General features: G+C 58.4%; 2 protein-coding genes across 2 annotated transcripts; both read left to right on the plus strand.

Annotated features, from left to right (window-relative positions):
• Positions 1–20240: 20240 nt before the first annotated feature.
• KBTBD11 (kelch repeat and BTB domain containing 11) lies at positions 20241–22342 on the plus strand. Its single transcript, XM_036250383.1, has 2 exons — positions 20241–20451; positions 20560–22342. The coding sequence occupies exons 1-2, from the start codon at positions 20402–20404 to the stop codon at positions 22322–22324; spliced, it is 1815 nt and encodes a 604-aa protein (XP_036106276.1). The 5' UTR covers positions 20241–20401; the 3' UTR covers positions 22325–22342.
• A 21609-nt stretch (positions 22343–43951) lies between these two features.
• On the plus strand, positions 43952–109075 carry MYOM2 (myomesin 2). The gene is made up of 37 exons (XM_036250382.1): positions 43952–44004; positions 48797–48915; positions 50637–50801; positions 54753–54891; positions 55007–55164; positions 56101–56193; positions 61851–61939; positions 62013–62063; positions 63444–63608; positions 65737–65898; positions 67479–67620; positions 69895–70094; positions 70664–70717; positions 72867–72994; positions 75255–75438; positions 76182–76356; positions 77993–78114; positions 80022–80209; positions 81453–81579; positions 82339–82517; positions 83824–83938; positions 85051–85207; positions 85293–85399; positions 87246–87290; positions 87599–87735; positions 91731–91875; positions 92218–92277; positions 94414–94481; positions 99093–99206; positions 99393–99480; positions 100263–100301; positions 101763–101868; positions 103912–104075; positions 105083–105119; positions 106589–106611; positions 107613–107668; positions 108632–109075. Exons 2-37 carry the CDS (start codon positions 48809–48811, stop codon positions 108947–108949), a joined length of 4407 nt encoding a protein of 1468 aa, XP_036106275.1. The 5' UTR covers positions 43952–44004; positions 48797–48808; the 3' UTR covers positions 108950–109075.
• The last annotated feature ends 14788 nt before the right edge of the window (positions 109076–123863 follow it).

The raw sequence follows: 123863 nt of genomic DNA on the forward strand, positions 1-123863 counted from the left end.
AGGTGGCCTTCCCCCTGAGTCCCCGTTTCCCGGGTGTGGGCAGAGGCTCAGCCCAGGAGGACCCCAGAGCAGGGTCGGGAGCGGCCCCACATCCCGAGGCTGTGTCCCCCAGATGGCGTGTCCACCAGGGTCGATGGCAGCGGCTGGAGCCCAGAGAGCAGCAGGAAGGGACTCGTGGAGGGGAAGGGGGGGGGGGGGCGGCCGGCAGGCTGGGAGGCTTCTGCCTGTGCTCCCTGGACATAGTTTGCAAACGTTTCACCCCCTTCCCATCCACAGAACCCTAACTTTTCATAAGTGCACCCTGCCGCCACAGTGACCCGTGGCTTGGAAAGACTGTGGTTGGGAGAGTCCAGCTCACCGCTGGGTGCTGTGGTCCACGTGGCCGTGACGTGTGCGGGTTTCTCAAGGTACATGGGCCGGGCGTCCCTGGGGCCGGGTCCCCCTGGGGTGCTGCAGCCTTGGTGAGCCCGGAACTGAGATGCCAGAGTGACTACGGCTGTTTAGCTTCACCCCAAGGAAATGCTTTGTCTATGTTTTTCAATTTTTTTCTTTGTCTAACAATTCACTTCCGTGGATCGAAAAGGAGACAGTGAGCTGGTCCTCACAGCAGGTGGTTTGGAGAGCACAGCTCGCTCAGCAGGGACGCACACACAGCCTGTGCAGCAGCTCGCGGGGCCTGCGTGACGGGGCCGCGGGGCCTGCGTGACGGGGCCGCGGGGCTGCGAGAGGGAGGCCACGGGGCTGCGTGACGGGGCCGCGGGGGCTGCGTGACGGGGCCGCGGGGGCTGCGTGACGGGGCCGCGGGGCTGCGTGACGGGGCCGCGGGGGCTGCGTGACGGGGCCGCGGGGGCTGCGTGACGGGGCCGCGGGGGCAGTTCTTCAAACGGCAGGGATGTATTCTCTCTCAGCCTGGAGGCCGGGGTCTGAGGTCCGGGTGTCGGCGGGCTGGGCTCCTCTGAGGGCTCTGGGAGAGGGTCCCGGGAGACTCCACCGCTCTGGCCTCCAGTTTACAGCGTCCTCGCTGTCCTTGGCTTGTGGCCATGTCACTGCAGTCTGTCTCCATTGTCACGTGGCTTATCCCTGTGTGTGTCTGGGCCATTCCTCTTCCCACAAGGTCGCGGGCCACACTGAGCAGGGCCACCCTGATGACTTCACCGCGCTCACCTCATAGAGACGCGTCTCCAGACAAGGGCACGTCTGAAGTCCTGGGCTGAGGACCCCCACCTGCCCTTTGGAGGGGACACAGGTCAGCTCACAGGGACCGTTACTCGGGACTGACTGGACTGTGCTCTGTGATGAAGGGTCATATATAATTTGTCCTTTTGGGGATTTGCTACTTAGACCCAGCGATGAAAACAGTTTACACACCTTGAGCACAGTTTGAGAACTGCTGAATTGTTATTATCATCTCTTTTCAAGGCGGGTCTGTTCGGGTGAACACTAATACACTGTGTGGCCGTGTGGTGGTCGCATGTTTGTTCCCGGTGGCTTCCGTCCCTTGAAGTGTGTGCACAGCAGACCCGTGCCCACGGAGGGTGTGAGGAAGGACCACAGGAGGGGGCGTGCGGTCCACGCAGCTCCGCCCACCCACTGAGCCCACACCCACAGAGCACGCTGGCCCGGGCTCCGGGGACAGGCAGGTCTCTGTCCTCATAGTCAAATCAGGACCGCAGGGGCTCGTCGGCACCCAGGACTCCCTGGGCCGTTTGCAGTGACCACAGCCCACGGTCCCTGTGGGAGCTGGTGACGGGCATCAGGTGGCCCAGAGCACACAGGCACTGTGCTTTCCCAGCGCGAGGCTCCAGCCACTGGCTTACGGGACATTCGGGACCAGTCAGACACGAGGGAAGAGCTTTGGGGAATGGCTCACAGAAGAGGCAGGTGCACCCAGAGTTCACCTGCGCAGTGGGGAGGAGCCACGGAGGGGAGCTGCGGGGAGGACGGCTCTCTTTCCACACAGGGATGGAAGTCGTAAATGCAACAGTGAATATTGTTCCAACGCCAACTCAGATATTCAAATTAATTTTTCATGCCAAGAGACTCAGAGTACTTTGTAGCGATTGGATCCATTCCTGACAGCTACTGGAATTTAACTGCTGCTTTTTGGAAGGCGGGGAGACGCAGGAGCTCCTACGGCTATTCAAGGCTTCGGGGAAGGGATCAGTACTGGGCCCTAGACACACAGGCCAACAGTGACCCCACAGGGCTCAGAGCCAGGGACTGTGACTGCCCAGCCGTCCCCTCCTGCTCGTCTAAGCACCGGTTGTGCACATGAAATCTGTGTCCAGAGGTAAAAACACCTGCTGCACGTCCTCCAAGGGACCGCGACAGAGCGGACCTGACACAGGTGGCGTCCTGCCGAGGGTGCGGTCCAGTGCTCTAAGTGTAGGGCACACACGGCCCGGTCCCCCTGGGGAGGGTGCCACCCCACCCCATCTACAGAAGAGGACGAGGGCACAGGGAGGTTCAGTGTCTAGAATTCACAACACTTGCAGAGGGCGATACTGGTGTTTGAAACCCATCTCTCGAACCCCAAAACTGGCTCTCTCAACGACTTCCAAGTGGGGTTCTGAGTCCCCGGGCCTCAGTTACTGGACAGTTGCATTTGGGGGTGCACACCATCACCCCCAGGTCAACTCCATGAGCTTCATGTTTGCTGGGATACACTTGTACATGTCTTCAAGTCAGTGGAGAATAGAAATCGTAAAACGTTATTGCTTTTGGAATACTTTGTGTTGTTTAACATCGGGGATGAGCCCTCCTCGTCCTGACGTGATTGTCCCCAGTTTGTCTCAGGAACTCCGGAGGTCCCCGTTCTTCGCGTGAACGAATCACATCATGGACTGTTCCTCCGCAGCTCCCCGGGCCCTGCGGGGCCACAGCCCACTTTAACAATGAAACGGGACGGTCCAACCACAGATGGGGTTCCCACACTCCTTACTCGCTAGATGGTTGGTGTAGGGGTTTCAGTTCACTCGCTTATTTTTTTCCTTCCATCAGTACCCATTTATTGAGAACCTAATACAGGCCAAGCATTGTAAACCCAGTGGGAAGAAAAGTGAGCTCTAACACCCCCTGATCGCCGGAGGGTGCAGAATGGTGCGGAAGACAGGCCGGGCCAGCAGCCGAGACTGGGGACAGCCAAGTGCCCTTGGGGGCTCACAGAGAGGTGGGTGAGGACGCCAGGTGTAGCCTGAGGCGGTGCGTCCACCCAAAGTTGCTCTTGAAATAAATGTTGGCGGCGGTGGGTGGCATGGTTGGGAAAATGACTTTAAACTCCACTCCAGACCCCTGTAAGCCAGGCAGAGGTGAGCAGGGCACACACACAGCAGTCTCTGGCAACAGTGAACAGATGCACCAACAAGGTCCCAGGAGATCTTCAGATAGTTTGGGGGTGAATTGAACAAGATAAAAATGGAGCACGACAGGAATTATTTCAGCTCCGATAAGCTGTGTTCCCATTAGTTAACTGACCATCAGATATAATAGCTATCCCAGTAGCTGCTCAGTTTCTGCGTCTTTAACCCAAACCTGATGTGAAGTAGTGTACTTTTCAGCTGAATGAAAACGTCTGTGAGGATGTCCTCAGGGTAGCAGCTCTGATACTGACATCCCAGCAAAACCTCTCAAAAGCAAAATTGGAGAAAAGAAAAGAAAAAGTCAAGCCTCGGCTCCCTGGGCCTGTGGAAATCGATTCGTTATTTTGTACCAAACCTTTAAAAACTGTGCTCACCATTGGGGGGTTCAGTCTCAGACAGAACCTGGGTGGAACAGCTGTTCCTGTTTCAGAGGGAGCTGGGGGGAACCTGTCCGGCCCTGAGGCTTCACCGGGGTGACCAGGGCGGTGGCGGGGGGTCACCCGCAGGGACCTGGAGGAGCGGAGGCCCCATTTCAAGACCCGAGAACAAGTTTCAGTGCGTCATCCACTGTGTTCCTAACGTCATTGTCTTTCATTCTGGAGCCTGAAAGGGTGTAGGCAGTAGGTTGTTTATTAAGTTTTTATTTTGAGAGGAAGGGAGGGAGGAGGAGAGAGAAATACCACGTGAGAGTGCGACAGGGTTGGCGCCTCCTGCGCACCCGCCAGGGGTCAAGCCGGCACCTTTCCGCGCCACAAGCCAGCCACCGGGCCACACGGGTCGGCAAAGGGTTTTAACCACTGGATTTGTCAGCAATGCCGCACCCTGGCTTCTCAAAACCATCCCGGCGCCGATTCCATTGTCCCCGGTCTCCCAGGGGAAGAGGGGGGGCTGGAGGGGGGAGGCCAGGCCAGGGTCTTGCATTTCTTGGCGGGAGGGGGTCACACGCACCACTCACCAGGGGAGGGTTCGGAGGCGCCCTGTGCACAGCAGACCGAGCTCCCTGCGCGCTCCCGCCTGGAGCACCCTCCCCGCGGGACCTCGGCCCCGGGCGAGCTGGCCCCCACCCTCTCCCGGCCCCCCGCCCGGCCCCCGCCCGGCCCGGCCCGCGCCGGCGCGCTCCACCCGGAGCCGCCCCCCGCGCCCCCGCCCCACACGCAGCCTCGCGCTCCTCCCAGCGGCGGGGCCTCCGCGGGCGCGGGTGAGTGCGGGGCCCGCTGCGGTCGCTCCGGGAGCCCGGGCGTGGGAGGCGGGAGCGCGGCGAGCAGGGGGCGGGAACGGCGCCCGGGACAAGCGGGCGCTCGCACAGGTGCGCGGACACAGGCGCTCGTACAGGTGCCGGAGGCGGCCCGCGCGCACGCGCACCGGAGACCCCCGCGAGGGCCGCGTCCAGGCTCGGGAGGGCGCCAGGCCAGAGGGCGAGGCGCGGCGGCGAGGTAGGGGTGCCCGGGAGGCTGGGGGCGGAGGCCGCGCGCGATGCCGGGAACGCGGAGGACAGGGCAGCGGGGGCGGCGGGAGGGGAGGGCGGCGAGGGGAGGGCGCAGATGGGGGCTGTGGCCGCCCGGCCGGGGAGGCGGCGGGGGTGGTAGTGCTCGTGTGGGGGAGCTGCGGGGTGGGCGGACCTCGGTCCTGGGGGCCGCGTGTACATGGGGTCCGGGGGCCCCACACCCCCTCCCGGGCGCTCCTCCGGGAAGCGGGAACAGCCCGCCCGCAGCGTGCGAGGGGGGACAGCGAACCCTCTCGATGACGAGGACACAGCCGCGGCCACCAGGCGTTCCCGCCACGATCGCGTGTCCCCGCGCCCGGCCCACCGAGCCCCGCGTTCCTGGGGAGGCAGCCGGGCGCCCTGACACGTGTGCGGCCGGCGGGGCTGCGTGCGGAGCGTCCGTCCCCGGGGCCTCGGGGAGTAACTCGGCTCCGCGCCCGCGGGCACCTCCGTGGCCCTGCGCCCCGGCCCCCAGGACCCCGCTCCTCCTGCTGCGCCGGATGGCTCTGGGCTCCCGCAAACTACTGCTTTGTTTTCGCGGAGCCTTTGCCCCACTGACCGCGGGAACAGCCGGCGATGCTGAGGCGCGTGCGCGTGCTGACCTCCGGCTGGGACGGGTGGGGGAGGTGGGGGGCGCAAAGGGGCAGCCGGGGAGCGGGGCCTGCGTGTGACCAGCTCCCCCTGCATCGAGATTCCGGAGTGGAGTGGCCCCCGCCCCATGTGCTGGGGGACCAGCCTCCTGGGAAGGTCTGGGCCCGGCTTCCTTGGGGGTCCCTCTCTCAGGCGTTACCGGCTCCCCTAACGTTATTTAAGGAGGGTTATAAAAATTGGCCCTGGCCGGTTGCTCGGTTGGTTAGAGCGTTGTCCGGATGCACCAACGTTGTGGGTTTGCTGCTCCGAATCAGCCGATGAAGGCGTCTGCAAGGGGAGCAACAAGTCTCCCTCCCTCTTCCCCTCGTGCCCCCCCCCCCTCTAAAACCAATAATAAAAAATATTAACCACCTGGTAGGTTCCTACAGGGCCATCTTCTCTGTGCCCCCCTCTCCCATGTCTATTCTAAGGAAAAAGAACAAACCATTGTAATAAGGAGCTTTATTTCTGCTAAACCCTTTCAGGCAGGTGACCCTCAGAGGTAATTCCTGCCCACCCCTCCCCCACCCACGCACTGAGGACATGAAGGATCCCCCCTGCTCCCTGTCTCATGAAGTAGCAGCCACTCCACCTCTGCTTAGGAAACCCTGCTGGATGCCCGGGCGCCCTGGACACTGTCTCCCCAGCGATTCGTGTCCTGTTTAGAACACCCCTCCCCGCGAGCTGAACCCCAGCAGCCGTCCGATTGCGCCCGGCACAGCCCAGGGTCTGCATGTTCATGGCCATTCATTCGGCTTCTAATGAAGCAAAAACTTGAACGAGGCAGAAAGTCTTGGGGCTTTTCCTGTTCATCGCAAGGCAGTTATTAGAAGGCACAGAATGAACAGAAAGGTTTCGTTTGCAGTATTGAAGGCGACCGTGGTCTTGGGAGGAGGAACCGGGGGTAAATGCCCATCGTAGGGCAGAACTAGAGACAGTGTCTGGGGAGGACGGTGGTCGTCCTGCCTTCTGGGCTCTGCACCACATGGTGGGGGTCCTGCCTGGGAGCAGCCGTCTGCCTGTCGCTGGGAAGGTGGACGGGCCTGGGCTGTGGGGGTGAGGGCAGCCTCATTTCTCAGCACCCCTCCGACGGTCCCCACGGCTTCCGATCTGGCCCCCCTGTTTCGGTGAGGTTGTCAACAGGAAAGCAGGGGTCTGTTTTTAGCTTCAAGGGCAGGCTTGGTGTTTTGTCCCCACGTGGAGGAAGCAGGGAGCTCTCCACGCTGCGCTGCGCACGCCTCCGCCGGGGATGGCACCTCGTTGCTAAACGCGCTGCTCGGTGATAACAGCTGCGCAGGGAGCTGGACTCGCTGAGGCAGCTGGGATGCTGCTGAGCCCACGGCCTGAGGCTCTGTGGCCAGAAGGCTGGCTGTGGGCTGAGGGGTTTCCGCTCAGGAGCTGGGCCTGTCATTCCGGAAGCACCTCTCCCCTGGTGACAGGGTGGCAGCTGCCCTTCTCTGTGCTTCGGGGATGACCGTCTCCATGTGGCCTTCAGTTAGGCTTTGCTAGTGAAATCACTGTGATTGTGCTGAAATCACAGTCTTGGCACCAGCTCCCGTTTGCGAGATCGTCAGCAATGAGCGGGAACCTTTGGGGGAGAATAGGAACTTGAGGAGCCTCCCCGGGCAGCACCAGCCCTGCTAGAGGAGAGTCACAGTGAAACTCCTAGTGCCCGGGGAGCTGACGCCCCGTCTGCCTCTGCACCTGGCGTGGGATGAGCCTCAATCCCCTTCTGGCACAGTACTTATTGACGGCCTACCACAGCCAGGCACAGGTCCAGGTGCTGGGCACAGCGGCCAGTAAAACAGTCCCAGCTTAGATTCTAAGGTGAAGGGATTAACACCGAATCAAGTACACTCACGTGTAATCACCCGAGACAAGGGCTCCGAGAGAAGGAAGGACCGGAAAGCCTGTGGCAGAGGGTCCTGAGCTGAGGTCTGCAGGAGGAGGGCCAAGGAGGACTGTGCGAAGTTCCCGGAGAAGAGCACACGCAAAGGCCCTGTGGTGAGGACTGGGGCGCCCTGGGGAACTGAAGGGAGGCAGGCAGTGCCCTGGAGCAGTGTCATGATTTGTAACTTGCTGTAATTTCTATTCCTAATTAATTGTGCTGTTTCTTTTACGTAGAGCAATGGAGCTCTACGCTTTGGGGCTCGATGGGTTACGTAGGAAATGATTCGTTTTGCAGCACTGAGCTGTGCTGTGTCATAAAGGGGGGGCCATCGGGGCGATGCAGATCCGACGTGTTGTGAGCGGATGGCCGCGGCTGGATGCTACTGATACTGTTGCATCAGAGTCTCAGAGTCGGGGGGGGGGCTTCAGAGTGCACGGCCCCGGGTCTGCTACCTGAGTCCACACGTCACCATCGCCGCTTTCTCTGCGGCAGAAGTCTCCCCGTGGGCTTCACACCTCTCTCGTCCCCTCGATCGGGTCCTGGTGCAGTAGTCAGAGGGGCATTTACAAACAGAACCCTTATTGCATAGGGCTGCCAAGGGCTCCCCATCGTCACGGGAGACAGCCCACAGTTCTGAAGGTGGTACCGAGACCGGTGTTCTGGTTACTGGTTCACCCACGCGCCCACCACACACGGAAGGTATGCATCCCCCACCCATGTGGAAACTGAGCTCCCAGTATGCCGGTGCTGGGAGGTGGGCCTTGAAAGGGGAGTAGGTGTTAGAATGGGGGTCAGTGCTCTTATGAAAGACCCCAAAGCCCCTCGCCCCGGCCTCCATGTGAGGTCACAGCGAGCCCTCCCCCCACCTGGGTCTGGGGACACCTGGGTCTGGGACTCCAGCATCCAGACCTGTGAGAAGTAAACGTCTGTTGTTCATGAGCCGTCCCACCCGTGCACCCGTCACGGCACCTGCACAGACGGACACGGCTCAAAACAGTGCGTGCTTTTCCTCCAGATCTGTGGTCTGAGCAGGGCCGGGGTGGGGCCAGCTCGTTGCTGTGCCTCTGAGTGTCACGTGGTGTCACTTGAGGGCTGGGAGCTGGGATCACCAGAGGCGCATCCGAGGTCCAGGCTGGGTGGCCTCATGCATCTGTTGCTCCTGGAGCATCTGTCCGTCTGTGCTCCTCTCATCCTGTCCGGAGCTCGGCAGCGGCAGGGCAGCCGGACCCCTTCCCTGTGGAATCCTGGTGACTGAGGACGGTGCCCCGAGAAAATATAGCTCGGGGGGGCCACGCCTCCTCTGCTAACTCCCCTCCGAAGCCACGTTGCGTGGCTCCCACCGCAGCAGCGGGCCGTGGGCCTCACGGGGCAGGGCGTGGGCCAGCTCTCGTGGTGAGACCGTCCTAGCGGGGTAGCACGGCCGTCTTTGGGCGCAGTCGTCACAGGGCCCCCACCTGCCAAGTTCACATCCCTGCCCTGTACGTGGGTCCCCAAGTCTCATTCTGCTGTGGCGTCTCAGGCTCATCATCAAAATCAGGTCTGGGGACAAATGGCCCACGGACACTGGTCCTCGGGCACATTCTTAGGGACGTGAGGACCTAGTCACCCCCGAGACAGGATGCTGGCCCCACCACCCAGTGTGCAGTGACAGGCAGCGAGGGGTGAGTGCCGCAGACCTGGCGTTAGAGCCCAGGGGAAGTCTGTGTGCAGAGGCTGATCCGTGTCCCAGATGGGCGTGTGCAGTTGTGGGAGCTGGCAAGCCCGGAGTCACCGTGGAGGTCAGCAGGCAGGATGCCGCGAAGTCGCTGCCGCAGCTGGGGTGAAGGCGTCTGCAGGCAGAGTCTCTGTCCCTCGGGGGCCATGGGCTTCCCCCTTCAACTGATTGGACGAGGCCCACCACACTCTGGAAGGCCGTTGGCTTCATTCTGGGTCCAGTGATGTTACCGTCAGTCTCATCCGAAAAAGACCACCCCGCCAACAGGTAGCCTACCTGGCCCTGCCAAGGTGATGGGATATTAACCATCCCAACCCCTGCTCAACAAGGGGTGTGGGAGGCACAGAGCGGCCCTGGCCAAGGCAACCCCGAGATGCTGTCAGGCCCAAGTGGGCAGTTCCTTGAGAGTGCCCGGCCCTGATCCCAGGGAGCGGTTCTTCGTTGCCCTGGGCTCTGCCCCTGGACGGCTGGCTCTGTCCTGAGTCACCTCCTCCGCCCATAAGAAACGCCTGTGTTTGCAGCCGACTGGTTCTCTCAGCCTGTTCCCAGCCCGTGGGGGTCGGAGGGTCTGAGGCGTCTTCATTCTGTGTCTCCTTCGGTCCGAGCTGGCAGGCTCCTGCGGACTGTCTCCGAGCCGTGATTTCCGTGGATCTGGGATCCGAGCCAGGAGCCAGCCCCACCCACACGGCTCACTGACCAGCTCTTGCTGCACCTCGGGTTCCCGCAGGTGGCTTTGTCCACCAAGAGCACCCCGGGGCCCCCCTGTCAACCCTTGCTGAGCCTTCTGTGTGGCCATGCTCTGAGGTCTTCACACCGGGGTGACCATGCCACCTGGTGTCAGCTGGGCTCTGACTTGGCAGCTTGGGAGGCTGGGAAAAAGAATAGTTCTGCCTCAAACCCAGCGCGGCCTGGCCTCTTCCGTCTGCTCCAAAGGTCCCTTGAAAACAGAGCAGTTCCCTCTCCGCATCGCCTTGCAAGTCACGGCCCTGCCTGGATGCCACCCACGAGCCCCCGTCCGCGAGTGCGGTGCCGTTTTCTGGTGTTTCAGGCAGCCAGGGACTCTGCCCAGCGTCCTCTGAGCTTCCCTGACCCTCAGAGCCAGGAGACGTCTGCTCGCTGACCCCCCAGGCCCTTCGGAGCGCCCGGCGCCCGAGGTCTGTCCACTCCAGGTTTCCATGTCGTCAGCCGCCGCCTCCAGGTGGGGCCCACAGCAGCCTCCCAACACGTACCGGCTTCAGCTCAACCAGGTCTACGTGGTTCAACGAGGTTTACTTGGGTCACCGATGTGCGATCCGGGCAGGTGGGGACAGCTCACCTGGCCTCACTCAGCCAGCAAAGCCAGAGTGACCTCTCGGAAGGCCAGCGCAGCCACGACCCAGGCTGGGGCACCAGGGGTGTCGCCCCTTGTCTCTCTGTGGCCTCTCCAGTGTCACTGACTTCTCACCTGTCGGCACAAGGAATCCAAGGTGCGTGTCCTCAAAGGAAGCCAAGCACAGTCTGGAGTCCAGCCCAGCCTCCCCTCAGGTCCCAGAGGAGGGGACGTCCCAACACGACGAGCAGGCAAACATCACAGGGCCCCTGAGACCCGCTGGGGTGGGGAACCCCGGGGCCACCGTGGGAGGGTGGTGGCTGCCCCAGGGCGCTGTGCCGCCCACCTCACAGCCTGGGTGCGACTCGGCGACCTCTCCCATCCAGCCCTGCTCACCCACCCTGCTGGGCCCGTCACCCCCCAGCCGCACCTTCTGAAGCGTTGTCCACACCTGTGCTCACCGAGTCATCACACCAGTGGGGTGAAGCCCACGCTCCCCAGCAGAGGCCCCGGCAGGCCGGCTCGGGCCCGTCGTGCGTGCGGGTCTCGGGGTCTGGCTCAGCGCCCTGCGCAAGGCGGATGTTGGGGTTGCTGTGATTTATTTAGGAAACTTCAGACGACGTCTGTGAAGGTGGGCGCCCCCCTCGAACGGGGCCCCCTGCAGGCAGGGTCTGGCCATTGTCATCGTCTCAGCTGGAGGCCTCGCTGTCGGTCACATGGCCCTCGTCACGCTTGTTGAAGGAAGGAGCACGTGACGAAAGGAGACTCTGCTGACGGGCGCAGTTCTGGAGCCGCGGTCACGGGGACACGTCTTCACGTGGACGTGGACGGAGCGGCCACGCCCCAGGGAGCGCGCCTCGCCCTGAGCTCCTGGCCCGGAGGGCAGCCACTTCGTGGGGACCGCGGCCCAGGACAGAGTGGCCAGCGGGGAACTGACCGGAGCCAGGGCTGCCCCGGTGCAGGTCATGGCTCCGCTGTCACCGTTCCCTCCCTTCAAGTCTGCAGGTGGCGGAAATCACTTCTGATTAAATACAGAAAGACAGTCAAACACTGGCCACGTCTGTCGTTACTTCGAGAAATCAAGGTAAAGCGAAGAACTGTCTTCATCTCCGTCACGTTAAAGCCACGTGATTCCTTTCAGCGCAGACGCCGCACTGCCAGCCGCTGAGCCTCCTGCTGGGTTCGCGCCGGGGGCAGAACGCCGAGACCCCGTCTGTGTGCAGTGGGGACGCGGGGATTCTCGTGGAACCTTCCCCGTGGGTGCGCAGCGGGGTGCTGCCGGGCTTCATGGGCCGATCCCAGGGCTGTGGCCTTGGGTGGGTGTGTGGTGGCCTCGGGGCCTATAGTGGGCGGTACCCGTGCCCTCTGCACCCCGACAGCCAGAGGTGGCCTTTGGCAGCCCCTCTCCCTGTTGCCCACCTTCCTGAGTCCACGTGGCCCAACCACGGAAACGGATCTGCTGGTCACGGCTACGTGTGGCTTCTGCGGGGTCGTGGGCTTTGTAGGAATCGTTAGAAGTTGTTGGGTCTTAGACTTACTTTGCTGTCTCTGGGATCGTGACGGTGTCGGTGAGAGGGCACCGGGGTCTTAGGCTCCTGTCTTTAACGTGGCACCAGCGTCAGCGAGCTGTGTGACCTTCTCGGGTGGGGTCACCTCTCTTGGTCTCAGCTCTGTCTGTGAAGGGGGGTGTCTGAACTGGACTCTCCCTTCAGGAAAACTGACATTCTGAGTTTGGGGGGACCTGGACCTGGTCAAACCCAGGACTGTGGACAGTCTGCGATACAGCGGTTTTGAGGGTCAGCATTTTTTTTTTCTTTAAACCTACAGCTTAAATCAGGCTCAGGATTTAGCAAAATGTGCTTTTTAAATTGTGACTTTTTTCTTCAGGGTTCTATTCCTAAAAACCCAGAGATTATGAGAGTACACATCGATGTCGCCACGTTCTACCAACACTGCTGGCTGGGGGGCCGCCCGTATTATCTTACACACAAACACACAGGTACGCACACACATGCACACATGTAAACCTACGTACACACGCATGCATGACCACATATGGACAGAGGTGTGTGTGCATATGTCTTCTGATTCTGACGGTCATGCATTACAGACCATGAAGAGACCAAAATGTCAAAATAGGTCCCTTGTAATCTCACTACAACATGCCTTGTAACTGTCTGGTATTTTCCTCAATGTTTTCCCGTGTGTGCATACACATGCAGGCACACGCAGGCACACGCAGGCTCACCCAGGCTCACGCAGACTCATGCAGGCTCACACAGGCACACGCAGGCTCACCCAGGCTCACGCAGACTCATGCAGGCACACGCAGGCACACGCAGGCTCACCCAGTCACACGCAGGCTCACGCAGGCACACACAGGCTCACACAGGCTGACCCAGGCTCACCCAGTCACACGCAGGCACACGCAGGCTCACCCAGTCACACGCAGGCACACGCAGGCTCACCCAGTCACACGCAGGCACACGCAGGCTCACCCAGTCACACGCAGGCTCACACAGGCTCATGCAGGCTCACACAGGTGCACAGAGGCTCACGCAGACTCATGCAGGCTCACGCAGGCTCACGTAGGCTCACCCAGTCACACGCAGGCACACACAGGTGCACACAGACGACTTTCTCCCTCTCTCATTCCCAGTGGCATCTTCCTTGTGCCCTGGCTCGTGGACTCGGCTCCGTGGTTGCCGACCATCACACAGCTCGGTGCACCGAGAGCCTGGGCGGTGACTGATCTGAGCTCTGAGGAACACCCTTGCCCGGTGTGAACCCTGTTGTCCTGGACCAGCCGGTGTGACAAGGTGACTCATGGTCGTGTCACTGAGCATGCTGTGCACAGAGCATAGCACAGGGTTTGGGGTCCCCGCATCGCCGCCCGTCACGCACTTCAGGTCCACAGAGACGGCAGTTGCATGTGACAGTGTCGTGTGCCCACACCGTGTACAGTGTCAAAGTGTGTCTTCGCGTCCACGGAGCTTCCCTGAAACCTAAAGTCCTTGGCAGGGGCTCCAGGGCTGCCCACCAAGGACCCCCAAAGAGAAGGGGTGGACTACCAGAGCACATTCCAGCAGGACACCTCCGGGTGGCCTGTGCCCCCTGGGGGCGTGCTGATGACCTCACTGTCACAGGAGCAAGGCTGGGGCGACTCTGGGCGGAGAGGACAGCCTGGCAGACCCTCCGCTGCTGGTCAGACTCCCTGCCTCTTCCTCAGACCGGAGACGCTGGGGCCGTCCAGGGCCCTCGGCATCTCCTCCACGTCTCAGCCGCCCCAGCGTGTGAACTTGGTGCCGCGCTGTGGTGTTTGCCGAAGTGGGAGCGTTGCTTCCAAAGTAACCACGTTTGCGAGACCGAAGTGAGTTCCCTCGTCCTGAACTCGCCGCAGCCATTAACTTGAACCCAGGTTTAAGGGGGACGTGGAAGAACCCCGACGCTGGCAGCCTTCGCCGACAAACCACTTAGTCAGATGCCGAAAGAACTCGGCGGGTGACCGAGTTCCCTGGCTTCAGTCCCAGGGTGAAATGTGAGCCCGTGGTTTCACCCACATCACGCCTGCTGTCCCCACACCCTGCGCTGACAGTCGGTCTCGTGTCCTGCGTGCGGGGAGCGGGCCTGTCAGGTCCGTGCGGCTGGGGCTTGAGAGAGGACGGATGAAGTGATGGGGGTGTTACTGCCCAGCGATAACCCCCTTTACTTACATTTCGGGGTGTACGGCTGCCGGTTTTCAGCAGGAGGCCGGCTGCCTCATGATAAACTCTGGTGGCTGTTTAAACACGTGCAATAACACTTTAAGTTGTGCCTTGTGAAATATTTCAGACACCAACGTAATAAACGGAGTTACTCGTGTATCCCCGTAAGATTTCATACCTGTTACCGTGTTGCCATTTCTCTCTCCTAAATCTTTTTTTGTTAAATATTATTTCTTTATTGATTTTAGAGGGAGGAAGGAATAGAGAGAGAGAGAGAGAGAAAAACATGGATGAGAGAGAACATGGATTGGCCGCTTCCCGCATGCCCCCCACTGGGGATCGCGCCCACAACCTGGGCATGTGCCCTGACCGGGAACTGAACTGGTGACCTCCTGGTGCGGGGTCGACGCTCAGCCCCTGAGCCACACCTGCCGGGCAAACGTCTTAAATCTTTAAGAGGTGGAGCCAGGAAGCCGGCTTCCTCCTTCCGAAGGAAGCAGAATTCACGCCTCTCCTTTCTACACACCCACGAACGATACGTGGTTTGTTTCGTGTTTAGAATGTTCGACATGGCGTCTTTCTGTAACCCTCCAGATACGCAGAGCTGCGGTTCTGAAATTCACTCACCTCGTTGCACTAGGTCCACCCAGTGTCCTCGTTCTCATGTGCGCCCATTTTGGCCGCGATGCAGGGCCCGTCTAAACCTAGTGTGAGCAGCTCTTTGGTGCGGCAGGACGAGGGCAGTGCTGCTCGGACACGGCTGACCGCGGTGCCCTGTGGTCATCGGGGCCCGTGAGGACTCCGCCCCGGGCGCATCGGGAGATTCCCGGTAATGGTACTTCGTCCGGTTAAGCCAGACGACCCCCCACTGCTACCCCCAGGTCACCCCTGCAGCTCACGCCACCTGCTGGGAGCAGTGGGGGACCCCCCCCCCCCCGGCCACGCAGTAAGGGCAGGACATTCCTGAGGCGGCGGCTGCACTCCTGGCCCTGCTCCTTCCAAAGCCCAGGGCTGACCGATGGTGACGAGTGACATCCTGTCCGGTGTCCCGTCCTCGCGGTCGGACGGGCCAGCACACTCAGCGCCTCCCAGAGTGTGAAGTAACCTGAGGACGGTCCCTGGAAAACGGGCCTTGGCTCCCACCTGCTCAGTGCGGTCGGGTCAGGTTCTGCCCGCTTTTTAGGGACGTCCTCTGTAAAACAGGCTGGAAGGGACGGACGGCGGCCTGCTGGGGTGGACGCGTCGGTGTCACTCCGTCCACCGGTACACGGACCCTGCTCATTCACTGAATTACTAATGAGCCGCGGCTCGCCGGACGCCTGTCTGTCCTCAACCACATGTCACACGCTGCCGCCTCGGTTCCGGTCCCGTCAGTCACTCGGCACCTCCTTGCTGGGAGCTTGGACGCCCCGCAGTCATGCGCCGCACACCCTCCGACCCCACACAGCACCTGCCAAGTGCCTGAACCCCAGAGTTAACCGGGTGTGTTTTGAAATAGGATAGTCAGTGATGATTCTTCCCACCCAGGACCCCAGCCAGCCCGGCCCGCCGTCCCCTGCCCATTTCTCACGGGCCCAGAGACGGGGTTCTCTGAACAGCATGTGTGCGGACGGCTGAAGCAGAGTCCCTCCACGATCGGGTGGAAATTCCAGGTTCCCCGCGAGTTTCTGTGACCGGATACTTTTTCTTACCTTCACAGTCTTGTTCTCCTCACAACGCAGAAGCTACTTACTGCCCAGTGCCCTCCGGGCCCGTGGGAGGCAGACAGGGACGGACAAGAAAAGCCACGAGGTGCCATGTGGGCAGAGAAGGTTCCTCAGAAGCAGAGGGTTGTGCAAGCCTCTAAGTCTGTTAACAAACGTGTTTGAAAACTAAGCTAATTGTTTGAAAGGAAGATTTATTTTCGCAACGTGTATTATTATCAGAAAGCCTATTTCATTAAAAAAACTAACATCCGTATCAAATACATACATAATGTCCATGTTAGGAACGCAAACACAATCTTATTTTTACAACTTCATATTAATAGTGAAAGAGCCCTGGCCGGTTTGGCTCAGCGGTTAGAGCGTCGGCCCGTGGACCAGAGAGACCCGGGTTCGGTTCCCGCTAAGGGCACGGACCTCGGTTGCAGTTTGTCCCCGACCCTGGTTGGGTCGTGTGGGTGGCAGCCATTCGATGTGTCCCTTTCACGTCGATGTTTCTCTCTCTCTCCCTCCCTCCCACTCTGTCTGAACATAAAATGGAAAAAGGTCCTCGGGTGAGGATAAAAAAAAGTAGTGAAATAATGGAAACACTAAGAAAATCTTTGTTCAGACATTTGTGAGGTTGAGGAGGAGCTGACATTCTTCAGGAGAATGCTACACAAACCATCTTGCACACAAACCTGTTGCCATTAACGCTTGTCCAAAGGACAGTGAAGACCTGCCGTGTCCGCCTGCCCCTCCGCTGACCGGCCTTCAGCCAGTGGCTCCTCCTGCTCACCAGCTGCTGTGATGGACGCACAGGGCTGCCCTGGGAGTCCGCACCTCTCAGGGAGGAGCCCACGGCCCTTGGGGGCTGTTTCAGTCACCGGGACAGCTCCCTGCACTGAGCCCTCAAGGGCGCCCTGTGCCCTCGGGCTCCAGAGCGAGGCCACCACGGGCGAGAAGCCCCTTCGGAAGCCTGACTCCGGTCCGGAGAAACCTGGCGTCTCAGCAGAGGGCGCAGGTGCTCCAGGCCTGTTCCCACGGAGCTGGACGCCCGCGTCCCTGCAGCTCCCCCGACACACAGGTTTACTGCTGTGCGCCCGTGGATGCTTCTTCCTGACCATGACTCACTGCTGTGTTATTTCCATCCGCACACCGGTGGCCTGCTCCTGCCGCGCATACTCTTAGCCTGGGCTCCAGGAGCCGAGTTCCAGGCGGCCCCTAGGGGTGCGGCTCCTGCCTGGACGGGTCTGTGGACACCGGAAGATGACTCCGAGCTTGGGCTCTTGTGCTCTCTAACGGGACACGCCAGATTGGAGGTCCTGGGACCCTTTTCCAGGCCAAAGGGAAAAGAACATACCGTGTTCCTGAGCCCTGAGGTCTTCTGTCGTGTACAGAGGCGTTAAAGGGTGAGCGAAGTCAGCTGGTTCTCTGGTGGACTTCAGACAGTGCGGTTCCTCAGTGTCCGGGGTAAGATGGGTCTGTGTGTCTTACTTTTCGCTTTACTCCCCCAGGAGGGGCTCAGCTGAGTCCCCGGGACAATGGCGGTGAACTGTGCTTACAAGACCCCTGCAGGTCCCCGTCCATCATCACTTCCCGCGCTGTGGGCCTCTTCCCCGCAGAGGACAGGCTGGGAGCAGGGCACAGGCCGCGTCCAGAGCACAGGCAGCTGAGTAAACAGCAGCCTGTTCTGTGAGCTCAGCATCCCCGGCCTGGGGCCCCGGGGCGGCTCAGGTTACTCAGCATTTCTCACAGTGCTCCCCCGTGTCCTGGGCAGTGCCTCCCACATCGCGGACAGGCCAGAGAGTCGCCGTGAAAGATGTCTGCTGGACACAGCGCAGTGGGTGCCGCGTTGACGGCCTCGAGACACTTGTTTGAAGAATAATCGGAGAGCTTTTCAGTGACACAGCAGCAGGAAGAGCAGGACAAGCAGATAAATGTGCACACACAGGCATACGTGCCCATGCACACATGCACACACGTACATGTGTGCACACAGGACTGCACACACATGCCTGTACACACGTGTGTGCACCCATGCGCACACATGTACACACACAATACACGTGTGCACGCACGACTCCACACACACGCACATGCACACACACCTTCACACATATGTGCACACACCCACACCCACACCCATGCGCTCAGCCTGAGCATTTGCAGGGATCAGGTCCCAGGATCAAGTATGACAAGCAGAGAAACAGCGATGTTGAGGAGAGGGGGTTCTGTCTCACCTCACCTCACTTCAGAGGAAAACGCATCCTGGAGGACGCTGTGAGCCTGAGCCCTGTGGGTCTGCTTCCTGCCTTGTTCCTCTTTGTATGCTGGGCCTCTCTGCGACCACTGTGCCCCCTTCAGGCTACAGGGCCTCCATGAAGGTTTGGCCAGTTCCGGAGAGATGCCTTCCGTTATTCTGGTTCCTCTGTGGCTCACATCTGCCTCCCGAGCACAGCGGGGTCTGGGGATCGCTGCTGCTGGTCGGCTCCCTTTGGCTTTGCTTTCCACCCTGTGGGCTTTCGGGAGCATCACTTCCCCGAGGTTCTCCGGACGCGTGATTCCAAGGACGAGCAGTTCAAACGGGGTTCGGCGCCGGAGCCTCCGAGGCCGACTGCGGGGCCCTAGCACCTGGCTCCAAACATCTGACGTAGCTGAGTTTGAGGGAGCAGACTGGGCGAGACGGCAGGAACGGGGCACACGGCAACAGCATGGGTTAGGCTGCGCAGACCCACAGGGCTCCCCACTGATGCTCACCTTAAAAATCCCCACGCGAGCCCGGCCGGTGTGGCTCAGTGGTTAGAGCGTCAGCCCGAGGACCAATGGGTCGCGGGTTTGACTCCAGTCAAGGGCAGGTACCTGTTGCAGTTCGTCCCTGGCCCTGGTTGGGGTCGTGTGCGAGGCAGCCAGTCGGTGTGTCTCTCTCACATCCAAGTTTCCCTCTCTCTCTCCCCCTTCCTACTCCATCTGAAGATAAAATGGAAAAATAGCCTCAGGTGAGGGTTTAACAAAAATCCTCACCTGAGGCTATTTTTCAATTTGTCTTCAGCTGGAGTAGGAGGGGGGAGGGAGAGAGAGAAACATTGACGTGAGCAAGACACATCAACCAGTTGATCCCTCATGACCCCAACCAGGGCCAGGGACGAACAGCAACTGAGGTACATGCCCTTGACTGGAGTCACACTTGAGACTCAGGTCCACCGTCTGGCGCTCTAACCGCTGAGCACACCGGCCAGGCCGGAGGTCTCTTTTCTTCAGGTTGAAAACAGGAACTGAGCCCTGGCCGGTTTGGCTCAGCGGTTAGAGCATCGGCCTGCGGTCCAGAGAGACCCGGGTTCGGTTCCCGCTAAGGGCACGTACTTCGGTTGCAGTTTGTCCCCGGCCCTGGTTGGTCGTGCGGTGGCAGCCACTCGATGTGTCCTTTTCACGTCGATGTTTCTCTCTCTCTGTCTCTTCCTCTCTCTCCCTCCCGCTCTATCTGTACAAAAAATGGAAAAATGTCCTCGGGTGAGGATTAAAAAAAAAACAAAAAAAAAAAACCAGGAGCTGATTGATGGCTTTGTCCCACGAATGCCCTTGTGCCACACGGCCGAGCCCAGTGTGTCCAAGGCCACTGCTGACCGAGTTCACCTTCACAGGCCCCAAGATCAGGGGAGGGGAGCGAGGGGCACTATTTACACCCCTTGGTTATTCCGTACATCTGATAACCCCACGGTCCAGCAGGGAAAGTCGCAGCCCCTCCGCCTCCCCACTGAGGTGACTGCTGTGCCCTGAGCATTGTGGAGGGAAGTGTGGCCGAAGCCACCGACACAAACAACCCTGAGACATGCAGACTCAAACATCCTCTCTCTCCTACCACAGGGACAAGCAGAGCGCGGTATGGAGACAGCTGCCATCCCAGCAGGGGAAGCCGCGGAGCGAGGCCCTGACTGATAAGAGACATGAGTTCCGTTCTGTTTTTCCAACACGCACCTGGCAAGTGAATTATGGATGCGCCCCCAAGAGCTGGGCGGGGACACGGCCACATCACCAGAGCTGCTGACGCCGGGCAGACCCTCTCCAGCTGACTTTTCATAACCCTGCGTGACAAACGGGAATCACAGAGAGAAAACCCCCCGGGGTGGCTCTTTACAAAAGGTAGAGTTGAAAACCAGGGTTCTGAAGGTGACCCCCTCTCAGATCTGCGGGTCCTCAGGGGCAGTGAGGTGATGGAGTGTAAGAAGTGAAGACTGACCAGAAAGAGGGTGCACCCTGGTTTGCCATGTGTCCCTGACAGCCCAGTTCCGCAGAGAGGGAGCCACAGATGAGCCAGGCCCTGGCTCCAGGCCAGCCGGGTGCACCCACTGGGGCATCGCCACCCCAGCCTGGAGGCTAAACTAGAGACCTTGGCACAGGGCTCTCCAAGGGTTCACCGGGACTGCACCTGGAGCTGACTTGCCCTCCTCGCAAGAGAGGAGGGTGGGACCGCGCCAGGGGAGCTGCGTGCAGCACAAACCAGCGTGGATACAGAAGTGAAATCTGACCAAGTGCCTGGAGAGGCGTGTGCGGCCAAGAAGCCCCTGCGCAGCCATCGACCTTGAGCAGCCCGAGGTCATGGTGGGCTCCTGACCTGGAGGAGGAGCCGCCATGGAGAACCCGGTGGCCCCCTGCGTCCTCTACCCCGGGGATGACCTGGGCCACGGGCAGGATCCCAGGGGCGCCTTGGCGCAGGGGAGCTGCGGCCCGGCTGGGGGCGGCGGCAGCGCTCCCAAGGCTCCGGGAGAGGGCAGCCTGCAGCCGCAGGACGCGGCCGGGGGGGAGGGCACCGCTTCCCAGGCGCAGTCACCCTGCAGTCTCAGCGCGTCGCTGTGCTTCAGCTCCGGGGACGACTCCCCGCCTCAGTCCCGAGCCTCTGCCGCAGAGGGCGCAGTGGCCTCCCCGCCCTCCTGTCACAGTGGCCAGTGGGTAGTGGAGAGGCAGTGGGAGGTCGGCGGCGCAGAGGCTACATCGCCCGAGGAGCCCGGGGACCCAGAGGAACCCGCATCCCCAGAGGAGCCGGGGGACTTCGCGTCTGTGCCCCCCGGAGTCGGGGCCGCGCACGGGGAGCCAGACCTGGTGATCGAGGTGTCGGGCCGCCGGCTGCGGGCGCACAAGGCGGTGCTGGCGGCGCGCAGCGACTACTTCCGCGCGCGCGCGTCGCGGGACGTGCTGCGGGTGACCGGCGTGGGCTGGGCGGCGCTGCGGCTGCTGCTGGCCTACGCGTACAGCGGGCGCATGGCCGGCGTGCGGCCCGACAACGTGGCGGAGGTGGTGGCCGGCGCGCGCCGCCTGCAGCTCCCCTGCGCCGCGCAGCGCGCTACCGAGGCCGTGGCGCCGCAGCTGAGCCTCACCAACTGCCTGGAGGTGCTGAGCGCCGCCAAACGGCAGCGGCTGGCCGAGCTGCGCGACGCCGCCTACCGCTTCATGAGCGACCACTACCTGGAGGTGCTGCGCGAGCCCGCGGTGTTCGGGCGCCTGTCGGGCGCCGAGCGCGACCTGCTGCTGCGCCGCCGCCTGCGCGCCGGCCGGGCCTGCCTGCTGGCTGCCGCGCTCGGGCCGGGCGGGGAGCGCGCGGGCAGCCGGCCGCAGAGCCCGTCCGGGGACGCGGAGGGCCGCGGGGACGCCGCCGTCTACTGCTGGCACGAGGCGGCCGGCGAGTGGAGGGAGCTGACGCGGCTGCCCGAGGGCGCGCCGGCGCGGGGCTGCGGCCTGTGCGTGCTCTTCAACTACCTCTTCGTCGCCGGCGGCGTGGCGCCCGCGGGCCCCGACGGCCGCGCGCGCCCCTCGGACCAGGTTTTCTGCTACAACCCGGCCACCGACCAGTGGAGCGCCGTGCGGCCGCTGCGCCAGGCGCGCTCCCAGCTGCAGCTGCTGGCCCTGGACGGCCACCTGTACGCCGTGGGCGGCGAGTGCTTGCTCAGCGTGGAGCGCTACGACCCTCGCGCCGACCGCTGGGCCGCCGTGGCGCCGCTGCCCCGGGGCGCCTTCGCCGTGGCGCACGAGGCCACCACCTGCAACGGCGAGATCTACGTGTCCGGGGGCTCGCTCTTCTACCGCCTGCTCAAGTACGACCCCCGGCGCGACGAGTGGCAGGAATGTCCGTGCAGCAGCAGCCGCGAGCGCTCGGCCGACATGGTGGCGCTCGGCGGCTTCATCTACCGCTTCGACCTGTGCGGTGGCCGCGGCGACGCGCAGGCGGCCGGGCCCACCGGCGGGGTCAGCGTGCTCCGCTACCACTGCGTGGCCAAGCAGTGGAGCCGCTGCGCCGCGCCCCTGCGGCCCCCGGGCGCGCCCTCGGGCCTGCAGCCCTTCCGCTGCGCGGCGCTGGGCGGCAGCATCTACTGCGTGAGCCGCGCCGGCCTCTGGCGCTTCGTGCCCCCGCGGGATGGAGAGCCCAGCGCGGATGTGGGCGCAGACGACAGCTTCGAGGCCGAGGCGCTGGGCGGCCCCCTGGACGTGCGGGGCGCGCTCTTCCCCTTCGTGCTCAACCTGCCTGAGAAGCCGGACCGAGGCGAGGAGGGCGCGGAGTAGAACAGGAGGGGGTCACCTGGGTGTCTCCCGGGGGCAGCCCTGGGAGGGAAGGCCTCCTGGGCCGAGGTTCCCACTGGGAGTGGAGGAAGGGAGGGAGACGGTCGCGGGTGGCCCCTGGCCACCTGCTATGTAAGGCTTTGAAGTGGGGCCTCAGAGACTCTGAAATGCTGCTTCAAGGTTCGCTTTCCTGTTTGCTTTTCCTTTCGCCCCCCCTTGCGGACGGTGTGAGATGCAGGCTGTGCACAGACAGGTGACCTCACAGGAAGGATGTTCAGGGGGAATGAGCACAGGACAGTGCCCAGGGTGGGCGAGCTGGCCGAGCGTGTGTTCAGGGTGTTCCTGGGGGCCCCCAGCAGGTCCTGGAGTACACTGACCCCTGCGTGGAGTGCCCAGGCAGCCGGACCGGAGCCCTGCCTGCGCCTTTGCTTACCGCGCCCCGAGCAGCTGCCTGGAGTTGGGAAGGTCAAGCAGGCCCACGTGACCCCGATCAGCCGACCACAGACAACCACAGGTGTTTTGGCTGAGGGTTAGAATAATTGGTGGGAAAGCTCTCAGACCCTTTCTCACAAACTGAGTGCAGGGTTCCTCACCTGTACTCAAGGTTTGCTGGGCTCCTTTGGTGACAGACGGTCTCTGGTCCAGGAAGCAGCCCGGCATTTTCTCTGCCGTCACCCAGGCACCACGGGGGGTGGGACCCACACATGGCCCAGGAAGGCTCCAGCTCCGTGTTCAGAGATGGGCTGGACATTTTCAAGGAAAGCATGTGACTAGGTTCCATGATACAGTAACGATTTACTGTTATTTGGACTTTACATCTTTGGTGAGTAAATGTTTACCAAAGAGCAAGTTCTCGACTAGGAAAAGGTGGCTGCCAGGGCCGCCGGTCTGTCTTAACCCTCAGTAGCCACAAAATAGGCTCAGTCACTTCTATATTCTGTGGCGGACTCAGAGAAAGACGGATTTCCCCCAAAGAAGGGTAAGCTCATGGCAATAGGCAGTCCTGGGGACGAACATGAGGGCACCCTCCGAACCCTCTGCCTGTGGCGTGGCAAGTGTGCATGGTGTAATCTGGTGAGGGAAAGGGGTTTTAAAGAACATCATCCTAAGAACACGTGGCGGAGTGAGAACCAGCCTAGGAACCCGACAGGACACAACCTATGTTTATAATGTAGTCCTGCAGGTTAAAGCTACGTTTCCCTAGTTGTGAATTTCAAAATGCCATAACAGAATTAACAGGAAACTCACTACTTTGACAGAGCACAAAGATTAAAAGCAAATCAGCTGTTCTCATTTGTTAAAACATTTCCGTTGCGCATATGGACAGACGGGGCTGTTTGTTTAGACTTTTAGGGTAAAATGTATGCTCGTAAACAGGGCAAATGGTCTGGATTCTGAATCCAGGCTGTTTTTGCTGAAAATAGGAAGGGTCACATCGAAGTCACTGGGGCACGGTCAGGTGGCATCACGCCTGGCTTAGCACTGTCGACTTGTTAATCCAGTGACGGGCGTCACATCTCGGTAGCACGCAGTGGGTGACTGGAAGTCGGTTGTGCTTTGTCCAGAGTCTGTGGCTATGCAAAGTAGGTGTGTTTGGAAATCAGTGATCAGCTTGCATCCTGAGCATGTGCATGAGGAATGGGAACGTTGACAGTTGCAGTTAGAGTTCGGGTGACTGGATGCTAATGACCTGAGGAGGTAACTTGGCAAATCTGTTCATCGTCTCAGGAGAGAAACAGGCTTCACGTGGACTTGACCTTTCGTCGGAGGAGACTGGAGATTCTCGTGGGAAAAGAACTTAGAGCCAAAGGAAACAAATCATATTCTTTTAAACAAATGTACCTTCCATGTTGTGGTGCACGTTTCTGTAGAACTGTGTCGCTTATGCTAAAACTTTTATATGACATGAGAGCAGGCTGATGTTTTCATTCCTTAACTATCAGACATGAACTAGTACCACTGTGATTCTGCTTGAGAAATCACTCCTGTCATGTTGACCATTTCACAACAGAAGGCGGAGGGTGGGCTTCCCGAGTGAGATCATCCCCGCAGAGCTGCTGGGTGTGGGGTGTGGACGGCCACACGGCGACACGCCCCAGAGGAGTTTAGGAAAGGAACACCTGTTCCGGGCGTGGCCTCCCCGTCTGGTCTCGCGGTCCAGGGATCTGTCAGATGAAACACAGGACGCACGAGGGTCAGTGAAAGGGTGTGGGATAGGATCTATCATATTTCTAGATAGACTGTCACAGGAAACAAATGCTACAGGACCTGGCCGGCCGCGAGGGCCCGTTTATTTGCACTCTGGGCAGTTCCTGGGGGGAAGCCACAGGGGCCGCACCCGGGAGACAGACAGGAGAGCCACCCTGTCCCGCAGGCCTGACGGGACTTGGCTGCAGGGAGGGGCCTGGCTCCGGACACTGATGTTCCCAGGAAGGATGTTTCGTGTTCAATGTCATGTTCTCAGTTTGTATCCAACTGACACTGTTTTGAAAAACAGTTGGTGCAAAACTATTTCTGATCTTGGGTTAGTTGTCTGATGAAGGTGATGCGTTTGTGACATCTGTCCACAGCCCTCAGCGAGGGGAGATGGTGGGGACAGAGGGCCCGAGCCGTTGGTTCGCTGACGAGCAGTGACTGAATTGTCAGGGTGCATTTGGAGGCCAAGGGGTCGGGCTGAAGATGCCTTCATGTTCTTCCTCTTTTTATTCCTGGCTGGGGGATGGCCCCCGCGCTGTGTTTGGAACTTGTGACTTCATGTCTGAGTTTCTTTTCTTTTAGGAGAATGGATGCTGGGGAAATGCTTTGGCTACTTTGTTAACACTTGTACCCGGGTCACTTTGTCACAAATACTCAGAGAAGGGATGGTCGCTCCATCCCTGCACCCAGCTGTCAGGAAGCAGTTCTGGCCCCAGCAGGTCAATCGCTTGGTCTCCTGGGCGACTTCCTGTGAGAGACTTGGAAACGGAATGTTCGGTGGTTTCCTGCCCCTTCCTGGAGTAGAGGTTCGGGACCTCATCCCTTGTAACACCTTAGTGGGTGGATGGACAGGAACGTGCCCTGTTGTGTTCTTACGTTAGAGGCCTTCCTAGCTTACACAATGTTTTATTTTGCCTTTGAAAACATGGACATCCCTCTTCTCCCCTTGCTCTGCCTCACGGGGAGCGGCGAAGAGATGGCGAGACCTCCAAAGGGCGCCTGCGGTGTGTTCGCTGCATCTGACCGTGTGTCCGTGGCCGCGTCCTCTCCGCACCCACACCCAGGACCCTGCCCAGACACGCGGCTCCAGCCCCCGTGACAAGCTGGCAGCCAGGCGCCTTCCGGAGCTGAGTGACTGGCTTTGGAGTGACCCGACGTGAAGGCGTGATGCTCCCCGTGAGGCGAAGTCCTCTGAGGTTCCGAAGGCCCCACATCGGCAGTGTCGCCGCTCACCGGACACACTGCCCTGTTTCAGGCGGCGGCCGTGCGGGGACTGTGTGTCAGTGCTCCGTTCACAGCCCAGGCACAGTGCTGTCAGCCTCGTGGTGTCTGTTTCTGCCGAGACGAAATAAATCGTTGGAAAATGCCAGTGGTCCTGAGGTCTCTGTGGGGTGGCTTGTCTCTGGCTCGGTGGCACAGCCCCAGGTGGGGTGGCCTGTCCTGGGACCCGTGCTCCCCTGGGCTCCCTGTCTGCAAGGGTCGGAGTCCCCCTCTGTGACTGAGGACTTTGGTGACTCCTGAGGTCCTTCCAGAGACAGCTTCTAAGTTGGGGGATTCTCTGAACGCCTAAGGTATGTGTCCACCTCTGCCTGCTCCCTCCCTGCCCAGCCCTTGCCTGCAGCTGGTGCCTGTCTCAGCGCCGATGCCCAGCACACCTGTGTGTCCACACGGGACCTCCCGCCAAGGAAAGGTCTGAGTCAAGGTTTTGAGACCCAAACGTTTTCCACAGTTTGCATTCGACACGAGCAGGCACCGGGTGTGACCATGAAGTTGTCAAGGTGCTTGTAAAAATGATTTTTTGCCCTGGCCGGTTTGGCTCAGCAGTTAGAGCGTCGGCCTGCAGACCAGAGAGGCCCGGGTTCGGTTCCCACTGAGGGCATGTACCTCGGTTGCAGTTTGTCCCCGGCCCTGGTTGGTCGTGTGGGTGGCAGCCACTCGATGGGTCCCTTTTACGTGGATGTTTCTCTCTCTCTCTTCCTCTCTCTCCCTCCCACTCTACCTGAACAAAAAATGGAAAAATGTCCTCGGGTGAGGATAAAAAAACAAAAAGGATTTCTTTTCCTCTTGGTGTTTATTTATTCACGGGCGGGGGTGTTCTAAGGGCAGAAACAGAAGCGCCGCCACCTGAACTCGCCGTGACTCAGTTCCTGTCCCGCAGACGTGTCATTAAATCTGAACTTCCCGTAGCTTCAGTGTTTGTCCTGCTGAGACTGAGTTTTCATAATAAGTCGGAAGGACGTTCCTGGGCCGGGGCATCTTCGGACGTGGATGTCATGACGCACGGCCCTTCAGGCAGGTGGTGGATTTCAACCAACACCCACGGATGGTGGGGAAACCTGACCTGCGCTGGACACTGGTCAGCCAGTGAGGAAGGGGGACTTTCTACCCTGTTCAGACAAACTTATGTTTATAAAGAAGAGTCAGCTCAGCCCTTTGGGGACCATCAAGGAGGCATGTTGGGGCTGTCCTGCGCCCCCTGAGGCTGGGGGCCGGTGCCCCACACCAGGGCTCCGAGAGGGGGTGATCTGGGCCCTGCCTCAGGGCTCAGGTGGAAGTGAGCTCCTGACCCCCCCAGCCCAGGGCCCCCTGCCCCCACCCAGCAGCCCCCTGAATCCTGTCCAGGGCTGAGTGGTCCCCATGTGGACTCACTTTTTCCAGCTGGACCCAGGGGACAAGAACTCCCCCTAGTGCGGCGACACCTCTGAGTGGTGACCACGGGTATACTCACCCCACAAAGGTGACCGAGTGCCTACTAAGTGCCCGGTTCTGTTCTAGGCGCTGGGCCACCTGGGAGGCACTGCTGACCCGGCCCTCCTGGAGCAGCCCCCACCCGGAGAGGATGCCCTGTGACCAGAGAGGAAGCCCCCCACGGGGAGGAGGTCCCTCACCCCCAGTGAGGAAGCCCCCCACCCGGAGAGGATGCCCCCCACCCGGAGAGGATGCCCCCCACCCGGAGAGGAAGCCCCCCACCAGAGAGGAAGCCCCCCACCCGGAGAGGAAGCCCCCCACCTGGAGAGGAAGCCCCCCACCTGGAGAGGAAGCCCCCCACCTGGAGAGGATGCCCCCCACCCGGAGAGGAAGCCCCCCACCCAGAGAGGAAGCCCCCCACCCGGAGAGGAAGCCCCCCACTGGAAGAGGAGGCCCCCACCAGAGAGGAAGCCCTGCCCCCAGTGAGGAAGCCCCCCACCCGGAGAGGAAGCCCCCCACTTGAAGACCCCACCCGGAGAGGAGGCCCCCACCAGAGAGGAAGCCCCCCACTGGAAGAGGAGGCCCCCACCAGAGAGGAAGCCCTGCCCCCAGTGAGGAAGCCCCCCACCCGGAGAGGAAGCCCCCCACTTGAAGACCCCACCCGGAGAGGAGGCCCCCACCAGAGAGGAAGCCCCCCACTGGAAGAGGAGGCCCCCACCAGAGAGGAAGCCCTGCCCCCAGTGAGGAAGCCCCCCACCCGGAGAGGAAGCCCCCCACTTGAAGACCCCACCCGGAGAGGAGGCCCCCACCAGAGAGGAAGCCCCCCACTGGAAGAGGAGGCCCCCACCAGAGAGGAAGCCCTGCCCCCAGTGAGGAAGCCCCCCACCCCGAGAGGAAGCCCCCCACTTGAAGACCCCACCCGGAGAGGAGGCCCCCACCAGAGAGGAAGCCCCCCACCCGGAGAGGAAGCCCCCCACTTGAAGACCCCACCCGGAGAGGAAGCCCCCACCAGCAGCAGGTGGCTCCTTCCTGCACTGGCCCAGGGCCATCGCCGTCCACTCCTGCGGTTGAGGGCTCACTGTACCCTCGTGGGAAGAGCTCTTGACACTCAGCCGAGGAGCAGGAGGTGATGCCCGGTGTCAGCCAGATTCGGGGAGGTGGGTGCATCACAGGGTCATCAGCGCAGGCAGGCGAGCAGGTCTGAGGCCGGTCACACAGGCGCCAACGACTGGGCAGCCACAGAGAGATGACTCGGGTCTCTCGGTGCCTCGGTTTCCCCATCTGACGGGGGTTAGGAAGCTCCCAGAGCCGACCCACGGTGAGTGGCCCTTGCACAGGAGGACTGATTTCTCCCTGCAGAGGAGGGTCTGATTCTCGAGGGATCTCGGAGTTTCCCACCAGGGTCACAGACTGTGATACTGAAGGTCACACTGGAAAAGCAGTTCCGAGTGAGTTTTCTGCTGTCTCAGCAGCAGTTGGGGGACCCAGGGAAACAGGGGCGCTCTGTCCTGTCCCTCTCTGTGCGGTGAGGTCTCACTGCTTGTGGTCACTCAGTCACTCAACAACCACCTCACTATCTTCTGAGCATCAGCCCCTCTGTTCACAGAGCAAAGTGCCGCCAGCCAAGGGCCCCAGAGCCGGGCAGGATGCAGGGCACAGGCTCCAGGCTTCCTCCTGAGCCGGCAGGACCCCTGGTTCTCTCTCCATGACGACTCCTCGCTCCCTGCTCTGGGTCCTTCGAGGCCCTTCGTCCCTGGCACAGCCCTCTCCTGGGGCTGCCCATGCACCCGGGGTGCCGTCGACCCCTCAGCCAGATGTTGAGGCGTCCCATTGCCCATCGGGGCCTTGCAGCCCCCTGGCCAGCCCCTGGGACAGTGGGTCTGCCAGCGTCCCGGTGCTCACGCCGAACGTCCTGGGCACAGTGGTGAGGGTGAACAACCCTGGCTGAGAACCGGCCAGCAGGGAGCTCTCAGGGCTGAGCCGAGCCTCACTTCTCCACTGTCCCCTCACGAGCGCCTGTCCTGGGACGTGCCTGCCACTGTGTCTCCAGGCTCAGGTAGTGGCCAGTGCGCTGGATGGAGCCGCCCCCAGGCCTCTGGGCGCCCTGCCTGGTCTCCGTGGGCGCGGCCCGGGCGCTCTGGCTGCCGAGCTGGCCCCAAGCGGGTGCATGGAGACCCTTCTCCTGGGCGCCCCTCAGTCCTGCCCAGGCACCCCACCTCCATCCTGGCCACGGTCAGCTCGGTTAGCACGTTTCGTTTTTCGTGAACGTCCTTGTTAGTATCAAGTTAGACCACGTCTTTGTTACCAATACGCAGTCTGTCGTGACGACCATCGTCCACTCGGATCACCCTTCCTTGTGCACACGCAGCTAGACCGTGTCTTAATCTCTCCGCTTGCTGTGCTCTGCTGTCCTCACTGGACACCGAGGTCCATGGCGACCTGGGCCTTGTCTTGTCCACGCCTGAGTCCCCAGGTTCTCGGTCAGTGGTGGCGCCCACGCGCGCGTGTGGAATCACTGACCCACAGATGGAGGAAGGAGCCGCCCTGTGCGCGCAGCGGGAGTGAGGCCCCCACGGCCGGGCGGGGAGCAGACCACGCGGCCCGTCCGGGGACATCCCGGACATGCTGCGACACCGCCGCTCTCCTTTATCTACAAAACCCACCGTCAGGACTCCGTCACTGGCGCCGAGCCGTCGAGGTCACTGTCTTAGTCACAGGCCCAGGGGAATCGTCCCCAAACCCACCGGTCACACAGATGCGCTCCTACCTGCCATTTCTCTAGTTCCTGCCCCATTTCTCCATCCCCACGTCACACACCTGCCGCCCGGCGGCTCCCGGACCCGGACCTGTGCAGCCCTGAGGGCGCAGAGGGGGTGCGCCGGGGGTCGCACAGCTGGTTTTCAGGGGCAGGCCCGGCGAGGCGCATGCGCAGCTGTGGCTGACGGAGCCTGTAGGGCGCCTGGGTTTTCTGGAGAAGCTACTTTGTAGACAGCCGTCTGCTTTCAAACACCTCTCTGCAGGGAGTGTTGCTTTTCCGTGTGCCCCGCACTCCGTGTTCTTATTTTGCAGAGATGTGATCACATCGTATAAACGTGGTTCGAGGAACGGAAACGTTCTAGAATATAATCCTGGAAAATGTTAAACGTTCTCTAAAAACTCACGTTATGGGGGCCTGATGGGAAAATACGACTTACTAAATTCGAGGGGAAGCGCCCAGCCCGTGGAAAGCGAGAGCTGGGCTTGTCCGTGTAATGGACACAGCGGCACAGGAAACCGTTACCTTATGAAAGAGGCGCTTTGATGACATGTGGCCATGGACGGGGCGATCGCTGGGGCCCAGGGGCCCAGACGCGGGGCCCGAGGCACCTGTCCTTGGCGTGAGCCGGGCACAGAAAGTCTCCCCCGCTCACGGCTGGATGCGCCCGGGGCTCGGACTTAGAGCTGGACCGGTCCTTGCTGCAGACCCTCCTGGCCACCTTCCCTGAGTCCGGAGGCCTGTGTGTGAGGTGCTGCAGGTGGTGACAACCTCTGCCCAGAAGCTGCCGCCATGACTCAGACCGAGCAGAAAGATACAAAGTTGCAAGTGAAACGTTAGACAGTAGCCAGGCAGTATCCTGGAGGGCGCAGACCACCCTGAGCACCTGTTTGTTTGAGTAAAGCAAGTGCAATATTTTGGACTCAAATTCAACTTTAAAAGCTTAGGCGTCGGCAGTACTTTTCCGGCCGCAGGACACTGGTGACACAGTCTCCTTGGACCGACGCCCAGTACACCCTGGGTGACTACTGCCCCCTCCCCTGCGCCTGTCCCTCCATCCCCGTTGGTGCTGGCTCAGATGCAGGACGCGTGTCCGTGGACGTCACGCGTGGTGCACAGGTGCTCAGGGCTCTGGTCTTTCGTGTTGGATCGACGCAGCCCCACTGACTACACCTTACGGTTCTCGCCGTCTCTGCACCTTCTAGGGCGTGTCCCATGTTCGCCTCTGTGTGCTGACCACTGCCAGGGCCCCCTGTGTGCCGGGGGCGTGGCCAGCAGAGACCACACCTACTTTGTGGAGCCTGCAGGTAAGGTGGGCGGGAGCTGCGTCTGGCCTGCTGGGGAGCTTCAAGTCTGAACCCACGTCCCTGCTGCCAGTGTGATGTGGCCCTTCCAGTGCGTTCGGAAGGCACTGTCTTCCGCGTCATGGCGCAGTGTGGGAACTCTAAAATTCGAGCAGCAATGGCATAATTGGGCTAATACGTACAATCTAGGAAAAATGTCCGCCGTGTCCCCAGCACGATTTCGTGTCTGCTGTGAGCAGAGCAGGAGGCCGTGGGTGCGGCAGGCCTAGGTGACACACGAGGGAACTGCTGTCGGCTTGCGAAGTTAACCATGTGGTTCTCGCCCGGCCGGGGTGGCTCAGGGGCTGAGCGTCCACCCTGCACCCAGAGGTCGCCGGGTCGATTCCTGGTCAGGGCACATGCCCAGGTTGTGGGCCCATCCCCAGCGTGGAGCGTGCAGGAGGCCAGTCGATGTTCTCTCTCATCCATGTTTCTCTCTCTCTCTCCCTCTCCCTCTTTCTCTCTATAAAATCAATAAAGGGAAAAAAACAAAAACGCTGTTCTCCCGGGGGTTTCCTGGGAATTATGAGGCCAAGAGTACAGTTCCTCTCCAGCAAAGTCTCTGCCCAGCAGCTGTTGCTATTTACAAGTGTTTACTCTGAAACTCAGATTCTGTGATGCGGGCGGTGACTTGGTTTGACCCCACCCCGCGGGGTCAGCTCCTGCTCTCAGCACAGTGTTCCTTCAGGTTTGTGAGGACCGTGGGGTGGCATCTGGGTGGGAAGGGGCAGCGGAGGGACCGAGGAGCAGTGGCCGGGCTCCCTCGGGCCGTGTGCCTCCTGTCCATAGGGCAGCCCGTCCTGGACAAACCACCGTCTGGAGGCCTGGCCCGGCGCCCGACCGCGCACAGCCCCCCACGCCCGGGGCCTGGACTTTCCTCGCTGCTTGTCCCCCCCTTCCTGCTGTGCTGTCCCCCGCTTCCTGCCTCGGGAGGGGTTTGGACAACCGGTCTCCCTGACTTCCTGCTTCCCCTCCCGCTGGTCACGGATTCCGCTCTGCGAACACGGAGGGACAGAGGGAAATGTGTCCTTTGTCTCCTGGTGTGAGACAGTGAGTGTGGGAACGGGCTGGGCAGACAAAGGCCCTTTCTCTGCTGACCTCGGCCTGGGGCTGGACTTCCGCCCTGTCCTGGGCTGGAGCTGGAGCGTCCCAGGGAGAAGCCGGAGGCTCTTAGCGCCCTCTGCTGCCGAGAGGGGCACTGCAGCGGAGAAGAGCCGTCCACTTTCTAGTCCTCAGTTTTGGTGAACCGCTGAAAGGTTCCTTTGACGCCGCCTGCTGTCGCCGGCTCAAAAGAAGGTCCAGGTTTGAGTACTTCTGAGTGGAGTCCAGAAGTCGCTCACTGACCCTCGGCCCCGAAGAATGGACGCTCTGGGCCCCGACCCTCAGCGTCTCGGGGCCTCCCCCCTTCTTGCCTCTCTCATGAAGTCCCTCCGTCTGCTCCGGATGTCTCGGTCTCCTCCCTCCCCACCCCGTGCCCTCCTCACGCCTGTTTCATCATCTGTGACCTACTTGCTGGTCAAAACCCAGGACCGAAGACAGTTAATTGTCCATACAGTTGGCGACGGCTCCATTAACCACAGGCCACTCCGTGAATTGTTGTTCACTTTGTTTGGCCATGCTGGGCAGCCCCAGTCCCTCGGGGGCGAGACCGGTCCTGTGCCGGCACCCTGGAGCCCGGGGCTGCTCCTGCGGCCGGTGTGCCAGCGGAGCGGAGGGCTCAGTGCTCACGCGGTTTAGAACTCCACGTCCCTCCCGGGCCAGAGGGCAGACACAGCTTTGTGTCTCCGTCACAGGCTGGCACCGGGCAGGGCAGACATCCTTCCGGCAAGGACACTGTGGGGCCTGCACGTCCCTCCAGGTGGCACCCGCTGTGGGCACAGGGACCAGGTGCTCCGTGGACCAGTGACAAGTGACAGCAGGGGCGGCCCTCGGGCCCTGCTACGTCACCGCCTGGTCCCAGTCACAGCGGCGGAAGAGATGGGGTGGGGGCTGCCAGGCTGTCAGGGGACAGCAGCCTGGCCGAGGGAGTCCCCCGGGCCACGCCCCACCCTGCCCTCCATCCACAGGTGGGGCAGGGCCAGTCGGGTGGGGGGTAGGAGGGGTGGGAGAGGGGTTCCAGTCCCGGCAGCTGCTGCCACCTCTGTCCTCCACACCTGCTCCTGCCTCCTCGCCCCGACCGGAAGTGCTTGGCTTCACAAACCCACCTCTTTTCATTAGTCCCATTTCTCCTTAGACAAGACCTGGCTGCATTAGTCAGGTTCTCAGAGCAACAGAAACGGAGGGTGAATAATAGTTTCTAGAAAAACACTCATTATGAGGTGCTTGCTTGAATGATTATGGGGTTGAGTGGGCCCCGGGTGCCCCAAATCTGCCACCCATGGGTCTGCAGGCTTGAGGCTTCAGACCCTGGGACTGACGCACCTGAGAGGCAGGAGCTGAGGACAGAAGACAGGTCCCGGCTCCGCAGAAAGGCAGGGAGCCCCGGTTCTCCCTTCCTCCGCTTCTAATTTTGGTCCCTTCTGACTGTCACAGATTCTGTGAGGTCCACCCACACCCCAGGGTCCCTTCTGACTCACAGATTCCGTGAGGCCCACCCACACCCGGAGGGCCATCTTCCCTCAGATCACGATTCACATCGTCTCTGTGGAAACACCCTCCCGGACACACCAGCGGTGTGCAGCACTCCCGTGGCCCCGTCGAGTGGACACGAAACCACCACCCCCGGGAAGCACATTGGACAGGACGGCACGGCTGTGCACGGAGACCCCAGCCAGCAAGCTGGTGCCCCCCCACACCCCGCTCTCCACCCCACTCCGTGCTGAAGAGCAGTTCCTGGGTTTCCCCTGTGAGCTCCCCGAAGTCTTCGTGGGGAGCTGGCATCCGTGTCCCTCACTGATCTAAGCGAGTGTTCAGAGGGCTTCGGATCCCTCCTGGTTAGGTCCAGTTCCAACGACCCCGAGCCCTGTTCCAGCCGGTGGGTTCTGGGTCTGGATTCGGACGGTGGCCCAGGGCAGGTGGCCCCGGGAAGGCTCTCCGACCCTGTTCTCTCCGGACCCGCCCGGACCGGGACCGCACATCCCATCCCCAGGGCCCAGCCAGCACCCGATGCCGCCATCTGCTGGGCACACGGATCATTGCACTGTGGCCCAAGGGAAGAAAACGCTCAGGACTTGAGGGAAATACGGAACTTGTCACAAGTCGTGACAGGGGCTCCGAAGATGATCCGGGCCCAGGAGTCACTCAGAGACCCGTTCCCGCGCCCGACATGACCACGCGCTCGCGCGCAGTGAGCACTTGTTATAAAGGACGGAGAGGCCGTGCGGTGACGTCCCACGGTGACACCTTTGTGTCACTACGTCGCCCACGACTGGCCCCTTTCCCGCGAGCCTGCTGGGATGTGGGTGACACAGGAACAGAAGGGGTTCCTGGGACTGAGAGGCGCCAGGCAAGTACCCTACAATCTCACGTACATGTGGGATCTAATGAACAAAATAAAGAGACGAACAAAATAGGGCCAGAGGCATGGCTGCAGAGACACACGGACAGATCTCAGAGGGGAGCCGGTGGGGGTCAGGAGGAGACAGACCCCAAAACTTATATGCACAGCCCATGGACACAGACATGGTGTGGAGGAGGCCGGGGGCTAGGGGGGAGCGGGGACATCTGTAACAGTGTCCACAGTGAAGTAAGCAGCTACCCAGCACTGACAGAATAGGAGCAGCAGCCTCCCGGAGGAAGGCTACGTGGCACCTTACACTCACGACCAGTCACTTCACGTGGAGGAGGCGATGTCTCTGCTGATTTATCCACAGCAGTGTTTGTGCTGTGGGGGCCCCTTCTCTACGGGGTCCCCCTGTGTCCCCTGCCCGCCCACCCGAGCCAGTGCGGGGCACCTGCCAGGGGCCAAGGGCCCTTTCTGTGCACGACCTTGGTGCTGGGTCACTGTGCCCTCTTCCAGGGCAGGGCTGGCGCTGGGCACAGCCAGTGGACAGTAGGGGCCGGAGCAGCGCCCGCACGTGGCTGTGGTGAGGACAGCGGCTGGGCCGGGTGGGCTGTGGGGCCCAGACCCCCGCACCCCCCTGGGTAATAGTCTACCAGAAAGTGCTAGTGCCTCACAGAGCACCTGGCCCCACCCACACCCAATTTGGCTAATCCAGACTAAGTCAACTCCTTTCTCTTTAAAGTTTCAAATCATGTTTTAAAGTAAGCAAGCAGATCTTGGGTGTATTTCTGTGGGGTCCGTCCCTCCGGGGAAATGCTCAGGATGTGCCCAAGTTTACAACGTTCCTAAATCCGTGTGCAGAGTTGCCGTGTCTGTGAACCACCTGTGCGTGTAGTGACTTTGAAGCCAATGCTCGGGGTTAGCAAATACGCGTACGTCGTCTGCGCTGCACACTCTTGCCGCACTTTTAAGTGTTTTGGAGGCATTTTTCTCTTAAAAAACTTCACTTTCACTTTCCAAGTGTGAATTCTTAGTCGCCGCGTCGGTCTCGCCCTCGGGACGTCGTTGGTGGTTGGATTTATTCCAAGGGGCAGCTCAGCCGCGGGTGGTCGGCAGCACCCCATGGCTTTTCCACACCACCGCTCGGGTGCTGGGGGCAGAGCACCCGGGGGCCCTGCTCAGCCTGGGGCCTCCGAGCTCTGCTCCATCCACGCAAGCTGAGCGGCGGTGCAGTGGCCTGGGGCCGAAAGTGTCCACGCAGAGGCGATGGGGCAGCGCGGGGCGGAGCCCGGGGGCCAGGTGAGCACACTCAGCACCTCCCGGCCAGGGCCCTGGGCTCCAAGTGCAGGTCGGCTCCTGCCCCAGACTCCTCCACGTCTTCCTTCCCCGAGGAACACGTGCTGCTTTTGAAATGACAACCCTTCAAGTCTTTGCACCTGGGAGAGAAACAGAAGAAGGGAACCAGCGCCCCCTGTGTCCTCCCTGACCCAGAGCCGCGTCGGCGGACTCGGCGGACCGGGCCAGAGAGCACACGTGTTGGTTTGGGACACCTGTTGGTTGGTCTCTGTTACTGGCTCTTTCTGTTTTCATGGCCCTTGAAACCTGTTCACGCCGTTTGGCCTCAGGGCTGCGTAGAAAACAGGCCCCGTGGACTGGGCTCCGAGTGACGCCCGCTCCTCCTGTGTGTGTTCCCAGAGCAGGTCTCCCTCACCTTTCTAGAATAACTTTGTCCCGCAGGAGAGGTGCATCCCAGGAGTGGGCGATGGCGGACACCTCGGTGGGCTGTCACGGGGTCCTGACAAGTCGCCGGATCAAACACTTCCCCTGGGTCTGGTCTCTGCCCCTCATCTGTTTGCACCAAACTTCCCTCGGGGGTGGCTTCCTTCTGCCTGCACTGCTGCTGCAGACCCTCCCGGTTCCCGGTCCTGGCACGTCCTTCACGTCACCCGTTCTTGGACCTGTTCTCTGGAGTTTTCCTCCGGTGCCCGTGGGAGTCGTTCTAGAAGTTTCTGTTCTCCGTGGCTGTCGGGAGCCAGCTGTGGTTCTCAAACTCATTCCTCCGCGGCCGCCCTTCGTGGTCTGTGCCTCTGTGAGGATCTCACCGGTACCTGGCTTCTGCGCTCTCTTCAGGATCCGTTCCGGTGTGGACCCTGCGTTTGTCCGGAGCCCGTGCGCTGGTGTTGTTAGCAGCCTGCGGAGTCTCTCTGTCTCTCCGCCGGGTCACTCAGGAGGTGGTGCGAACCTTGGCTGACGCTGTGCTTATAGCACCTGCACTGGTCTCTGTATTCGCAGTATTTCTGTCTCTGGGTCATTTATTCTGGTGTGCAGGCCAGTCCTTACACTGTGTATCCATTGTGCTTTTGGGTTTGGTTACTTAATTTTTATTTCTAAAAGCTCTCTTCGGTGATTTTAAAAATCTTACATGTTCCGTTTTATGGATTTCTCTTCCCTTAGCTTCAGGATTGTCTTCTGCTAATTTCAACATTGTATCATTTTTCACTCTGTAATAGCTTATTGAGACATAATTCACAAGCTATGCAATTCACAAGGGTAAAGTCTGCCATTTAGTGGTTTTTAGTACATTTACAGGGTTGTGGAACCATCACAGTTTTAGAAATCTTCTTCACCCCCAAACGAACCCTGAACCATCAGCAGTCGCTCACCAGCTGAGCAACACTTTCCCAGAAACACCTGGCTGGTGTTTGACCAGACATGTGGTGTCATGGCCCGCCAAGCTGACACATAAAATTAATCGTCACAGTGTGTGCACACACACGCACAGACATGCACACATGCATGCTCATACACACAGATATGCACACATGCAGATATGCACACACCCACTCACACAGGCATGTATGCACAACACACACACACAGACATGCACACACATGCAGATGCACACAGACATGCACACAATTATGCATGCAGACGTGCATGCAAACACTCACAAAGACATGCGCACACATGCACACACACATTTACATCCAGATGTGCACACACACATGCAGATGTGCACACACACATTCACAAGACATGCACACACACATGCACACACACATGCAGATGTGTACACACTCACACAAACGTGCACACACAGATGTGCACACACAATTGCACATGCAGGTGTGCGCATAGACACACTCACACAGACATGCACACACGCACATACATACAGACATGCATGCACACACTTCCACACAGATGTGCACACACACATGCACACACTCACACAGACATGCATACACACCTTCAGATTTCTGAAAACTTATTTTTGATGTAAGAGTTGTTACAAATAACCAAACTGCCACCACTCACCTTGGGGTCCTCTACGCTGTGTTCCAGTATATCCAGTTACTGTTACTATAATGAACTGGACCCAAGTTTGGAGTAATAAAAATTTTTTCCAAAATTGAAAAATATTGGTAGCACAATTATTTAAATTTTTTAATAAGTTTTTTACTCCTATAAAATGCTTTTGAATTTCTTCTTGAAGCCATTGATATTAGCAGACCTTCCCCCTCTGGAGACAGGAATGGCCCTGCTGGTCGGGTGCTCCCTCTAGTGGACACAAGCTGAATACCCACCGCAGGAACCAAAGCCCCTGGGCCTGAACGTTCCCAGAGAGGGTGTGGGGGGCGCTTCTCAGCGTGTGGTCAGAGTCCCCCCCTGGCTGACGTCTCCCCGGGAGTCTAGGAGTCAAAACTGTCCTCACAACACTAATGACACGAGTGGCTGTATGAACACGGCACGTGTGTGCTGCCCTGTGATGGGGTTGAAAAGGTCTGTGCCATTCAGTGACTGTTTTCCAGATCCGCATGGGTAGGGACCCCCCAAGGGGCAAGGCCGACCAGGAGATTCTAATGTAGCAGAATGTGGGCATGGAAATGGATCTGTGCCCCCTCCAAGGCCACTGAGCTGGCAGGTGGCCGCGTGAAGGGCACAAGCCCTGGGTATCAGTCCTGTGCCAGACACGTGCCCACGACGTGGCACTGCCGTCTGATGGTCCTAGTCAGACTGTGGATTGGCAGGTGCCCTTGGAACAAGGGCCGTGGACCAGACGTCCTGCTGGGCGGACCCCGCAAGGTGCTGTATACCGTGGGGGGAAGTCCAGGGGACTGACCAGGTGCAAAGGAGCCCAGGCGCTGGGAAGAGGCTGATGAGCAGGCTGAGCCCCTCTAAACTGGGGGTTCAGATGCTCCGCTGTGCGGGTGGCGAGTGCTGTCTCTCTCAGCTTCCACAGCATCGTCCTGTCGGCCATGGCTCCCCGTTGCATTTGGGGGACAGCAGTTGGCGGCATGATGCCAGGGTTTCCCAGGAGGCCCAGGGACGTCAGACCCGGCTCCTCTGATCTCAGGTAGACCCAGGCCCTAGGGAGATGGGGTGCTCCTGGGTCTCTCCTGCTCAAACACCAGTTACGGGCAGGGAGGGTCTCTGGGCCCAGGTCTGGCACTGAGCCCCACTCCCTGCGGCACCGCGCTCTTGGGAACAGGAGACCACACGCCTGTGACCAGAAGTGCGGATGGAGCCACACTGACTCCGGTGACCGTCCTGAGCGTGCACGCGGGAAGAATGTCACCTCAGAGCCGTGAGCCACGCGTCCTGTCAGGAGCAGCATCTCAGCAGGCCTGGCTGTGGCCCCCCTTTCCCAGCAGCTGACTGGATCCTGGCCTTGACCTTGACCTCGACCTGGCTCCTCACACCCCCTGGGGGAACCAGCCCCTCTCTGGAGGGTGAATCACGAGGCCTAGAAGTAAAGATTTTGAATTTTAGTTCAAGCCCGCTGCATAGCAAACCCCTGTGACCCTGGCCAGTTTTCTTCCCTCTTTGGGCTCAATGTGCTCATGTGCAGGGTGAACGGGGGGGCCGGGGGGACAGCTGCGTCCTAGCTTGGTCTTCCCAGCACGTCCGCCTCCCCTGAGCCCGGGCCGGCCGCTGGGTGTGCTCACGCCTGCCGCCCGTTCTATTTTGTCACCTCTGACTATTCTTGTCGGCACAGGGCTCACGGCATCGTCCGCAGTCTTCCAGCCGCTGAGCGCTTTTGGAATGGCATCCTCTGGGCACGGCCGGCCTGGGCGGTGTCCGGTGCCCCGGCTCCTGCTCTGCACCGGCAGCTCTGACCCTGTGTGTGATGCCCCTGCCCCGGCGCGGCCACTGGGGATTGGAACTCAGCGTGTCGGGGCTTAGCCCGGAGCCTCTAATCCCAACCTCACGTTACGGCCGGGGGAGCCAGGCCCAGCCGGCTGAGGAGACTTTGCGGGTCACGCAGCTCAGCCAGATGAACACACAGGGGGCCAGGCCCGGGGCCAGTGCCCTTGAGGGGAGCGCAGGGCCCGGCCAGACCTCAGCTGCTCGTGCCTCCTGGAGGGGGGACCTCACCACACCGCAGAGATAAACTGCCCACGAGTGCAGGCCCTGTCTGTAAATAGAAACCTGTAAATAGCATCCCCAGGGCAAAGCCATTGTGCAGATTTGATAAAAGTGGCATTTACCCAGCTTCTACGGTGTGCAAGGTCCTGACGAGGGAGGGCGGGGTCTGAGCCACCGGCCACCTCTGACCAAGCTGGTCCCGGGCGCGAGCGTGGGAGAGACCAGAGCCGAGCCCGTCTCATCCGCCAGGCGGGCGGTTCTCAGGGCGTGAAACAGCCGTGACTCCCCGCACGGTTTGGCTCAGTGGTCAGAGTGTCCACCTGCAGACTGAAGGGTCGGGGGCTCGATCCCCGGTCACGGGCGTGTGCCTGGGTTGGAGGTTGGATCCCAGGCCCCGGTCAGGTCATGTGGGAGGCAACCAACCAATGTGTCTCTCACATCGATGTTCCTCCCTCCCTCCCTTCCTCTCTGTCTAAATCAATGGAGAAAAATATCCTCTGGTGAGGATTAACAACAACAACAAAATCCCCACAAAAGATGAAGGAATTAAGAAGTACAAATTGGTGGTTAGACTGATGCACCTCAAAAGGAAGGGAGGAGGGGGCGGGAAGAGACAGACCAGAGAACTTCTGTGCAAAACCAATGGACACCGACGGTAGTGTGGGGGAGGCAGGAGGGGGTGGGACTGGGGAGGAGGGGGCTCAATGGGGAAAAAGGGGGGAATATCTAATACATTCAACAGTAAAGATGAGTTAAAAAAAAAAGCAAAACAAAACAAAAACCACACCACGGCGGGGCATTAAGGGCACATCGGCACCCTGATGAAGGGACAGAGGCCCCCTCTCCAGACCGTGGGCGACCCCGGTCCCGGCCTTTCCCCCTTAGTGGGGTTCCGGCCTCTGTGGGTTCCCCCCTGCTAAGATGTGGGGGAGCCTGGGAGGCAGGGGAGACACGCCTAACTTCTGTGAGAGCTGCACGTCCCCGTGGCCTCGGCCACGCAGCTCCCCATGCCCACCTCGTCCACGAGTCCACGGAGGTCACGTGGGGCCAGAGCTGCCACTGCCGCCAGGCCCCTCGACCCTGCTGGGCTCACAGACACGGAGAACTCGGCTCTGACGGAGAGATGCCGAGTGGCCTCGGGACTGGGTGTTCAGGAAGAATGCGGGGTCCCCCCCCCGGCTCTTCAGTGACTGTTCATTCCGTGAGCAGATGTCCGCTGAGTGTTCTGTGTGTCAGGTGGTATTTCTTTTGATCACTTGAGGATACGTTTTTATTGATTTTAGAGAGAGGAAGGGAGAGGGGGAGAGAGAAACATCCACGGGTCGCCTACCGTGTGCACCCCAACCACGGACTGAACCCAAGAGCTGCGCCACCAGCCAGGCTCGGGGGCCGGTTTTGAGCCGTGTCCCGGGACTTCATGCCGGCAGACGCCCGGGCTCACGGTCGGGCTGGTGGGGTGGGTGGTCCATGCCTCCCCGAAGGAGCACGTGCTCCCCAGCTGAGAGAAGGCGTACCCCGTAAGTATGTGTGCCTTTGTTCTAAGACACTCATGACTTTCGGGGGGGTGACTGAGTGGACCAATGCTCTGAGAAATCTACTTGGCAGAGGTGGGGAGAGAGGCGGCCCAGCCGGGACTGGGGGACAGCAGCGGAGACGGGGAGCAGGGCAGGTGCGAGGGCGTCAGGAGGAAGAAGGGTCCAAGACTCCTGGCTGGTGCCCCTCGCGGGGTGGGGGCCGCTGGGCAGAGGCAGAGGGGAGCAGTGGGGAGAGCCTGAACCCCATGGGAGGCTGGCTGCGTCTCAGTCTGCTGGGCCTGCGGCAGTGGGGGTGCCGGGCTGTTTGGGCCGTGGACATGAGGAGACTGGCGGGTGGGGTGCAATGCGCCCAAGGTCATGGCAGCGAGTGTCCAGGAAAGGAGTGGTCACCAGTCATCTGGAGGTCGGCCTGGGAGGGGTGATGCAGGCTGGTCAGCCGTGGCACGGGACCTTCCGCGGGTCCCGAGTGTCAGCCTCTGTGACCTGCACCCCCGTCCTGCCCGGTGAGTGCGGGGCTGGGCTCCCACTGCCTCTCCCCAATCCCTGGTGGGGCGGGAGTCACCTTCACTTCTGGAAGGTCTTCCTTTGCCGTCGTAGGACGCTGTGTCCTGGGCGCCGTGTCCTGGGCGCCGTGACTTGGGCGCCGTGTCCTGGGCGCCATGTCCTGGGCGCCGAGTCCTGGGCGCCGTGACCTGGGCGCCGTGTCCTGGGCGCCGTGACCTGGGCGCCGTGACCTGGGCGCCGTGTCCTGGGCGCCGTGACCTGGGCGCCGTGACCTGGGCGCCGTGTCCTGGGCGCCGTGACTTGGGCGCCGTGTCCTGGGTGCCGTGTCCTGGGTGCCGTGACCTGGGCACTGTGATCTGGATGCTGTTTTCCAGTTTGCGTCATTTCTGATGAAAGTGTCCGCTGCCAGGTCATCTTTGTTCCTTCACAGGGAACACGGCTTCCTTCTTGTCTGGAGCTTTTCCCCGAATCAGGCGTTTGCAACCGTTCGATCCCACGTGACTTGGTGCGGCTTCGATCTGCGGGCTGGAGTTGGTGCTGGTTGGCTCCTGGTGGCTGTGGGTTCATAGGTTTCACCAAATTCAGGAAACTTTCGGTGACATCACCTGCTACTCCGTGTCTGATGTCACCGGCCGCGAGGGCTCCGTCCTGGCTCCCGCTGAGCGACGTGTCCAGTCACCCAGGGCCCCTACGGGCTGCGTCCTCGGAGGTGGGCACAGCAGTCCCTGCGCCTCAGTGTGGGTGACACTGGTGGCCCACGGGAGAGGGCAGGGCCGGTGGACAGACACGCCTGGGGGGTGGGTGCCGGGCCAGGGGGTCCTGGGGGTTAGACCCGGAGAAGCGTGGTCCCTGGGCACGTGTGCGGGGACCTGGAGGGGAGCCAGAGCCTTCGACCCGTGTCCTCGGACACTGACCCTCTGACCTGTGCTCTCTGGCGGTTTCTCATCAACGAGACCCCGGCGCCTGAGGTTTGAAAGGCTCCCAGGGACTTTCCACAGATGGTTTCCTCTTATTTTCACAACAACTCACACGGTGGCTGTTACCACACAGGTTTGCGGGCCCGCGCAGCCGGCCTGGGGTGCGAGCTGTGTGGGAGCAATCTCGGGAGTCCGGGGGGTGTCGACATGGGCCCTTCCTTGTGGCCGCTCACACCAGGTTCCAGCCCTCGGCCCTCTGAGGCCCGCATCAGGGACATCTGGGCACGTGATGGACAGAGAGGCGGACACTCTGCCGTGTGGGGGTTTGGGCGCAGCGCCGTCTGTGGCCATAACTGTAAGTAAGACGCCGTTTGCCGACTGGGCACGGATCCCCCTCAGGTGGCCAGGCCTCCCAAATCCACCCTGGATGGTGCTCGCGAAAGCTCCAGTAGTTGTTGAAATTAGAAACAAACAAGACACTGACCACAGCGGCCCCTCCCCTCCCCCAGCCCTTGGGGTCAGCGCCCTGGCCCCTGGTCACCACGGTAACCACGGGGCACCAGGGGCCTCAGTCGGGTGGCGACAGAGGACTCGTCTGTCACTCAGAAGGACTGAAGGTACGTCCAAGAATTTGAACACTGAAAGGAGTTAGAAGCCCACGCCCCACCCTCTCTTCTGGTCAGTTTCCTGAAGGGTCAGCGACCCCCTCCATTGGGTTTGTCCCAAAGGAGAAGGGCCTGTGCCCCACGACCAGGCAGTGATTCACCGTGGGCTCGTCCGGGCGACCAGCCATGTGTCTAAATATAGCAGCTCCTTGGCCATAAATGGGGCGGGCCGGCCGGCCACAGAGCTGGGCTCTGCCTTCCTGTGCCCAGAGCAGGTGAGCGGGCGGCCGGGAGCTGCCTCCCCTCTGCCAGGCTCCTTCCTCTCTCGGTGAGTTTCTGTCCTTCCTCCTCTTCCCAGCTGGGCCCCCGGGAGGAGCCGGGCTTGTGTGGGGCTGGGGGCGTCGGGTATCCGGAGCGGACTCACTTCAGGGTAGAGAGCAGGAACCCCCATGACCCGATCTGAGGTCTGGGCCTCTGGGCCAGATTTCAGCCTGGTCTGCGTGTCCGCCCGGCGGTGTTGCGGAGCCTGCCCGCAGCGTCCCAGCGCCCCTGCGCAGCCTGCGGGGCCGAGCCCGGCGCACCTCCCTCGGCCCCGCCGTGCACCGAGTCCACGCTGGGAGGGGAAGACGAGAGAGCAGGTGGGAGATAACATCGGAGGTTTTCGTAAGAAAACAAGGAGCCGGGTCATTCGTCAGGACCTAGACTACAGCGTGGACGGGACGGGATGGGGACGGGATGGGGACGGGATGGGGACGGGATGGGGACGGTCCCGCCGGTCAGGGTTCCCGGGGCGCCCAGGTCGCGCTGGTGGCTGTTGTCTGCTCTGTGCTCCGGTGGGTGGTGACCCTGCCGAGTCCCGCTCGGTGCCCGCAGAGCTTTCCGGTTACTCTCTGGGAATCTGCCAAAAGGAGGTGGGGTCCCTGCACCCGACGGCCGGGGGTGGGGATGGCAAGGAAGGAAAGTGGGGTTCGAGGAGGGGTAAGGCTCCCGTCCCCTCTCTCTGCGGGCCCCACGCTGTTCCTGAGCAGGAGTCACCTCGAGGGGTCAGGTGACCTGGGGGAGTCAGTTCTTCAGTGACTGAGTCTGGGCTCCCCGCGGTCACCTCTGCGGCTGCTCAGGGACACGGGAGAGTCGGGGGAAATTCGTGAAGGAAATATTTGTAGAGATGTGGACCTGTTTTTAACCCCGTCATTCTGTGGAAGAACCTGGGAAGCCGCCCGCTGCTTGGCCCGAGTCACGTGGTTCGGCCTCGGAGGAACCGGCCCGGGGGCCAGTGGGCTCTGGAGGCAGAGACCCCGGGCTCCTGGCCTGGTTCTGCGGGGGGTTTGGAGGTGGGGTTGCTAGTGAGCCGCCAGACACCAGGCGCCACGTCTCCCGGGACACGTCATGGTTTGGTTTCAAGAATTACTTTGTGCTCCGTTAGCTTGACTTTTGGTGGGAAGCAGCTTGAGAACCTGTGGGGCAGGTGGTTCCCGTGCATGAGCTCCGCGGGGTCCCGTCCTGGGAGGCGAGGGCAGGGACCGGGGTCAGCCACTGCCGGTGTGAGCCCCCCTTTCTGCGGCTCCCGCGCAGCTCTGCGTGGTGTGTTCGTGGACGGGACAGCGGCAGCGGCACATGGGGGACTTTCTTTGCTACATGGAGTCAATGCGTCGCAGCTGAGATGTTTGCAGACACTGAAGCCCTTCGCGGTGACATGAAGACAGGCTCTGATATTCCTCACAGGCGGGGATTAGGCGCGAGCGTGTCTCAGACATGCCGTCCCTGGACTTGAGAACGGCTCGCGTTTCACTTTGCTGCCACAACCCCGAGGCCGTCCGGAGCATCTGGGTGCGGCGGGCGGGCGGGGCGAGTCCCTGTCAGGGGCAAACGGTGACCGGAGGGTTGTCCTCCCTGCAGCGTCCAGGACAGGCTGAGATTATGTATCGTCAGGTCGTGTACACTGGAGCCATTTGGCTCAGCAGTTAGAGCTCTGGCCCGTGGACCAAAGAGTTGCGGGGTCTCAGCCCCATTTCTCAGCAACGAGGCTGAGAGCCGGCAGGCGCCTCCAGGCCCTTCATCCCCGGTGCTCACAGAGACTGCAGACGGGGGAGGTGCCTCCGTGTCCCAGCTGCGTGGGGAGGGCGGGAACGCCCATCAGCAGGATCTCCTTGGACGGCGTGGAGCGTCCCTGGCAGCTGCCTGCCCCGTGATTCCCCTTGTTCCCAGTGTCGTCCGGCTCCGTGGTCCAGCTCCCCGGGGCCCCCCCAGTGGCTCGTGACCCCAGGGCTGTGACCCTGGCATCCGCTGAGCCATGCAGCATACTTGCTGAGGGCCGGTCACCCCTCAGGGACACTCGGGGACAGCGGGGCAACCCTGACACAGGGGGGCCTGTGAGCTGTGGAGAGATGGGGGCCGAGCCCAGACGCGTGGCCTAGGAGTGGGCTCCAGCTGCCAGGTCCGGCCGGCGTGGCTGGCTTGGGCCTGAGACTGGTCAAAGCTGACGCAGGCCAGTGGTCTTGCGAACTCGCCGGCATCGGCGTGGGGACCACGGTGCAGAGCCATGAGCCACTGCCGTCCTGGGGCGGGGCGCCCTGGGTGTCCCCCCTCGGGGTGCCATGGTTCTGAGATCCAGGCTGGCGTGTGGCACGTGCTCCAAGGGTTTGTGGAAGGACAGGCAGGAAGGGCTGAGTCCTTGAGCCCCTGACGCAGGTGGCCCCCAGCACAGTGCTTCTGGGCGAGGACGGCAGGTGTGCAGGAGGGTCCCGGGGAGACAGCTACGGCGAGGAACCCAGGCCACGGACACTGTTTCAGCTCCGGGTCCTGGTTGCCACAGAGCCCTCCTTATGGCCCTCGGGAGGCCCGGGCCCCACAGCCACGTGCCGGGCTCCGCCTATTATGCACAAAGTACTGAGGGTGCCCGGGCACCGGGCAGGACACCGTGACCCAGGGAGGGAGAGCTGGCCACTGGCTCTGAGCAGAGCTGACCTTCCCCGCATTTCACCCTCGGACGGCAGCCCGGGTCCCAGCAAGTGTGGACTGTGCCCTGCCGGGTGCTGGTGGCCACGGGTCGGACTTTTCGGGACGGCTTATCCTCGCCTGTCACCTGGGCTGTTTCTGGACTCGTCCCTTTGCCAGGAAATGCACGGGGACCTGAGGGAGCAGGGCGCGGGGACTGACCGCCTCCGGCCGTCCTGAATGTCCACCGTGGGAGGGTCTTCCTCCGTCGGTGCGGGTGTGATCAAGATGTCCTGGAGGGGGCACCGGCAAAGGGGGACACATGTCCGCAGCACCGGTCCGACCTCGGGCCCGTGATCTTCGCCTGCACCGCCTGCGGCTCTGGGGCTGGGTGTGGAATACACGTGATCACTGAACACAGGCCCCACGTCCTGCCGTGGGGACCTTCAAATGTTAACGTGATGGAGGTGTTTCCTCCGACGCCTTAGAGTTCAGCCAGCGGGGGAGGCGTCACCGCCAGGCCAGCGCCAGCGTCGCCCCGGTTCAGGGACGGTCAGCTCGCACCGCAGGTGCTGCAGTCAGATCTGGTCCTGCACCGGTCAGAAATCTGCTTGACCTTGACCCTGGCCTTTCAAAGTGCTGTGGCTGCACCGGATGTGCTTTGGCCGTGTTCTGTGATGCGCCACGTTCTCACATGCTCGTGACCAGCTTCGTGCCAGCGCACTGCAGGCCACGCGGGCCCTCAGGGCGTGGGGGGTGCCGACTGGTCGGGTTTTGAGAGGAAATGCTGAGGTGAGGGAGTGCGAGACACTGTGGAAGGCCCGGGAGTAGAAGTCTGAGGACCTCCGGTGGGCCAGCCCCTCCCAATGTCCTTGGGGAAATCACCTCTCTGGCCATCGTCCCGACCCCTGCGCTGCGCACAGAGGGTTTGATCATCCTCTCGGGCCCGTCTGAGCTCGACAGCTGCGACTCTGGGCCACGCAGCCCAGGGCAGATGGACCATGAGGAGGGTTCTGGGGCTCGCGGGCTCCGGCACAGCCCAGGGGCCGCTCGGGGGTGGACAGGACGCGGACGGCCGTCGTCAGAGCAGCGCCTGACCTCCTGGTCCCCAGCCTGGCTGCGCTGAGTGGCGTCCCCGGGTGTGTCGTGGGACCTTGTTCACGAAGTCCTTTAAACACAAACGGTAGCTCAGATTTGGAGGAGTTCTTTTCCTTTTTATCTGAGAAAGTAGTAACCACAGGGCTTTAGGGTCACAGTCTTTTCAGAGACAGACAAGCAGCCCGGGAGGCCGCACGTCGCTTACTGTGGGTGAACGTGTGCGTTGCAGGCCCAGCTCGTACCTCGTACCTGCAGCATTTCCGCTCCAGACCACACCCCAGAGGGAGCCCGACCGGCTCCTGTTTGGGGGAATTTAACCAAAACGTGCTCACTTCCCGCATCCTCCAAGCTCTCCCTGTGGGCCCCGTCCCCCCGCCTGCCTGACCCAACCCCGCGGGTCTACAGGAACCGGTCAGGTATGAGTGTAGAAGGTTGGATCCGGAAAGCGTCCTGGAGACGGATTCTTTCCTCAAGCCCCCTTCCGAGCGGTGGCGACTCCTGGCTTTGGGGCGGACACGGGCCTGTGTGCTCAGCCTCTCCAGCGAGACTCCTCTCCCCTCCTCGCGTCTCCTGAGCACCTGCCTTGTGTGTGCGTTTGCCCACGGAAGCCCTTCCGTCCACCCGCACCTCTGCCGGTGTGCCCAACATCCGTCAGGACTCTCCTCCGATGTCACGCCCAGGGGACCTCTCCTGACCCCCTCTCCCTCCAGGCGCACGTTGTGGCTCTGCGCTCCTGTTCACTAAACACGTGCTCACTTCTGCAATCGGTGTTTTAATTATTTTTATCCTTATCACTCACATAGCCTGGAACAAACTACGTCTTCTATAAATAGTTGTTCAGTTTACAGTTGAATCGAGCACGCGGGCCAACGGTCTAACTGTGTGGAAGAAACAGCATGCAACCGGGCCCCGGGGCTCAGTGGGCCTCTGGTCTCAGGGTGCTGGCCCGTCTACAGCCTGCCACTCACCTCCCCGTGGGTTGTGTAACGGGAGCTGATTTCCGTCTCAGCAACAAGGCGGCGTCAGGTAGAAGTCGCAGGGCTGTGTCTGAGAAGGGCCTCAGGGCTGTGTGTGTTCTTTCTTTGTAGGTGAACCCCAAGATGGCGCTCGTCACCATGCCGTTCTACCAAAAGAGACACAAACACTTCGACCAGTCCTATCGTAATGTTCAGACAAGGTACCTCATGAATGAATATGCAGCCAAAATGTAAGTTGGAATCCACCGATGAGACTCACGGGGCTCTGATTATGGGTGGCCAACCGTCAAAGGCCGGAAGCTTCAGCCAGTCCCCTGAAACCTTGAGGGACGTGTTCGGCAAAGGTCAGGGATGACCATGCTCCCTGATGTCTATCTTCAGTGCCACAGGGGAATGTGGCTGACTGGCTGGGCAGGGAACTGTGTGTGGGGGGCTACGTGGCATCCGGTAGACCCTGGTGGACTCCACTAGAATCTGGTAGATCCCGGTAGACCCTGGTGGACTCCACTAGAATCTGGTAGATCCCGGTAGACCCTGGTGGACTCCACTAGAATCTGGTAGATCCCGGTAGACCCTGGTGGACTCTACTAGAATCTGGTAGATCTCGGTAGACCCTGGTGGACTCCACTAGAATCTGGTAGATCCCGGTAGACCCTGGTGGACTCTGCTAGAATCTGGTAGATCCCGGTAGACCCTGGTGGACTCCACTAGAATCTGGTAGATCCCGGTAGACCCTGGTGGACTCTACTAGAATCTGGTAGATCCCGGTAGACCCTGGTGGACTCCACTAGAATCTGGTAGATCCCGGTAGACCCTGGTGGACTCCACTAGAATCTGGTAGATCCTGGTAGACCTGGTTAGACCCTGGTTGACCCAGCTAGACCCTGTGGATTCTGGTAGACCCTGGTGGACTCCACTAGAGTCTGGTAGATCCTGGTAGATCCTGATGGGCCCTGGTGGACCTGGCTGGACCCTGGTGGACCTGGCTGGACCCTGGTGGACTGGGTCTGACCCCAGGTTAGACCAGGGGAAGCAGGATGTTTTTAGTCAGTGCTCATTGACATTACGCTTCTTCCTGCGTCTTCCAGAACTGTAATCTAAAAAGTCACCCAAAAGCAAGGTCGATGGGAAGGGAAGCAATGGGAGAGAAGTCAGTGACAGAGAAACAACGGGTTGGCAAAGTAAAGATCTGTGGATGCCGGTTCAGCAGTGACTTTTCTGCATTCATAGTAAATGTAGCAAGAAGTTAATTGACTCTGAATCACAGGCTTGGGGGCAAGTCACAACTTCCCCCGGGAGCTTCTCAAGCCCCGAGTCCTCAGGGCGCGCCCTGCCCTGGTGGAGTGCATCTCCAAGCTCTAACGGGCTGCGGGTGGACGCTGCTGGCCTGGTGGCTCCAGCCCTCGGTTCCTGGGTACACGTCATCAGCACCTATATTTAGAAATGCCTGTGGTCCTGTGTTTAGTTGCCATCCCCATAACAAACAAGGCCAAACACTCCCAGCCCGTCCCAGCAGCCTCAAGGAGCTTCCCATCCCTTCGGATATATATAATCCTGGCCTTGGGCCAGGGCTGCAGAAGGCACAGGCTGACACTGGGGGAGGGGCGAGGGGGGAGGGGCGAGGGGGGAGGAGCTCCATGTATGTCAGTGTCCCTCTGAGGATGGGCCTGTGCAGATGGGGGAGCTGGGTGCAGAGAGACGTAGGTTGGAGTGCGTGCAAACATGTGTGCATGTGTGTGGGTGTGCATACACTGCGTGTGTGAATGCACTTGCATGGGTGTATGCATGTGCACATGTTTGTGTATCTTCGTGCACAAAGGTGATGCACAGGTAACGCAAGCACACGTGAGCCTGCATATGTGTACGTGGAGGCGCAGGGAGAAAGTGCTGTCATCGGTCACGAGACGTCCTCATACTTCTCTCACACCCCGTTTTCTCCATGTCGGTCAAGGCGGGCGTCCTCCCAGTCCTCTGCCCAGCGCTCGCTCACGCAGAAGACGTCGTCCCAGGGCGGTTCCAGCCAGGCGTCCCGGTCCCTGGAAGGGACGGTCTGCAGGCTCTGCGCCAAGAGGATGAGCTCTGAGCAGGAGGAGCGTGAGCAGGAGAGTGAGAGAAGGTGCGTCCTGTCCCCTCAGGCAGCCGCCCCCAGAGTCAGAGCAGGTGCCACGCGGGGGCGGGGTCCCAGTGCACCCCAGCCGGGGGCGGGTCCCAGCGCACCCCAGCCGGGGGCGGGGTCCCAGCGCATCCATCCAGGGAAGGCCCCAGCACTGCCCACCCCGGGACAGGTCAGGACAGGTGTGCAGGGCAACATCAGGTCCAGTTTCCCAGCCACGTGCTGTTCATCACCATCCTTGTCTCCATCATCCTGACAAGGAAACTGTTGGGGTGACGTTTCCCCTTCGTTTGGCCCTGAGAACCGGCTCCCACGGCCCGGCCCGTGCCTCATGCACGCCGTGGCTGCTGTTGGTCTCAGGTCTGCGGCCGGCCCGCCTGGCTCTGTGCCTGGCCACACACAACAGCATGGTCACATCTGACAGCAGTACCAACAGGTGGGGGTCGACCTTGAATGTCCACCACCAGTCTCCTTAGCTTGTGAATGGCCTGGTGGAGGGAAGGGGGGCTCAGGCACCAGGGTGCTCCACAGGGGCGGGGTTTCCGCCAGCCGCCCACAGCGCAGGGCTGTGCGTGCCCACCCCCACGGGCAGAGGACTCCGCTCACGGGAAATGTCAGAGGGATGAGCCGGAGTCATCAGAACCTCAGTCCAGAAATTATTTCCAGGTCACAGAGACAGGTGGTGATCTTCCTCTGCTCTTCAGAGAACAGAATATTTGCACAGCCCGTGAGGGCTGCCTGTCACATCTGCCCCCCAACCGATGAGGGGCGTTCTCTCTGTGCCTCTATGCTCGGCGCACCTGGGCAGAGATGAGATCTGGGAAAACGTCCCCTGGGGAAAGTTGCACCATGACTAAGGCATCTGTTAAAATTTGCCACATTGCTTGATGATATTGTAGAGGGAAGACTTCTTTTGTAAAGGATCACTTCAAAATGAGTCCATTCAAAAGTCGGGGTGTTGTGGGTTGGATTGGTAACAAAGGGGTCTACCAAAATTTAATTTTGGCCCAGGGAGTGAGGAGACTTGGGCTTCATCCTTTTATTATTATTTATTTATTTATTTATTTTTATCCTCACCCGAGGATATTTTTCCATTTTCTGTTCAGATAGAGTGGGAGGGAGAGAAAGAGAAACATCGATATGAAAGGGACACATCGAGTGGTTGCCACCCACATGTCCCAACCAGGGCCGGGGACAAACTGCAACCGAGGTACATGCCCCTAGTGGGAACCGAACCCGGGTCTCTCTGGACCGCAGTCCGATGCTCTAACTGCTGAGCCAAACTGGCCAGGGCTGTCCTTTTATTTTTATCCGTCACACCTGGTGTGACCTCGGACACACTGTGCAAAGTTCACGGTCCTCCGTTTCCCCAGAGGTGAGGTGGATGGCAAACAGCTATCAACTTGACTACTCAGGGACTGGGCGATTAACGTGGTTTCAGAAAAACTGACTTTGTGATGATCCCGGCTGTTGGAAATCTTCCTGAAATGCCCAGCGACCCTGACTTGCAGAATGTGCTGTTCACTTATGGTGGTGATAGTTCTGCCCTCTGTGTCCAGACCTCTGGACAGGTGCGGGCGGGGCAGGTGCAGGTGGGGCAGGTTCTATGGGGGCAGATGCAGGTAAGGCAGGTGCAGGTGGGGCAGGTGTTGTGGAGGCAGGTGCGTGGAGGCAGGTGTGTGGAGGCAGGTGCGTGGAGGCAGGTGTGTGGAGGCAGGTGCAGGTGGGGCAGGTGTGGGTGGGGCAGGTGCGTGGAGGCAGGTGCAGGTGCGTGGAGGCAGGTGCAGGTGCGTGGAGGCAGGTTCAGGTGGGGCAGGTGCGTGGAGGCAGGTGTGGGTGGGGCAGGTGCGTGGAGGCAGGTGTGGGTGGGGCAGGTGCGTGGAGGCAGGTGCGTGGGGGCAGGTGCGGGTGGGGCAGGTGCGGGTGGGGCAGGTGCGTGGAGGCAGGTTCAGGTGGGGCAGGTGCGTGGAGGCAGGTGTGGGTGGGGCAGGTGCGTGGAGGCAGGTGCGTGGGGGCAGGTGCGGGTGGGGCAGGTGCGGGTGGGGCAGGTGCGTGGAGGCAGGTGCGTGGAGGCAGGTGCCTGGAGGCAGGTGCAGGTGGGGCAGGTGCGTGGAGGCAGGTGCGTGGAGGCAGGTGCAGGTGCGTGGAGGCAGGTTCAGGTGGGGCAGGTGCGTGGAGGCAGGTGTGGGTGGGGCAGGTGCGTGGAGGCAGGTGCGTGGAGGCAGGTGCAGGTGCGTGGAGGCAGGTTCAGGTGGGGCAGGTGCGTGGAGGCAGGTGTGGGTGGGGCAGGTGCGTGGAGGCAGGTGCGTGGGGGCAGGTGCGGGTGGGGCAGGTGCGGGTGGGGCAGGTGCGTGGAGGCAGGTGCGGGTGGGGCAGGTGCATGGAGGCAGGTGCGGGTGGGGCAGGTGCATGGAGGCAGGTGTGGGTGGGGCAGGTGTGCGTGGAGGCAGGTGCAGGTGGGGCAGGTGTGTGGAGGCAGGTGCGTGGAGGCAGGTGCGGGTGGGGCAGGTGCATGGAGGCAGGTGCAGGTGGGGCAGGTGTGTGGAGGCAGGTGTGTGGAGGCAGGTGTGTGGAGGCAGGTGCGTGGAGGCAGGTGTGTGGAGGCAGGTGCAGGTGGGGCAGGTGCGTGGAGGCAGGTGCGTGGAGGCAGGTTCAGGTGGGGCAGGTGTGTGGAGGCAGGTGTGTGGAGGCAGGTGTGTGGAGGCAGGTGCAGGTGGGGCAGGTGCGTGGAGGCAGGTGCGTGGAGGCAGGTGTGTGGAGGCAGGTGTGTGGAGGCAGGTGTGTGGAGGCAGGTGCAGGTGGGGCAGGTGCGTGGAGGCAGGTGCGTGGAGGCAGGTGCGTGGAGGCAGGTGCGTGGAGGCAGGTGCGTGGAGGCAGGTATGTGGAGGCAGGTGCGTGGAGGCAGGTGCGTGGAGGCAGGTGCGTGGAGGCAGGTGCGTGGAGGCAGGTGTGTGGAGGCAGGTGGGGCAGGTGCGGGTGGGGCAGGTGCGTGGAGGCAGGTGTGTGGAGGCAGGTGCGTGGAGGCAGGTGCGTGGAGGCAGGTGGGGCAGGTGCGGGTGGGGCAGGTGCGTGGAGGCTGTGCTGAGCCCGCTGGACCCAGGCCTTCTCCGTCACCCACGGTGATCCTCCAGCCCACGCACGTGTCCTCCACGTGAGAGATCTGAGAGAAATGAGAGCTTCCCTGTTTTGAGAGTAAATCTAAGTGGTTTTGTGAACTGGACCAGAGCCAACAGACTTTACTGTGGCCCCTGCTCTGTCCGCCATCAGATAGCTGGGGGGGAGCGAGGCCGGATGTGGAGCTGATCGGCTGGGCTTCGGCGTGGGGGGCCGGCCTCAGCCCTCACCTCCCGCAGGCACCGAGGTGACGCGCGGCCCTTCGGGAAGCCAGCTGTGGGTCTGTCCGAGGAGTCACTGCTTTTGTCGGGTCTGAGGCGCAGGAGGCAGCGGCCTGCCCGGGGGTTCCCCGTTTCCGCAGGAGGCCCCTTTGCTGCCTTCAGGTCTGTGCCGAGAGCAGTGGGCGTCGGCGCCCCCAGGCTGTCCGGGGCCGGCCGAGGGGTCCGCAAGCCCCTGCTGCCTCTGCGAGGCCAGGTGAACAGAGGTGTAGCACGTCCTGTGTTTGCGGGTCGTCCCACCCCGTGACCCCAGGTGCAGGGCACCCCGCGCGTACGCAGCACACCAGGGGCAGGGACAGCACAGCGTCACACGCCGCCACTCATAGCCTTTGTCCCCCACGGCGGCCTCGGGGACTTTACCTGTCGGAGGAAAGGGGGGCGTTTTATTTGCGTCTTTAATCTATAACCTGCGTCCCACCCTTTCGCACAACCTCACGTGTGTGTTCACTCTCCTGAGAGAGACGAAGGTGCAGTTCCCCCGGTTCTCTCCGCCCGGAGAGACGGTCCTGGGAGAGAGCCCGCCGCGGCGGTGTCAGGACCGACGGTCCCTTCTCCCCTGCAGGTACCAGTCCCTGGTGGCCTCGTACGGGGAGGCCAAGCGGCAGCGCTTCCTCCGCGAGCTGGAGGAGCTGGAGGGCAGCGTGCACCTGGCGCGCGCGCAGGCGCGGGAGAAGCTGGACAAGTACGCCCTGGAGCAGATGGTAGGCGGGTCTCCGATGTCGGGGTGCTGAGGCCGGGCTGTGATTCCTCCGCCCGCGGCCGGCGGCCGATGGCTGAGGCTTGCTCGGAGCACCCACCCGCTCGCTTCCTGGGCAGGTGGAGGACCAGATGGCCTGGGAGAGGCACGCGTTCGAGGAGCGGATGAGGCGAGCCCCCGAGATCCTGGTGCGGCTGCGCTCGCACACCATCTGGGAGAGGATGTCCGTGAAGCTGTGTTTCACCGTCCAGGGCTTCCCCACGCCCGTGGTGCAGTGGTGAGCGCTCCCTCCAGGCCCAGAGCGGCGCGCCCAGGGCTCGGCGCGGGCTCCCCTGTGTGCGCGCAGGGGAACCACGCAAAGGACGTGCCTGCCCCACGGCCACAGGTGCCCCGCTTGCGGTCTCGTGGGAAATGGGTCCTGTCTTAGGGAGGTGCCCTCAGCTGGCGTTCCTGAGGAATTTTATTCTGAAATGAGCCGAGTTTGCACAGCCATGTTCGCGATTAAGGGGAGACACCCCTGTGGAGACCCCAGGCCCTGGGACCACGCCGGTCCTGTGACAGTGAACTTAGGTCTCTAAGTCCCAGGCCCCCCCTGTTTCAGTCCTGCGGAGGGTCTGTGTTCCTTCCTCTGCCCACTGGCTGCCGGTCACAACAGTCCCCAAAGTCATGGCTTCCCGCACGCACCGTAAACATCTCCCTGTGACCCGGGCTGGGCTCTCGGCAGACCCTACAGGCCCGTGCTGTCCCCAGGCTCCGGGAGGCCGAGACCCACTGCTCTTGGTCCTGGGGACACGGGCCTGCTGCCCTGGGCGGGATGAGCAGCCCCCGTCAGGACTGGACGGCTGGGCCTGCTGAGCTCCTCCTGCACGTCCCCGCGCTGCCGTGGCCCAGGGAGCTGGTCTGGGACTCAGGCGCGTCGGCTCCATTTATCTTCTGATAGAATGGACAGGTCCGGAGTATCCGATGGAGGCCCAGGGGACCTTGGGCACACTCCTGGGTCCACAGGGCCCAGGAGTCGGATCAGCAAAGGCCGCTCTGTCCTCACGGGCAGATGAGTGTGGGCTCTGGGCATCTCCCAGCCACCCCTCGCCACTGCCTGTGACACTGACAGTGACGCGTGTGGAGGTGGGGTGGGGACGTCCGAGGAGGTGATCAGGAAGGTGGGCACAGTCCCCGTCGGCCCTCGTGTTAACCAGAGTGTCTCCTCGCTCAGGTACAAGGATGGCAGTCTGATCTGCCAAGCGGCCGATCCAGGCAAGTACAGGATCGAGAGCAAGTACGGCGTGCACACCCTGGAGATCAACAGGTGAGGGCCGTGTGCACCCTGGGGGCCCACAGGTGAGGGCCGTGTGCACCCTGGGGGCCCACAGGTGAGGGCCGTGCGCACTGGGGGCCACAGGTGAGGGCCGTGTGCACCCTGGGGGCCCACAGGTGAGGACCGTGTGCACCCTGGGGACCCACAGGTGAGGGCCGTGCGCACTGGGGGCCACAGGTGAGGGCCGTGTGCACCCTGGGGGCCCACAGGTGAGGGCCGTGTGCACACCCTGGGGCCCACAGGTGAGGGCCGTGTGCACACCCTGGAGATCAACAGGTGAGGTCCGTGTGCACCCTGGGGGCCCACAGGTGAGGGCCGTGTGCACACCTTGGGGACCCACAGGTGAGGGCCGTGTGCACACCCTGGGGACCCACAGGTGAGGGCCGTGTGCACACCCTGGAGATCAACAGGTGAGGGCCGTGTGCACACCCTGGGGGCCACAGGTGAGGGCCGTATGCACACCCTGGGGGCCACAGGTGAGGGCCGTATGCACACCCTGGGGGTCCACAGGTGAGGGCCATGTGCACCGGGGGCCACAGGTGAGGGCCGTGTGCATCCTGGGGGCCCACAGGTGAGGGCCGTATGCACACCCTGGGGGCCACAGGTGAGGGCCGTATGCACACCCTGGGGGCCCACAGGTGAGGGCCGTACGCACACCCTGGGGGCCCACAGGTGAGGGCCATATGCACACCCTGGGGGCCCACAGGTGAGGGCCGTATGCACACCCTGGGGGCCCACAGGTGAGGGCCGTGTGCACACCCTGGGGGCCCACAGGTGAGGGCCGTGTGCACACCCTGGGGGCCCACAGGTGAGGGCCGTGTGCACACCCTGGGGACCCACAGGTGAAGGCCGTGTGCACACCCTGGGGACCCACAGGTGAGGGCGGTGTGCGCACTGGGGCCCACAGGTGAGGGCCGTATGCACACCCTGGGGGCTCACAGGTGAGGGCCGTGCGCACTGGGGGCCACAGGTGAGGGCCGTATGCACACCCTGGGGGCTCACAGGTGAGGGCCATGCGCACTGGGGCCCACAGGTGAGGGCCGTGTGCACGCTGGAGGCCACAGGTGGGGGCTGGCGGCAGCACTGCTGGACGGGTTCATGTCCCGAACCTGAGAACCAGAGCCAACAGGAGGCTGTGCCGCACCCCATCAGCGTTGCTGGTCTGGTCTGAGTTCACTGAAGTGGGACCAGCTTCCCTTCAGGGCAGAGGGGCGCAAACTCACTGGCTCCTCCACGCTCTGCTCTGGGAACAAGGGAACCCACGTCAGGGAAGTCGGGGTTCCCGGTGCCAGGGCTGCAGGGAAAGTCGGTTGTGCCCAGCTGGTCGGCGGCCGGGCTGCGTCCCTAACCTCAGACCCATCAAAGAAATATAACCTTGATTTTTTTCGTATAACACAGTGAAAAAATGTGGAAAGTACAGATAAGAAAAGGCAAACAAAAATCACCCACATTTCTAATACCTGTCAGTGTTGGGTGTCTGTGTGCCTTTCTTTCTACCTGATTAACACACAGGTACAATGTTTTCTTTCTTTTTTTCTTTTGCAAACGTGAGTTTTTCCTGTTCTTTTTCTGTTTCTCCGTGTGCGCAGTTTTGCTTTTTGCAGAAAGGTCATGCGTTATGCGGTCCATCTTTTTCACAAACACGTCCCCGTTCTCCAGAGTGGACTTAGCGGGCGGCGGTGAGGACTGGGGTACAGTGCGGGGCCTGCTGCCACGCCCCTGTGACTCTGGGCCACCGTCACGCGCGGCTCGTGACCCGTACGCCTTCTGTGCAAATAACGACCCAGCGTCAGTGCTGAGCACGCACTGGTCTGTCTGCCGATCGCTGTTGCGGGGACGAGAACATCTGGTTTTATACGTGTGCGTGACGTGGTGGAGTTGTGTGCGTGGCAGGGCACAGCAAACCCTTCCCGGGAAGAGATGAGGTGCTGGGTAAACCCTTCAGGGAGACAGTTGAATGTGTGAGTCTGTGGATTTTATGGTCATACAATCAGGGCAGCGACTGTGTCCTGAGGGCTCAGTGTAGACCCGGGTGGGAGCCTCCGACACCCCTCAGCCCCCCAGGTCTGTTCCACGGAGGCGCCGTTCCCCAGCTGAGGAGCAGGGCGCCCGCCAGCCTGGCCCTCAGGCCCTCCTGCGCCGGGACCCTCGCCCCCCGCTCAGCAGTCGGGGGCGGACGCCCAGGGTGTGCGCGGTCTGGGAGGTCCCCACCAGAACCAGATTCTTCCTGCTGGTCCATCAGAACAGGTGTTAAAGGTGCTGACAGGGGTTCACGCTGGGATCAGTCATTGCCTTGTTTCTCCAGGTAAACCGAGGCCCTTTATTACTTTACTTTATTGTTGATTTTTTTAGAGAGAGGAGGGGAGATAGAGGTAAGTCGGTTGCCCCCCACACATGCCCTGCACCCTGGGTATGTGCCCTGACCAGGAATCGAACCTGCCACCTTTCAGTGTACAGATGACGCTCCAACCACTGAGCAACCCGGCCAGGGCACATTTGAGGCGCTTTAGACAAGTGGGGGGGCACGGTCCACAAAGAACCTGCCGAGCCAGGACTGTTCTCGATGCTGGGGCACAGGGCCCACTCAGGACCCCTGAGCTCGGGGGCTTGACCTGACGGAGCAGGTGAGCCGTAGCTCAGGTGGACTCTGCGGTAGACCAGAAGGCGCTGGGCCTGGGGCGCAGGAGGCGGGTCCGTGTTTGGTGGAGCAGGGGGTGGGCCTCCATGGAGAAGACCCTGTGAGCAGAGATGAGGGGCTGGGCCGCCGTGCGGGCAGCTGCCTCCCAGGTGCAGGTTGGGTGGGTGACACGGGACAGGAGGCCGGGGGCACAGGAGGCCTGCGGTCACCACAGGGCCCTGGGCCAGGGCAGAGCTGACGGGGAGACGAGAGCAGAGAGGTGAGAGGTCAGACTTAGGTTCCCAGGGGTCGCCGTGGCCAGGAGCAGGCGGGGGGCCTTGCTGAGGTCCAGGCCAGGCTGGCGGAGGGCTCGTCTGCACAGATCTGAGTGCAGAGCCAGCAGGATTCGCTGACAGACGGGGCCTGGTGTTAGTGACAAGGAGGCCCGAGAACAGCTGAAGTCTGGCCCGTCGGCGTCAGCTGGGTGAGGAAGGCTGGGGTGGCGTCTCCTCCTCCCTCTGGTCTTGGGTTGCCCTGCGGGGCTCAGAGTACTCCCTGTCCTTGGACTTCCAGCAACCGCCCTGCCCCCATCTCGGGGAGTCCCTCTGTTCTCGGGGTGTCTGTCTGCTCCGTGGGCTGCTGGCCCTCGGGTGCTGGGTCCGTTTGCCGAGCAACGCCTTGTTCCCAGGCTGCATTCCATCATCGCTGACAAAGAAAAGTTTTCCTTTCTCAAGTATAAGGAAGTTGCCTGCACGGCCACGGCCTCTGGGACAGTGAGGGGCCCGGGGTGCCTGCACCCACAGGCTTTCCCGCAGTCTGGGCATATCCCAGGGACCTGGCAAAGAAACCCCCAGGCTCACTGGTCTCTCAGCGGCACCTCGTCCGACTGGGATGTTCTGACGCGGTGGGACCGTCCTTCGAAGGGGCCGGGGAAGCCCAGGCTCCGGCTGCCCTCAGCTGTCCGTCCAACGTGCCGAGTCCCGGTCATCGGATCTGAGCGTCCCCGGGGCCCAGGGGCAGAGTGTGCTGCTCAGGAACGGGCCTCTGCCCCTCGGAGGGTGACGTGTGTTCCTATGAATGTCCCTTGGCCGCGGTCGCCAGATTCCTGAAGCGCTGGGGACAGTGTGGGGCCGGCCTCGGGGCCGCTCGGGTTCCGGCCGAAATGAGCGCGATTCCCCGACTCACACACCACCCTGGGGACTCCCAGCCCGAGTTCCGTTTCTTCACGGAATTTTCATGCCCTTCCCACGTGTTGGTGGACGTGTGCAGGACGGTCTCGCGGGCATTTCATTTGTCACGGCCTCCACCCTGCCGGCCCCTGCAGAGCGACTGTCCGCTGACCCTTTCCTGAACTTTATTTTTAGACTGTGATGTTCCAATTCTAACCTGGGTTAAATTTTAAATCCAGTGTTAACGTCCAAGGTGAGGACACAGGCCTGACTCCCCGGGAGAAAGTTGGTGCCGCGTGAAGGAGGTCCGTCTTTTTTCCGGTGGAGTTAATTTGGGGTGCTCCAGGTGGAGACTTTGGGGTGCGCGTGCCCCTGGGACATTTGAAGATGGTCTCTGCCTGACTGGGAGCCTGTCTGTGCCCGTCGTCATGTCTCACCGGTTCTCGCGGCGTGAGCTAGTGGCCGTGGCGGCGATGGAGCACGGGTCCCAGTGGGCGTGCCGAGGCCTGCAGGCCAGAGCCCGTCCCCGCCCCACCCACACGGCCCACGGGGGCCACCCTTCCGGCCCCCCTGCACCGCCCGCCCCAGTGGGTCTCCCCGGACGTGCAGGTTCACTTATTTATAATCTGCCTGCGGCTCGTCCCCAGGACCTTCCATGACGTGTAACAGTACAGTAGTGAAATGCAGACAGGCCGGAAGTGGGCCTCGCGGAGGTCCCAGCCTCCTGTCGCCGCAGCTCCTGCAGGCCGGTTGGTCCGCGGTCTGAAGCTGTTTGGGGTTGTGGCCTCGGTCACAACCTGACAGGAGAGGCCCAGCTCTCCTGGGCAGGTGCCAGGAGCACACAGTGGCCGGGCTCCCCACAGCGGCTGGACAGGCCTTCTCCCCGCTGTCCGCTAAGCACCAAGTGCTAATTGGCCCCTCCTGCTAAGCGCCAAGTGCTAATTGGTGAGACCCGGTGCTGAACTGTCAGGTCCGTCTCCCCGATCTTCATGCCCAGTCTTAATTTGCAAGTCAAGTGAAAAGCACGGTTGAAGCCCTCTGGGAGGGGCTGCCTGTCGGCTCCTGCTGTAGGCCCTCACTGTCCCTCCCTGCGGTCCTCCCGCTTCCTCGCCCCCGAGATCCCCGTTCAGGAGCCGGGAAGCAGCTGCAGTTCTCAGAGCCTCGGGAAACCCGGGTCGTTGGGCTGGGACGTCGAGGTGGTGGAGGAGGAGCGGAAAAGGCATCTGCTTTGAGCGTTTGCTCCAGGAATTCAGCAGAGATATATATATTTATATATATATATATTTAATCCTCACCTGAGTAGGGCATCTTTTCATTTATCTTCAGATAGTGTGGGAGGGAGAGAGAGGGAGGGACATGGATGCAAGAGGAACACATCGATCGGATGCCTCCTGCACAGCCCCGACCAGGGCCGGGGACGAACCACAACCGAGTCCCTGCCTGTGACAGAAATCGAACCCACGAGTCTTGGGTCTGCGGCCGACGCTCCAGCCATGGAGCCAGACCAGCCAGGGCTCAGCAGATATGTTTTAATGAATAATGTGCAAAAAGCATACAGCCCTGGAAAGTCACAAAACATTTCCAAACACGTTGTTTTGTTAACTAACCAAAGGCACCCGAGGAGTCCACATGGGTATCTGAACTCACCCTGTTTGTTATAAAGTCAGAGTTGGGATCCGACCTCGCGGTGCCCGCAGTGCGCAGGGTGCCGGGGTGGAGCTGGCTGTGCTCTGAGGCTCATCGGTCGTGGACAGAGGACCACGGTCACCCGAGCTGCTTCCGAGCGGGATTTGTGCCGAACCTCGGGCAGCCGGCTTGCAGAGCAGCCTGCAGCGGCTCAGGAACGGGTCTTTCTCTCCAAGGGCGGACTTCGACGACACGGCGACCTACACGGCGGTGGCCACGAACGTGCACGGGCAGGTGTCCACCAACGCGGCGGTGGTGGTCAAAAGTGAGTGAGCTCCCTGGGGTGGGGCCCGCCCGGCGCCCTGGGCGCCCCCTGCCGCGCTCACCCTGTCTTGCAGGGTTCCGAGGCGAGGAGGAGCCGCTCCGTTCCGTGGGACTCCCGATTGGCAGTAAGTCGACTTCTTTTCCGTTTGGGGCAGAAAATAGAGAGCGCAGAATTTGGAGAATGATTGTCTGAAGGGCGAGTCTTTTTCCAAGTCCAAAGGCTGCCGGGTTCTCAGCGCGTCTGTCCAGGGCGCGCGTCCCGATGGGGTTCTGTGACGGCGTGTTTCCTGGTGGGAGTGGGCGTTTGGATTGGGAGGAACCTTGACTCCAGCCCTGGGCGGGAGCGCAAGCTGCGGCCTCGTTCTGAGTTTAGGGGTCGTTTCCTGTTCCCCAAGTCCATGCCCCTTGGTGGGGAGCAGCCAGTGCTGACCCGGAGTGGACGCCAGCCAGCCTGGCCGTCATGCGGACACACCTGTGCCTCGGCTCCCCCTTTCCCTCCACCAGCCCCCCCGGGCGGAACTGCCACGTGTCACTGTGGGCACCCCAGTTCCCCAGGTGACTGCCGCGGCTGGTTTCTGACCCGAGGCCCAGGGAGCTGGCCTGACGTGAGTGAGGTGGTGGCATCTCCAGGGCTGTGACTCGAACCCTTGCCGTTGCTGAGGCTTATTTATGGTCGGGGAGCAGGACTTAGGGTCGCCCCGACCTTCCCACAGCAGCCTGGATGTTACCGTAATGTGAGGTCTCGACGCTACAAACCCCACGCGGCCGAGGGGGGAGCTTCTGTGTGGATTTCACTGGAAGGCTTCTGCCCGACATTTGGGGGTGCCCAGGACCACCAGCAGAAAAGTGGGGACACGGGGGCAGGGGGACGGAGGACGGGCCCCGAGGGCAGTGAAGGTCCCCGTGGAGGAGGGTCCCCCTGCCGAAGCAGGAGAGCGTCTCAGAAGTCACCTGGCCCACTCCCGGCCCCTGTCCACTGTGGACACTTTATGTTCTGCGGAAGGGTCATGAAGGACGCGCGCACTGAGGGGCACAGGGCACCCGGCCGTCGACGCCGCGCCCGCCGCCCTGCTCACCACGCAGACATGTTGCCGTCTGGCCTCTAAGTCGCAGTGAAGTTGGTCGATGGTCAAGTGTGTGCTCAGGGGCTCAGTGCAGAGGGGAGGGCGCCCGGAGCCCCCAGCCTGTCCTGCTGCGAGGACCCCACCCATCCCCCTGAAGGGTGCAGCCCTTTCTGCAATTTTCACCAAGTCCATGATTTGTAAACCACAGATTTCTTTGTTTTAATAAATCGCTGTGGATTCTGTGTTGAGAGAGACCCCTCCCCCCCATGATATTGTTGGGATGTACTGGGGCGGGTGCTCGGACCCAGCCGATCTTGTCTCTGCAGTCCTGAGCGACATGCTGTTGGGGACACCACAGCCCGTTCCCGGTGTCCCTGGGGGCTGGCCAGGAGCTGGGACCCCTCGCTCGCCTCCCGTGACGGCCCCGTTCCGTCCCCGCAGTGCCCTTACCGTCCGTGATCCCGTACACACACTTCGACGTCCAGTTCTTGGAGAAATTCGGGGTCACCTTCAGAAGAGAAGGCGAGACCGTCACCCTCAAGTGCAGAGTGCTGGTGACGCCGGACCTGAAGAGGGTGCAGCCGCGGGCAGAGTGGTACCGGGACGGTGAGTCAGGGCCGCGCCCGCCTGGGTGCCCGCCCTCCGCGCCGTGACCTTGGCGCCTTCAGGCCAAGCGAGTTGCAGACCCTGGCGCAAACCTGGCTTCCTCTCCCCACCGAGGCTCTGCAGGGGGCGAAGCCGGGAGAGGCTGAGAGGACCCCAGCCCACCTTGGACCTTGGGCTCCCCCCCCCCCCGGGAACCTGGGGGATTAACAGGGGGTGCCGGAAGCTAACGTCATCCCAGATGTCTGTAGCCCCGGAAAGGGGTGTTTGTGTGACGGGAGAGAGTGAGCGACGTCTGCTCGCGCAGACCAGGGCCGGGTGCTCTGAGTGTGGTGCTCAGTTTTCTCAGGGACAGAGGGCCGGGCTGTAGCTCCTGTTACAGGCAGAGCTGGGGCACCTGCTCAGGCCCCTCCTGAGGACGGTGGGGCGGGGCTTGAGGCGGGGGGTGGGGCTCAGGCTCCAGGTCCTCCCCGGGCTGTCCGTGTGCAGACAGCACCAGGCGCCGGCCAGGCCACATCTCGGGCGCGTCTGCCTGTGAAGGGAGCCGAGTGCAGTCAGAGCCCAACAGCGCGGAGCCGGACGAGCAGCACCTGATTCTGCTGCGACACCGTGTGACCCCGGGGCGGACGGGCCTGCAGGGCAGTGTCTGCGTGAAGTGGGGGGGACGTCCTGGGACATTTTGCTAAGTGCAGGGCATGGCCGCGCCTGTTGCCCGGGCTCAGCAGGTGCAGGTTTGGAGCGAAGGGAAGGAAGGGTGGAGGGGCTGGGACAGGACAGCTCTCAGGGGCTGAGGAGGGCTCTGTGCTCGGCCCAGGGCACAGACTTGGAAACCGGTGCTGGCTCGGCAGGGCAGGCCCACCTTCGCCCAGCGGCCCGGGTGGACTTGTGGGTAGAAGGCGGTGGTCCGTCCGGCCTGACATCCCTCTTCCCGGAGTCTCACTGGGACTCCCAGGAGTAAACAATTCCAAGGTGTCAATTTGCCGCTCTGAGCTGCCTGATGAAATGTCAGCCTCCATCCTGGGGTGTCCACGCCCGCCTGGAGTCACTGAGCCCCGGCTGGGTGATCGGATCCATAGCCAGTGTCTCGGGGCTTGTGCCCAACTCACCCTTCTCCTAAGAGAGGGCCCCAAAGCGCAGGGGTAGCGCCGCTGGTGACCCGGACCTGCCGAGGAGAAGCCGGGAAGGCGTCCTCTCCGTGACCAGGTGGAGCAGGACCATGAGGGGCTGGGAGGGGGCAGGACATTGTTACAGTCGTTCCTGGTCCCTGTGAACCTTGCTGTGCCCGGTTCCTCGGAGAAGCTGCCTCGTAGGTGTGTGTGCAGGGAGAGAAGAGCGTGTGCAGGTCAGAGACCCACTGGCGCCCTGGAAGGTGCCCCGCAGACCAGGGGGCGGCTGTCCTGAGAAGGCCACCTCTCTCGAGGGGCACAGGCGGAGGGACAGACACCTCACTTGCCCTCTGTCATTCTTATTTACGATTAGTGTCTAATTTATTTCTGAGGTAGGAATTTACCCTTTCCGGAGGCAGAAGGAACTGGTTTGAGGAGAGGTCTCCTAGGACCCCCCAAAGTGCATCGATTTTAGAGCTTCCGCTAGTGAGCAGGGAGTGTCTGGGGACGTGGCCGTTCTAGCACCCGGGGCCCCAGGAACGGACGCGCCTGCTGGAAACCGGCCTCCTCCCCGGGTTCGGTTCTTGCAGTCGGTGGGTGAGTCCAGCTGACCGATCAGATCGCGGCAGGTCCATGGTCCCGTGGCCCCCGGGGGCCGCTCTCTGGGGCGTATTCTGAGACACGGACATGTAGGAGGCGTTTTCACTCTGCCGAGGAGCCCCAGGCTGTGTCAGTGGACGGGGCGGGTGCCCTGGGAGCAGGGCTGAGGCACCCCCAGTGTCTGAGTCTGTCTAACTGGGGCACGTACACTGTCCTGCAGACGTAACCCTGGGGACACGGAAACCACAGGGTACGTGACTCCCTTTTCTCGCTGCCGTGGCCTCACCCGTGGACGCTGCGCGTGGGCTGTGTGTGAAGTGGTCTCAGACTCGATGGGGTCGCGGGCCCGGCCTGCGTCGGCGAGGGCGGGGTCCGGGGCTGTCGGACGTCAGGAGCCGGGTCACCCCCTGGTCGTCCCCTGGCAGGTGTGCTCCTGCAGGAGTCCCAGTGGACCCAGATGTTCTTCGGGGACGGCCAGGCCTGCCTGTCCTTCAGCCACCTGAACAAGGACGACGAGGGCCTGTACACCCTGAGGATCGTGTCCAGAGGCGGCGTCAGTGACCACAGCGCCTACCTGTTCGTCAGAGGTCAGTGACGCTGGGCCGTGCGCGGTCCTGGGGTCCTGGGGTCCTGGGCCCGGAGGGCGACACCGAGGAGAGAAAGTTGGGCGGAAGGGGCGTTTCCCTGTCCTCGTGACTCCAAGGGGTTTGACTGTGAGTGAAAATTCTTGGCTCCGTGTCAAGAGAAGCTTAGCTTCTAAAATGCAAGGGGACTGACGAGGGCCTGGGACACTCAGGACGCGTCCGAGCCGAGGTTCTGCGTGGACACGGAGGCTCGACGAGGACGTGACGCGCCAGGTGCCGAGCTGCTCTGAGCGGCTCTGGGGTCTTCACGGCCACTGTGGTGAGACCCTCCCTGAGCTCTGGTCACAAACCAGCTGCAAAAGGATGGGCCGGAGGCGATGGACCCAAACCACTGCTCACAGCTGGCTGGGAAGATCCAAATCTCGTACGTTTCTAAGGACTTTGAAATATGAAGGCACCTGAGGTCTTACCCCCCAGGTACAGAAAAGGCCACGTCATCACGGTTGTCTCTGCGGGTCCCGGCAGGACGAGGTGGGCGACCACATGCCGTCGGGAGGAGGGCACGACTTTGGGTCCAACCACGAGGATTCGTACAGTTGAGCCTGTTATAGAGAACAGGAGGTTTTATTGTGTTTATTTTCAATCCTCACCCGAGGACATTTTCCCACTGATCAGATGGAGAGGGAGGGAGCAAGGGAGGGAGGGAGGGAAAACCGATGTGAGAGGGACGCCAGGGCCGGGGACAAAACACAACCGAGGTGCGTGCCCTTGACCAGAATTGAGCCCGCGGCTCATTGGTCTGAGGGCCGACGCTCTAACCACTGAGCAGATTGGCCAGGCGAGGACAGAAGGTTTAGAGTTAAAAAGGCATAAACATGCGCAAGTTTCTTGTCACCAAGCGACCACCTCCGTCAGGGATAGGCAGGTCATCGGATGTGCGGACTAGACAGGGGTCTGGTCAGCACTGGGGTCAGGTTGTCAGATGTGCGGACTGGACAGGGGTCCGGTTGGCACCGGGGTCAGGTCGTCAGATGTGCGGACTGGACAGGGGTCCGGTTGGCACCGGGGTCAGGTCATCGGATGTGCGGACTGGACAGGAGTCCGGTTGGCCATGGAGTCAGGTCATCGGATGTGTGGACTGGACAGGGGTCCGGTCGGCACCAGGGTCAGGTCATCGGATGTGCGGACTGGACAGGAGTCCGGTTGGCCATGGAGTCAGGTCATCGGATGTGTGGACTGGACAGGGGTCCGGTCGGCACCGGGGTCAGATCATCAGATGTGCGGACTGGACAGGGGTCTGGTTGGCACCGGGGTCAGGTCGTTGGATGTGCGAACTGGACAGGAGTCCGGTCGGCCATGGAGTCAGGTCGTCGGATGTGCGGACTGGACAGGGGTCCGGTTGGCACCAGGGTCAGGTCGTCGGATGTGCGGACTGGACAGGGGTCCGGTTGGCACCAGGGTCAGGTCATCGGATGTGTGGACTGGACAGGGGTCCGGTTGGCACCGGGGTCTGCGTGTGAAGAAGGGAACAGGCTTAAAACCCCAGTGCCCACCCCGGAGACTCATCCCGTCGTCTCCCCCAGACGCCGACCCGCTGGTCACGGGGGCCCCGGGCGCGCCCATGGACGTACGGTGTCATGATGCCAACCGAGACTACGTCATAGTCACCTGGAAGCCACCCAACACGACCACCGAGGGCGCCGTCATCGGCTATTTCATCGACCGGTGAGTGTCCGTGGCATGCTCACGTGGATGGGAACGTCCCCGAAATGGACGTTGTCACAGACGATGTACACGGCACTGTTCTCCATGGGCCCTGGGCGCCGGCTGTTGGGTAGTGAGCGTCCTGAGAGTTGGTGGGTATCGCCACGCGGGCAGGCAGGCTGTGCAGACACCTGATGTCCGTGCTGTCGCTGGACCGTGTCTCCTGTTCCCCACCGGCCGCACCTCCGTTGTTTCTCCAGATGCTCTGAGCCGGGTTCGAGGTCCTGCTGAGGGTTCAGCCTGAGCTGAGAACAGCCCAGACAAGTAGTCATGTCCGGCGTGTCCTTCCCTCCGGAGGACGTGGCGCCGGGCAGGGTGAACACGGGCGCACTCAAACCCCACGTCCTGCTCTCTTCTCTGTTCAATGAGCTTTGGCCTGGCCGGTTTGGCTCAGCGGTCGGAGCATTGGCCTGCGGACCAGAGAGTCCCGGGATCGGTCCCCTCTAGGGGCACATATCCCCCTGCCCCCCAAAATAAGCTTTGTTCCGGTTTCCCGGTAAAAAGTGTCGACATCACATGGGAACTTTCTTTGAGGTAATGACTTAAACGTAGATCATCAGACCCCACGGAGGTTCGTGTCTCCACGTTCGGAAAAGTGAGGAGCTCACGGCCCGAGGAGGGTGTGAGCAGGAACAGTGAGGCTCCGGGTCTGCGGAGTGTGCCCCCGATCGACTGCTCAACCCGACAGAAATTACGGTCAAGGAGAGCGACCCAGGGCAGACAGCAGGTCCGAGCCGGCGGGCCCCAGGCGACGGCCGGGTAGGGATGGGAGGTTCCCTGTGGGGAACACAGTGAAGTAAGAGAGGTGGTTGAGAAAAAGTATCAATCAGCATTGTTTTGCATTCTGTTGATTAAACACTTTTCACCCCAACAGAGTGATTGTTTAGCTGAAATGCTCACATCTATTCGCTGTGCTAGAGTCAGACCCGCAGTGTTCGGGGTCGGTGGGCTCAGGGGGTTGGTCCCCCCCATGCGCACTGAAAAGGCAGCTGGTTCGATTCCCCATCAGGGCACGTACCTAGGGTGTGGGCTCGACTCTTCTCCCCCCCTCGCTCTCTAAAAATCAATGAAACAAACAGAAACAGAACAACAGCCCTGCTCTATCCTCTGCAACATTTGATCGTTTTTCCAACCGGCTGGTAAACGGCTTCGCGCCCGCTCCCAGGTAACAACCCCCTCGAGCAGATGAGCACAGCTCTGGCGGCCGCCGGGCGGCACCGGTCGGCACCGGTCGGCACCGGTCGGCACCGGGCGGGAGCACCTCAGGGAGGGTCTGCACCGTCAGGAGGCAAGAGGCCGCTTCTTCAAACGGAAGGTGCGGCCCCCACTGAGCTTCTCTCCGGCTCCTGCTCGCCACCTGCTGTTTTCTCCGGGGAACTGCCGGTGAGGGGCTGGTGCCGTCGTCTCTCAGCCTCTGGAAAACGGAGGTTGATCACGGCCAGGTTTCTGGGCAGGACGGAATATTTTCAAAAGACTTCCAAAGTCTGCATGAGAAGCCTGCTATGAAGAAATGTCTTATCATGTTTGGGGTGGACAGGGAGCCAGCTCCAGCTCGGCCGTCAGGTCCCCTGGTGGGACCTGGAGCCCAGGGCCACCCCCTCCCCAGCCAGGGCGGCAGACGGCCGGGGAGCTGGAGGGACCCTGGACTTTGTGATGTGAGTTGTGAAAGATCTGCCCAGCTTGGACCTGAACTGACTTTTGCAGGAGAATTTTCCTAAATGTGTGGGCTGTCAGGAATGAATCTTAGCCTCTACACTGCAAAGGCTCAGGAATATATTTCATCTTTCCTAAATAGCTGTCTTTTCAATTTTTATCTTTTATTCCTCATCTGAGGATATCTTTCCATTTATCATCGGATAGAGTAGAAGGGAGGGAGAGAGACAGAGAGATGTCTGTGTGACAGAGTCACATCAACTGGTTGCCTCTGCACGACCCGACCCGGCCGGGACGAACTGCAACTGAGGTGCGTGCCCTTGACTGGACTCGAACCTCAGACTCATCGGTGTGCGGCCAGTGCTCCAACCGCTGAGCAACACCAGCCAGGGCCTAACTAGCTGGCTTTTGACGTGTATTTGTCCTGTTTGCGTAAATCGGATTTCGGTGGTATTGGTGTCACCACTGCGAGGTCTTCTCCTGTTGCAACTGTTACTTACGTACGACGCATGTATCCATGAATGTAGCGCACGCAGTCAGCAGACTGATACAGTTGCTGTTCCGCACTGTTTCTACTTGAAGGTGTGAGGTAGGAGCTGACAACTGGGTCCAGTGCAATGACTCCCCCGTGAAGATCTGCAAGTACCCCGTGACCGGGCTGTTCGAAGGGCGGTCGTATGTGTTCCGTGTGCGGGCCGTCAACAACGCGGGCATCAGCCGGCCGTCCAGAGTCTCCGAGGCCGTGACTGCCCTTGACCCTGCTGACCTCAACCGATTTCAGAGTATGTCGCTGGAGTGTCCGGTCCAGCTGTGCCTGGGAAACGGGGGGCTGTGGGTGTGGTTTATTCTTTCTCCCTTTCCCGCAATGGCACCGGAATGCGGGGACACGCTCACGGGCCGGGAGGGCAGCGGCGTTTCGGGGTCCCCCATGAACGTGTACACTCGGTGTGCCCCTTCCAGATGCTCAGTACTGACACCCAGTGAACGGGGTGCAGAATAGGACATTTCCCAGTCCACTGAGGATATAACTTCCACACACAGTGAGCCTCAGAAGTTAGACCCAGTGACTATGGTGGGATCTAAATTCACGCAATGCAGGTTCCGTTGTGCGATCGACCTTTCGTCACGGTCGTGAGTGAGCCTCTGTGTTTTCCTCACCCGCGTGGTCGGTCTCTTGAATGCAAAGAGCCGAGAAGCACCACGCATGTCTGGACTGTTTGCAGAGCGTCAGCTCCGATGCTTCAGGACAGTGAACGTGCTGTGACCGCCATCACAGGCGGTGCCGGCCTCGTGCGCAGTGCCCGTCAGGGGACACCTTGGACACAGACTTACCGCCCCTCTCTCCCCACAGCTGTCCATTTGGAGGGAGACAAGGACCTCGTGATCTGCCAGGATGACCTCGAAGGTAAGTTGCTCGTGGACCCCAGCGATTTGGGTTGTGACTAGAGGCAGGAGAGAGAGAAAAACACACTCAAGTGACATGGACACTTTTTTTGATCCTCACCCGAGGATATTTCTGCATTTATCTTCAGATAGAGCGAGAGCAAGAGAGGGAGAAGGGAGAGAGATAGACGTCGACATGAGAGAGACACAGAGTGGTTGCCACCCACACGACCCCAACTGGGGCCAGGGACAAACTGCAACCGAGGTACGTGTCCCTGGCGGAACCGAACCTGGGTCTCTCTGGTCTGTGGGCCGACGCTCTGACCACTGAGCCAAACCGGCCAGGGCGTGACATGGACACTCTTTACAGGTAAAAATAAAAACTGCTTGAAAGCTTGAGGTTGAACAAAGCAACACGGAGTGAGGGCGTGAGAATAGGAACCAGGTGGCCCAGCCGCGACGCTGTGGACTCCCGTTGGGCCCTGCTGCCTCCCGGAGACGGGCGGAGGAGCAGCCCACCTGAACCCGGGTTGGCGCTGGGGGGCATTTAGTATTCGTTTACGCGAAAGTTATATTGATCATATTTCACTAAATGGACGGCGTCTTTCCTCTCAAATAATGTCCCTGTTAGATGTTATGAGTGCTTCCTCATTTTCCTTCGAGAGAGATCCAGAAAGATCGATGTACCAGGGAGGATCTAGCATCACTAGTCAGAGATCCAGAGGTTTTAACTGGACGTGCAGGGGGAGGCCGGTCAGTCCTCGGGCTTTGGCTCCTTCTCCGAGTCCCCTTTCCTTTCCTGGGGCCAGTGCGTCCTGCTCCCGTCCCTGGGTCACCTGCCAGTCTCCGAGGCTCACGCACAGCATCCCCAGGGGCGCGGGAAGTCTTAGTAACTCCGGCACCCTGCCCTGCTCAGGGACTCCCTGCCCACAGGAGCTGGGTGCCTTCCTCCCTGCGGCAGATAAAGTGCGTCTCACTCCACCTCTGGGCTGACAGGCTCTGTCCCAGGCTGCGGACAGCGCTGCACCGACCCGAGGGTGCGGGGTGCGCGGCGGCACGGGGTGCACACCACGGGGTGCACACCACGGGGTGCACACACTCCCAGGCGCCTCCTGTCCCTGCAGCGCCCCGCCCCCCCCGCTTTGCGTCCCACGTGGTCTGGCTCTGAGATGAACTGCGACTCCGTGTGGTGTGTGTCCTCCCGGGGAGGTTCTGTGTCGTCTGTCATGCGTGGGCACAGCACAGGGTCAGGGGCTGTGGGCGCCTGAGGCCCTGCTCCGCCGGCCCCTCCCTGACTCCTGGGGAACGCGGCACCCGCGTGGCTCCCAGCTCTCTGGGGGCGGCCTGGGCCGGGGGCTCTGACACCGGCTCCCGCGAGGAAGCAGTGACGTCGCGGCTCCATGGGCGGCTCAGCTCCTTGCCGGCAGCTCAGGCCCCAGAGCAGCCGGGTTTGGGGAAGGACTCAGATGTGCGGGGCATTTCGAGCCCTTTTGCTCATGTGCTAAGCTCGTTGACACTCATCGTGTTTCTATCACAGTTACGGGCACCGGGGTCAGGGAAACCCCAAGTTTATGAATCCGCCCCCCACCTCGTGCACGACGCCCCGGCAGCCAGCACGGCGTGGACGAGGCTCGCGTCCAAAGCGAGGACTGGCAGGGGTCCAACCCAGACGTTCTGTCAGTTACAGAGGCGGTCTCTGTACCTCTGACCGTCACACCCAGGCCTGGGCCACACTCTGGTGACCGCATGAGGTCGAGCTGGGGCAAACGACGTGCTTTGGGGACCCGGGCTTGGTGCCCGGGGACGCGCAGGGCGGGGAGGTGGGGGCCTCACAGCCGGTCACTCCGAGGTTTCCACCACAGGCCACAGCAGTGCCTTCTACAGACAAGCTCGGGGCGGCCAGGGCTGCACGTGGGGTTCCAGGCTGTTTCTTCTGGCTGACCCCCACTTTTAGCAGAGACTGTGGACTGACCCCTTTCTGGGGGCTGGCTCCTATCAGACACAGGAGTCCTGGGGTGATCGTGGCCTTGGCTGTGGCAGACCACTGGTCCAGTGCTGATGTCCCCACATAGGTGTGACGGCTCCTCTGTGCGGTCACCTGCCCGGCGGACGGGCTCTGAGGATGGCTGGGCCGAGGGCTGGCCAGCGCTCACCAGGTTCCTCCTCCCCAGGTGACGTGCTGATCCCGGGACCCCCCACCAACGTGCACGCCTCAGAAATCAGCAGGAACTATGTCGTCCTCAGCTGGGACCCCCCTGTGCCCCGGGGCAGGGCGCCACTGACGTACTTCGTGGAGAAGGTACCGTGGGGGGCCCCCTCTGCCGCCCGGGGGCCTCGGGATGAGCAGCACGAGTCCCGGCCCAGAGGCCCCGTCTCTGTTTGTGGAAGAAGCTGTGATAATAGGAATGAGGGCGGTTCACGTCGGCCGGGAAATGTCCTGGCTCGGACGCCAACCATGTGAGCGAGCCGCTCGCGCCACAGCCCTGGGCTCCGGGTCCCCCCGTCCAGGAAGCATCGAGCTAAATCTTCCCACCAAAACGCTCGAGGCTCCTACTCCCCAGGATGCTGAGTCGGGGTCGAGTGCTCATCAGCCCCGTGGCCACTGGGTGGCGACGTTGTAGAGCGAGTCACACTTCAGGTGCCGAGGGCTCGACAGTCTTAGTTCTGGACGGATGAGGAAAGAGCCTGTGATTGTAGTTCTAGACACACACACGGACACACACACGGACACACATGGACGCACACACTGACACACAGACAAACACACACACGGACACACACACAGACACACATGGACGCACACAGACACATACGGACACACACGGACACACACACGGACACACATGGACGCACACACTGACACACACACAGACAAACACACACACGGACACACACACGGACACACATGGACACACACAGACACATACGGACACACACGGACACACACACGGACACACATGGACGCACACACAGACACACACACGGACACACACACACGGACACACACACGGACACACATGGACGCACACACAGACACACACACAGACAAACACACACACGGACACACACACGGACACACACACAGACACATACACAGACAAACACACGCACAGACACACACATGGACACACTCTGACACACACACACATAGACACACAGACAGACACACACAGACACACATGGACACACAGACAGGCACATTCACAGACACAGGCACACACGCTGAGTGATGAGTGTGAGGGAATTTGGCCCCCAGCTGTCCCAGGGCTTTGGGGAGCTTGGCAGTAAGTCCCTTGGGGTTTTATTCCCACTGCCTCCCCGTCCTCCCCTCCTAACCGAGGGTCCTGGGCTCTGGTCACCTGTCTGCCGTCACCGTCTGCCCCAGCCCCTGCTCTCCCTCCCCAGACGCAGAACACACTCGGGCACGTGGGGACCTCCTACGAGGACGCCTGTGTCAGCCCCAGAAAGTGACTTCACCTTTGCTAAAATGAGAAAAATCCTCTCCTTCCAACACGAATCTAATTTCCAGAAGCCTGAATCTTTATTCTAAACACTCCCACAGTTCCTTTTAGCAGCCTCAGTGGGTTTACGTGCACCCAACTTTGCCCGGGATTCCTTTCAAAACGGGGGTTTTCTTTATGGGAAAAAGTGAAACATGCAACTGAAACTTTAAAAGTAATTATCAATGATAAAAATTAAACACGCAGGATAGAACGTTTGGAAAATACAGAGACATTATATTGAATAAAATGAAAACCACCCACCACCCCACTATGTAAAATAGTTACTATTAACAAACGGTATATACCTATCATCTTTTCCTCGATAGGGTCTTACAAACTTGATATATCATGGATATAATTTGTATCCTTTATTACGTTTAACAAAATGATGCAAATCTTCTCATCCTGTTATAGATCTTTTTACAATAACTTAAAAGGCTACATTTTGAACTGTATGACTGTGTTACAATGTATCTCACCCTATTGCTCATTATTTAGATTGTTCTCACATGATTACCATTGTAAGAAGCTACAAAATAGTCACAGTTTTAAACCCGAATGTGCACAGTTCAGTTACATTTTGTGATTATCATCCTTAAATGTTTACAGTTTATTTCATTGCACTAAACTTCCACCTACGTATAGATTCCATGGAGTTTTCTATGGTTTAATTATTCTCTTGTGAGTGAAAAGTTTATTGGTAAGCATTTCCGATTTTTTTATTGATTTGAGAGAGAGAGATCAGTTTGTTGCTCCACTCAGTTGCGCATCATTTGTTGGTTCTCGTGTGAGCGCTGACCAGGACTGAACCCACAGCCTTGACATATGGTGACGATGCCCCGAGCAACTGAGCTACCTGGCCAGGGGCATCTTCAACTTAAAAAATGTCATACCTTCTTCTTCAAATTAGTTTCCCTTTTTATAAAATTCGACAAGATGTACTGATGGCCCAGTAGGGGAGTGCAGGACAGACACCCCGAAGTATAGCTCGGTTTGCTAAGACAGACGACCTCCTCCACCTCGCTGTGGGCAGCACCTCTCGCCTGTTCCCTGCAGTCCATGGTCGGCAGCGGCAGCTGGCAGCGGGTCAACGCCCAGACGGCCGTGAGGTCCCCGCGCTACGCTGTCTTTGACCTTGCGGAGGGGAAGCCGTACGTGTTCCGAGTTCTGTCTGCAAATAAGCACGGCCTGAGCGACCCGTCGGAAATCACCTCCCCCATTCAGGCCCAGGACACCACTGGTGAGTTGTCACCGCGAGTGGCTGGAACTTAGGACGGCCCCCCGAATAGGATGACAGGGGATACCCACGCCTTTGTGTTGATAAAGACATTGAGTTAAAAATCAAGGAACCTTAAGATTTTGTTCCACGAGAGATGACTCTCTCTCTGCCACAGTTCGGTCAGTTCTCGGCGTGTCTCCCAAGTTCCGTCTTCTTTGTGACTGATAGAGGGGCTGGCAGCACTTTGAGGCAGTGGTCACGTAGAAGCACACCCCAACCCTGGGTGCACTGGAGTGTCTTACCTGTACGGTTGAGGTTCCCTCCTGAAGAGGTCAAATGCTGGATGAGAAAATCCACGGTCAAGTCATGATTTGAATCTGAGTCCTTCTCAGAGTCTATGTGATGGAAACAAACTTAGTTCCTCATCCTTGGCAATTCCCAAAGTGGTCGCCACCCACTGAGCCGGAGCGTGAATGTCACCGGGAGACCTTTCAGGGTCCTGGTGGACATGGGGAGATTCTGTGACTGTACCTCCTTTTTTGGGGGCCAGACAAGGCCTTGGGAGAACAGAGAGGACTGGCAGGCACCCCTGGGCCCTCTGTTGGTCCGCCCATCCCCATTTTCCTGTCCCCTCCTCCTTGTCCAAATGTTCCCTAAAGGCCCACACTGGGCTTGCCATTTGCCGCGGACACAGGGGCTTGAGGGTGTTGGTGTGTCTCTGAAACTGTCCTCACTGACGTGTGCATTCTGTCTCCCCTGCGAAGTGATTCCTTCTGCTCCCGGCAAGGTCGTGGCCTCTCGGGACACGAAGACGTCGGTGGTGGTGGAGTGGGACCGGCCGAAGCATGGGGAGGACCTGCTTGGCTACTACGTGGACTGCTCCGTGGCAGGGTCCAACATCTGGGAGGCCTGCAACCACAAGCCCATCGGCTACAACAGGTGCGGCCCCCCTGCCCGCCGTCCCGAGGCCCCGATCTGCCCGGGCGCCAAGGACAGGACACAAAACTCGTAGGAACCACGGAGCTCCGAGCGCTCTGTGCGCTAACTCTCCTGAGACGTTAGCGCACAGCGCGTCTGCCGTCCTGCGCGCTCCGGGCCGTGGGGCTTGAGGTCAGCGAGCGGCTCCTGCGCACTCGGCCGAGGTGGTTTTCTCGCTGACGAGGAGCTCAGGGCCCTCGGCTCTTCTGGCCTAATTGGCACGAAGGACTCACCTTTGAATGCAGAGTTAGAGTAGCAACCGGTTCGCAAACAGTGCTCATCTTTCCATATTGATTCTGTGAACCTTTAACGTTGCTTTGTTCACTTGACGGACAGACTTCTTGTCCAGCCCCCGTCGGGACAAACCCAAGGGACCTGGCTCCTCCCAGGGGGGCCTCGGCGCCCTCCATGGGACTCTGGTTCTGCTCCCGGCACCGAGGGCTCGTGCTGCTGCAGAGGGCGTTGACCAGGGCCCCAGCACAGGGTCCGACCGCCGGCTGTGGGCGTGGTGCCGGGTCCCACTTTGCGGTCATTGCTTTTCAAACATCTCTGTTAAAAAAAAAAAGATAATTGTAAAAGTGGTGCCTGGGACGCGAGGAGGTGAATTGAGGGAATGACGGTCAGCTTTGACTCACCATCCCTGGCCAGCGATCAGCACAGAATCCTTAAAATACTGCTGTGGTGCAGGGACTCTGTAAATCGCTAACATGTTTGCAGGCGCTATATAAGATAAATGACCCTTCCATAAACTATCATTTAAATGGCGACGCGTCACCCTGTTACTGGGCCCTGGCCAGGCGCAGAGCCTGCTGGTGCGGGCAGCCTCCCGCTGATGTGCGTGGGTGGGCGCCGGACCCCGCGCAGGCGGGACGGTCTCCCCAGGTGAGGTCCACACCCTCCACGGGGCCTGGCTCGTCTGGCTTCCTCGTCTCGGCCTCCGGCCCCTCCGCAGGACTCCTCCGTTTTCCAGGCCTCTGAGGTGAGGAATTCAGTTACGTTTTCTTTTCTTTATGTATTTTTGGTTCCTCCTCACCTGAGGACATTTTTCCATGGATTTTTTTAGATAGAGTAGAAGGGGGGAGAGAAACCTCAATCTGAGAGAGGCACTTCGATTGGTTGCTTCCTGCACGACCCTGATTAGGGCCGAGCATTTAACTTGCAACCCAGGTACGTGCCCTTGACCAGGAATTGAACCCACAACCCCTTGGTCCACAGGCTGATGCTCAAACCGCTGAGCCACACCGGCCAGGGCAACACCATTTTATAGCAGACTTTTGATCCAGAAAAAACCTGGAAAATAGGAGAATGAAGGGGGAGCCCAGCGTGGGTGACGACCCGGAGCGAGGCCACAGGGGCCGGCGAGGGCTTTGCTGCCTGTGAGCACTGGCTGTTCCCTGCCTTGACCTCTGACCCTGCCAGTGGGTCCCAATCCGCGAGCGAAGACGGGGACGTGGGCAGAGGTCACGCACCTGTGAGCCGCTCAGAGAAACCGGTTCCTTCCATCCTGGTGGAGCGTTCTAGGGGCCGTTCACGCGTCTGTTTCTGCCCAGGGAGGGGAAGGCCACACCCGGCAGCCACGCCCTTCGTGTGTCCCCAGGTTCGTGGTGCACGGCCTGACCACGGGCGAGCAGTACGTCTTCCGGGTGAAAGCTGTGAACGCGGTGGGCACCAGCGAGAACTCGCAGGAGTCGGACGCCATCAAGGTCCAGGCCGCCCTCAGTAAGTGACGCCACGGTTGCCGTGTCCCGTGCGCCAGGGCGTGTGCCCCGCACGCACGCCCCTCAGGCTGCATGTCACTGTCGCGGAGGGAGGAGCCGTGCAAGGCATTCTGGGACGGGCAGGTCGGCCGAAGCCCCAGCGGTCGGCTCCTTGTCTTGGAAATGCCGGGGGTCAGGGCCGGCTGGCCGTGGGAGGTCCCGCTTGTTTCCCAGCTCACACGTCCACGGCAAAACACGCGCCGAAGGGCGTGGACTCTCTGTTCAAAGCAGAGGCTGAATTAAAACGGCACCAATGGCCTTTTGAGTTGTTCCGGGTTTAAGGAACTTTAACTAGTGGTCCCGGGGAATTCCCGACGTTTATGTAACTTCGTGGCTTAGCTCACAGCCGTCTTAAAAACACCACCGTTTTGCCCTGGCCGGTTTGGCTCAGCGGTTAGAGCGTCGGCCTGCGGTCCAGAGAGACCCGGGTTCGGTTCCCACTAAGGGCGCGTACCTGTTGCAGTTTGTCCCCGGCCCCGGTTGATCGTGCGGGTGGCAGCCACTCGATGTGTCCCTTTCACGTCGATGTTTCTCTCTCTCTCTGTTCCTCTCTCTCCCTCCCACTCTACCTGTACAAAAAATGGAAAAATATCCTCGGGTGAGGATAAAAAAAAAAACAAAAAACAAAAAAAAAACACCACTGTTTTGATGGAGCTGAGCCCTCCGGGTCCTGCACGTAGACGGCCCCGCCCTGTGCCCGCACCTGCACCGGGGGTCCCACAGGGGGCGCCACGTGCCGCACCAGCAGGCCCGAGGCGGGACGTCCCAAAGAGCACCTTCAGACCATGTATGACCTTTGCACTCTGAGGAATGGTTTGCTCTTTATTTTTGGCTCCAACAGAATTTAGTAACATCCTCAGCAGTTGAGATTCTCTCCCGAGGATACTGTTTCTAGAATTTCCCAGGAATGTCAGATCTGATGACACTCAGGTTGGCAAATACAGCAAAGAAAAAAAAAATCTATTCTTCTGTTTCAAGGTCATTATCCTGATCCCCATTTTCCCCAGGACTTTCAAACATTTTCATCTGCTTTTTTTAAAAACCCTCACCTGAGGATTTGTTTCCATTTATCTTCAGACAGAACGGGAGGGAGGGAGAGAGAAAGAGAGAGAAACATCGAGGTGAGAGGGAAACACCGACTGGTTGTCTCCCGCACGACTCTGACCAGGGCCGGGGACCAAACCGCAGCCGAGGTACGTGCCCTTGGCCGGAATCGAACCCGTGACTCTGTGGTCCAAGGGCCAACACCCTAACCGCTGAGCAAAACTGGCCAAGACTTCATCTGCTTTTATCAGTCTTTTCTATGGGATGAAAAGTCATTTAAATTTATATTCCATGCTGAGACGAGATCAGTCACGGCTCACCTGGTCTCAGGGCACAGGGGGTGCCCGGATGGAGGCCACTCAGCGTTGGGGTGAAGGGGGAGCAGAGGCAGATCCTTCTCCACCTGCGGGAGAAGATGGTCCAGCCCGTGGCCCCCGTGGCCCCCGTGGCCCCCGTGGCCAGGCAGGAATGGAGACGGACTGGCCTGCGGTGCTGGCTGGGAGGCGGCTGTCAGTCTTCATGTGTGAAAGGAGACGCTTCCCTCCGAGGAGAACCTGGTGTTTCCAGCCTCCAGGCCGGTGTGAAATGATCCATCTCCCAGTATCACTGAAATAATGGAGATGTGTTTAGAAGTAGCCTTAAATGTATATGAGAGAATTTTTAAATTTTCATAGAAAAAATAGATAAACACAGAGATGGTTCAAATGGAGGCCAAGAGAGGACAGGGGGCCCAGCACTCAGAGCCACGTCCCGTGGCTGCCACGCGAGCACGTGGTGGGGGGGAGGCGGACACAGAGATGGTAACTGGCCGCGGTCTCCCTGCAGCCGTCCCGTCCTACCCGTACGGGATTACGCTCCTGAACTGTGATGGCCACTCCATGACCCTCGGCTGGAAGGTGCCCAGGTTCAGCGGGGGCTCGGCCATCCTCGGTTACTTCGTGGACAAGCGTGAGGCCCAGCACAAAAACTGGCACGAAGTCAATGCCTCGCCCATCAAGGAGAGGATCCTGACGGTGGGTTCTTGGGGTCCGCTGAGCCTGGTCTGGGGCACCGCGTGGTGGGCACTGGCCTCATTTGGGGGTCCAGAGCTCGGCGACCCGAGAGAATTCAGTCTGAAGCAAAAGTGGGTTTGAGAAGCATGGTGGGGTCTCGAGGCGCCTGGGGGTTGGAGGGAGAGTTTCAGTCTGAGATGCAGTGAGAGCAGAAAGCAGGTTAGAGTGGTGGTCAGCGACGCTGCTGCTGTGCTCAGTGCCCGGCCCCGGCCTGGCCCCGGCTGCGTTGCTCGCTCCCCGGGACTGCTCAGCAGGTGTTGAGGAAGAACGGGGGGGCCTGCTTGTTGGCCCCGTTTCCCCAGAGACGCTTGCGTTCCAAGCCTCTGAGTGTGTCACCGTCCAAGTGTGTCCAGCCGGAGGGAGTAGCGAGAACATCGGTGGGGCGAGAACGGTGGGCATCGGGTCCAGGGGCAAACCCTGGGCAGCAGGGGCGCCCCGTCTGCTCTGAGCCTTCCATCCCCATTTGTCCCATGTGAGGACTGACGGCCACCCCCAGGGCCCTGTCTCTGGGTCCCCCACCCCTTCTTCCCTGTGGTAGAGGCAGGTGAGAAGGGCCATTAATACAGCCGTGGGAAAAGGGGTTCACTGTCCCCGTAAGTCATCTTTGTTGACCTCTGACGCTTCCTGTGCTGCCGTCCCGTCGAGCCCCTGGAGAGAAGGGCCTGAGGCTCTCTGAAGGCCAGCTCCTCCCGAGGAGGGCGGGGAGCAGAGGGTGGGGGTGGGGTGGGGGGCGGGGGGCTCTCTCTGCGGGCCTCTGGCAGCCTAGGTTCAGAGCAGAGCGCGGGGGGCTCTCGGGTTTCCCAGGCTGAGGACTCTGGGGAAGGCCCTCTGACTGTTGTGGGACCGGCCGGGCAGAGCGGCCCCGCCTGCTGCTGAGCAGACCCGTAGCCGTGTGCTGGGAGGAGGGGGCAGGTGGCCTGCCTCTCCCATGACGTCCCAGGGCAGGTGTCTTGCTCGGGGACGTCCACCCCTGAGCCGGGTCCCCCCCGTGGGGCGGCACCGCCACGCCATTCTGCACAGAGCGAGCGAGGCTGCGTGAGGTGCTGTAGTGACCGCCACAGGCGGGTGTGTGACCTCCGTGGTCTACCCGGCCAGGCCCCCACCTCGTGGTCATTCTGTGAATCCGTCCCAAGCGCACCTTCTCCTGCAGAGGACTGCGCGCTGGCTCTCATTTCACGTCTTGATTCAACTCCCGGCCCGACAGGTGGAGGGCTTGACCGAAGGCTCACTGTATGAATTCAAAATCGCTGCCAGCAACCTGGTGGGCATCGGGCAGCCCTCGGACCCCAGCGAGCTCTTCAAGTGTGAGGCCTGGACGGCGCCGGAACCGGGTAAGAGGCGCTGTCCGGGACACGCCCAGCGCATGCGCCCCAGGGGCAGCCTGAGAGGTGGCTGCCGGCCCAGCCCCCCGTCGGAGCAGCCCCCCGGCCTCGGCAGGCGGCGGGGTCCCCTCGCGGCCCTGGGTGGCGGGGTTGCCCTGCTGAGCCAGGCCCCGCGGCTGTGACTGGCCCTGTGCTGTGGTGGGGCTGCGTGCAGACCCCGCGACCAGCCCACAGTGGTTAGCGCTGGGGTGTGCAGGGAGAGCGCGAGGTGAGGGTGGGGCGAGGCCACTTCCCACGCCGGGGCCCCTGCAGAGGCTCCTGCCGGAGGGCCGACACCCAGGCCGCTTCTCCCAGAAAGCAGCGCTGAGGGACAGGCGGTGGTGGCAGGTGTAGTGTTGGCCGGAGGTCACAGGCAGGTGTCCCGCCAGAGGGTGGGGACGACAGTGCCCGCCCTTGCTGAGCGCCGTCCCTCCCTACGATCCATCCTGCTGGGCCAGAGCAGTGATGTGGACGCCGCGTCACTCTGGGGGTGTCCGTGTCGCCTGACGCCTGGTCGAGGGGTGCAGTGCAGCCCAGTGGGCCTCTGCCCTGCTCCCAGCACCGCGCTCGGACGCTCCTGCTGGGGAGAGGAGACCTGTGCACGTGGCCGGGGGCCGTGGTGCTGTCGGTGGCCAGTGTGTTGCTGCGGAACAGCGTCCTCAGGCCCAGGCCGTGGCCCCTGCGAGCCACGTGCTGACCGAGCCACGTGCTGACCGAGCCACGTTTCAGGTCCTGCCTACGACTTGACCTTCTGCGAGGTCAGAGACACGTCGCTGGTCCTGCTGTGGAAAGCCCCCGTGTACGCCGGCAGCAGCCCCGTGTCGGGGTACCTCGTGGACTATAAGGAAGAGGAGTCTGAAGAGTGGACGGCTGTCAGCGAGGCAACCACAGCAAATCGTTACTTGAAGGTGCGGGCTCCCTCGCTGTCCACGGCCGCGGGGAGCAGGGCTTTGATCCCTGTCGCAGACCAGCTCGGGGAACGTGGGTGCCGGGGGTGCCCTCAAAGCTGCGGCCGTGGGGATACCTCCAGAGTGTGGTCTAGCACCCTGGACACTCGGAGTGAGCGGAGGCCTCGCGGGTCAGCCCAGGCGGGTCTGTCCTTCCACAGGGGTTAGTGTCCATTGTTCCCACTGCAGGCCCCACGCTGACTTCTTCGTGCTGAGATCGGTGACAGTCTACTTGACCACACGCACATACATGTGTGTGCATGCACACGCACACGCACACGTACAAGTTTCACCACATTCGTGGTGGGGAAATGCTCTGTCCTCTCTCCAGATCTTTCCATTTTAGCCCCTCAATGGACCGGTCACTGGGTCAGCTTGACGACCGTCCTGAGGCCCGTCTCCCTGGCTCGTGGCCCAGCTGAAACCTTTTCCGTGGGTCGTGGGCTCTGTGGTGTGACCCGGACGGAGAGGCTGCAGGCACCCACCCGAGAGAAAGGCCATGTCCGCAGGGGCCACGGTGGCACCGTGACGGGCGTGGACGGCAGCCGCTGTCCAGAAAACAGTTGACAGATGAACAGCATCAGGTCCCTGTGAATGAATCAGGTTCCGAGGACCCAAGCAAATCCTCCAGGAATTGAGCAGATACATCTTTTGTCACACTCACCAGTGCAGCCGATGGTGCATCGTCAGCAGGTGCACCAGCCGCTGGTCACATGTGACGTGTCCAAGTGGTAGATCACTGTGCACAGTTAAAATTCACGTTTCGGGTTGTCTTCAGCCCCATAGAATTATGTGGCATAATTCCACAAACCATGATTTTAATTCTGCTTCAAAATACACAGAGGAAAAAGGAAGAGAACGTATCAAAATCGTCACACATCTCCCCGGCCACATGGCTCGGCTGGTTGGGGACCCCTCCTGCGCACACAGAGGTTGCGGGCTTGGCACAACCTGGGTTGCAGGCTCAAGCCCCACTTGGGGTGTGTAAGGAGGACCGTTCAGTGTTCCTCTCTGTCTCTCTCCCCCCTTCCTCTCTCTAAAATCGGTGAAGACACATCTGTGAGGATGCAAAGGAAATGGTCGAAAGCCGTGTCCTCCGGCAGTGAGGTGCTGAGTGAGCCTGGCCCGGTCCTAGCGGACTGCGCACGCGGTTCTAAGGAGCAGCCCGTGTTCTTTTTTAGAAAAGGAAGCACGTTCTTTACAAGATGTGAAGAATGACGTCATCTCCATCGATCGACTCACGGGATGAGGGCTCTGTCGTTTCCAGGTCTGTGACCTTCACCAGGGCAAAACCTACGTCTTCCGAGTGCGGGCCCTGAACGCCAGTGGCGTGGGGAAGCCGTCGGACGCGTCGGAGCCCGTGCTCCTGGAGGCCAGGCCTGGTGAGCGGGGGCGGAGGGCACCCTGAGTGTGCACGGGAGCCTGACGGGGAGGAGGGGTGTCCTGTCGGCTTTTATTCACTTCTATTTAAAAATCCTCATCCAAAGATATTTTTCATTGATTTTTAGAGAGAGAGGGAGGGAGGAAGGGAGAGAGAGACACACTGATTGGTTGCCTCCGGAACAACCCCGACCAGGGCCGGGGATTGAACCTGCAACTCAGATACATGCCCTTGGCTGGGAATTGAACCTGTGACTCTTGGGGCCTCAGGCCGAACCCGAGGCTCTGCCGGCTGAGCCACACGGGCCGGGGCTCCCCCACGGGACAGGAGAGGGCATGTCGGCGGGTCCGGCCCGTGTGAGGGGCGGCCCTTTCTTTGGCGAGGTGCCTTTTCACATCACGGCCAAATGTGGTGCAGGCAGGACAAAGCCCTGGGTGACTTTTGGACGTATTTCCGAGGGGGGAGAGAAGCGTCAGGATGTGTGTGTGGGGGGGTGTCTGAGCACAGAAAGGGGTGCGCCCAGACCGCAGACACAGGGTCCTTGTCGCCTCCCCCTGGCGTCCGTGCGTCCACATCCCCCGGTGGCCGCACGCGTGTCTGCCTGGCCCCGGTCACACGCACAGAGGCCGGGGAGCCACCTCCAGTTCCTAATTCCTAAGAGTAGGTTCTCACAGGCCTGCGTGGGGCCAGGGGTCCACCTTGGTTAAAAAGTAACCAAATAACTTCCTCTTCCTTCCGAAAAAAGTGGGCAAAGAGGAGCCAGTGAGGGATGAAACCAACCCGTGTGACTGGCTGCCCGGTGCCCAGGGCCGTGAGGGGCTGATCTCGGGAAAAAAGGGGGCCTTTATGGCAGCCCCAAGGGGTGACGCCCAGTTGTCCCGGACGCGGGGACGGAGACGGGCAGAAGCGTGAAGACTCAGCACAAACCCCGAAGCCCCTGCCTGTGTGCCGCCCAGAGCAGCCGGCTCCCCCGTGAGCCCACGCCCGGGTGCACGGTGCAGAAAGCGGGAGGTTCACCGTGCCGTCCGATCGTCCCGGGCCACCCCTCTCAGACCGGGGCCCCGCCGGCGTGTCCCTGCGTCTCACGGGCTCGTCTTGGGTCCTCGCCCGCAGGCACAAAGGAAGTCAGCGCCGGCGTGGACGAGCAAGGCGACATCTACCTGAGCTTCGACTGCCCAGAGATGACGGACGCCTCCGCCTTCACCTGGTGCAAATCCTACGAGGAGATCGCCGACGACGACAAGTTCCGGGTGGAGACCGTCGGGGACCAGTAAGTCTCGCGGGCAGGTGGCCGTGCGACCTCGGAGCAGGGCGGACGGACCCGGGTGACGCACGCGCCTGCTCTTGCCCCTCAGCTCGAAGCTGTACTTCAAGAATCCGCAGAAAGAAGACCTGGGGACCTACTCGGTGTCCGTGAGCGACACGGACGGGGTGTCCTCCAGCTTTGTCCTGGATGAGAAAGGTAACGTCTGCGTGACCAGGAGACCTCTCTGGGTTTACGGCCCCCTCAGAGGGTGGCAGTGATGTCGAACAGCCGTGTTTGCTGAGGAAAAGGGGTGTGTGGGGGAGCCTGGGGGTGGGGCTGTTTATAGAAGTCGAAAACTACGTGAGAAGTTAGACCAAGGCTGTCCCGGGACATGCGGCCCCCGGGGGGCTGTCGGAACGGCGGAGCTGCGGTCACACTTCAGCAGCTCCCCCGGCAGGAAGTGGCTTGTTAGCAAATACGCCCTTGAAATTGATGCGGCGCACACCCCGGAGGAACGAGACCCCCGTGTCCCAGCGCGAACCCTCGGGGGACAGAGAACAGGTGTACACGAATCTGTGTGAAGGGGCATGTGACTCAGGAAGCACCGCAGTCCCTTGCGGGGAGACAGCAGCAGAAAAGGGGGAGGTGTCTGTTCACCGGGACCCAGAAAAAGCGAGTTTCCTGTAGGCCGGTCTGCAAATCTCAGAGGCGATTTGTTTCCTGCCGGGGCTCACTGACCTGTCCCCCCTGACCTGCCCGTTCCCCAGGTCAGGGTCAGCCGCACCGGCTCTGGAGTGAGCTGGTAGCGCCGGGCAGGAGCCTGAGGTCCTGTGTTTTGGGTCTTCAGTGAGACCCGAGGCCTCGGCTGAGATGCCTGCCCGGGGACATCCCAGCTGGCGGAATGAGCCCTCCCTACAGGGGGCATCTCGGGCGGCGGCTGCTAAGAGTGTGGTCCCCAGGACACCTGGCACAGGATGGGTGTCCGTGGGCTGGGGACAGCACCCCGATGGCTTCAGGCCCCTGCACGTCTGGCTCAGATGCTGGGTGGATTCAGGTCGGCTCCTGCGAATTTAACAGAGCAGGGTCCTCGCTCTGCTTCCTGGGGTCCTCTGTGGGCTGGCCCTCACCATGCCCTGGGCAGCCTCCTCTGACCCTAACACAGTGCTCCAAATTGTTTTTGTTTTTTTTTAACGCAAAAACACCCTTAAAGAATTCTGAAGAGCGATGCACATCTCTGCACCATTTTAAAGGCTCCAGGAGACGGTTCCCTTAGTTTACATAGTTGCCAAGGAGACACTTCCAGCATCCTTGATGCTGAATGTGGACGTTAATGTATTTCAGGCAACACATGGGAGCTGCAGACCTGGCTCGTCCCATCTGCGGAAGCTCCAGCTTCTGACCCTCTTGGGAGGGTCCGAGCTCGCCCCAGACCAGCCGCCAGACTGAGTTTACTTCTGTCAGGAAGTCTGGCTTCATTTTTAGCTCCAATAAGTGTGTTCATATGTGGCTTTGTGACCACGATCTCAGGTCTAAACTCTGATATTAAGGAGGGAAAGAGGGAGGGAGGGAGGGACGAGTGGCCTAGAACCTCTCATGTTTGTTAATTTGCTCTTGGGACGCTCTGCGTTTGCGATGGGTTCCCTCGCGGTGGAACCCTGGTGGGGGAGAGAGACGTGGGAGAAGGACCTTCGAAAGGGGGCGGCAGCCCTGACCACCAGCGTGTCCTCAGCCGATCAGCTTGAGGAAGGCGGTCCTGTGGAAATAACAGACCTGGAAACAGACCTTCTCTTCCAGGCACTTCCTGCCCACGCCCCACCCCGCCGCCCCAAGGCCTCTGCCCTGACGCGTCCTGAGCGGCCCCTGTAGTAAGTGGGGAACCACTAGCTCCCCGAAGACAGGGTTTGGAGGGTCGTTACCTCCACGTCCTTCCCTTCTAGTGGGAATTTCCTTCACACCTGGTTACATCTGGTGACCTCAGTGTCTGCGGTCCTCAGCCTCATAATTGTTTGCAACTTCGGAACGTAGAGGTTGAAGCCAACGGACGTCTTTTTCTTCCTTATAGAGCTTGACCGTTTGATGGCGCTGAGCAATGAGATAAAAAACCCCAGTAAGTGAGCCCGGCCACGGGGCTGCGCGGGGCGGGCGGCGTGTCCGGGCCGTGTGCGCGGCGGGGCGCACGTGGGAGGGTGGCCACGCCCTGCTCCAGCCTATGGCTCATCATCTCTTCCCCTGAAGCCAACGCTGGGTTCATCGCTGGGCTGTGGTTCTTGGTTTGGGCTTCATAATCCGCTTCAGTACTTTGGGCTTCACATTCTCAGAAGATTGAATAACCAGCGGCTGTTTCCTACAGTGGGCAGCTCCCCTTCCCCGCAGGGCTTGCACGGTGCTGACCGGTGGTCCCCTTTCTCCCGGCAGCCATCCCTCTGAAGTCAGAGCTGGCCTATGAGGTCCTCGACAAGGGCCAGGTGCGCTTCTGGCTGCAGGCACAGCACTTGTCTCCGGACGCCGGCTTCCGCTTCGTTATTAACGACCAGGAAGTCTCCGACAGCGAGGTGAGCGTGTGTGTGCGTGTGAGTGCATGTGTGTGTGTGTGTGTGTGTGAGTGTGCATGTGAGTGCGTCTGTGTGGGTGAGTCTGCGTGAGTGTGCATGTGAGTGCATGTGTGTGCATGTGAGTGCTTGTGTGTGTGTGAGTCTGTGTGAGTGTGCATGTGTGTGCGTGTGTGTGAGTGCATGTGTGTGCATGAGTCTGTGTGAGTGTGCATGTGAGTGCATGTGTGTGTGCATGTGAGTGCTTGTGTGTGTGTGAGTCTGTGTGAGTGTGCATGTGAGTGCATCTGTGTGCATGCGCACGTGAATGTGTAAGTTTGTGCGAGTGCACATGTATGTGTAAGTTTGTGCATGTGTGTGAGTGTGCATGTGAGTGCATGTGTGTGCGTGCACACATGTATGTGTAAGTTTGTGCGTGTGTGAGTGTGTATGCACACATGTATGTGTAAGTTTGTGCATGTGTGTGAGTGTGCATGTGAGTGCATGTGTATGAGTGTGCGTGTGCACATGTATGTGTAAGTTTGTGCATGCGTGTGTGAGTGTGCATGTGTGCGCGTGTGTATGAGTGTGTGCGCACATGTATGTGTAAGTTTGTGCATGTGTGTGTGAGTGTGCATGTGAATGTGTTTGTGTGTGGGGGGGGTGTCCTGGCTCCACAGAGGGCTGACTTGGCTTTGGTGGGTCACCTGCTCATGGTCACCACTGTGTGTTCTGTCCTGTTGGACCTGTAGAAATTGGGGTGTGGAAAGTCGATGAGATGAGAGAGGTGGTTGACTCTTGCCCTCATCAGAGATTTGCTCTGGGTTAGATCAGAGATCAGGAGTCTTTAAAATCCAAGCCTGTGGAGACTAAAAAAAGACTATCCATCTTTGGAGACGTCTGGTTACGTGGGAGGGTGGGAACCCCCTCGAGGGCCCAGTTATGGATTCTCGGCAGTGGCTGTGGGGGCTCCCGCCGAGAGCTCCAGGGGAGACCTCTTTCTGCTCCTTCCTCACTTTACGGCTGCTCTCCTGGCGCCCTGGGCACAGAGAGCAGGGGCCGCCAAGGGACCCCGTGCTGTGCTGCAGACACTGCCCCATTCTGCTCGCGTGTCTGGGGGAGTCTCAGTTCCTGCAGGGACTCTGTAGGCTGCGTGCGGAGCCGTGACCCAGCCTCGACGTGTCCCCCAAGCTCAGAAGCAAACACTTAGAGCCACAGAGAAAGCCAAGGGCTGCTGCAAAGCTGTCCCTTCCTGCGTCTTGTCCCCAAGAAGCACTTGGGTCTCCAGGGAGGGGACAGTGTGTCACCACCTCCTGTAATCAATGCATTTTTTTTTTTTTTAATCTGCACCCAAGGATACTTTTTTCCATTTATCTTCAGACAAAGTGGGAGTGGGGGGGGGGGAGAGACACACACATCAGGGGGAGAGGGACACATCGACTGGCTGCCTCCCATACAGCTCCAACCAGGGCTGGGGACTAAACCGCAACAGGTTTTCTCGACCAGAATCAAACCCGTGACTGTTTGGTCCACACGCCAATGCTCTACTGCTGAGCCAAAGCAGCAGCCAGGGCTGTAATCAATGCATTTTCTTAAAATGGTCTCTCTCTCTCTCTCTCTCTCTCTCTCTCTCTCTCTCAAGCGATCCGAGGTCGGGCTTTCCCATGCTCTTCCGTCTCTCACTATTGTTTGTGCACCAACTTCTGGTCCAGAGTCTGTTTAGGAAAATTCTAAATGACCACGTCCCAGGACGTATTTGGAGTAACGGGATTTCTCACGGGGAGGGTGAGCGTTCGTCTGTTTACTGGGCGCCCTGGCCTGGGCTGGGGCCTGGGTTCCGCTCAGACCTGAAAGGCTATTTGATGAAGCGTCCGGCTCAGCCCTGGGAGCTCAGAGCTGCGTGTTCCTTTCCTGAGGACTTAGGTCCCCACTCCTGCAAATCGTTCTGGGTGGTCTGCGGACAGCAACGGGAGACACAGAGGTGCCGCCTGCAGGGATCTGGGAGTGGTACAGAGCCTGCAGCTCGGGTTAGGACGTGGCACAGAACAATACAGGGCTCGGGTGTTGAAACAGAACCACGATCACTGTCTGAGTCCAGAGGACCCGAGGTTCGGAGAAGCTGCAGTCGTGGGAGGGATTTCGGGGCCGGGGATTCCTGAAAGGACTCTGAGGAGGGAGAACTGGGGGTGGACGGGGCCACACCCCGCCATCCGCACGTGGCCAGAGCTGCCCGGGAGGCCCAGCCCTGAGCATGGGCGGAGCTGCTGGACCACGCGAAGTGACCCAGGCCCCAGAGTCTGCCGGGCAGTGGTGGGCGGTGCCAGGTCAAAGCCAGTCCTGGAGGGAACTCGCCGGTCATCACTCAGTAGCCTCGGGAGACGGCGGCCAACTTGGCGCCACAGCACAAAGGAGCCGATACTGGCTCGTTGATGCTTCCCAGCCTGTGTGTGGGATGTGCTGCCTGCCAGGCCCCTGCAGGTGCTGCGAGGTCACAGGGGACACAGTCTAGTTCTCAAGGGCTCACCCCCAGCACGACAGACCACGGCTGGCCCGGAGTCCAGTGATGGGAATGGGGTGCTGTGGGCGAGCCCGGGGCCATGGGCCCAGCTGACATCTAAGGACACGGCCAGGAGAGTCCTCCCTGAGCCAGTTCCGAGGGGCCCGGGCCCAGGTGCAGCCAGCTGGTGAGCCTGGAGAGGCTGTGCCCGGCCAGGCCCCGGGCTCAGGGGCGCGGGGGAGAGCATAGGTGCTGGAAACGCACAAGCCCCCTCCAGCCTCTTCCGGAAAAGCCTCTGCTCCCTCACCTGCGGTTCTGCGCCCTGGTCAGCGCAGCGCTGGGGGAGCCCGTGGCTCGCAGTCCTTGGGAGCTGAGGACAACTGTAGCTGTGAGGGGCACCGTGCTGCAGCGTGTGACCTTTGTTCCATTTCCCCCCACGTGTCCCTTCGCTTGTCTGGGGCTGGGAGTGACCTCGGGGGCGTGTTGGAGGGGCTAGGTGCTGTCTGAGGGGTTTGGTGTCTGACCAAGGGAGCTAGGGGCGTGTCCAAGGGGGTTAGGGGCGTGTCTGAGGGGTTAGGGGCGTGTCTGACGCGCTAGGGGCGTGTCTGAGGGGTTAGGGGCGTGTCTGAGGGGTTAGGGGCGTGTCCGAGGTGCTAGGGGTGTGTCTGAGGGGTTAGGGGCGTGTCTGACGTGCTAGGGGTGTGTCTGAGGGGTTAGGGGCGTGTCTGACGCGCTAGGGGCGTGTCTGAGGGGTTAGGGGCGTGTCTAAGGGGTTAGGGGCGTGTCTGAGGGGTTAGGGGCGTGTCTGAGGGGTTAGGGGCGTGTCTGAGGGGTTAGGGGCGTGTCCGAGGTGCTAGGGGCGTGTCTGAGGGGTTAGGGGCGTGTCTGACGTGCTAGGGGTGTGTCTGAGGGGTTAGGGGCGTGTCTGAGGGGTTAGGGGCGTGTCTGAGGGGTTAGGGGCGTGTCTGAGGGGTTAGGGGCGTGTCCGAGGTGCTAGGGGTGTGTCTGAGGGGTTAGGGGCGTGTCTGACGTGCTAGGGGTGTGTCTGAGGGGTTAGGGGCGTGTCTGACGCGCTAGGGGCGTGTCTGAGGGGTTAGGGGCGTGTCTAAGGGGTTAGGGGCGTGTCTGAGGGGTTAGGGGCGTGTCCGAGGTGCTAGGGGCGTGTCTGAGGGGTTAGGGGCGTGTCTGACGTGCTAGGGGTGTGTCTGAGGGGTTAGGGGCGTGTCTGAGGGGTTAGGGGCGTGTCTGAGAGGCTAGGGGCGTGTCTGAAGGGGTGCAGTTTCAGCAGAAGCCCTTGTGCTGTAGGCCCCCCCACCACCACGGGACTGGGGTTTCTTCCTGATTGCACATTGTGTCCCTTATTTGATGTCTGGTGCATGGTGCACCGAGAGGTTTAGTGGATACAATGTGTTTTGGTGTGTTGATCCTTTGAGAGACAGGAGCTGATGGGCCCGTCCCACGTCAGAGAGAAGTGTGGGGAGGGAATCTCACTGTGGAATTCTGTTTCCTTTACGGCTGCCAGAAGCACAGAATTAAATGTGACAAGTCGACCGGCATCATCGAAATGGTGATGGATCAGTTCACCGCGGAGAACGAGGGCACCTACACAGTGCAGCTGCATGATGGCAAAGCCAAGAGCCAGTCGTCCCTGGTGCTCATCGGAGACGGTAGGCGGGGTGCCCGGTCCTCCCCGGTGCTCATGGGAGACGGTAGGCGGGGTGCCCGGTCCTCCCCGGTGCTCATGGGAGACGGTAGGCGGGGTGCCCGGTCCTCCCCGGTGCTCAGGGGAGACGGTAGGTGGGGTGCCCGGTCCTCCCCGGTGCTCATGGGAGACGGTAGGCAGGTGCCTGGTCCTCCCCGGTGCTCATGGGAGACGGTAGGCGGGGTGCCCCCCCCCCCCCAGACGGTAGCCGGTGCCGGTCTCTGCAGGAAAGTGCTCAGCACAGTCTGCTGACCAGAGAGAAGCACACATGTCTCATGTCCTCTCTCCCCCTTGATGTTGAATTTAGCATTCAAGGCCATCCTGGAGGAGGCTGAATTCCAGAGGAAAGAGTTCCTCAGGAAACAAGGTAGGCATTGCGGCCTCGCCCACGAGAAGCCCACACGAAGGGCAAAGGTTTGAATGTTTGTTTACAGCAAACTGCACGATGCCCAGTGAGCAACACCGTCAGTGAGCCGGGACTCAGCTCCTTTCTCACCTCTAGACATCTGGGTACTTTTTGACTTGCCAACTAACTAGCTAACTAACTAGTCTTTTTTACACACGGCCGGGAGATATGTTTTCCACACGCGCATTTCCGGTAGGAGTTCTTCATGCCAGACTCTCCGTGAAAGGAAGACGCACCTGTCAGATAACGGAGGCTCCTGCTGCTGAACCAAGTTGTTCCCTCCACGCCAGGGCCGCTCGGGCTCCCTTGGCCGGCACAGTCCTCTGCAGTCTGGCCCGCCTGGGCCACCCCTCCGAGTCCAGGCTGGGCGTTCATGCCCACGTGCCCCGGGCTCCGCTGGCGCGCCCTGCCGAGCCTGTCGCTGTGCGTTGGTGACCTTGAGCTCCTGCGTCTTGTGCAGCTTCCATAACATGTCTCATGGGCTGAGCTCAGGACTTACCAGAGGGGCTTTAAGGGAACGACTTTACGACAGGGTGGTGAGGAGGGAAGGGGGCCCGTCTCACGTGTCCAGACGGAGTCCAGCATTTTGACAAAAAAGGGTGAGTTAGGGTCATTATTAGCCTTCGAAATGCAGAGGGGACAGCAGAAGCTATTCTAATGGCCAGGAATTTGTTGTTTTGCCTAAAATTGTGGGAATGTTTTAACTTATAAATGTTTTAAGTGTTTAACTGCAAACAGTACATTTAAAATATATTGTTTTTAAAAATGAATACCTTCTAGATACAAAGTAAAATGGATAAATTTTAGAATATGAGAAATAATGCAAAGGCTAATTTTTTTTTTTTTTTTTTTTTTATCCTCACCCGAGGACATTTTTCCATTTTTTGTTCAGGTAGAGTGGGAGGGAGAGAGAGGAACAGAGAGAGAGAGAGAGAAACATTGATGTGAAAGGGACACATCGAGTGGCTGCCACCCGCACAACCAACCAGGGCCAGGGACACACTGCAACCGAGGTACGCGCCCTTAGCGGGAACCGAACCCGGGTCTCTCAGGACCGCAGGCCGACACTCTAACCGCTGAGCCAAACCGGCCAGGGCCAAAGGCTAATTTTTTAAATGGGACTTTTATATGTAATTTATGTCTTTTGAAAAAATTAGAATATGGATTATAAAATATAACATCAAGACATTCTTTTTATTTCTGTTGTTTTTAGTTATTTTTATTTTTAATAGCAAAACATTTATTACACGCATTTCTACAGTAAGCACTTTCTGACTTTGTAGAATATTGAAAGAAGTCGATCCTCTCCAACCTGCCTGTGTTTCTGTGTGGAGTGGGCTGATGCTATTGTTACTAGTACACAGTTTCCTCCCACATTTATTTTAGATAAAAATGATGTTTTTAAAAAACCTAAATCTATGTTTGATTTCAAGATAATATGCATTTACAACATTTCTAGGTTGAGCTGCGTTTTTTCCACCTCACCTCTATTAATTCTCCTATTTTAAAGCTTCGATTCACTGTGCCATGGCCTTCGGTAGACCTGTGCCTGGAGAAAAGAAGTGTGATTTCTCCTTCTCTCTAAAGAGCAGGAGAGATGAGAGGTTGCAGGAGAGGTCAGGCAATGGTTCCCATGGGGAAATCCAGGTTCCAGTGGGGGTCAGTCTGCACACATGTGTTTCAGAGCCTGGAAACTAGTTCTCTCTGCTCATTCTAAACAGCTGTTTCCTCTGGCCAGAATGTACACAAATATACATGGACACACACATGCACACAAACACAGACACACATATACATATATACATAAAGCACCTACACACATGCACACACATACATATACATACACCCATATCCATGCACACACACATATATACAATGTAAGTATACACACACATACACACAAATATATGTATACACATATATGCACACACTTACATATGCATATATACACATATATAAAACAATACACACATGCACACAGTCATATACATATACACACACATATATGTATGTAAGTATACACATGCATGTGTTAATATATATAATATATATTATTCGTTTTTTACGTTTTTTAAACTTCTCCCCCTCCCCCCTCAGGCCCTCACTTTGCTGAGTATTTGCACTGGGACGTTACAGAAGAATGTGAAGTCCGACTTGTCTGTAAGGTGAGACCAGGTCTGAAACCAAGTGGTGGCCCCCATTCTTGTGAGCGTGGGGGGGCCTCAAGGGGGCCTCGGGGGCCTGGGGAGCCTCAGGGGGGCCTCAGGGGGATCTGGGGGGCCTCAGGGGTGTCTCAGGGGGCCTCAGGGGAGCACGGAGGCTGAGACAGTGCTGTAGGGTCAGGTGTGGGCGGGGACGGAGCGACTCTTGGGTCCTTGAACATTTTAGCCCTTAGACTTTCCATCTTGTCCTGGTCCTTCATGAACAGGTCACAGTGTCACGAAACAGATGCTTCGAGTGGGTAGTTTATACAGATATTTATGGAAGATTTCAGGAGGTGCATTTATGGGAAAGTGTGCTATGATGAAGTTTGGTAATTTCCATACTGTTTGTATGATTTCTTCAGCAAAGAAAGGTGTGTTGCAGGAATAAGATGCTTCCTAAGTTTAATGACTACTACATGCAAAACTCTGTGTTTGGGGGAGAACTCGAACGTAGAGGCCCTGCGCTGTGACTACCGCTGGGGAAGGCAGGAAAGACCAGCCAGGCCTGGCGTGTCCCCGCCGCTCACAGCCCAGGGGGTGAGAGAGGAGAGCAGACAGGCAGGTCCTCCACGCGTGGTTTCTGCGTGGGTCACCAGGCAGCAGGCTCCGGGGGTGCCCCAGCCCGGAGAAGCTGCGAGGAGAGTATGGGGTCTGGAAGCCAGGTCACAGGAGCACGGACAAAGCTGGCCACGGAGGGCAGCCCTGTGCAGCTCCTCGGGGGAGGAAGCGGGATTCCCATAAGTTCCGGCGTCGAAGGAGTTGCAGGCAGGGACGCAGACAGGCCTGTGCACACCCACGTGGATGGCAGCGGGCGTCATCACAGCCAAAGGGGAGCACCGTGCCCGTCGCTGGACGGTGGGTGGAAGGAACCTGGCGTAAACAAACCCTGAGCTATTTTTCAGCCCTAAAAGCAAGGGAATTCTGACGGCGGCTGCCCCACGGTGACCTTGGGGACACTGCCCTGTGAGGTGACAGGACAGCCCTGTGTGACCCCGCACACAGGAGGTCCGGAAGTAGCCAACTGATAGACGGGAGGTAGCTGGTGGTGCTGGACGGGGGGAGGCGAGGAGTTGCCCTTCGCTGGGACAGAGCTTCAGCTTGGGGAGGGGGACAGTGATGCACACATGGGGACCACAGCTAACAGGCTGTCGGGCCTGCTTGAGAGGTGCTGATGAGTAGGTGTGGAATGTCCCCCCACACACACACACCCACACGCGTGCGCAGTGACTAGTGAGGGACGGGTGTGCTGACTGACACTGTAGCCACCATTTCTCAGTATCTACGTGTATGGAGCAGTGTGCACCCTCTTACGCAGTGGTGTCAGTCATATCCCGACGGAAGGGACGGAAGGGTGGGGCTGCAGGTGGGAGCGGCCCCTGTCCGAGGGGTGAGCACGCATGGTCAGGACAGGGTGGGTGAGAGCACATGACACTGAGGAGCATGGACAGGTGTGTGCACAGGTGGTTGGTTCTCCTGTTGCCGGTGGAGAGAGGCGGGAGGCAGAGGCGTCCGGTGTGCCCGGAGCGGGTCCGGGCTGTGATCATCCCTGAGGCGACGGGAGGGGGAACTCATCGCTGAGAGCGGAAGGGCCCCTGGGGTCCGCTGCCCCGAGAAAACTGGCCGTGGCTCAGATACGTGTGTCCGCGGGGATTTCTCCAGGTGGCCCGGGGCCCTGGCGTGAGCTCTGGGATGGACCCGGCCCGAGCCGGGTCAGCTGCCCAGAGGCCGGGAGGGCAGGTGTCCTCAGTCGCTGGGGTTGTGTCTACTCCTAGTTGAGTTAGGAGCCTGGGGAGGGTTTGAATGAAGAGGGGCCGTCGGGAGATTGGAGACGAGAGCTGGACCAGGGCTGGTCACCCCTCGGCCTCTTCCCGGTGACTCTTAACTCGGACACGTCACCCTTCCCGCGTCCAGTGTCTGTGATGGGAACGAGAGATCCTGCGTCTGCATCTCGTCGTAGCGGTAACCGGGGCGAAGTTCTCGTGTTTCCCGTGCTCAGGCTTGTAGAGATTTCTTTCAAAAGCACCTAGATTTAAAGAAAATATCTGAGGTTAAATGCATGGGTGATGGGTTAGTCAGATGGCACAGGTTTCAGGTGAGCTGGGGGGGGGGGTCTAGCTCCAGGAGGGAGAAGCCAGGGGCCGCAGGGGAACCACGGGTTGTGCTGAGGACGGAGGGGCTGCTCGCTGCGTATGTGGGGACGGCAATTCCCGGTGACCGTTGTGCACAGAGGTCTCTCCAGGTGCTTGGACACGACGGCAGAGTCCGCCCTCGGCTGGTCCGCACTGAGAGAGCAGGCGGGTGACCCGGGCAGGGGGCGCCGGGGGAACGGAGCTCGCTTCACGCCACCGTGGCGCCATCTCGGCGCATAGCCCACTGGGAATAGCGATGATATTTGAGGCCCCTTCCCAAAGCGGTTCACAGATCTTTAAACACAGATACTGGAGAAACTGAACACACAGGGCTTGAGATTTGACCACTTTGCAATTGAACGCGCTTGTGCCCCTACCTTCCTGGGATTCCAGTTCTCACAGCACAGCACGTTGGAAGGCAGTCATTTACAAATTGTTTTTACAATTTGTAAAATGTAAAAGGGAGGGAGAGAGAGAGAAACATGGATGAGAGAGAACATTTGGCCGCCTCCTGCATGCCCCCCACTGGGGATCAGGCCCACAACCTGGGCATGTGCCCTGACGGGAATCGAATGGGCGACCTCTTGGTGCAGGGTCGACGCTCCACCACTGAGCCACACTGGCCGGGCCAGATAGTTATTTTTTAATTTACTGACGTGAAACCCACGGAGAAGAACTTACGTGAGGACATATTCTTATGAGGCCACAGAAAACCACTTCAAAGCCAACTTTGAGGGGAGACTTCAATCACTCAGGACAAAGTCTCCCGGGGAACTCGCGTGTGCCTGTCGTGTCTCAGGAGCGAGGGTGTCGTCCCCTGTTCTGGGTGTTGAGGTCCCCTCAGGGGCCCGTGCGTGGACAGAGGCAGCGAGAAAGGGCAGAGTTTGCAGAAGAGACAAGCGGATATTTAGGGCACGAGGCACCCCGCCAGCTCCAGGACAGACAGATCCGCCCCGGGCATTGGATCTGGAGCGCAGAGGTGAAGGCCGCTGGAGGTGTCTGTGTGCACGGAGAACAAGTCCCGAGTTGCCGTCAGGAGTGGTTGGGGGTGGCTCGCCCTGGACATGGCCTTGGGGGAGGCTTCGAAATGTTGGGCTAAGGGCGCCATCGGCTAGAATTGCTTGGTGACTGTCCATCCTACCGTTTGCTACCAACTCGGGTCTGACTTCAGAGGGCGGACCCGGCCTCCCGTGCCGAGGGGACGCTCCCTGCACGGACTCCACACATTCGTGGACTCGCTTCCCTGCACCAGGCTCTGCCGCGCTCGGGGCCGGTCAAGGCAAAGCTTCCCTGCCGTCTGGGGGTCACGTGCTCCCGTCGTCCGCACGGCACACAGCGACGCAGTCACCTGGAACGTGTGTTTTTATAAAAATATGTTTTCTTTATTGATCTTAGAGAGGGAGGAAGAGAGAGATGGAAACATCGATGAGAGAGAACATTGCTCAGACCCTCCTGCACGCCCCCCACTGGGGATCAGGCCCACAACCTGGGCACATGCCCTGACCGGGAATCGAACCGGCGACCTCCTGGTGCAGGGTGGGCGCTCACCCCTGAGCCACACGCCAGGCTTCTGTGTCCACTGCCTGGCGTCCACGTGGGGCGTGAGAGCACATCCTCAGTGCCCGGGCCCGGTGTGGTCAGTGCCCCCCGTGCAGGGGAAGCGATGTCTCCGGCCGCAGCACGGCGGGCAGGGCGGGGCGGGAGGTGCAGCCAGTGCAGCTGGGCTTCAGGTGTCGCCAACGTCAGAGACTTTAGGAGAAGGAAAACCCTCACCCCCACTGGGCTGATCTGGGTGCAGGTGTCTGTCCCTCTCTGTGGCTGCCCCACCGCCCGAGAAACAGGGTTACAGACCTCGGGGAACAGTTTACATTATTTAAACATTTAAAATGCATTGCTTATAACTTGATTTAATTATTTTTGAAATCCTTACCCGGGGAAATTTTCCCTTTCATCTTCAGACAGAGTGGGAGGGAGGGAGAGAGAGAGAGAGAAACATCGATGTGAGAGAGACACATAGACTGGCCGCCTCCAGCATGACCCCAACCAGGGCCGGGAATGAACCGCAACTGAGGTACCTGCCCTTGACCGGAGTCAAACCCTCGATTCTGGTCTGCGAGCTGACGCTCCAGCCGCTGACCACACGGGCCGGGCGGGACCTGTGTTTGTTCCTGACGTTCTGCACCCACCAGAGGGTCATCTGATTCCGTGGGCGTGCAGGGGGGACCCCTTCCCTGTGCCAGCACGAGGGCTGGTTCTTCCAGAGGTCGGGACTTAGAAATGTCTGCGCCGTGGTTAGGACTGGCCGCTTCCCATGAGCCTCTGTCCGAGAGTGTCCAGCAGAAAAATCGATTCTTTTTAAGGCCTGTGCTTTAAAATTGGAACAGACATTTTTCTTACCAGCCAGAGTGATTCACCGACTCAACGCAAGGTCTCTGCCTTGTAGGTCGCCAACACCAAGAAAGAAACGGTGTTCCGGTGGCTGAAGGACGACGCTCTGTACGAGACGGAGCAGTTGCCTGACCTGGAGAGGGGCGTCTGTGAGCTGCTCATACCGAAGGTGGGTGGCGGCACCGACGGGCGGCCCGGGAGCCAGCCCACGGGCTCTCAGAGGACGCGGGAACCTGCTTTGTCTCCTCGTTTGCATCTGGGTCTCGGTGGTTCACAGAGAAACTGTGTTAGCAGGTGTTACCCTCTATACTGTGATGGGGACTTTACCTGCACACGGAATGTGCTTTGTTCGTAGTTGTCAAAGAAGGACCACGGTGAATACAAGGCGACCTTGAAGGACGACAGAGGTCAAGACGTGTCTACCCTCGAGATAGCTGGCAAAGGTACAAGGAAACCTGTGTGTTCTGCTGAGAAGAAATCCGTTTTGTCCCCAGGACGAGCCATGTCCTCGGGGACCTTGGTCCGTGTCCGCGGCCGCCACACGCAGGTGTTTCAGCCACGGCAGGACGAGAACGTAGATGTGTACTTTGGTCGCATTCAAAGCCGCTTCGGTGTTTTATTTATTTATTTATTTTTATCCTCACCCGAGGACATTTTTCCATTTTTTGTTCAGATAGAGTGGGAGGGAGAGAGAGGGAGAGAGAGAGAAACATCGATGTGAAAGGGACACATCGAGTGGCTGCCACCCGCACGACCAACCAGGGCCGGGGACAAACTGCAACCGAAGTTCGTGCCCTTAGCGGGAACCGAACCCGGGTCTCTCTGGACCGCAGGCCGACGCTCTAACCGCTGGGCCAAACCGGCCAGGGCAAAGCTGCTTCAGTGTTTTAGAAAAATGTGTGATAGCCGTTTGGGTTTCTGCGAGATGTCATCTTGGTCCATCATCATACGCCAAGTTTTATCCTAATTCTAACGCTGGGATGATTGACGCGGTGACAAGTGGTCTAATTACACAGCTGGCTGTGTGTTGGGTGACACGTTCTTGTTCCTTGTTGAACAAGTGGACCGGGTGGAAGGATTTATCACACCTCAGCCTTTCGGGGACAGATATTCCCATTTTCCTGTTCCGTTTCCAAACGAACGTCCGAGTCCCCGTCGGTGTAACGGAACGCGAGGGCCTGCTCCCCGGCAGGACGCGGGGTAACGGCGTCTGCTTCCCTTTCAGTGTACGAGGACATCATTTTGGCAATGAGCAGAGTCTGCGGTGAGTGGACGCCTTCCAAGTTTCATTTTGGGGGTGAATGTCACTGTTTCCGGGCACGGGCGTCGCCCTGCCGGGAGCTAATGGGACGGGGCGCCCGTTCTGCGAGGGGGGCAGAGCAGCTCGAGGGTATCTGAGGGCCGCTGGGCATCATGGGGGCGTGTTTCACGAGCCGTGCTCATGCGGCACACGGCCCCGTGCGTGCGAACGTGCGTGTACCGCTCTGCACGTGCCATGCTGACCTGAATGGAGAAAGCGATGGAGGGGCCGTGGGGTGGAGGCGTCCCCTTGACGAGGGCTGACAGGACGTACGGGGGAGACCACGGAGTGTGCAGGACCTCAGAAGGGAGCACACGGAGTGTCCCGACGGCAGGGCGTGTCGCTGAGACTGCGCAGTGGGCCCTCGGCCGGTTCCCAGAAGGGCCGAGCTCTCACCACCGGACTCACGGCCAGAACGCGCGGTCTGCACTTGCAGCCACTGACCAGGAGTAAGGGGAGGGTTGCAACCAGCCTCTGCTCCGTGACGAGCTCCTCGGTGGCGTGTCACCACGCTGCTGTGCTGGCGGAATCCCAGTGTCTGTGTGAATTCCGAGTCTCCTCTGTGGCCGGCCTCTGGTCCCAGTTCAGAGCTCGAGTGGGCTCCGTGTCCGTGGTCCTGTCTCCCGACCTCCCACCCCTCCGTCTCCCGACCTCCCACCCCCCCGTCAGATGACTCCAAATCCTTCCTCCGAGCTCGGGGTTCTCGGTGCCCGGGTCTCTCTTTATGTCTGTGGCTTCTTTTGCCTTCTGTCCCTTATCCGCTTTTTACTGAATTGTCCTGTGTCTCCGCCCCCGCCCCCACCTCTTCCTGGGCTTTTCTGCTCCTTTGTCCAAGTTGCTGATTCTCTACCGTCCTGGGTTCTGGATCAACGAACACAGACTTACCGGGTCCAGCTCTGTCCACACGCTTTTCCCTCTTTGTAAGCTGAGCTGTAAAGGGCAGGTGCTGACTCTTCATTTTTTATTTTTTAATCCTCACCAGGGGATATTTTTCCATTGATTTTTCAGAGAGAGTGGGAGGCAGGGAGAGAGAGAGAGAGAAACATTGACGTGAGAGAGACACATCGACTGGTTGCCTCCCACAGGACCCCAACCAGGGCTGGGGATTTAACCAAAACCGAGGCACGTGCCCTTGGCCGGAATCAAACCGGTTGCTCTCTGGTCCACGGGCCGACGCTCTAACCGCTGAGCCACACCGGCCAGGGCTCTGTGTTTATTCTTCTCCTGAATGGTGTGTTCCCACAGTACTTGCAGTTCGTGAGTGAGTCCTGGCAAGTGGCCGAGGCAGGGACACACTGAGGGCCCGGGCTCACGCCGGCACGCACGGGGGTGGGAGGCGTCTGGGCGGGTGAGCGGGGACCTGGCTGGGCGCCTCCCCGCCGGCAGCGCCCGAGTGTCAGACCTGAGCGTGTGCCCTCTCCGCAGGTGCGTCCGCCTCCCCCCTGAAGGTGCTCTGCACCCCGGAAGGCATCAGGCTGCAGTGCTTCATGAAGTATTTCACCGAGGAAATGCGGGTGAACTGGTACCACAAGTGAGTCCCGCCGCCGCCCGGCCGAGCCCTGGGGGGGGCAGTGCACACTCTCGGACGCGGGGTCTGGAAGTGATGACGCGCTCTGGCTGGGGCAGGGGACAGTGGGGAGGATGGAGGGAGGAGGCAGATCCAGAAACGCCTGACGGGGTCAGAGAGCAGTTTCTTCAGTGTCTCGGTGTAGACGTGGTGGTTCTGCTGGCGACACGAGTCTCGGGGCCTCAGCTGAGCCCAGGATGACAGGTCAGGAGTCACCCCCAGTGTCCAGTCTGCTGCCCGCCCAGTAGCCTGCTTGGCCAGAAAGGACTAGAACAAGCCGACACTCAAAGCAAAGGAAGAAGGGGCCAGACGGAGCCCCTGTGAGGAGCGGGTTTTCGGAGTGTCTTGGCCACTGCCCAGCCTTCTCTGGGGGACGGGCACTGTGCAAACCCTGAGACGGTCACACTGGGACAACGCACGGCCAGTCCTGCTGCCCACCCTCAAGCTTACCCCCAACTCCCGTGAGAGTTCCATGTCACTGTGGGGGGACGAGGGGGGGTCCCCGTGACCCAGGGACACCTGCAGAGGGCAGCAGTTGAGATGGGAGTGGACGGAGAGGGACCTGCCACCCGCCAGTCTCTGCTCTAACCCGAGGACGCGGGGCCTTGTCAGCTGTTTCCAGTTGGACCCCACAGCAACTTCTCAGTCTCCTCCGTGAACCCCAGCCCAGGGGCCCACATCCTGCCTTTAGGTGGGCCACCTGCAGCCATGTCTCCTGAGCTGGGTGCTGGTGGCCAAGGCTAGACGCCCCTGCAGCCCTGCATGGACACCCACACGTGCCCATGGGGGGCTGGTGACATGGACAGACCCACGGGAGAGGGGCCCGGTCTTGGAGCTGACTGGTCAGCGGTGTCGTAGCAGATGAAGGTCACTAGGGGTCACCTGGGAGGTGGCACCGTCTCCAAGCTTTCTCTCTGCTCTGAATGAGCTGGGAGTGGGCAGAGGGGCCCAGCGCAGCTGCCCTTCGAGAGGTCAGCTGGCAGGTCGCCTAGGGAGGGCTGGGCCCCAGCATCAAGGGTGGATGGGAGACCAGCGGGGTTCGCCGCCGGGGATCCATGGTGTCTTCAGAGGAGAGAAACACGAGAGCTGGCTTGAATCTCAGGGCTTATTTACTTGTTTTTAACCTATTTTAGAGAGAGAGAAACATCAATGTGACAGAGAGACGTTGATCAGTTGCCTCCCATACGTGCCCTGACTGGGGACTGAACCCGCAACCCGGGCACATGCCCGGAACTGGGAATCGAACCTGCCACCTTGTGGGGTGTGAACAGCACCCAGCCACACCGGCCGTGGCTTTCAGTCCGGGAAACCTCACCCATGGAACTGAGTGGGAGGGGAGGTGCCGAGACACCTGCCATGTCCCCCCACACGTTTGTCCTCAGTCTGTCGCATTTGTGGGACCCGCTCCCATGGGGAAGTGCTGAGGGAGCTGGGGAAACCCCTTTGGACCCTTGGAGCGGCTTTCAAGCTACTGGGAGGTGCCCCCGCTGGGCTCCTGCCTTCTTAGGCTGAATGATATTCGGCCGCGCGATGGACCACCTGTTGCTCTCCATCCTTCCCCGGTGGGCAGTGCGATGTTTCAGTCTGTCGTCTGCTGTGATGCCGCCACACGGGAGGGCACACAGGTGCTGGCTGAGTCCCAGCGTTCAGCTCCTTCAGGTTTATACCCGGAAGTGCTACTACTAATTGTATAGCATGAAAACATTTTTTTGAGGAAAAGAATGCCACACCACATCGAGCATTTTAAAGTCCATTATGTGGCCCCCAGCGAGCGTATCCTAAATAACAGTGAAACTAAATATCATGTTCAACTTGGGAGGTTTTCAGATCTGAGCTAGTTACCCAGGCAGTGAACGAATGACCGATGCCCCGAAAGTCTGTGGCAGCAGAAGCAGTGTCCGGTTGGACGAGGCTCCCCGCCCACGCCAAGGCTCCTGCCCCACAGGCGTCTGGCGCAGCATTGAGATTCTGAATTCACATATGTTCCTGCTGGTTTTGTTTTCACAGAGATGCTAAGATCGCGTCCAGTGAGCATATGAGGATTGGGGGCAGCGAGGAGATGGCCTGGCTGCAGATCTGTGAGCCCACAGAGAAGGATAAAGGGAAATACACATTCGAGATTTTTGATGGCAAAGATAACCACCAGCGTTCCCTGGACCTGTCTGGTCAAGGTGAGAGGGTGGTCCCTCAGCATCTGAGGCCTGGCACTCAGACATCCATTCAGGGTGCTGGAAGGGAGAGGGTCTGGCTTCCTGGGCCTCGCTTGGAGACATTGTTTCTGAATGACCTTCACTTGGAGACATTGTTTCTGAATGACCTTCACTTGGAGACATTGTTTCTGAATGAACTTCACTTGGAGATATTGTTTCTGAATGTTCCTCACTTGGAGACATTGTTTCTGAATGTTCCTCACTTGGAGATATTGTTTCTGAATGTTCCTCACTTGGTGACTGTTTCTGAATGATCCTCACTTGGTGACTGTTTCTGAATGATCCTCACTTGGTGACTGTTTCTGAATGATCCTCACTTGGTGACTGTTTCTGAATGATCCTCACTTGGTGACTGTTTCCGAATGTTCCTCACTTGGTGACTGTTTCTGAATGTTCCTCACTTGGAGACATTGTTTCTGAATGTTCCTCACTTGGTGACTGTTTCCGAATGTTCCTCACTTGGTGACTGTTTCTGAATGATCCTCACTTGGTGACTGTTTCTGAATGATCCTCACTTGGTGACTGTTTCTGAATGAACTTCACTTGGAGACATTGTTTCCGAATGACCTTCACTTGGTGACTGTTTCTGAATGTTCCTCACTTGGTGACTGTTTCTGAATGATCCTCACTTGGTGACTGTTTCTGAATGAACTTCACTTGGAGACATTGTTTCCGAATGACCTTCACTTGGTGACTGTTTCCGAATGTTCCTCACTTGGTGACTGTTTCCTAATGTTCCTCACTTGGAGACATTGTTTCCGAATGACCTTCACTTGGTGACTGTTTCCCAATGTTCCTCACTTGGTGACTGTTTCCGAATGTTCCTCACTTGGTGACTGTTTCTGAATGATCAGTCTATTCTTTTGGCTGCTCTCAGTCCTCACTGGGCAGACGTGGCCGCAGAGGGTGTGAGCTAGTGAGTCAAAGCACGTTGAAACCATGGGTAACGCTGACATGTTTCCCCACAGCTTTCGACGAAGCGTTCGCAGAATTTCAGCAACTCAAGTAAGACTTGCATGTTGGTTATTTCTGCCGTCGAGGGTGGGGCGGGGAACACCTGGCCCACGGCCCGCGGGCGCCCATGAAACAATACGGCCACCATCACACACCTCACCAAGTTCACCTGACCATACACGGCAGGCTCATTTCTAAGTTGATAATTTTGCATGGCCCACGAATGATGTTGTAAATGCCCAGATGGCCCTGGGCAGACAAAAGGTTCCCCACCCCTGGGGGCTCCAGGTGTCTTGCAGTCATGTTGGCTGAGTGTGGGGACATCTCCGGATGCCTGGGTGGCCCCCAGCATGTCATTTCCTGGGAGCTGGGACGGAAATGGCAGCCCAGGCAGTTCTACCCGCCGAAGGGCAGGCATTTTCCCGAACTCTAATGGTCTCCAGTAACTCACTTTCGAGAGTCATGATGACTCTGGGTTGCTTTAATGATGGATTAAAGTGATGGATTTCTGAAACAGTTATAATTATGGCAACACACCTCAAAGAGCAGTTTCTCAAAAAGGGATACATTTAGGTCTATTTAAGGCTTTATTTTTAAAGAGCATTTTTAGTTTCACAGCCAACTTGAGGTAAAAGCCCAGAGATTTCACATGTAATCCCTGCCCCCACCTGCAGAGCCCCCCCAGCAACACCCCACCAGCTGGACATTGTCACAGCTGACGACCCTGCACAGACACGTCATCGTCACCCAGGCCCACAGGCCGCAGTGGGTCACTCAGTGCTGTGCGTCCTGTGGGCTTGGACGGATGTGTGATGACGTGTCCACCCTCACCACAGCACCACACAGAGCGGGTTCCCTGCCCGGAACCTCTGGGCTCCCCTGCTCATCCCCCCCAACCCCACAGCAGCCACAGATCCGTCCCTGTCCCCCCAGCTCTGTCTCCCCCAGGGTGTCACAAGTTGGGGTCACAGTGGGCAGCCTTCCAGAACAGCTCCCGTCACTCAGCCACACGCACTTCAGGTCCCTCCACGACTTTCCTGGCTGGAGAGCTCATGTCTTAGTGCTGACGACGTCCCATTGTCCAGGGCAGACTTTGAAAAAATAACTTGGGATTTTTAAGTGTGTGTCTGAATTTTAGAGCATCCAAAACGCAACAGCCATTGACCCCGCACTAGGCTATTCAATAAGTATCTGTTAACTGGGTGAATGGGTGGCTAAGATAAATTAGAAACCAAGAAACAACTAAAAAATAAAAGATAAAAAACTACAGCTCTCCAGGGCAATCTGGTGAATTTAGTGAAAAAAATACATCTCTTAACTCTGAGTCTCAAGCAAACTCTTCTGGGGTTTCAGCAGCTGAAAGACAGGGCGTCCCCCTGTCACGGGCGGTGGGGACATCAGGGAAATGCAGAGATGTCCCTGGGAGCCCGGCCTGTGCCCCCCCCCCGAGTTCCCCTCCCCGAGCAGGTTCTGTGTCCATGGTGGTTTCTCACATTTCTCTTTCTGCCCCCTCCCCCCAGGGCTGCTGCTTTTGCCGAGAAGAGTAAGTACACAGTGGGTGGGAAGAGCACTGTTGACTTGGGGGGGGCAGAGGGCCCTGCTCTGGAGCCCCAGGTTTGTGCTGGATGGCAGACAGCAGGGTTTCTGACTACTGAGCACCATCCTCACTCCCTGCAGAGCCCCCGCCACCTGTCCCTCCTGCCCCCGCCCACCGTTCTGTGTTGTTGTAGCAGGTGAGATGGTTGGTCAGGTGCAGCCACAGGAGGACGCACGGCCTTTGCCGGGCTTTCCCGAGGAGAGGAGGGGGACAGGGAGCCCCTGGCTGCACTGAGTCCTCCTGGGGCGGTGGCTCTGGGCGTGGTCCCCGGTTGCCCAGCACCTGGCTGGCGTCTCACCTGCTGGGTGCAGGAAGCTGCAGGAGGCTGGCTCTGGAGGGCGGCTGGCAGGTCCGGGTGTCCCAGGAGAGCTCCTGGCTGGGAGGGGCGGTCTCTCTCCAGCAGGGGCTTTTGAAGAAGTCAAACATCATAACACACGGGAAATGAAGATAGGATCTGTATGCTGCCACCCGCACAGTCCTGCCCCCCAGACCCCTTTCCCTGCCTGGGCCTGTGGAGCCTGCGATGCACCCTCTCTGCCCTCAAAGCCCGGTTCAGACCCCAAGTTGCCCCAAAGCCCTGCTCACCCCCCACATTGCCCAGGAGCCCCACTCACACCCCACAACCCCCCAGAGCCCCGCTCACACCCCGCGATCCCCCAGAGCCCCGCTCACACCCCGCGATCCCCCAGAGCCCCGCTCACACCCCGCGATCCCCCAGAGCCCCGCTCACACCCCGCGACCCCCCAGAGCCCCGCTCACACCCCACGACCCCCCAGAGCCCCGCTCACACCCCACGACCCCCCAGAGTCCCGCTCACGCCCACGTCCCCCGAGCCTCTCGGCCTTCCCCGTGCCCCGTCCGCTGATCTGCACAGCACCCAGAGCTCAGTGGGGCTGGAGGAGGGGGGCCGGGTACGGACCCTCACCTGGGTTCCCTTCGTGTTTCAGATCGCGGCAAGGTGATCGGCGGCTTACCCGACGTGGTGACCATCATGGAAGGCAAGGTGAGGACAGACAGCAGGACACTGGGGGATGGGCTCAGCCCCTCGGAGGGCTGCCCAGGAGCCCGGCAGGGGGTGTGCGTCACCAAGCCTCCGACTGGGGCTCCCCACTCACGCCCTGTGTCCCCACTGCCTCTGGTCACTCTTGTGTTTAATATCTGAGTCCACAAACAACACCTTCACGACCCCGGGCACAGCCGCCTGACCCTGACCTGCAGGCAGGCGTGTGGGGGCGGCTGGCCCTGTGCCTGGTGTCCACCAGGTGCTGATGCCCCTGGCCCCAGGGCTGGTATAACCACAAGGATTGGGGGCCACACTCGCACCCACAGGACGCACCTGTGCTGTGTGAAGGTGGGAGCCACCCCTTCAAGTGTGAAATGGAAAAGAAATTTGTCGCAGCCTCCAGGCTGTTAACTGTCCCCCGTCCGTGGACTTGCTGAGGTGGCCTTGCCTGTCCGGTGCTCCGGGCGTTCGAGCTCAGTGTCGGGCAGAGTGGACAGAACTTCATTAGGTCAACATGCTGGTTCGTGAGCCTGTAGCAGCTCAGGGAGCCCAGAGCTGAGGCGGACACCGGGGTCCGACAGGGTCGCAGGGGAGAAGGTCGCGGTGTTCTGACCTGGTGCAGGCTCACGGTGGCGGCACTGCCCGTGGGCTGCGTGGACCTGCCGTGTGGCAGCCGTTCTCCGGATTCGCAGAGGGTCCGCGAGTCCGCATGTAAAGGACACTGGAAACGTGTACAAACCTCTGCTGTAAAACGTGATTGTTTCTCTGCCTCAGATTCTTGGATTGGCTCAGGCCGGGACGGGAGCTGGGGTGAAGAGGGAAATCACCCCCAATTTTCTCACGAGTGGCTGCATGAAAGGGGCTCGTTTGCGTCCAGCTCTTTTGGGGTCAGTCAAAGCCATGTAGAGGAATCTGACCTCTGTCTTTCTGTCTCTCCGCCCTCCCTGCCCGCCCCCCGGGAAGACCTTGAACCTGACCTGCACGGTGTTCGGGAACCCCGACCCCGAGGTCGTGTGGTTCAAGAACGACAAGGACATCGAGCTGAACGAGCACTTCTCCGCGAAGGTGGAACAGGCCAAGTACGTCAGCATGAGCATCAAGGGCGTGACCGCCGAGGACTCGGGCAAGTACAGCATCAACGTGAAGAACAAGTACGGCGGGGAGAAGATCGACGTCACGGTCAGCGTGTACAAGCACGGGGAGGAGATCCCCGACGTGCCGCCGCCCCAGCAGGCCACCCCGAAGCTGATCCCCGCCTCCAGCTCCAGCCCCGCCCAGTGAAGACGGGCACCGGAGTCCCTGCGGTGTGCTGTGCCCAGTGCGTGGGGCGGCTGCGTGACGCCGCGTGTGGCCCCACGGGGATCCTACCTATGCTTTTAACACTGCATTTGTCCAGTATTAGTTCAGGTCCATCTGAGCAGAAAGCCAAGGCCTCTGTCCTGTCCACACCTGGGCCCTCGGTGCTGACAAGGGGCAGCTGGCGGGAGCCTTCTGAGCCCGTGCTACCTGCTCACTCTGTTTTCTCTTGCTCCTGACTAATAAAACTTTGAGAGGCAACTTGCTGTGTTTCTGTGCACCACGCCGTACCTAGTGCCGTTCACTTCCTCGCCCCTTGTACAGTTATGAGCAGCGTCCCCTCCGAGCGCCTGCGGGAGGTCCCTCCACAGCTTGACCCCTCAGGGCTTCGAGACAAGGTGAGGGACCCTGGCCACGAGAGGCACCCACAAAACGACAACCCCTGGGAAGGTGGGCACCTGTGCTGACTGAGAGACACGGGGTGGTTCTCACATTGCGGATCCGTAAGTTTCCGTGGAGGAAAATAAAATGTGTAAGTGGTCGTGTTCTTTCTTCTTTTTTTAAATCATTTTTTTTTTTCAAGTATAGCCAAATACAATGCTACCTTAGTTTCAGGTGTATGCCCCAGAGATTAGGCGTTGTACAGCTTACCAATACATCTCGTACCTGTCGGATACCACACGTGCCTATTAGAATATTATTGCTATGTTCCCTCTGCTATACTTTGTATCCTGTGACTAGTCTGTAACAACCGATTAGAACTTCTCAGTCTCTTCCCCTTCTTCACCCATTGGGCCACCGTCAAAACGTTCTCTGTATCTATGAGTCTGTTTCTGTTCTGCTTGCTTGTTCATTTTGTATTTTAGATTCAATTGTTGATAGATATGTCTTTATTGCCATTTTATTGTTCATATATTTTTATCTTAGTTTTTTTCTTCAAGAAGATCCTCTAACATTTCAGTAATGCTGGTTTGGTGGTGATGAACTCCTTTAGCTTTTTCTTGTCTGGGAAACTCTTTGTACGTCCATCGATTCTAAATGACAGCTTTTCAGGATAGAGAAATCTTGGTTGTAGGTTCTTGCTTTTCACCACCTTGAATATTTCTTCGTGCGGGTGGCAGCCACTCGATGTGTCCCTTCATGTTGATGTTTCTCTCTCTCTCTCCCTCCTGCTCTATCTGAACAAAAAATGGAAAAATGTCCTTGGGTGAGGATTAAAAAAAAAAAATTAAGAGAGAAATCAGCTGACAGTCTTATGGGACAGTCTAGTGGGCCTCTTGGGGTTCATCTTGTTTGGGACTCTCTGTGCCTCCTGGACTTGTATGTCCGTTTCCTTCACCATGTTAGGGAAGTTTTCTGTCATTATTTTTTTCAAATAGGTTTTCAATTTCTTGTTCTCTTCTCCTCCTGGCACCCCCATGATGCGAATGTTGGCACGCTTGAAGATGTCCCACAGGCTCCTGACACTTTCTTTCTTTTTTTTTTTTTGCTTCCTTATATTCCAAATGACTGATTTGACTCTCAGCTTTATCTTCTCTACCGTTGATCCCCTGTACATTGTTCTTCACTTCAGTGAGTGTCTCCTTCATTTCCGACTGGTCCTTTCTATGCTCTTGAGGCCTCGCTACGTTCCTTGATGTTCTCGCTAAGTTCCTTGAGCATCTTTAGAACCGATATTTTGAATTCTGCATCTGTTCGATGGCTTGTCTCCATTTTGTTTAGTTCTTTTCTTGGAGTTTTGTTCTGTTCTTTCATGTGGAACATGTTTCTTTGTCTCTGCTTTTTGACTGCTTCCCTGTGTTTATTTCCATGGATCAGGCAGGGCTGCTGCGTCTCCTGGGTCCGGTAGGGTGGCTACTGTGGCAGGCGTCCTGTAGGGTCCAGCGGCACAGCCTCCCTGACCACCCCAGCCAGACACTCTAGGTGCACCCCTCCACTGTAGCTGAGCCTTTATCGATGTTGGCATGCCAATGGGAGGGATTTACGCTCAGCCAATCAGATGCAAGGATGGCTGTGACCACCGACCTCTGACCACCTTGGAGGATCAGCAGAGCAGGACTTACGTTTGTGGGTCTCTGGTGCCCATTGAGTCTGCCCCATGGGTGTGTTGCCTGGGGAGGTGGTATTGATGCTTCAATGTGGTCTGAAGCTGTTCACTGGGCTCGCTGGCTCTGGGGACTCCCAGGAGGTGTAGGCCAAGGTTAGCTACCCCTGTGTTCTGCCCAGGGCCGCCTGGCATGAGCTACAGAGTGATCTACAGAGGGCTGCTGCCTGTGCCGGGGTCCGAGGTGCCCAGGTGAGGCCACGCGATGGGCCGAGGCTGCTGCCTGTGCCGGGGTCCGAGGTGCCCAGGTGAGGCCACGCGATGCGCCGAGGCTGCTGCCTGTGCCGGGGTCCGAGGTGCCCAGGTGAGGCCACGCGATGCGCCGAGGCTGCTGTCTGTGCCAGGGTCCGAGGTGCCCAGGTGAGGCCACGCGATGGGCCGAGGCTGCTGCCTGTGCCGGGGTCCGAGGTGCCCAGGTGAGGCCACGCGATGCGCCGAGGCTGCTGCCTGTGCCGGGGTCCGAGGTGCCCAGGTGAGGCCACGCGATGCGCCGAGGCTGCTGCCTGTGCCAGGCCTGGGGCCTCTTCGCAGGAAGCCCAGGGCTGAGGTCAGACGCTGCCCGTCTGAGAGCTTCTGGGGAAATCTGACCTGATCCAGGCGTTTGTGCGGAGAAGCCGCAGGAGGCAGGTTGGGTGGGCCTGCCAGCTGGGCGGGGTCTCAGGGAAGCACCAGGTGGGGCGACGGGCATGGGCCAGGTTGATGGAGCCGCAGACGTGGAACCGCCGGCTGGTCAGGGTGGGGCGAGCGCAGCGAAGGAGCCGCGGCCTCAGCCAGCCCCTCTGTCTGGGGAAAGCGCCCCAGCTCTTGCCCTGACGCCAAATAATTCGGCTCCTCCCACATGTCCCTGTAGTGCTCTGAGCTGCTGCCCCAGCACCGGGGCCAGAGGGAGAGTCCAGGGACGTCCACGCTCGGGCCCTTCAAGGGGAATCCTGGGCTCCAGCAGCCGCGGCTCATGCGGCCACAGTCCCCGCTGGTTGTCACTGCCCAGCATCACGAGGACTCCTCGTCCTGGCCGACACCCGGGCTGGGGCCTGGTGTGGGGCTGGGCCCCCTGACTCCTCGGGGTATCTCTGTCGCTGAGATACCCTCTAGACTTTCCTCTGGCTCAGGTGGGTGTGGGCGCAACCGCTTCCTGGTCTCTGCCCGTCTCCACGTGGCTTCTCCTGTAAATGCTCAGTCGTAAGACGGGAGACATCTGTTCAGCTCGATGTCCGGTGGTCCTGAAGGACGATGCTGTTGTTCAGCTGAGCTTCGTGCAAGGAGGCGGCGCCTGCGTGTACCGACACTGCCGTCGTGGCCGGAGTAGAGGCTGTGTTCTTCTTACCCTGAGGAGGAACTTGAACAAGACAGAGACACACATCCGGGGTGACCCCTGCGGTGGCCACGGAGGAAGAGGGGAAACTCGAAGGCTCCTGGAGAAATAAAACTGCGTGGGGTCGGCACACCCTTTGCCTCAATGTTCTCCTCCTCCTCCTTTCAAAAAGAGGCCGAGATTCCTCCGGCACAGAGCTCCGATCTCAACATTTCAGGTTTATATTAGACGCGTTGCTATAGAAGAAGCTTGGATAGTTCAGAACAGCGATTTTCAACGTTATTTATCTCAGGGCACATAAACTCATTACTAACATTCTGCATCACACTGAAAAATATATTTTTTTGCCCATCTGACAAAAAACATCCGTATAATTTTGAATCGGTCACATCACACGGCTATTGTTGTGTTGGCTGTTGTGATTTTTTTTTTTTATTTGACGTCTAAGGGGAAAGAGGTCAGTGCCCCATCTGAACAGTCAGGTGCAGCTGTTTTACCACGTCTGTCAGGGCACTGGTTGAAAATTGCTGAGTTAGAATATTTTCTCTGTGTCGTTCAAGCCAATTCCAACTGTGTGATATTGTGTTATATTTTCCTAAGGTAACAAAAGAAACCCTGACGTTTAAATACATCCCTAAAAATACATGCAGCGAGGCAGGTTCAGGGAGGTAAGAAGTGTCAGCAAGAATCTAAACATGAGTCGCGCCCTCTGCGGTGGGCCAAGGCCGGCCAATCGCTGCCTCTGCCCAGGGCACCCGGCTTCAGGTCACGAGCGGGGAGGCTGGGGTGCCCTTCACCTGACCTTCATGTAGTTCAACAGGGCTCCCTCATTCTTCAGTCTGAGGAGTCATCCTGTTTAGCAGTTGGTTCACGGGAAAGAAGGAAGTGGCTTTGCAGTCCTTCGAGGCGTATCGCATTTCAGTAGATTTTAGTTTTCCAAGCAGTTTAAGTTGTTTTCACAGCAAAACGGAGAGGGAGGTGCAGAAATTTCCCAGGTACATCCTGTCCCCCCCGTGCACCAACACCCCCACCCGACGCGACATTTGTCACAGCTGATGCACCTGCACGGTCACGTCAGGACCACCAGAGTCCACAGGTAACGTTAGGGCCGCTCCTGGTGGTGACATTCTCTGGGTGCACCGGGCCCGTGCACCTCTAGGTGGTGCTCTGAGAACAGGAACTGAGCTTGGCCGAGGCCACAGGGATCCCTCTCCAGGATGCAAACACCTCCCTCAGGGATTATTAAAGACATTGCACCCACCCCGGTGACAAGGACATGCCCGGCCAGTGACTGTTCCAGGAAGCAACAACTAACGTTGAGGGCAGAATGTGGTCCCTAAATCTTCCTGGGATACACATTGGAAGGAATAAAACATACCTTGTGAGATATTACAGGGCTCTTACGACGCTGGCGAAGTCATAAAGTTATGTGATCTATGTGTACGCAGAGTTTGGGTATGAATTTTAAATATTCCATGTTTCAAAGGGGCGTGTTGGGTGCGGGGGTTCACTCATTTTTCAAGCAGGAAGTCAGGCGTTGACCATTTTCAGCCTCCAGGGGGGCTGTGAGTAGGAGGGGCCTGGGTTTCAGGGGGGCCCTGTGTGTCCTCCACCCTCAGCCCGGCCAGTGTGGCTCAGAGGATGGAGCATCGCCCCATGGACTGAGGGGTCCCGGTTTGACTCCTGTCAGGGCACAAGCCCGCGTTGCAGCTCGGTCCCCAGTAGGGGGCGTGCAGGAGGCGACCGGGCGTGAAGGACAGGGAAGGGTTGGACAGTTTTCGCTGATCCCTGCGGTGACCGAGAGGTTGGAGGGTGGTTGGCGGTTTTGGCGGGTCTTCCAGGACGTGGCACAAAGGTTCGGCCCTCGCCTGCTGTGCCACCAAATTCCAACCGACAGGTGCCGTGGCCTCCTTTCCTGACAACATGTATCCACGTGGCCTGGGCGGCACCGTGGTCTAGAGATGCTCCCAAGCCCCGAGCAGCTTGTTCCAGAGCCGAAGTCACCTGCCACCCCAGTGGGTAGGGCCTCTGCGTTTGGCCTCAGAACGTGGGGATAATCACATTGTAAAAACCGAATGCCTGAACATCACTCGCTCAGTAGAACGCCTCTCCCCTAAGCTGTGCTCTGCCGCCAGGTGTCATTCCTGGTCCTTAAACAAAGCATGACTTTGACAGATTGTTGAACGGCTGCAGAAAGTAATTTATTTAGAATGATACTTAAAATAGAATTTTACCCATGAAGTCACAGCATGTGAATGTGGAGAAATTAGGAGAAAGAGGAAAAAGAAGGAAGAAAGCAGTACCTGCAGGGGTATTTCGTGCCACTTCGAGGTCTTATGTTTTGTTTTGGGTGAATCAAGTCTTTCCTGTAGATTTCATTATTTTTTATTATTGAAAAGTAAATCAAAGTACCCTCCATATACATAAAATACCTATTTCCAAATCATTAATATATTTTATTTAAAAAACATCACAAGCTCTAATTTACCATTAATCTCATCTACTAAGCAAATAAAAATAGAATAATTTAATCAAAACCATTAACTATGCTATTAATAACTGCTATCAATTTACTGGAAACTACACATCTTTAAATTATTTTTTTTAATTTAAAGATTTTATTTATTTATTTATTTAAATTAATTAATTTATTTTTGTTACAGATGTTTCTCCTTTTCCCTCCACTGATACCCCCTTCTCCTCCCTCCCCGCCCTGTCCCCAGTTTTGTTCTTCATGTCCATTATTCATGCACACATGCATATAAGTTCTGTGGTTTATCACTCCCCCACCACCCCCTCTTCTGGGGATTGTCAGTCTGTACCCCACTTCCACGTCTCTGGGTCTACCCCATTCCTCAGACTGTTATGTTCATTATATTCCACAAATAAGTGAGATCATATGATACTTGTCTTTCTCTGTTTGGCTTGTTTCGCTTAGGATAATACTTTCTAGGTCCCTCCATGTTGTCTCAAAGGATAAGAGATCTTTCTTTTTTACAGCTGCATAGTACTCCATTGTGTACATGTACCATAGCTTTTTATCCATTTGTCTAGTGAGGGACATTTGGGCTGTTTCTAGATCTTAGCTATTGTAAATAGTGCTGCTATGAACATGGGGGCACACATATCCTTTCTGATGGGTGTTTCAGGCTTCTTAGGGTATATTCCTAGAAGTGGGATTACTGGGTCAAATGGCAGTCCAATTTTTAATTTTTTGAGGAAACACCATATTGTTTTCCATAGTGGCTGCACCAGTCTGCATTCCTACCAGCAGTGCACTAGAGTCCCCTTTTCTCCACACCCTCACCAGCACTTGTTGTTTGATGATTTGTTGATGGCGGCCATTCTGACAGGTGTGAGGTGACACCTCATTGTTGTTTTAATTTGCATCTCTCTGATGATTAGTGATGTTGAGCATTTCTTCATATGTCTCTTGGTCATTTGTATGTCCTGTTTGGAGAGGTGTCTATTTAGTTCCTCTACCCATTTTTTAATTGGGTTTTTTGTCTTCCTTTTGTGGAGTTGTATGAGCACTCTATATATATTGGAAATTAACCCATTATCTGATATATCATTGGCAATTATGCTCTCCCATACAGTGGGTTGCTTTTCCATTTTGGTGATTGTTTCTTTTTTGCTGTGCAGAAGCTTTTGAGTTTGATGTAGTCCCATGTGTTCATTTTCTTCTTTGTTTCTGTTGCCTTAGGTGATGTATCAGTGAAAATTCTGCTGCGTATGTCTGAAATTTTGTTGCCTACATTTTCTCCCAGAATGTTTATGGATTCATGAGTCACATTTATCCATTTTGAGTTTATTCTTGTGTATGGTATAAGTTGATAGTCTAGTTTCATTTTTTTGCATGTAGCTGTCCAATTTTCCCAACCCCATGTATTAAAGAGGCTGTCTTTACTCCACTGTATGCTCTTGCCACTTTTGTCAAATATTAATTGAACATATTGCCTTGGGTCCATTTCTGGGTTCTCTGTTCTGTTCCACTGGTCTATATGCCTGTTCTTGTGCCAGTACAGGGCTGTTTTGATTACAGTCACTTTGTAGTATAACCTGAAATCTGGTAATGTGATCCCTCCAACTTTGTTCTTCTTTTTCAAGATTGCTGTGGCTATTTGGGGTCTTTTTTGGTTCCATATGAACTTTTCTTTTTCTTTTTTCTTTTATTTTATAATCTACCTTTATTAAGCCACCCAGAACACATCAATTCCTTTATGTGAGTATTATGTTAACATTATAATAACAAATTATTAACAAAACACACAAGCCAAAACCTTATATCCTTAATATTATAGTCAATCATCAATTTTTCTTAGTTTTTTAAAGACATGAAAATAAAACTCATTTCAAGTAACAGCACCTTAAACACCACAGGCATTCGTAATGAGGTGCACCAGTCAGCTTGAAGCCTCCTATTTTCCAGGTTTTAGCTGAAATACCTCTCATTCCTTTCTTCACCTTTTTCAGTCTGATTCGGAAGTTATTCTGTCTTATTGAGCCTAAACAGAGTACAATGTTAAAATAATTAATGGTCTATACTGAGAAGACGGTATAAGTGGGTTTCAAACCCTTTAGAGACACGAGTGGAAACCCAGCACCCCGTGAACCCAGGTGAGTGCCCCAAGGTAACCCTGAGCTGGGGGTGGCCCAGAATCATTCTTTCTCTGAGGCTGAAGTCTGTGGTTTGATCTCCTTAGCAGCTTCCAGAACAGAAACTGGGTTTACTTTATTCCCTATTTTTTTTCTCGGTGCTCAGGAAGAATACCCTGCTTTCCTGACCCCACCACAAAACTCCCCCGAGGATGAAGCCTCCGCCTCCCAGGTTCCCAGAGACGCCTCCATTCCGGGCCCCGAAGAAGTCGGTCAGACACCCAGCCTGACACGTCCCATGAGCAGCATCTTCCGCCCTTGGGGGCCCTAGAACTTTTCCCATATGAACTTTTAAAGTAGTTGTTCTAGTTCTGTGAAGTATGTCGTTGGTACTTTGATGGGGATTGCATTGAATCTCTAGATTGCCTTGGGTATATGGGCATTTTAATGATGTTAATTCTTCCAATCCATGAACAAGGTATGTGCTTCCACTTTTTTATATCTTCCTCTATTTCTTTTCTCAATGTCCTATAGTTTTCTGCGAATAGGTCCTTTATTTCTTTGTTTAAGTTTATTCCTAGGTATCTTAACTTTTTTGCCACGATGGTAAATGGGATTGTTTTCTTAGTTTCTCTTTCTGTGACTTCATCATTGATGTATAAGAAAGTCATCAATTTCTTGACGTTAATTTTGTATCCTGCTACTTTGCCAAATTCATTTATTAAGTCTAGTAAATTTTTGATGGAGTCTTTGGGATTTTCTATGTATAGTATCATGTCATCTGCAAATCCTTTCCAATTTTTCACTTTCTCCTTTCCAATTTGGATCCCTTTTATCTTTTCTTTATGTCTGATTGCTCTGCCTAAGACTTCCAGTACTATGTTAAATAAGAGTGGCGAAAGTGGGCATCCCTGTCTTGTTCCTGTTCTTAAGGGAAATGCTTTTAGTTTTTGCCCATTGAGCATGATGTTGGCTGTAGGTCTTTCAGATATAGCCTTTATTATGTCAAAATATGATCCCTCTATTCCCAAATGGCTGAGCATTTTTATCAGAAATGGATGCTGGATTTTGTCAAACGCTTTTTCAGCATCTATTGATATGATCATATGATTTTTATCTTTCATTTTGTTTATGTGGTGTATCACATTTGACTTGTGAATATTGTACCAGCCTTGCATCCCTGGGATAAATCCCACTTGGTCATGGTGAATAATTTTTTTGATGTATTGCTGAATTGTATTTGCTAGTATTTTGTTCAGGATTTTGGCATCTATGTTCATCAGGAATATTGGCCTGTAGTTTTCTTTCTTTGTAGTGTCCTTTTCTGGTTTTGAAATTAGAATTATGCTGGCCTAAAAATGAGTTTGGAAGTCTTCCTTCTTCTGGAATTTTTTGAAATAGTTTGAAGAGAATGAGTATTAGTTCTTCTTTAAATGTTCGGTAAAAGCTGTCCAGGCCTGGGCTTTTGTTTGCTGGGAGAGTCTTGATTACCTCTTCAATTTCCTTAGTTGTTATTGGTCTGTTCAAGTTTTCTATCTCTTCCTGGTCTAGTTTTGGGAGACTATGTGTTTCTAGAAATTTGTCCATTTTGCTTATTTTGTCGAATTTGTTGCCATATAATTGTTCATAATATTTGTTAACAATCCTTTGTATTTCTGCGGTGTCAGGTGTTACTTTTCTCCTCTTTCATTTCTGATTTTGTGTATTTGGGTTCTCTCTCTTTGCTTCTTGGTGAGTCTAGCTAAGGGTCCATCAATCTTGTTTATCTTTTTGGAAAACCAGCTCTTTGTTTCATTGATCCTTTGAATTGTTTTTTTGGTCTCTATGTCATTTATTTCTGCTCTGCTCTTTACTATTTCCTTCCTTCTACTTGCTCTGGGGTTTTCTTTCTGTTTGCTTTCTAGTTCTTTAAGTTGTGAGGTTGAGATTCTATTGGAAATCTTTCTTGCTTCTTGAGGTAGACCTGTAGTGCTATGAACTTTCCTCTCAGAACTGCTTTCGCTGCATCCCATAGATTTTGTGTAATTGTGTGTTCATTTTCATTGGTTTCCAGGAAATTTTTAATTTCTTCCTTCACCTCCTGGGTAACCCATTCATTGTTCAATAATATGCTATTTAGCCTCCATGTGTTCAAATGTCTTTGCATGTTCTTATTGCAATTGATTTCTAGTTGCGTTCCATTGTGATCTGAGAAGATGCTTGACATGATTTCAATCTTCTTGAACTTGTAGAGACTTAGTTTGCGCCCTAACATGTGGTCTATCTTTGAGAATATCCCATGTGCACTTGAGAAGAATATGAATTCTGCAGTTTGGGGGTGTAGTTCTCTGTAGATATCTATTAAATCCATTTGATCTAGTGCTTCATTTAGAGTCTGTGTTTCCTTGTTAATTTTTTTGTCTAGAAGATCTGTCCCGTGATGTGAACGGGGTGTTGAAGTCCCCTGCTATGATTGTATTGTTCAATTTCTTCTTTGAAGTCCTCCAGAAGATTTTTAATATATGTTGGTGCTCCTATATTGGGTGCATATATGTTTACCAAGGTTATGTCTTCCTGTTGGATAGATCCTTTCAATATTAAGTAGTGGAGTTCTTTGTCTCTAGTTATGGCCTTCATTTTGAAATCTACTTTATCAGATATGAGTATTGCTATCCCCAGCTGTTTTTCCTTTTTATTTGCTTGAAAGATTTTATTTCCAACCCTTCACTTTCAACCTTTGTGAGTCTTTTGTTGTGAGGTGGGTCTCTTGTAAACAACTTATATGTGAGGCATGCTTTCTTATCCAATCCGCTACTCTGTGTCTTTTTATCGGAGCATTCAATCCCTTCATATTTAAGGTGATAATTGATATGTACTTATTTATTGCCATTTTTGTTTAATGTGGTTCTATTTTTATTCCTATTTCTTCTACTAATTACAGCAGTCCTTTTAGCATATCTTGCAGTGCTGGTTGGTGTTAATATATTCCCTTTAGCCTCTTTTTTTTGTCTGGAAAGCTCTTTATTTGACCTTCTATTTTGAATGATTGCCTTGCTGGATAGAGCAGTCTTGAATTCAGATTCTTGTTTTTCATGACCTTGATTACTTCATGCCATTCCCTTCTGGCCTGTAGTGTTTCTTGTGAGAAGTCAGCTGAGAGCCTTATGGGGGTTCCTTTGTAGGCAACCTGTTGCGTATCTCTTGCTGCCTTTAGGATTCTCTCTTTGTCTTTAATTTTTTGGCATTTTTATTACTATGTGTCTTGGTGTGGGCCTATTTGGGTCCCTCTTACTTGGGGCTCTCTGTGCTGCTTGAACTTGAATGCCTTCTTCCTTCACCAAGTTAGGAAAGTTTTCTGTCACTATTTCTTCAAATATATTGTCTAACCCTTGCCCATTTTCTTCCTCTTCGGGGACTCCTATGATGCGAATGTTATTACATTTCCAGTTGTCCCACAGTTCTTTTAAGCTATCTTCCTGTTTTTTCATTGTTTTTTCTTTTTGGTTTTCTGATTGGTTGATCCAATGATTCTATATCTTTATTCATGGTGCTGATGTCCTTACTCATGCTGTTGAGCTTCCTCAGGATCATGGCTCTGAACTCTACCTCTGATAACTTGCTTAACTACATTTCATTGCTCTCATCTTTGATAGAGTTCTCTTGTTCTTTCATTTGGGATTTGTTTCTTTGTTTCACCATTTTGGCTATATCAGTGGGTTAGGGAGCCTGCCACATTTTCTCTGTGGGTGTTGGTGTTCTGCTATTTGTGGCTCCCTCTACTGGGTTTGGATGAGCCTGGGTGGGCCCATGTTAAACACCACTGTCAAGTCTTACTTTCCTGGGTAGATTTGCAAGCCCAGAAAAGTTCAGTTATCCTCTAGCTTTTTGCCTGGAGGCTAGTGGTCTCAGTTACTCAGGTCCTTGGAATGTAGCCCTGGTGTTCTTCATAAGAGGATTTCCAGAGGGTGGGATAGAGGCTGGTTGTTAATGAGCCTCAATTTGCATTTCTTTGCCTCACCTGGAAAAGGCTGTATCTTCGAGGGCAGGGCTGCTGCTTTTCCCCACAACTTTGGGAAGGAGCACACTGGCAACCGTCCTTTGTGGCCACAACTCAGCAAAAACTCTTGAGTGTCCTCCAAATCCCGGGTGTCCCCACAGAGTTCCAGCCCAGTCTGCCCTCCCTCTACCAAAGCCCCAGGTGAGTGTCTGTGGCTATTTTAGCCTCTGTCCCAGCTCTCTGCGCTGTGGAGCAGGCGTGGTCTTTATTCCCCAAGGGCACTGCTCACAGCTAAGACTGCTGCTGTCTGTGGGCTCCCAGCCCACCACCCTCTCGCACCTCCACAATCCTACCAGTGTCCCTAGTTATATGGTCCTGTTCTGTTGCTTTTTCCCAAAGACTTGTCTTTATTTTAGTTGTAATTCTGTTTGGTCCTGGGATATCATCTGTGTGGCTTCCATTCACTCTGCGGCCATTTTCACCTCCTCTGTGCCTTTCTTGTGCACAGCTGGGTCGCACAGGCCTCTCTGGTGCCCCGCTCCCTGCAGATCCTGCGGGCAGGCAGCTGGATAGTAACAGTCCCTCTTGGGCTCTGGCTTCCCACCACTCTTGTGGGCTGCTGGACCACACAGGCCTCTGTGGAGCCCCAGGTCCCACTGCCGGTGGCTGGGAGTGCTGCTGCCCCGTGGGGCTCAACTTCTGCTCCACATCTTCAAATTCTTTAGTGGCGAGTGGGTTAAAGACCATGTGGTCTCTTCAGCTCTGCCTTCAATCTTAGTTCATTTATATTTCTATCTTCCTCATATAAAGTGACTAGATGATGAAGGTGTGTTTTGAGGTCCCTGATGATGTGTCAGAATGCAGGTTTCAGCAGCCATGGTGAGGGAGGGCGTGGCGAGGCGTGGTGAGGCGTGGCGTGGCAAGGCGTGGCGAGGCGTGGCATGGCGAGGCGTGGCAAGGCGTGGCGAGGTGTGGCATGGCGAGGCGTGGCGAGGCGTGGCGAGGCGTGGAGAGGAGGGAGGCCCTGGGCACCGTCCTCAGGATGTACTGTGGTGCAGCCACTATGGAAGGCAGTGTGGAGGCCTGGAATCTGCTTGGAGCAATCTCCCCACTTCCCCACCCCCAACTCTAGGCAACCACCACGCTCCCCTTCATTCTGTGAGTTCAGCCTTCACTTTTTAGATCCCACATGTCAGCGAGATCATATAGCATTTGTCTCCTGTCTGACCTGTCACTTAGTATAATGCTCTCCAGGTCCATCCATGTTATTGCAAATGGCAGGATTTCCTTCTTCTTTTTTTTTTTGTGGTTGAAGAATAGTCTATTGGGTGTGTATGTATCTCTGTCTCTATCTCTATCTCTTCCTATACCTATATCTATATCTTTATCTCTCTCTCGATATGCATATATACATCACATCTGTATCCATGCATCTGCTGAGGGACACCTATGTTCTTTCCATGTCTTGGCTATTGTGACTAATGATACAGTGCACTGGGAGAGCAGATATGACTTTGACATCGAGATCTTATTTTTTTTGAATATACACCAGGAAATGGGATTACCGGATCATAGGTAGTTCTATTTCTAATATCTTGAGGGATCTCCATACTGTTTTCCATAATGGCTGCAACAGAGTAGTTTTGACTAAGAAGAGCAGAGACAAGGCCATCACACTCCCTGAATTCAAACTACACAGCAAAGTTACACTAATCAAAACAGTATGGTATCACTCTAAAAACCGACACATAGATCAATGGAACAGAATATCTATATCTGTTATCTATTACCTATGCATCTAGCTGTCTAGTGCTTCTATCTATCTATCTATCTATCTATCTATCTATCTATATCTATCTATCTATCTATCCATCCATCATCTATCATCTTTATACCTATGTATCATCTATCTATCCATTCATCTAATCTATCACCTACTATACAACCCACCAACCATTCTGACCCATCAATCTATCCTGTCCCAGTGATTTCAAAGCTATTTAGAGATCATTTACATAAACTCATAGAGTACAATAACATAAAGGAAGGGCAAGTTAGGTCAAAGGAAAAATAAGATTGAAAAAAAATGAATAACCAGAAATAAATGCCATGGTGAGAACACAGACAATGATAAAGTATGGAAAACAATTGATCTCTGAGCTCAGTAGCGTCCAAAGACAATAAGGAAATTTGTGAAAATCTTAAGAAAATACTTATGAGATACTGTGGATGCCGAGTTCTCTGACCGAAAAGGCAACAAAAGGTAAAGTGGCTTCTATCTCAGCAAGTTTACAATATGTTCAATTAAGTTAAAAAACAACAAAACCACCAGACTCATGTCCTTGAAACGTATTCCAAGGGCCCCGAAATGTGTATTGACTGGATGGTCAGCTGCAGAAACAAGAAACAAGGATGAGCCATGTCCTCGGCTCACTCGAGGAGATGTTGACGGGTGCTGGGAACAGCTCCTTCAGCTGTGTGTCAGTACGGGCTCATCCTTCCTGGCTCTTGAACACCATCCTTCCAGGTGGGTGGGAGCCTGGTGCTCAGCCACGCACAGTGGGGGTGTCTGTGGCAGGTGCAGGGCGAGCGGACAGACAAGCCCGGGCAGTGGGCCTGGGGCCTTCTCACCCAGGGCGTCACGGTTAACGGTGTTTCCAAAGTGCTGAGGAGAGAAGAATTCCCGCCTGGTATGGGAAGGGTCAGCTTTAAGAAAAAAAGAAGAAAGAAAAGGAAGAAAGAAGCTCTGGACAAGAACTGTTCAGCTCAGCAAAATCTACATGCAGCACAGACATTCTTGAGGTCAGTTATAACTTATCTGACGGAGACTGATTCAAGGCCTCTGATTAAACACACACCCAAAGAGTGAAAAATGTGTCTCTCTCTGGGGATGGCTGCCTCCCCCCAC

This window comes from Molossus molossus, unplaced genomic scaffold, assembly GCF_014108415.1.
Source record: "Molossus molossus isolate mMolMol1 unplaced genomic scaffold, mMolMol1.p scaffold_m16_p_9, whole genome shotgun sequence".
Lineage (NCBI taxonomy): Eukaryota > Metazoa > Chordata > Mammalia > Chiroptera > Molossidae > Molossus > Molossus molossus.

Excerpts from the sequence above, each read along its gene's own strand:
- KBTBD11 (XM_036250383.1), top strand. The coding sequence starts at position 20,402 with ATGGAGAACCCGGTGGCCCCCTGCGTCCTCTACCCCGGGGATGACCTG. Across the intron at positions 20,452-20,559 it reads TACCCCGGGGATGACCTGGG|CGCGGCCGGGGGGGAGGGCA; the intron begins CCACGGGCAGGA and ends GCAGCCGCAGGA.
- MYOM2 (XM_036250382.1), top strand. The coding sequence starts at position 48,809 with ATGGCGCTCGTCACCATGCCGTTCTACCAAAAGAGACACAAACACTTC. Across the intron at positions 70,095-70,663 it reads TGACCTCAACCGATTTCAGA|CTGTCCATTTGGAGGGAGAC; the intron begins GTATGTCGCTGG and ends CTCTCCCCACAG. Across the intron at positions 104,076-105,082 it reads CCTGGACCTGTCTGGTCAAG|CTTTCGACGAAGCGTTCGCA; the intron begins GTGAGAGGGTGG and ends GTTTCCCCACAG.